This window comes from Procambarus clarkii, chromosome 64, assembly GCF_040958095.1.
Source record: "Procambarus clarkii isolate CNS0578487 chromosome 64, FALCON_Pclarkii_2.0, whole genome shotgun sequence".
In the NCBI taxonomy this organism is placed as follows: domain Eukaryota; kingdom Metazoa; phylum Arthropoda; class Malacostraca; order Decapoda; family Cambaridae; genus Procambarus; species Procambarus clarkii.
In genome coordinates, this window is record NC_091213.1 from 1,258,258 (window position 1) to 1,402,436 (window position 144,179).

The 144,179-nt window shown below is 44.6% G+C and overlaps 4 protein-coding genes across 4 annotated transcripts; 3 read left to right on the top strand and 1 right to left on the bottom strand.

Annotated features, from left to right (window-relative positions):
• Nucleotides 1-3,426: 3,426 nt before the first annotated feature.
• On the top strand, nucleotides 3,427-3,789 carry LOC138354652 (uncharacterized). Its single transcript, XM_069309008.1, has one exon. The coding sequence runs from the start codon at nucleotides 3,427-3,429 to the stop codon at nucleotides 3,787-3,789; it is 363 nt and encodes a 120-aa protein (XP_069165109.1).
• A 294-nt stretch (nucleotides 3,790-4,083) lies between these two features.
• On the top strand, nucleotides 4,084-4,914 carry LOC138354653 (defective chorion protein, FC106 isoform-like). The gene has a single exon (XM_069309009.1). The coding sequence runs from the start codon at nucleotides 4,084-4,086 to the stop codon at nucleotides 4,912-4,914; it is 831 nt and encodes a 276-aa protein (XP_069165110.1).
• Nucleotides 4,915-22,273: 17,359 nt separating this feature from the next.
• LOC138354654 (fasciculation and elongation protein zeta-1-like) lies at nucleotides 22,274-22,633 on the bottom strand. The gene has a single exon (XM_069309010.1). The coding sequence runs from the start codon at nucleotides 22,631-22,633 to the stop codon at nucleotides 22,274-22,276; it is 360 nt and encodes a 119-aa protein (XP_069165111.1).
• A 32,231-nt stretch (nucleotides 22,634-54,864) lies between these two features.
• Nucleotides 54,865-101,468, top strand: LOC123768901 (uncharacterized). The gene is made up of 2 exons (XM_045759689.2): nucleotides 54,865-54,999; nucleotides 97,825-101,468. Exon 2 carries the CDS (start codon nucleotides 97,832-97,834, stop codon nucleotides 101,327-101,329), a length of 3,498 nt encoding a protein of 1,165 aa, XP_045615645.2. The 5' UTR covers nucleotides 54,865-54,999; nucleotides 97,825-97,831; the 3' UTR covers nucleotides 101,330-101,468.
• The last annotated feature ends 42,711 nt before the right edge of the window (nucleotides 101,469-144,179 follow it).

Here is a 144,179-nt window from a genome sequence, read left to right on the forward strand (position 1 = left end):
TTTAAATTAATTCTCAAATTAAATAGAACTTCAATTAAGGCACTAGAAGATCTGCATTTAACTAAAAATAAATTACCCCAGTGAGGGTATTGTGTGAAACAAATAATTAAAGACTACACACAACTGGCTATTAAACAAACAAATTGTCCCTCGGTGGAGGCTTCAAATACCCGGGATGCCTTAATCAGTGGACCGTAGAGGAGCGCCATTATTCTCACACCTCTGTCCTTGCACACTCACCATCCCTCACCTCTCCCTCCCTCCCTCCCCCCACCACACTTCCCTCTCCACCCCTCCCCCCTCTCACAACCCCTCTCCATGCCTCCTTTCCCCACCCTTGTCCCTCCCTCACAGTGGCCAACAATACCTATCCAGGTATCACTACGATAAATGCATGGACGACTAATGCATCTCACCATCCAGCAAACATTACAGGTATATGGTGACCTACCAACAAACATTCTGAGCAGCATGATCTATGACCACCCAGATAACTTAGCAAAGCCAGGATCATTGGCACTCGTCATAACACAAGTGTAGAGGATTAATGGACTTCCCCAAATGGATTTCCCAGACAACACTCCCTCCCTTAACACCATAAAAGCCTAAGTGGCCAGCAATATGACCAACACGACCTTAACTGGCACCAACTGCCAACGAGGGCAAAGTCCCACGAATGCAGAAAGCCTCACCGAGTCAGAGGTAATTGAAACAACCCGAGTAACCACCACTAATGACCCCCAAAGGGGCGCCCTACAAGTTTACAAGCACCACAGGGGACACAACAAATAGATAACATTGATGAGTTAATTGAGGCAGACCATAGTCAAGCAGCGGGCTTCAGTGCTAACCTCACACCCACAGACAATGCTGCAGACTCGCACACCCACACACAGAGACAATACTACACACACACACAGACAATACTGCACACACACACAGACAATACTGCAGACACACACAGACAATACTGCAGACACACACAGACAATACTGCAGACACACACAGACAATACTGCAGACACACACAGACAATACTGCAGACACACACAGACAATACTGCAGACACACACAGACAATACTGCAGACACACACAGACAATACTGCAGACACACACAGACAATACTGCAGACACACACAGACAATACTGCAGACACACACAGACAATACTGCAGACACACACAGACAATACTGCAGACACACACAGACAATACTGCAGACACACACAGACAATACTGCAGACACACACAGACAATACTGCAGACACACACAGACACACACAGACACACACACACACACACACAGACAAGACCCTTCAAGAGCGTGTAAGACCTAGTTAAATACAAGACAGTTACATAAAATTTACAGGAATGCCACCTAACTAGTACCCGAGCCGGGAGATTAAAGTTACGAGGAAATGCAACTGTAATTAAAACTCGCATCCCTAGAAGACAGAGGAGTTAGGGGAGACATGGTCACCACCTACAAGATTCTCAGAGGATTGACAAGATAAATAAAGAAATGACTTGGCATGGTACACGAACAAGGGGGACACAGGTGGGATATTTATGTGAACAAGTGCACATAAATATAAATATAATAAATATGTGCCTCAGCCTACAGTTTAGACCTATTGTGTGTATGACCCTCTGTCCTGTGTGACAGTGAATACCACCATTATCCTCACTCTAATAATACTTAATGGAATTACTCAGATTAGTGACATTAATTACAATTTTGCCTAAAGTGTTAATAATAATAACAGTGAAGTCAGATGTTTGTCTCAAATTAGCATGTATAATAATATCCTTCAAGGGGGGTAGAAATAGCCTAAGCTACTCTAGCCTTTTGAGATGTATTTCTTTCTTGTGTCAATAAACATACCTGAACTTGATATCCTTAAAAAATCTAAACAAAGATGGTTTCAGAAAACATTACAGGAGCGTAAGACACTCTTGTTCCGGCAATGTTTCTTATATATGTTGAGATCATGTTAGAGAGCTGTGAGCCCCTGATGTTCTCCAGCGTGGGGGGGGGGAGGGGGTGGTGTTACACACCCTTAGGAAGCAGCCCGCAGCAGCTGTGTCACTCCCAGGTACCTATTTAATGCTAGATGAACAGCTGCATCAGGGTGAAAAACTCTGCCCATTTGTTTTCGCCTCCATCGGGAATCAAACACAGAACCTTAGGACTACGAATCCCAAGCGCTGTCCACTCAGCTATCAGGCCCCTAAACTGAGATGGTTTATAGTGTCTATGCGTGTTGTATATGTTGTGTTAATTTATTTTAGAACTCTCTCCCGCCATGACGGGGAAGTAGGGGGAGAGAAGAGGATGAGAGGGAAGGAGAGAATAGGAATTAGGTCATTCTTACCTCCCCCCCCCACCCCCCTTCCCCTACACAGCAGCACTCAACACACACGACACCCACAATCTGACGTTTCCTCCCACACTAAGTGTCACTGCCGGGTGGCGGGCGTGCGGGCGGACTCTCCACGCCCACCACAACACCTCCCACTGTCAGTGGTGGGTGGCGGGCGGGCACTTTTTCAGTGTCAGAGTAGTTAACAAATGGAATGCATTAGGCAGTGATGTGGTGGAGGCTGACTCCATACACAGTTTCAAGTGTAGATATGATAGAGCCCAATAGGCTCAGGAACCTGTACACCTGTTGATTGAAAGTTGAGAGGCGGGACCAAAGAGCCAGAGCTCAACCCCCGCAAGCACAACTAGGAGAGTCCACTCGCCCCTGCCCTGCTGCCAAACCTTGTCCACCTACCCCATCCCTATATGTATACCTCTACCCCTCCCTCTATGGAACTCTCAAGTCTCATCAAACCATGACAATGGTGGACACGGGTAGTGACGCAGCATGTTGGGCAGGGAGGGGGGGGGGGGGGCAGGGGAGGGGGGAATAAAGAGGGAAAGACAGGGGAGTCGGCAACAATTGGAAGTCAAAAGGAGAGGGCAGACATGATGGAACAGTGAAGGAGGGGGCAGACATGATGGAACAGTGAAGGAGAGGGCAGACATGATGGAACAGTGAAGGAGAGGGCAGACATGATGGAACAGTGAAGGAGGGGGCAGACATGATGGAACAAACAATAAAGGAGAGGCCAGACATGATGGAACAAACAATAAAGGAGAGGCCAGACATGATGGAACAATAAAGGAGAGGCCAGACATGATGGAACAATAAAGGAGAGGCCAGACATGATGGAACAATGAAGGAGAGGCCAGACATGATGGAACAATGAAGGAGAGGCCAGACATGATGGAACAATGAAGGAGAGGCCAGACATGATGGAACAATGAAGGAGAGGCCAGACATGATGGAACAATGAAGGAGAGGCCAGACATGATGGAACAATGAAGGAGAGGCCAGACATGATGGAACAATGAAGGAGAGGCCAGACATGATGGAACAATGAAGGAGAGGCCAGACATGATGGAACAAACCATAAAGGAGAGACCAGACATGATGGAACAAACAATAAAGGAGAGGCCAGACATGATGGAACAAACAATAAAGGTGAGGCCAGACATGATGGAACAAACAATAAAGGAGAGGCCAGACATGATGGAACAAACAATAAAGGAGAGGCCAGACATGATGGAACAAACAATAAAGGAGAGGCCAGACATGATGGAACAAACAATAAAGGAGAGGCCAGACATGATGGAACAAACAATAAAGGAGAGGCCAGACATGATGGAACAAACAATAAAGGAGAGGCCAGACATGATGGAACAAACAATAAAGGAGAGGCCAGACATGATGGAACAATAAAGGAGAGGCCAGACATGATGGAACAATAAAGGAGAGGCCAGACATGATGGAACAATAAAGGAGAGGCCAGACATGATGGAACAATAAAGGAGAGGCCAGACATGATGGAACAATAAAGGAGAGGCCAGACATGATGGAACAAACAATAAAGGAGAGGCCAGACATGATGGAACAAACCATAAAGGAGAGGCCAGACATGATGGAACATTGAAGGAGAGGCCAGACATGATGGAACAATGAAGGAGATGCCAGACATGATGGAACAATGAAGGAGAGGCCAGACATGATGGAACAATGAAGGAGAGGCCAGACATGATGGAACAAACAATAAAGGAGAGGCCAGACATGATGGAACAAACAAAGGTGAGGCCAGACATGATGGAACAAACAATAAAGGAGAGGCCAGACATGATGGAACAAACAATAAAGGAGAGGCCAGACATGATGGAACAAACCATAAAGGAGAGGCCAGACATGATGGAACAAACCATAAAGGAGAGGCCAGACATGATGGAACACACAATAAAGGAGAGACCAGACATGATGGAACAAACAATAAAGGAGAGGCCAGACATGATGGAACAAATAAAGGAGAGGCCAGACATGATGGAACAAACAATAAAGGAGAGGCCAGACATGATGGAACAAACAATAAAGGAGAGGCCAGACATGATGGAACAAACAATAAAGGAGAGGCCAGACATGATGGAACAAATAAAGGAGAGGCCAGACATGATGGAACAAACAATAAAGGAGAGGCCAGACATGATGGAACAAACAATAAAGGAGAGGCCAGACATGATGGAACAAACCATAAAGGAGAGGCCAGACATGATGGAACAAACAATAAAGGAGAGGCCAGACATGATGGAACAAACCATAAAGGAGAGGCCAGACATGATGGAACAAACAATAAAGGAGAGGCCAGACATGATGGAACAAACAATAAAGAAGAGAGCAAACAATAACAACGCCATCACTGCATCCTGCCAGCTGGCTCTCACTCTAAACTCCACAATTCCCACTCCACACCACATTTGTCCCATAACCCCCCCCCCCCCTGTGGCCCTCTCCTGCGTGCCAGTTCCACCCACTCCGCCACACTATCACTTCAACTTAACCTAACCTAAACCCCCTCCCCAGGCTGGACGCTCCCCACCCAGAGCACAGGACAACAGTGAAGACTCAACATCTCGTACACCAATGTGAAGGACTGCCTAATAAAGCAGATAAACTCAAAGAACGAACCGAGGACACTGACCCTGATGTGATAGCAATATTTGAGACTACATTACCTAGCCTGGTTAACAAGGAAATATTCCCATGGGGGAATAACAAAGTAATCCAAAGTGAAAGTCTCAAGTGAGAGCGTTGGATGTGGCGCTGCTCATCAAAAGAAAATGTATCTTTGAAGGGATTTCCTTGGAGGCGGCCAACAACTACACTGACGGCATCGTGGGATTCATTTACTTGTTAAGTGAGAAAGTGGTCGTGGCTGTGAGCCATAGCACTTTAAACAACTACACAAGACTAAGGCAAGAACACTGAAAACAGAGCGCGCACAACTGTCCTCCTCGGGCTGGCAGACAGCCCACAGACTGAGACCAAAGCTCCTACTAATGGGAGACTTCAATCATGTCCAAATTTAACTGGATAGCAATGGACCCAAGAGGAGAAGAAACATGGGGAGCCAAGCTTGTAGAAGTGGCAGAGAGAAACTTCCTGGCATGTCAGAGAGTAAACAAGGAGAATTGGTAGTAACTAGCCAACTAGGCTAGACCTGGTCAGGATTAAATGGACCTTCCTTCTTGAGGTTATCTTGAGACGATTTCGGGGCTTTTAGTGTCCCCGCGGCCCGGTCCTCGACCAGGCCTCCACCCCCAGAAAGCAGCCGGTGACAGCTGACTAACACCCAGGTACCTATTTTACTGCTAGGTAACAGGGGCATAGGGTGAAAGAAACCCTGCCCATTGTTTCTCGCCGGCGCCTGGGATCGAACCCGGGACCACAGGATCACAAGTCCAGTGTGCTGTCCGCTCGGCCGACCGACCTTGAAGACACTGACCATGAAAGGCCAACAGAAGCCAGTGAACACTTAGTTTTGTAATACAGTGTGACAATAACCGCCAAAGACAGCTGTCAACACGGGAAGAGTGAGGCTAGCATATCGGGAAGGGGAATACCAGAAGGTCAGAATTGCTGTAGAGGACAGCATATGGAGGAGAAGTGGAGAGGAAAGTTCAACACAAGATATAATAGAATACGTAACAAGCTTAAGCAAGACTCATAGCAGCAGTGAGGGTCAAGGGAATCAGGAAGACCAAAACACTGTATTATTCATCAGTCAGAGCAGGGAGGTAGAGAGAGAGAGAAGCAACACAGCAGGTTACTAACACAAGACACACCTAATACACGGCAAACATGATGCATACACAACCAGCGAGATGTGGGTATTGTGGCGGCGTGTACGAGGTGTTGTGTACGAGGTGTTGTGTACGAGGTGGTGTGTACAGGGTGGTGGTGTGGTGTACGTGGCGATGGTAGCGTTGTGTACGAGAAGGGGTGCTGGCGTACACGCGCGTAACCACATACATGACACGCACTCTCCTTAAAGGCTATTCCTGCAACTGATAAAAACCTGTTTAAACAGAGCCTAACTCCCTGGTGTGGCCCGTGTTGCATATCAGTCTAGCATGCTGCATGGCTTTCTTCCGTAAGAACACCCTGCAGTGTTGCATGGCTTGTAACATTAGCGTACACACTTCTCGTACACACCACCACCTCGTACACACCACCACCTCGTACACACCACCACCACACCACCACCTCGTACACACCACCACCACACCACCACCTCGTACACACCACCACCACACCACCACCTCGTACACACCACCACCACACCACCACCTCGTACACACCACCACCACACCACCACCTCGTACACACCACCACCACACCACCACCTCGTACACACCACCACCACACCACCACCTCGTACACACCACCACCACACCACCACCTCGTACACACCACCACCACACCACCACCTCGTACACACCACCAGCACCACACACCACCACACCACCACCTCGTACACACCACCACCTCGTACACACCACCACCACCTCGTACACACCACCACCACCTCGTACACACCACCACCACCTCGTACACACCACCACCACCTCGTACACACCACCACCACCTCGTACACACCACCACCACCTCGTACACACCACCACCACCTCGTACACACCACCACCACCTCGTACACACCACCACCACCTCGTACACACCACCACCTCGTACACACCACCACCTCGTACACACCACCACCTCGTACACACCACCACACCACCACCACCTCGTACACACCACCACCACCTCGTACACACCACCACACCACCACCACCTCGTACACACCACCACCACCTCGTACACACCACCACACCACCACCACCTCGTACACACCACCACACCACCACCACCTCGTACACACCACCCACAAATGAGTGTAAGGACACACACTGACCCAGTACGGGTCGCCACAAGTGGAGTGGTGCTCCTACTATAGAAACACTTCCATCCTCAACTTTAAGGTCAGAGTCAACAAAGATTTTAAACGACATAATAACTGAACTGTAAGGCAAGAGGTACAACAAGGCAAGAAGGCGGGGCACAAGCGCTACAGCTCACTCGCCCGTCGACAATGTTAAGTAAGTACCACCACACCAACACAACCACAATGCTTTAGTTACACCACATGAGGTTACAACTTCCTTATTTATCGCGCGCGCGCACAACCCCTGTGTATCTATGTATTTACATATGTAGGTTAGCTTAGCATTTTAACAGCACCGAATCACCTTCTGTGGTCGAGTGTTCAATAAACCCTTGAACTATATGTTTAACATTTCTCTAACCCTGTCCATGGAGGACACAAGAAAATGTATATATGCTGGTTAGCATTGTAAATGTCTGGCCACGTCTGTGGTAGAAAAAAAAAACTTCTCATTTGATCGACAGTTGAGCCGGGCTGAAAGAGCAAAGCTCAACCCCCACATGCACAACTAGGTGAATACCACCTAATAATTATGCCTAATAGGTGGTGTGTGGTTGTACCTAATAGTTGCTTAACAAGCTAAATTTTATTGAACTATTATACTTAGAAAAATATTCTTAAGTAAGGATAACGTTTTCTATTCCATAATATATGATTTAAATTGGTTTTAATTTGAGTTAACACAAAAATGTGATCAAACCTTACCTAACCTAACCTAACCTTACCTACCCTTACCTAACCTACCCTACCCTAACCTTACCTAACTTAACCTTAACTTACCTAAGTTTCCACACACTTTACTAGCCAGGGAGCGTGGCATTATTGCCCCACACACTTTACTAGCCAGGGAGCGTGGCATTATTGCCCCACACACTTTACTAGCCTGGGAGCGTGGCATTATTGCCCCACACACTTTACTAGCCTGGGAGCGTGGCATTATTGCCCCACACACTTTACTAGCCAGGGAGCGTGGCATTATTGCCCCACACACTTTACTAGCCTGGGAGCGTGGCATTATTGCCCCACACACTTTACTAGCCTGGGAGCATGGCATTATTGCCCCACACACTTTACTAGCCTGGGAGCGTGGCATTATTGCCCCACTTTACTAGCCTGGGAGCATGGCATTATTGCCCCACACACTTTACTAGCCTGGGAGCGTGGCATTATTGCCCCACACACTTTACTAGCCTGGGAGCGTGGCATTATTGCCCCACACACACACTTTACTAGCCTGGGAGCGTGGCATTATTGCCCCACACACACACTTTACTAGCCTGGGAGCGTGGCATTATTGCCCCACACACTTTACTAGCCAGGAAGCGTGGCATTATTGCCACACACACACACACTTTACTAGCCAGGGAGCGTGGCATTATTGCCCCACACACTTTACTAGCCTGGGAGCGTGGCATTATTGCCCCACACACTTTACTAGCCAGGGAGCGTGGCATTATTGCCCCACACACTTTACTAGCCTGGGAGCATGGCATTATTGCCCCACACACTTTACTAGCCTGGGAGCGTGGCATTATTGCCCCACACACTTTACTAGCCTGGGAGCATGGCATTATTGCCCCACACACTTTACTAGCCTGGGAGCGTGGCATTATTGCCCCACTTTACTAGCCTGGGAGCATGGCATTATTGCCCCACACACTTTACTAGCCTGGGAGCGTGGCATTATTGCCCCACACACTTTACTAGCCTGGGAGCGTGGCATTATTGCCCCACACACACACTTTACTAGCCTGGGAGCGTGGCATTATTGCCCCACACACACACTTTACTAGCCTGGGAGCGTGGCATTATTGCCCCACACACTTTACTAGCCAGGAAGCGTGGCATTATTGCCACACACACACACACTTTACTAGCCAGGGAGCGTGGCATTATTGCCCCATACACACACTTTACTAGCCTGGGAGCGTGGCATTATTGCCCCACACACTTTACTAGCCAGGAAGCGTGGCATTATTGCCACACACACACACACTTTACTAGCCAAGGAGCGTGGCATTATTGCCCCACACACACACTTTACTAGCCTGGGAGCGTGGCATTATTGCCCCACACACTTTACTAGCCAGGAAGCGTGGCATTATTGCCACACACACTTTACTAGCCAGGGAGCGTGGCATTATTGCCCCACACACTTTACAAGCCAGGGAGCGTGGCATTATTGCCCCACACACTTTACTAGCCAGGAAGCGTGGCATTATTGCCACACACACTTTACTAGCCAGGGAGCGTGGCATTATTGCCCCACACACTTTACAAGCCAGGGAGCGTGGCATTATTGCCACACACACACACTTTACTAGCCAGGAAGCGTGGCATTATTGCCCCACACACTTTACTAGCCTGGGAGCGTAAGATGTGTCAATGGTCAGTGATGCAAGCAACATTAATTCAGTGAGGAGCGGGAGGTGGCAAGGTTGTGGGTGCCTGCGCTCCTCATGGTGGTATGTGTGTACCATAACTACCCAGCCCGTCCTCCTTAGGTTTACCAACGGCAAGAAACTGTTGTAGTAAAGTGCCCTTGTCCTAATCTCCCAGAGGACCCAAAACAGAAGCGGTACAGCATGTCAACTTGGCGAGCCGCTGCCATTTTCTAGTACGACAATTTCTGGCCTGAGGTGAAGTATACGTCAAAATGCGACGTTATATCAGGCGGCCGAGTTGACACTGTCACCTGCTAGCCTAATTTTTTTTATAGAAATCGGGAGAATTGTCTCGTGAGTTTATGGGAACTTTGACATGTGACCAGATTAGGCTATCTTATTACGAGCCGATTTCATTATTTTCTTATCAGTAAAGAAAATGTAGCTACGTAATTTAAGGCATTAAAAGTACGTTCCTACGGCTGTTAGAAAATGGAGAATTTATTAATATGAATTGTGAATGTAAACAGCCCAGGCCAGAACCTACGACACACATGCAAATTTTGACTTTTCCGGATACTGTGAATAGTACAAAATTCTATGTAATTGTCCATTACGTCAATACATGTACCGAGGTTCACACAGTTAGAAAAGTACTATATAAACAGAAGAATGGGTTGCTCTCCCATGCCCCCCCCCCTCTTGTATCTCTCACAAACTCTCCCCTCTTACTCATTACACTCACCAGAATGAGTAAACACACTCGTACAGGTACTCGCAACGCTCCACGGCGCAGCATGTATTCAAATTCAAGATGTTGGAAAAGTTGTGCGGTGTACGGATGACTTTCCGTCGTTTCTTCAGCCATGTCCAGAGGGCAGCTTGTGCACCAAATTTTCAAACACTCTTGCTTATAACTGATAGATTAATTATGGAAACCTGTGCCGGGGTGTGCACGTCAAGGGTGGCGCAGTGGTCAACACTCGCCCTGCTGCTAGTCATCACGCCCAGCTTCACTCTGGTCAGATTCACGAAGTAGTTACGCAAGCACTTACGAACCTGTACATCTTTTCTCAATCTTCGGCGGATTTGTTTACAATTATTTAACAGTTAATGAGCCCCGAAGCCCCAGGAGGCTGTTTATAACAATAACAACAGTTGATTGGCAAGTTTCATGCTTGTAAACTGTTTAATAAATGTAACCAAAGCCGTCAAAGATTGAGGAAAGATGTACACGTTCGTAAGTACTTGCATAACTGCTTCGTGAATCTGGCCCCCGGGGACTGACTAGGCGCCAACCCTGAACTGTTCGGCCAGCAGTAAGGCCACTGGCCGGTCTGTTCCTAGGGTCAGTGGGCGAGGCTTACCATGAGCTATGGACAGGGAAAGCTCTAAGCCTGCTAACAGGAGTCAACAGCCAGGTGTTCCTGCACCCATCTGTGTGTGTGGGGCAACAGACAACTTTTATCATAAGATAATTGAAATAAAATTACGATAGACGAAGAAATATGGTAAATAATGAAGTACATAACCACTACAAACAAGAGAATACTGGTAAAGCGCAGAAAAGGAAGAAGAGCCGATTAACGAACGAGTAACAACCGTACACATCGAGAGAATATACTTGACAAAAGAATGGGAACGTGTGAAGTTATATAACAGCAAACTGGGATAAATTGTCTGGCAGGGAACACCCAGCAATCAGTGGACCGGGGGGGGGGGGGGGGGGCCTGACGGCTGAGTGGATACCGCTTGGGGTTCGTAATCCTAGTGTCCGAGGATCGATCCCCGGCGATGATGTAAACAAATGGGCAGAGTTTCTTTCGCCATGATGCACTTGTTCACCTAGCAGTAAATAGGTACCTGGGAGTTAGATAGCTGTTACGGCCTGCTTCCTGGGGGGGGGGGGGATCAGTTGAGAGGCGGGACCAACGAGCCAGAGCTCAAGCACAACTAGGCGAGTACAGTCGTCGCCACACCGACCCTGATAACCCATTGTGGGCGGCGCCCATCTGCAGTACATCTACCCCCCCCCCCTATACCTATCACGCCCATCTTAAAAGCTCGCTAAATAATTTTAAGAGAATATCTTGGCTGGCAATGTTCTCATGTCCATCCTGAAAGTGAACTTATCTGGTGTAGAGCCGTTGGTGCCGGGTCTGGCCAGGATGTGTACTCGGGGTAGTGGTTTACCATAGCATGGCAACACCACGCAATATAAAATGTACAGGTTCACGGAGCAGTCCCCGTGGTGTAGTGGTTAACACACTCGCCTGGCGTTCCGTGAGCGCTTTGTCCTGGCTTCGTATCCAGGCCGGGGAGGATTGACTGGGCACAAATCCTTAACTGTAGCTTCTGTTTAACTCGACACTAAAATGGGTACTTTGTTAAACGATTCTTGGCGGGGGTCGTATTCCAGGGACCATAGGATTAAGAACTTGCCTGAAACCCTACGCGTACGTGTGACTGTACAAGAATGTATGTATAAATATATATATATATATTTATATATATATTTTTTTTTTTTTTAAAATAGGAAGGGAGTACCACCTCTAGCTGGAAGAAGGGGGACCCATAGCCTCGGAGGAAACCACGCATAACGCATTAGAGGGAATGTTTAGATCCCCTCCAATACAGTTTCTGTGTGCTTTTCTCCTACCACCCCCTTCCTTGAATATTTTTTGTGCTTTATTATGCATTTGATGGTTACAAGATATACATGGGTTGATACAAAAATAATAATGCAAAAAGGTGCTTAAAGGTTATGGATCTCTTGAAGAACACAACAATGGGAAACATTGATGAATGTCACAGACGGGTTCGATCATTGTTGCAAGTCAAACACTTCTTCGAATTCCTCTGAAGTTGGACTAGTGCCCAAGACGCAACAGGCATTTCCCCTCTGAATCGCAACACTGAGGCGCTGGAACAAGAAACTTTTTGCTCTCTGGTCTTTTGTAGCGCTGATCAATTTGTCCCCCAATTCCTTCAGGAACTTCAATGCACATTTTCCCCACGAACCGAGGGTCTCCGAGCCGATCGGAACAAAGCTGTAGCAGTGTGCTAGACCTCTGTATTTAATAATTTTCTGCGATTCCCTCTGTATTTAATAATTTTCTGCGATTTATATATATAAATATATATATATATATATATATATATATATATATATATTTATATATATATATATATTTATATATATTTATATATATATATATATATATATATATATATATATATATAATATATATATATATATATATATTTATATATATAAATATATATATATATATATATATATATATATATATATATATATATTTATATATAAATATATATATATTTATATATAAGTCCTGTATATATAAATAAAAAATAAAGTTAACATTTATATATAAAATGGTTGAGGTTGAGTGAGTGAGGCTTCACTACTGGCCGCCGGGGGATATTGAGACACCATCACCGTGACGATGGCGGCAGATCAATAGTAATGATGATAATATGGTGAAGACAGTCCAGTTACCATCAAGTATATTGTAGTGTTGGCCTCGGCATGAACCACATCATGCCCACAGTGAAGCCGCGCTCACCATCACTCTTGGCGGTAATAATGACCGGGAATAATGAGTTGCCAGAGTAGCCTAGCACGGTGCGAGAGTAGCCTAGCAGGGTGCGAGAGTGGCCTAGCAGGGTGCGAGAGTGGCCTAGCAGGGTGCGAGAGTGGCCTAGCAGGGTGCGAGAGTGGCCTAACAGGGTGCGAGAGTGGCCTAGCAGGGTGCGAGAGTGGCCTAGCAGGGTGCGAGAGTGGCCTAGCAGGGTGCGAGAGTGGCCTAGCAGGGTGCGAGAGTGGCCTAGCAGGGTGCGAGAGTGGCCAAACAGGGTGCGAGAGTGGCCTAGCAGGGTGCGAGAGTGGCCAAGCAGGGTGCGAGAGTGGCCAAACAGGGTGCGAGAGTGGCCAAACAGGGTGCGAGAGTGGCCAAACAGGGTGCGAGAGTGGCCAAACAGGGTGCGAGAGTAGCCAAACAGGGTGCGAGAGTAGCCAAACAGGGTGCGAGAGTAGCCAAACAGGGTGCGAGAGTAGCCAAACAGGGTGCGAGAGTAGCCAAACAGGGTGCGAGAGTAGCCAAACAGGGTGCGAGAGTAGCCAAACAGGGTGCGAGAGTAGCCAAACAGGGTGCGAGAGTAGCCAAACAGGGTGCGAGAGTAGCCAAACAGGGTGCGAGAGTAGCCAAACAGGGTGCGAGAGTAGCCAAACAGGGTGCGAGAGTAGCCAAACAGGGTGCGAGAGTAGCCAAACAGGGTGCGAGAGTAGCCAAACAGGGTGCGGAGAGTAGCCAAACAGGGTGCGAGAGTAGCCAAACAGGGTGCGAGAGTAGCCAAACAGGGTGCGAGAGTAGCCAAACAGGGTGCGAGAGTAGCCAAACAGGGTGCGAGAGTAGCCAAACAGGGTGCGAGAGTAGCCAAACAGGGTGCGAGAGTAGCCAAACAGGGTGCGAGAGTAGCCAAACAGGGTGCGAGAGTAGCCAAACAGGGTGCGAGAGTAGCCAAACAGGGTGCGAGAGTAGCCAAACAGGGTGCGAGAGTAGCCAAACAGGGTGCGAGAGTAGCCAAACAGGGTGCGAGAGTAGCCAAACAGGGTGCGAGAGTAGCCAAACAGGGTGCGAGAGTAGCCAAACAGGGTGCGAGAGTAGCCAAACAGGGTGCGAGAGTAGCCAAACAGGGTGCGAGAGTAGCCAAACAGGGTGCGAGAGTAGCCAAACAGGGTGCGAGAGTAGCCAAACAGGGTGCGAGAGTAGCCAAACAGGGTGCGAGAGTAGCCAAACAGGGTGCGAGAGTAGCCAAACAGGGTGCGAGAGTAGCCAAACAGGGTGCGAGAGTAGCCAAACAGGGTGCGAGAGTAGCCAAACAGGGTGCGAGAGTAGCCAAACAGGGTGCGAGAGTAGCCAAACAGGGTGCGAGAGTAGCCAAACAGGGTGCGAGAGTAGCCAAACAGGGTGCGAGAGTAGCCAAACAGGGTGCGAGAGTAGCCAAACAGGGTGCGAGAGTAGCCAAACAGGGTGCGAGAGTAGCCAAACAGGGTGCGAGAGTAGCCAAACAGGGTGCGAGAGTAGCCAAACAGGGTGCGAGAGTAGCCAAACAGGGTGCGAGAGTAGCCAAACAGGGTGCGAGAGTAGCCAAACAGGGTGCGAGAGTAGCCAAACAGGGTGCGAGAGTAGCCAAACAGGGTGCGAGAGTAGCCAAACAGGGTGCGAGAGTAGCCAAACAGGGTGCGAGAGTAGCCAAACAGGGTGCGAGAGTAGCCAAACAGGGTGCGAGAGTAGCCAAACAGGGTGCGAGAGTAGCCAAACAGGGTGCGAGAGTAGCCAAACAGGGTGCGAGAGTAGCCAAACAGGGTGCGAGAGTAGCCAAACAGGGTGCGAGAGTAGCCAAACAGGGTGCGAGAGTAGCCAAACAGGGTGCGAGAGTAGCCTAACAGGGTGCGAGAGTAGCCAAACAGGGTGCGAGAGTAGCCAAACAGGGTGCGAGAGTAGCCAAACAGGGTGCGAGAGTAGCCAAACAGGGTGCGAGAGTAGCCAAACAGGGTGCGAGAGTAGCCAAACAGGGTGCGAGAGTAGCCTAAACAGGGTGCGAGAGTAGCCTAACAGGGTGCGAGAGTAGCCTAACAGGGTGCGAGAGTAGCCTAACAGGGTGCGAGAGTAGCCTAACAGGGTGCGAGAGTAGCCTAAACAGGGTGCGAGAGTAGCCTAACAGGGTGCGAGAGTAGCCTAACAGGGTGCGAGAGTAGCCTAACAGGGTGCGAGAGTAGCCTAACAGGGTGCGAGAGTAGCCTAACAGGGTGCGAGAGTAGCCTAACAGGGTGCGAGAGTAGCCTAACAGGGTGCGAGAGTAGCCTAACAGGGTGCGAGAGTAGCCTAACAGGGTGCGAGAGTAGCCTAACAGGGTGCGAGAGTAGCCTAACAGGGTGCGAGAGTAGCCTAACAGGGTGCGAGAGTAGCCTAACAGGGTGCGAGAGTAGCCTAACAGGGTGCGAGAGTAGCCTAACAGGGTGCGAGAGTAGCCTAACAGGGTGCGAGAGTAGCCTAACAGGGTGCGAGAGTAGCCTAACAGGGTGCGAGAGTAGCCTAACAGGGTGCGAGAGTAGCCTAACAGGGTGCGAGAGTAGCCTAACAGGGTGCGAGAGTAGCCTAACAGGGTGCGAGAGTAGCCTAACAGGGTGCGAGAGTAGCCTAACAGGGTGCGAGAGTAGCCTAACGAGAGTAGCCTAACAGGGTGCGAGAGTAGCCTAAACAGGGTGCGAGAGTAGCCTAACAGGGTGCGAGAGTAGCCTAACAGGGTGCGAGAGTAGCCTAACAGGGTGCGAGAGTAGCCTAACAGGGTGCGAGAGTAGCCTAACAGGGTGCGAGAGTAGCCTAACAGGGTGCGAGAGTAGCCTAACAGGGTGCGAGAGTAGCCTAACAGGGTGCGAGAGTAGCCTAACAGGGTGCGAGAGTAGCCTAACAGGGTGCGAGAGTAGCCTAACAGGGTGCGAGAGTAGCCTAACAGGGTGCGAGAGTAGCCTAACAGGGTGCGAGAGTAGCCTAACAGGGTGCGAGAGTAGCCTAACAGGGTGCGAGAGTAGCCTAACAGGGTGCGAGAGTAGCCTAACAGGGTGCGAGAGTAGCCTAACAGGGTGCGAGAGTAGCCTAACAGGGTGCGAGAGTAGCCTAACAGGGTGCGAGAGTAGCCTAACAGGGTGCGAGAGTAGCCTAACAGGGTGCGAGAGTAGCCTAACAGGGTGCGAGAGTAGCCTAACAGGGTGCGAGAGTAGCCTAACAGGGTGCGAGAGTAGCCTAACAGGGTGCGAGAGTAGCCTAACAGGGTGCGAGAGTAGCCTAACAGGGTGCGAGAGTAGCCTAACAGGGTGCGAGAGTAGCCTAACAGGGTGCGAGAGTAGGCCTAACAGGGTGCGAGAGTAGCCTAACAGGGTGCGAGAGTAGCCTAACAGGGTGCGAGAGTAGCCTAACAGGGTGCGAGAGTAGCCTAACAGGGTGCGAGAGTAGCCTAACAGGGTGCGAGAGTAGCCTAACAGGGTGCGAGAGTAGCCTAACAGGGTGCGAGAGTAGCCTAACAGGGTGCGAGAGTAGCCTAACAGGGTGCGAGAGTAGCCTAACAGGGTGCGAGAGTAGCCTAACAGGGTGCGAGAGTAGCCTAACAGGGTGCGAGAGTAGCCTAACAGGGTGCGAGAGTAGCCTAACAGGGGTGCGAGAGTAGCCTAACAGGGTGCGAGAGTAGCCTAACAGGGTGCGAGAGTAGCCTAACAGGGTGCGAGAGTAGCCTAACAGGGTGCGAGAGTAGCCTAACAGGGTGCGAGAGTAGCCTAACAGGGTGCGAGAGTAGCCTAACAGGGTGCGAGAGTAGCCTAACAGGGTGCGAGAGTAGCCTAACAGGGTGCGAGAGTAGCCTAACAGGGTGCGAGAGTAGCCTAACAGGGTGCGAGAGTAGCCTAACAGGGTGCGAGAGTAGCCTAACAGGGTGCGAGAGTAGCCTAACAGGGTGCGAGAGTAGCCTAACAGGGTGCGAGAGTAGCCTAACAGGGTGCGAGAGTAGCCTAACAGGGTGCGAGAGTAGCCTAACAGGGTGCGAGAGTAGCCTAACAGGGTGCGAGAGTAGCCTAACAGGGTGCGAGAGTAGCCTAACAGGGTGCGAGAGTAGCCTAACAGGGTGCGAGAGTAGCCTAACAGGGTGCGAGAGTAGCCTAACAGGGTGCGAGAGTAGCCTAACAGGGTGCGAGAGTAGCCTAACAGGGTGCGAGAGTAGCCTAACAGGGTGCGAGAGTAGCCTAACAGGGTGCGAGAGTAGCCTAACAGGGTGCGAGAGTAGCCTAACAGGGTGCGAGAGTAGCCTAACAGGGTGCGAGAGTAGCCTAACAGGGTGCGAGAGTAGCCTAACAGGGTGCGAGAGTAGCCTAACAGGGTGCGAGAGTAGCCTAACAGGGTGCGAGAGTAGCCTAACAGGGTGCGAGAGTAGCCTAACAGGGTGCGAGAGTAGCCTAACAGGGTGCGAGAGTAGCCTAACAGGGTGCGAGAGTAGCCTAACAGGGTGCGAGAGTAGCCTAACAGGGTGCGAGAGTAGCCTAACAGGGTGCGAGAGTAGCCTAACAGGGTGCGAGAGTAGCCTAACAGGGTGCGAGAGTAGCCTAACAGGGTGCGAGAGTAGCCTAACAGGGTGCGAGAGTAGCCTAACAGGGTGCGAGAGTAGCCTAACAGGGTGCGAGAGTAGCCTAACAGGGTGCGAGAGTAGCCTAACAGGGTGCGAGAGTAGCCTAACAGGGTGCGAGAGTAGCCTAACAGGGTGCGAGAGTAGCCTAACAGGGTGCGAGAGTAGCCTAACAGGGTGCGAGAGTAGCCTAACAGGGTGCGAGAGTAGCCTAACAGGGTGCGAGAGTAGCCTAACAGGGTGCGAGAGTAGCCTAACAGGGTGCGAGAGTAGCCTAACAGGGTGCGAGAGTAGCCTAACAGGGTGCGAGAGTAGCCTAACAGGGTGCGAGAGTAGCCTAACAGGGTGCGAGAGTAGCCTAACAGGGTGCGAGAGTAGCCTAACAGGGTGCGAGAGTAGCCTAACAGGGTGCGAGAGTAGCCTAACAGGGTGCGAGAGTAGCCTAACAGGGTGCGAGAGTAGCCTAACAGGGTGCGAGAGTAGCCTAACAGGGTGCGAGAGTAGCCTAACAGGGTGCGAGAGTAGCCTAACAGGGTGCGAGAGTAGCCTAACAGGGTGCGAGAGTAGCCTAACAGGGTGCGAGAGTAGCCTAACAGGGTGCGAGAGTAGCCTAACAGGGTGCGAGAGTAGCCTAACAGGGTGCGAGAGTAGCCTAACAGGGTGCGAGAGTAGCCTAACAGGGTGCGAGAGGTAGCCTAACAGGGTGCGAGAGTAGCCTAACAGGGTGCGAGAGTAGCCTAACAGGGTGCGAGAGTAGCCTAACAGGGTGCGAGAGTAGCCTACCAGGGTGCGAGAGTAGCCTAACAGGGTGCGAGAGTAGCCTAACAGGGTGCGAGAGTAGCCTAACAGGGTGCGAGAGTAGCCTAACAGGGTGCGAGAGAGTAGCCTAACAGGGTGCGAGAGTAGCCTAACAGGGTGCGAGAGTAGCCTAACAGGGTGCGAGAGTAGCCTACCAGGGTGCGAGAGTAGCCTACCAGGGTGCGAGAGTAGCCTAACAGGGTGCGAGGGTAGCCTAGCAGTGTGCGAGGGTAGCCTAGCAGTGTGCGAGGGTAGCCTAACAGGGTGCGAGAGTAGCCTACAGGGTGCGAGAGTAGCCTAGCAGCGAGCGAGAGTAGCCTAGCAGCGAGCGAGAGTAGCCTAGCAGCGTGCGAGAGTAGCCTAGCAGCGTGCGAGAGTAGCCTAGCAGGGTGCGAGAGTAGCCTAGCAGCGTGCGAGAGTAGCCTAGCAGCGAGCGAGAGTAGCCTAGCAGCGAGCGAGAGTAGCCTAGCAGGGTGCGAGAGTAGCCTAGCAGGGTGCGAGAGTAGCCTAGCAGGGTGCGAGAGTAGCCTAGCAGGGTGCGAGAGTAGCCTAGCAGGGTGCGAGAGTAGCCTAGCAGGGTGCGAGAGTAGCCTAGCAGGGTGCGAGAGTAGCCTAGCAGGGTGCGAGAGTAGCCTAGCAGGGTGCGAGAGTAGCCTAGCAGGGTGCGAGAGTAGCCTAGCAGGGTGCGAGAGTAGCCTAGCAGGGTGCGAGAGTAGCCTAGCAGGGTGCGAGAGTAGCCTAGCAGGGTGCGAGAGTAGCCTAAGCAGGGTGCGAGAGTAGCCTAGCAGGGTGCGAGAGTAGCCTAGCAGGGTGCGAGAGTAGCCTAGCAGGGTGCGAGAGTAGCCTAAGCAGGGTGCGAGAGTAGCCTAGCAGGGTGCGAGAGTAGCCTAGCAGGGTGCGAGAGTAGCCTAGCAGGGTGCGAGAGTAGCCTAGCAGGGTGCGAGAGTAGCCTAGCAGGGTGCGAGAGTAGCCTAGCAGGGTGCGAGAGTAGCCTAGCAGGGTGCGAGAGTAGCCTAGCAGGGTGCGAGAGTAGCCTAGCAGGGTGCGAGAGTAGCCTAGCAGGGTGCGAGAGTAGCCTAGCAGGGTGCGAGAGTAGCCTAGCAGGGTGCGAGAGTAGCCTAGCAGGGTGCGAGAGTAGCCTAGCAGGGTGCGAGAGTAGCCTAGCAGGGTGCGAGAGTAGCCTAGCAGGGTGCGAGAGTAGCCTAGCAGGGTGCGAGAGTAGCCTAACAGTGTGCGAGAGTAGCCTAACAGTGTGCGAGAGTAGCCTAACAGGGTGCGAGAGTAGCCTAAGCAGGGTGCGAGAGTAGCCTAACAGGGTGCGAGAGTAGCCTAACAGGGTGCGAGAGTAGCCTAACAGTGTGCGAGAGTAGCCTAACAGTGTGCGAGAGTAGCCTAACAGTGTGCGAGAGTAGCCTAACAGGGTGCGAGAGTAGCCTAACAGGGTGCGAGAGTAGCCTAACAGGGTGCGAGAGTAGCCTAACAGGGTGCGAGAGTAGCCTAACAGGGTGCGAGAGTAGCCTAACAGGGTGCGAGAGTAGCCTAACAGGGTGCGAGAGTAGCCTAACAGGGTGCGAGAGTAGCCTAACAGTGTGCGAGAGTAGCCTAACAGTGTGCGAGAGTAGCCTAACAGTGTGCGAGAGTAGCCTAACAGGGTGCGAGAGTAGCCTAACAGGGTGCGAGAGTAGCCTAACAGGGTGCGAGAGTAGCCTAACAGGGTGCGAGAGTAGCCTAACAGGGTGCGAGAGTAGCCTAACAGTGTGAATCAGCCAACACAAACGAGGACGATCACGGTGTAGAGCTGGAAACACGCGACAATTGACAAATGGTTACCATACAAAAAAAAACCTAACTGGACTAACACTGGGAGAGAGACGACACCCACAACATGCTTGGTCAGCAGGGGCGTGGCCACACGTACACAGCCCTGCCTGGCATACACACACACACACGTACACAGCCCTGCCTATCATACACACGCACACGTACACAGCCCTGCCTGGCGTAATTATATATATATATATATATATATATATATATATATATATATATATATATATATATATATATATATATATATATATATAAATATATATGTCGTACCTAGTAGCCAGAACGCACTTCTCAGCCTACTATGCGAGGCCCGATTTGCCTAATAAGCCGAGTTTTCATGAATTATTTGTTTTTCAACGACCTAACCTTCCTAACCTAACCTAACTTTTTCGGCTACCTAACCTAACCTATAAAGATAGGTTAGGTTAGGTTTGGTAGGGTTGGTTAGGTTCAGTCATATATCTATGTTAGTTTTAACTCCAATAAAAAAAAATTGGCCTCATACATAACGAAATGGGTAGCTTTATCATTTCATAAGAAAAAAAATTGAGAAAATATATTAATTCAGGAAATCTTGGCTTATTAGGCAAATCGGGCCTTGCATAGTAGGCTGAGAAGTGCGTTCTGGCTACTAGGTACGACATATATATATATATATATATATATATATATATATATATATATATATATATATATATATATATATATATATATATATATATAATTACGATGGCGAGTACACAAGGAGCTATTACAACAATGCAGATAATAGAGACCAGGCGAGTGGGGTCCAGACCACTCCCAGATGGTCCAGACCACTCCCAGATGGTCCAGACCACTCCCAGATGGTCCAGACCAGACGAGAGTGGTCTGGACCATGAGTAATATTCTCCCTGGCTGGTGGTAGGCAAAGAACCCTTAAGCTCAGGCAAGAATGTGAGGCATAAGTCTGCCACCGTGAACTTGACACTACGGCAGCGGTTAAGCTGCCACGCTAGTCACTCTACACCCAACAACACCACCACCACTGGCTCCCCAGGTGTTGCACTCAAGTCATATTTGTAATGGTTTAACGCTGTAGTAAATCTCCAAATAAATTGGGGCTCTTAAATATTACGTAATATAGTAAGGAGGAGAATGAACATATATATAATAGTACACTTGCGTGTATTGCATAAAGAGACGTAGTGGAGAGACGGGTAATCTCCACCCGCACCAGTTTTTATGACATTTATTTGACCAATATTCTGGAGGTAAACAATGGGTCGTTGGGGCAAGACTTTACACTACGCCGTGAAGGCGTGAAATAACGATTTACGATCTAAAATGACGACATTCTACGCTGGTAGAGAAATTACGAGAAGAAAGCGTGCCATTGTCCCTGAATATCTGAGATACAGGTGGGAGAGAGCAGGCAGGTAGCGACGCCTGACACAACACGCCCGGAGAGAAAGTTAACCCTCTCCTTTCCTCTGCCAGGACGTGTCGCCAGGACCATAACCTCTCCTCCTCACCTGGGCGAGCTTGCCTTCCTCGCCTAGGCCCCAAACATGGGTGTATGAGGGGTGAGGTGGGAGAGGAAGGAGTGTGAGGGCGGCCGCCACACCTCCCTCATTCATCGATTGCCTTGACCAGCAGACGACACTGAGTGTACGTTTTCTGTGTGGGCCGACCCGCCCCGCTAACCCGCACTGCTATCATAACATAATACTCACTGGCAGTCGTTCATGATCTCCTCCTGGCTCCGAACCTGCACCGGCGCGTACTTCTCCACTTGGTCCTCGTAGTTGCAGAAGCACTTCGTTATCTTCTCGTCGAAGCAGTTCACGAGGTCTTCTAACGAGGTGGAAAACGTATCCTTGAAGTTCTCGGTGGTATCGGACATGTTATCCAAGAAATCATTGTCGTTCTTTTCCGGGGTGGCGGTGGTGTTGTCTGTTGTCGTCGAGTTACAGTTCGGGTCCTGAGAGGACTGAAAATCGGAAAACTCGGCCCACTCGTCAGTGTCAAACTGAGCTAGAGGCACGGACACCTCCAGCTCTGCCATCTTGCCCTCACACAACTCCACCATTGCGTCAACTGACAGCTCGCTGGGATAGCGCGAGAGACCGCGAGGAGTGGCGAGCCCGCCTGGCGCCACATTTAAACACCACGGGTGCGCGCGCTCATCCTCCACCACTTAGTAAAACGCCTCATATAAATTGTCATAGTAAATTGTCATTGCCATTGCCATAGTAAAATATCACCAAAATTAAATGGGGATAATTTCCATGTTGCTCGGTCAGTCAAATTAAGAACAGTGGGATTTATTCTAATTGATTTACCTCAGGTAAATTCAGGTTTTGGCAGTAACTGAAGGGGAGACTGCATGGCCAGTCTCGGCCTTGGCCAGTGTCAGTTTCACAAGCCATGTAAACAACATGTGTCAATAAGAGGAGTAGAAACAAAATATGCAATAAATGATAGGCTGTATAGCAATATGTATCGTAGCACCATGTTGATAAGTGGCATAGTGTAACGAAGCGGATGAATGAATGACTAGGAATGGCCATGTCACCAGTGACAGATGACTGACAGTGCATGTATGACACAAACAAACATGTCATAACTTGACAACAACATGGTATACTTTATAATAACATCAGATACAGAATCCTTATTAAACACCATATAATATTTGCTGGGGGAACTTAATAGAATGCCGTAGTGCTTGTTGAAGGTGAAGGAAGGACCAATAGAAGTGTACAACAATCAAATTTCGAATATAAAACTATATCCTTTCTCAAGGTATAATATACAATGTTGAGAATATTGTATACAGCAGTATCCTTGTATCCTTGATAAAGCATGTAGGCTACATCCCAAAATTTGTCTTTTAACATACTTCAGCATAAATTTGGTCTTTCCTTCACATTCATAATTTTTTATTGGTATATTTATTAATTAATTAGCAATTAATTATAATTATTATTATCAGTGCTACTGTGCATATATACAAATCAACATATACCTGTTTGTTTGTTTACGTCCTGGTAACTATAAAGTCGAGAAGGTTATCCTAGAGTGTTGGTGTGGCAGGGGAAGGTTATCCTAGAGTGTTGGTGTGGCAGGGGAAGGTTATCCTAGAGCGTTGGTGTGGCAGGGGAAGGTTATCCTAGAGTGTTGGTGTGGCAGGGGAAGGTTATCCTAGAGTATTAGCGTGGCAGGGGAAGGTTATCCTAGAGTATTAGCGTGGCAGGGGAAGGTTATCCTAGAGTATTAGCGTGGCAGGGGAAGGTTATCCTAGAGTGTTGGTGTGGCAGGGGAAGGTTATCCTAGAGTATTAGCGTGGCAGGGGAAGGTTATCCTAGAGTGTTGGTGTGGCAGGGGAAGGTTATCCTAGAGTATTGGCGTGGCAGAGGAAGGTTATCCTAGAGTGTTGGTGTGGCAGGGGAAGGTTATCCTAGAGTATTAGCGTGGCAGGGGAAGGTTATCCTAGAGTATTGGTATGGCAGGGGAAGGTTATCCTAGAGTGTTGGTGTGGCAGGGGAAGGTTATCCTAGAGTGTTGGTGTGGCAGAGGAAGGTTATCCTAGAGTGTTGGTGTGGCAGGGGAAGGTTATCCTAGAGTGTTGGTGTGGCAGGGGAAGGTTATCCTAGAGTGTTGGTGTGGCAGGGGAAGGTTATCCTAGAGTGTTGGTGTGGCAGGGGAAGGTTATCCTAGAGTGTTGGTGTGGCAGGGGAAGGTTATCCTAGAGTGTTGGTGTGGCAGAGGAAGGTTATCCTAGAGTGTTGGTGTGGCAGGGGAAGGTTATCCTAGAGTGTTGGTGTGGCAGGGGAAGGTTATCCTAGAGTGTTGGTGTGGCAGGGGAAGGTTATCCTAGAGTGTTGGTGTGGCAGAGGAAGGTTATCCTAGAGTGTTGGTGTGGCAGGGGAAGGTTATCCTAGAGTGTTGGTGTGGCAGGGGAAGGTTATCCTAGAGTGTTGGTGTGGCAGGGGAAGGTTATCCTAGAGTGTTGGTGTGGCAGGGGAAGGTTATCCTAGAGTGTTGGTGTGGCAGAGGAAGGTTATCCTAGAGTGTTGGTGTGGCAGGGGAAGGTTATCCTAGAGTGTTGGTGTGGCAGGGGAAGGTTATCCTAGAGTGTTGGTGTGGCAGGGGACGGTTATCCTAGAGTATTAGCGTGGCAGGGGAAGGTTATCCTAATGTATCACCGTGGCAGGTATCATGTATCTTGTGCCATCTGCCTGAAGTCAGAAACACAAACAGCGTCGGGTGGCTTCAACTAGTGTTGTGTCCGTTCCTTGTAGTCCATCATCGTGTTCACTCCCAGTCCTCTCACTCCTACAGTTATGCCTGCCTGCCTCCACCTACTGCCAAGTCAGGACTGGCAACTGACTTGAGGTTGTTAGTTTCAGATCCTTTTGTTTGACTGACCTCTTCCTAAGGTCAGGAAGATCCGGAAGGTCAGGCTAAGGTCCTTTTGTTTGACAGAAATTTACTGGATAGATTGCCCATTTACTGGATTTCGGGGAATAATTTGCATATCCTGCCATGCCTGCTAGTTTCATGTGCTGTAATCTCCGTGTTCAGCTCCGTGAACTGATTTCAGGTCTGTCAAGAACCTTGCTATTACATTTTCATAGCCCACATTGATGACCTGGAGTGCGTGCAAAGAATCTTTACCGCTCGAATCCACTCTATAAGTCATCCTAATTAACGGGACCAATTAAAAGTTCTAATTCTGCATTATCTAGTGCGCAAGCGAGAGAGAGACCTATTATTCTGCATGTGGAAAATAATAGAGGGGCTGGTCTCAAACCTCTGACATCAATAAAGAAATAACATTACATGAGACCGCATGGCAGGATGTGCAGAATACCCCCGTTGAAGAGCAGAGGTGCAACAGGTACTCAGAGAGAGAACTCTATCAACATCAGAGGCCCAAGACTGTTCAACACGCTTCCACTACACATAAGGGACATAACTGGCCGACCCCTCACAGTGTTCAAGAGAGAACTATCAACATCAGAGGCCCGAGACTGTTCAACACGCTTCCACTACACATAAGGGACATAACTGGCCGACCCCTCACAGTGTTCAAGAGAGAACTATCAACATCAGAGGCCCGAGACTGTTCAACACGCTTCCACTACACATAAGGGACATAACTGGCCGACCCCTCACAGTGTTCAAGAGAGAACTATCAACATCAGAGGCCCGAGACTGTTCAACACGCTTCCACTACACATAAGGGGCATAACTGGCCGACCCCTCACAGTGTTCAAGAGAGAACTATCAACATCAGAGGCCCGAGACTGTTCAACACGCTTCCACTACACATAAGGGACATAACTGGCCGACCCCTCACAGTGTTCAAGAGAGAACTATCAACATCAGAGGCCCGAGACTGTTCAACACGCTTCCACTACACATAAGGGACATAACTGGCCGACCCCTCACAGTGTTCAAGAGAGAACTATCAACATCAGAGGCCCGAGACTGTTCAACACGCTTCCACTACACATAAGGGACATAACTGGCCGACCCCTCACACTGTTCAAGAGAGAACTATCAACATCAGAGGCCCGAGACTGTTCAACACGCTTCCACTACACATAAGGGGCATAACTGGCCGATCCCTCACAGTGTTCAAGAGAGAACTATCAACATCAGAGGCCCGAGACTGTTCAACACGCTTCCACTACACATAAGGGGCATAACTGGCCGACCCCTCACAGTGTTCAAGAGAGAAATGGATAAACACCTCCAAAAGATTCTTGATCAACCAGGCTGTGATTCATACGTCAGGCTGCGAGCAGCCGCGTACTGGTTGACCAGACGACTACCCAGGAGGCATGGTCAGAGACCGGGTCGCTGACCTGTTGATCCTCGGAGGCTTCAAGAGTGGAGTTCCTCTAACCTCGCGCCTCGCTTGTAAACTGTTCAATCAATTTCTCACTGTCCTTAATACAAAAATAACTTTAAGGCCTCTTCTCGGCAAATATATATATCTGTATAAATATAAATGTTAATGTTCGTTTGTGCATAACCGCTAATCTCCGAAAGTTCTTCACCAATTGCTTTGAAATTTTCACACAACGTTCCATTCGCATCCGAGCGGGGTTTCATATACATACTATATAATTGTCACGTCTGTGACGGTAAAAAAAAAAAACATGCTTTTTCTGAAAAACTGTGTTTTTTCATGTGAGGGAAATCTTCGAAACCTCTTTACTGATTAAGAGATATAATGTATGAGGGAAGTCAAACCATGCAACACTACATGTATGTGAGTCAAAACACCCATTTCACTTATGGTAAAAGGAGAAATGCTTGGAGTGACTCTGTGTACATGCGGCTCAGGCTTGGGTACAAATATTACAATACAATTACAATTTTATTTAGGTAAGGTACATACATACAATAAATATTTACAAGGATTGTTTGACTTATAGGTATAGCTAGTACATACAATGCCTAAAGCCACTATTACGCAAAGCGTTTCGGGCATTACTGGGAATATGGGATAATGATTCATGATAATGACACGAAGTGTAAACTATGTGGTATGTTAAGGTCTCACACCCTGGCCCATTATGTTCTTGATTGCCCGTTGATTAATGTATATAGAAACAGAGATTAATATAGATTAATATATAGATTAATGTATTGATTAATGTATATAGAAACACTGAGATAAGGACTGTTCCTGAACAAATAGCCTGGATGTGTCACAACGGAAAGGTTGATGATAGTCTGGAGAGATATAAGAATTTTGCACCAAGACTAATATTTTGTTGAATTATCTGCATGTCTCTTGCAAATTGTCTATACAGTATACCTCGGTCATAAAAGTATTTGTGTGTACGTCTGATACCATACTACTTGTGAAGGAGGAAATGTATATGTTTATCTCTCAGAATGTTTGGTAACATGTTTATTGTTTGTGATGTGTGTCTATGTATGTATTAACACGATGTACTGAACGGGGTGAGAATAGCTTGAGCTACCTCATCCCTTTGTGTGTATTTTACCTCAATAAACTTATTTCAATTTCAATTTACCGATTGCTTTGAAATTTTGACACAACGTTGCATTCGAATAGGCGCGTCTTTTTATATACCTACTATATAGATGCCACACCTGTGACAGGTAAAAACATGCGTTTTTGAACAACAGCGCCATCTGTTGCACATTATAGCAACATGCTCGCTATACTAAATATGTCACGAATTACATTTCAATGTTTCCGACTGCATTAATAAAAATTTTTTTCATAGATTTCGATTTATATTACTTTTTATTGAATTATTTTGTGTGACATTGAGTTGGAATTGAGCTGTGTTGTTTACCATACCGGTCATTTCGTAAGTATAAGTATAGATGCCACACCTGTGACAGGTAAAACGTATGATTTTCTAAGAAAAACAGCGCCATCTGTCGCATGTAAGAGCAACACACATGCTATACTAAATATGTTACAATTCCATTTCAATGTTTCTGATTGCATTGATAAATTGAATTTTCATACATTTTGATTTATTTTCATTTTGATTTAATTATTTTGTGTGAATTGCGTTGGAATTGAGCTGTGTTGTTTACCATACTGTTCATTTCGTGAGTATAGTTTATTTTTTTATTTGTTCATATTTTCATTTCATTTTTTTACTGTTTTTCTTATATTTCAGTGATGGGAACATCAGATCACTTAATGTTCCCAATTTTCTGATGGGAACATCAGATCATTTGGGAAGGCATCGGACTAGGGAGTGGGGAATGGTGGGGAGGACGAGGGGATGGTGGAGTGGGGAATGGTTGAGAGGCCGAGGAGACGGGTGAGGGGGGAATGGTGGGGAGGACTGGGGGACAGGGAAGGTTGCTGTCGCTCAGCCAACGCACATGCGTTGGCTGAGCGACAGCAACGCATGTCCGCAGTGACCATGTCACTGATGGTCGAGTGGGGGAGTATATAACCAGGAGTGGAGTGTGTGTATATATAAATGTGTATATATATATATATATATATATATATATATATATATATATATATATATATATATATATATATATATATATATGTATATATATATATATATATATATATATATATATATATATATATATATATATATATATATATGTCGTACCTAATAGCCAGAACGCACTTATCAGCGCACTATGCAAGGCCCGATTTGCCTAATAAGCCTAGTTTTCATGAATTAATGATTTTTCGACTACCTAACCTACCTAACCTAACCTAACCTAACTTTTTCTGCTACCTAACCGAACCTAACCTATGAAGATAGGTTAGGTTAGGTTAGGTAGGGTTGGTTAGGTTCGGTCATATATCTATGTTAATTTTAACTCCATTAAAAAAAAATTGACCTCATACATAATGAAATGGGTAGCTTTATCATTTCATAAGAAAAAAATTAGAGAAAATATATTAATTCATGAAAACTTGGCTTATTAGGCAAATTGGGCCTTGCATATTAGGCTGATAAGTGCGTTCTGGCTACTAGGTACGACATATATATATATATATATATATATATATATATATATATATATATATATATATATATATATATATATATATATATATATATATATATTATTAAATATGACCGAAAAAGTAAGATTAATAATTCTAACACGAATTTTCTCAATCTTTCGTACATTACGCTTCACTGTTGGAGGTAAGTCAAAAATCACTTCTCCAAAATTCATTTTTATTTCTAGTCTGACGCGACACGGGCGCGTTTCGTAAAACTTATTACATTTTCAAAGACTTCACAAATACACAACTGATTAGAACGTATCTCTGATTTTATATCTACATTTGAGTGAGGTGGGAAGGGTGATGTGGCATTAACACAAGACAGAACAGGAGGGGATATTAATAGGGTATTAAAAGTATCAACACAAGACAGAACAGAAACAATGGGTATTGAATAGAAGTGTTTGTAGAAAGCCTATTGGTCCATATTTCTTGATGCTTCTATATTGGAGCGGAGTCTTGAGGTGGGTAGAATATAGTTGTGCAATAATTGGCTGTTGATTGCTGGTGTTGACTTCTTGATGTGTAGTGCCTCGCAAATGTCAAGCCGCCTGCTATCGCTGTATCTATCGATGATTTCTGTGTTGTTTACTAGGATTTCTCTGGCGATGGTTTGGTTATGGGAAGAGATTATATGTTCCTTAATGGAGCCCTATTGCTTATGCATCGTTAAACGCCTAGAAAGAGATGTTGTTGTCTTGCCTATATACTGGGTTTTTTGGAGCTTACAGTCCCCAAGTGGGCATTTGAAGGCATAGACGACATTAGTCTCTTTTAAAGCGTTCTGTTTTGTGTCTGGAGAGTTTCTCATGAGTAGGCTGGCCGTTTTTCTGGTTTTATAGTAAATCGTCAGTTGTATCCTCTGATTTTTGTCTGTAGGGATAACGTTTCTATTAACAATATCTTTCAGGACCCTTTCCTCCGTTTTATGAGCTGTGGAAAAGAAGTTCCTGTAAAATAGTCTAATAGGGGGTATAGGTGTTGTGTTAGTTGTCTCTTCAGAGGTTGCATGGCTTTTCACTTTCCTTCTTATGATGTCTTCGATGAAACCATTGGAGAAGCCGTTATTGACTAGGACCTGCCTTACCCTACAGAGTTCTTCGTCGACTTGCTTCCATTCTGAGCTGTGGCTGAGAGCACGGTCGACGTATGCGTTAACAACACTAACAAGTGTTGTTAAGGGGGCATATCATTCTAAATCGTTATAAATTAAAAGTTGTTCAATTTGCTTATAAATTTTTTTATGAAATGGTTATAGAAAGGGCTGCAACTGGTCCAAGTTTCACCATCACACCCTAAACAGAAAAGGAGAAAAAAAATACACAACGTATTATGCAACGAATGTTCAACATTCTCAAATAATCTCAGGGAACACATGTGTCAACTAAAATGTCTACTATGTGCTGTAGAAGCACAAACTCTTGTAATAATTGTAATATGTATGTGCAATATATTTATATTTAATTTTTTTTTTTTTCTTTTTTTTTTGGCCAATATTTTTTTCTCGTTTGTTATCAAGGGATTTGCATGAAACTTGCACACCTTGCTCAATGGAAGCTTATCTGCAAGGGTGCCAATTATGAACGAAATCTGTCGAAGTCAAGCTCAGCTACAGGTGGCCGAACTTGGATCTTTATTTTACTCTGGAAAGTAATTTACACCTTCAAATTACTTCAGAGCTTTCATTTATTAATCAATTTACATGCAAATTACACCTTATATGTAGCGTTTGTGCTTCTACAGAATCTAGTAGACATTTTAGTCCAAAGTCTATTTGTTGATTTTATAAAAATTTAAAAATATCATATATAGCATATTTTTTTAGAAGGGTAACTTTGAAAAATTATATTATTGCACTAAACACGTTTTTGATAAAACTGATCACTAGAATCTTTTATTATGTGCTTAATTTAATATCTGAGTGTTATAGAAATGATTTAAGTTAACACATGTGTTCCCTGAAACTATTTGAAAATTCGTTGCATAATTCGTTGTTTATTTTTTTTCTCCTTTTCTGTTTAGGGTGTGATGATGAAACTTGGACCAGCTGCAGCCCTTTCTATAACCATTTCATAAAAAAATTTATAAGCAAATTGAACCACTTTTAATTTTACATTGATATGCCCCCTTAACGCATACGTCGACCGTGCTCTCAGCCACAGCTCAGAATGGAAGCAAGTCGACGAAGAACTCTGTAGGGTAAGGCAGGTCCTAGTCAATAACGGCTTCTCCAATGGTTTCATCGAAGACATCATAAGAAGGAAAGTGAAAAGCCATGCAACCTCTGAAGAGACAACTAACACAACACCTATACCCCCTATTAGACTATTTTACAGGAACTTCTTTTCCACAGCTCATAAAACGGAGGAAAGGGTCCTGAAAGATATTGTTAATAGAAACGTTATCCCTACAGACAAAAATCAGAGGATACAACTGACGATTTACTATAAAACCAGAAAAACGGCCAGCCTACTCATGAGAAACTCTCCAGACACAAAACAGAACGCTTTAAAAGAGACTAATGTCGTCTATGCCTTCAAATGCCCACTTGGGGACTGTAAGCTCCAAAAAAACCAGTATATAGGCAAGACAACAACATCTCTTTCTTTGCGTTTAACGATGCATAAGCAACAGGGCTCCATTAAGGAACATATAATCTCTTCCCATAACCAAACCATCGCCAGAGAAATCCTAGTAAACAACACAGAAATCATCGATAGATACAGCGATAGCAGGCGGCTTGACGTTTGCGAGGCACTACACATCAAGAAGTCAACACCAGCAATCAACAGCCAATTATTGCACAACTATATTCTACCCACCTCAAGACTCCGCTCCAATATAGAAGCATCAAGAAATATGGACCAATAGGCTTTCTACAAACACTTCTATTCAATACCCATTGTTTCTGTTCTGTCTTGTGTTGATACTTTTAATACCCTATTAATATCCCCTCCTGTTCTGTCTTGTGTTAATGCCACATCACCCTTCCCACCTCACTCAAATGTAGATATAAAATCAGAGATACGTTCTAATCAGTTGTGTATTTGTGAAGTCTTTGAAAATGTAATAAGTTTTACGAAACGCGCCCGTGTCGCGTCAGACTAGAAATAAAAATGAATTTTGGAGAAGTGATTTTTGACTTACCTCCAACAGTGAAGCGTAATGTACGAAAGATTGAGAAAATTCGTGTTAGAATTATTAATCTTACTTTTTCGGTCATATTTAATAATATATATCTACAGGAAAGACTGCTACCAAAATATACTAATATATATATATATATATATACAGGCTTCCTGTCCCCGATAAAACGAAACACGAATTAATTGAGGTGGTACAGTTTAGCCCGTGACGCTTTGAATAATAAGTAAATTATGCAGAACACTCATGGTATACAGTATAAGTGAATGTTATCACTTTCCCTTCCCATGTGTGGTCCTGGGTTGGTCACTTGTCATGTGTGGGTGCAGGGTTGGTCACTTGTCATGTGTGGGTGCAGGGTTGGTCACTTGTCATGTGTGGGTGCAGGGTTGGTCACTTATCATATGTGGGTGCAGGGTTGGTCACTTGTCATGTGTGGGTGCAGGGTTGGTCACTTATCATATGTGGGTGCAGGGTTGGTCACTTGTCATGTGTGGGTGCAGGGTTGGTCACTTATCATATGTGGGTGCAGGGTTGGTCACTTGTCATGTGTGGGTGCAGGGTTGGTCACTTATCATATGTGGGTGCAGGGTTCGTCACTTGTCATGTGTGGGTGCAGGGTTGGTCACTTATCATGTGTGGGTGCAGGGTTGGTCACTTATCATATGTGGGTGCAGGGTTGGTCACTTGTCATGTGTGGGTGCAGGGTTGGTCACTTATCATGTGTGGGTGCAGGGTTGGTCACTTATCATATGTGGGTGCAGGGTTCGTCACTTGTCATGTGTGGGTGCAGGGTTGGTCACTTATCATGTGTGGGTGCAGGGTTGGTCACTTATCATATGTGGGTGCAGGGTTGGTCACTTGCCATGTGTGGGTGCAGGGTTGGTCACTTATCATATGTGGGTGCAGGGTTCGTCACTTGTCATGTGTGGGTGCAGGGTTGGTCACTTATCATGTGTGGGTGCAGGGTTGGTCACTTATCATATGTGGGTGCAGGGTTGGTCACTTGCCATGTGTGGGTGCAGGGTTGGTCACTTATCATATGTGGGTGCAGGGTTCGTCACTTGTCATGTGTGGGTGCAGGGTTGGTCACTTATCATGTGTGGGTGCAGGGTTGGTCACTTATCATATGTGGGTGCAGGGTTGGTCACTTGTCATGTGTGGGTGCAGGGTTGGTCACTTATCATATGTGGGTGCAGGGTTGGTCACTTGTCATGTGTGGGTGCAGGGTTCGTCACTTGTCATGTGTGGGTGCAGGGTTGGTCACTTATCATGTGTGGGTGCAGGGTTGGTCACTTATCATATGTGGGTGCAGGGTTGGTCACTTATCATATGTGGGTGCAGGGTTCGCCACTTATCATATGTGGGTGCAGGGTTGGTCACTTGTCATGTGTGGGTGCAGGGTTGGTCACTTGTCATGTGTGGGTGCAGGGTTGGTCACTTATCATGTGTGGGTGCAGGGTTGGTCACTTATCATATGTGGGTGCAGGGTTGGTCACTTGTCATGTGTGGGTGCAGGGTTCGTCACTTGTCATGTGTGGGTGCAGGGTTGGTCACTTGTCATGTGTGGGTGCAGGGTTGGTCACTTGTCATGTGTGGGTGCAGGGTTGGTCACTTGTCATGTGTGGGTGCAGGGTTGGTCACTTATCATGTGTGGGTGCAGGGTTCGTCACTTATCATGTGTGGGTGCAGGGTTCGTCACTTGTCATGTGTGGGTGCAGGGTTGGTCACTTATCATATGTGGGTGCAGGGTTGGTCACTTGTCATGTGTGGGTGCAGGGTTCGTCACTTGTCATGTGTGGGTGCAGGGTTGGTCACTTGTCATGTGTGGGTGCAGGGTTGGTCACTTATCATATGTGGGTGCAGGGTTCGTCACTTATCATGTGTGGGTGCAGGGTTCGTCACTTGTCATGTGTGGGTGCAGGGTTGGTCACTTATCATATGTGGGTGCAGGGTTGGTCACTTGTCATGTGTGGGTGCAGGGTTCGTCACTTGTCATGTGTGGGTGCAGGGTTGGTCACTTGTCATGTGTGGGTGCAGGGTTCGTCACTTGTCATGTGTGGGTGCAGGGTTCGTCACTTATCATGTGTGGGTGCAGGGTTCGTCACTTATCATGTGTGGGTGCAGGGTTGGCCACTTATCATGTGTGGGTGCAGGGTTGGCCACTTGTCATGTGTGGGTGCAGGGTTCGTCACATTAGAAAAGGGTTAAAGGCAAAACTTAAAATAATATAGAAGTTGTTTTATCTTAAGGTGTGAGGCGGTAAAGCACTTAATACTAAAGAGAAGTAAGATAACATAACGAGAAAGTTAAAGAAAAATAACAGATGAATTCAATATAAAGGTGATTCATGATGATGACGGGCATAGGCTTTGACATTATGGAGTCGGTTATAATTCTGGCAACGGTACAGCAGTTTATTTACATAATAACAGAATGGATATACTAAGGAGTGATTTAGAACACCAATCAGAACATAACACAACAGATCATATAGTATAATTAAAGTTTAATTCGGCCAACACTTAAATATAACCAAGGATCATAAGAGACATGAATAAACACTTTAACAAAGAAATACAAGAAATTAGATGACAATAAATGTAGAAAGAACATAATTCATAGAAAATAAAAATTTAAGATAAGATTAAAAAAATAGCCTATTATGAAGGAAAACGAGAGTGAAATTAGTTACATGGTATTGAGTATAAGATAATAATTACATAATATTAAGTAAATATTCCGTTGTCTCTCTTTTAAACTAGTTAGGAGACGTACAGCTTTTAAAATTCAAAATTCAAAATTCAAATGTTTATTCAGGTAAAGTACATACATACAAGAGGTGATACAAAAATTGATAGATTTATAGATAGAGTTAGTACATACAATGCCTAAAGCCACTATTACGCAAAGCGTTTCGGGCAGGGAAAACATTATAGACTAAAACTTAATACTAATTGAGATTATCAATTATCTTGGGAGGTCATTCGATAATTTGGGACCCTTGAGTTCCATAGCGTTTCTGCTTTGGTTGAGTCTCGCTATAGGAATATCAAAGATATATTTGTTTCTCGTGTGGTGACCATCAGTTCTATTACAGCCCTCTAAGAGGCGCTTAAGGTCAGGATTGGCATTGTTATTTAGAGTTTTGTAGATGAAGAGAACATTGAGACTATGTGCAGACTTGATATTTAACATGTTCAAAGATTTCAGTTAGGGAGCAGAGTGGTGTCTGGGACTGGAATTTGTGATTGTTCTAATTGCTGATTTTGTTGAGTAATTACGGGTAAAATGTAATTAAGGGTGGTAAATCCCCAGGCACAGATACCATAGGTGAGATATTGATAGATGAGTGAATAATAGAGTAACTAGGGCAGGGCGAGGAACATAGTATCTGACTTTGAGGAGAATGTCTACTGTTTTAGAAACCCTTTTGGTAATATCTTGTATATGGCAATAGAAATTTAGATCATTGATATATATAATAATAATAATAATTCGTTGTCAGGGGACAGGAAGCCAGAGTGTATTCATACACGTTAGGCTTACATTATATATCCCAATGTACCTTCTTATATAAATAAATACATACATAAATAAATAAATAAATAAATAAATAAATATTGATATCCCAGCCTAATTCTGGCAATTACAATACCACACTTTCTAGTAAGTGTTTTAGGCTGCCCGTACATATAATTCTCGGTTGTAAACATGTCATAGCTCTTTATACTTGTGCTTTCTGACTTTTGTGTCATTGACTGCTCTTCTGTCTTCACTAATTTCCTGAAATATTGTGGCTTTTATAGCAGGGACTGGAATGCCCATATCCAACTCAGTTTCAAGCTTATCACAAACAGTTTTAGTTGCCTCGTCTGTGTCATCATGCTGGACAACACCAATGTCAGATGGTATCTACAAACGAGACTCTGAAACTCTTGCTCTTTGCATTAATAATGTTGTTTAGAATGGATGTTACAACATTCTTAGTATCTGTTTTGCATGTTGAGTTTTTAAAGGCCTGAAGAGCTGACTTTGAATCACAACAAATGTTACTCCTCCATTGTTCTTCAGGGCGTTAGTGGCAAGTTGTAGTGCATGTGTGGAGTGGCCAGTTATTGAGTATTAGAAATGTGGTCTGTGTACATATGTTGTCTTTGTATACTCTACAGGGTGCTGCAGTGCGACCTGCTGACATTTGTACAGACACGTCAGGGTAAGCATAGTGCTCGTGAGGCCGTAAGTTATTTATAAAGGAATCAGTTGTTTCAAGTGTTGTTGCTTTCAGGAGTGCTGGGTTTTCCCTTCCTTTGTTTTTGATGGACTTGTAAGACATTTGTATTTCAGGGTACAGATATAATGGAATATCATTGGCAAGGAAAATTGCAAACAATTGGAATATTCAGATTAATGAGATTGACATTACTCAATCAACTTGCATATAGATTGCCCGCTGGTGTTTTGGCAGCACTTTCCTGCCTACATACAGCACTAGTCAGTAATCTCTAAGTAGTAAGGGTGATGTTGGATCTTTCATCACCCTTACACATGGAATCTCACCATGGTTGCTGAAAGAGGGGGCAGAAGCACTTTGCCTGTCACTATCTATGGTGTATAACAAGTCACTGGAAACAGGAGACCTATCAGAAAGTTGGAAGACAGCTAACGTAGTCCCTAGTATTACGCTGTTGTAGGTAGGTGCTTACATCCCCTACCGCACAACTAACCAAAACCCGTAGAGTGCTTATACTTTGATCAGGTGATCACCCTGTAGGCTTCCTGCTCTTGGAGAGGGGCTCAGCGTCACACATTAAGGGGGTGCGGCTCCAACACTGGCCTCGTTGTCACGTGCACACACCCAATTCGAGCCGCTGTGACTCCCCACTCTCTCCTTATTTTGTATGACCTCCTCATTCCCCCTTTCTTTAAATTGTAATTCTGTACCACCCTGTCCACAGCTGTGCTTCTTTCTCTCTCTCTCTTTTCTATTTTCTGGGAAGCCTCACTAGGACAAGAGCAAATACCTGTAGATTACATACATCTAATGGCCAGAGAACATATGCAACACAAATACAAGATATAATAATGACTCCAACACTCTATGCTATTATAATCAGGTTGCATCCAATCTCATCAGGGCTCTATCAGCTGCTTATATCTAATGGTAGCCCAACTCCTGGCTTGCCACTTATGCTACCAACCTCACCTAGTGGGTTAAAACTTGTAATACAATATGGCACTATCAGCCCTAGAATATATATATAAATATACACAAGGGATCCAGCCTATGGCTGCAACAACATAAACATCAGTATAAATATTCCTTGATACAAAAATATCCGATCACTCACCTCCCACTGCATCATGCACACCAATGACACTCAAACACTCTACCAACTCTGTATAAGTAGTTACTAAGAACCTCCTCTCTACACCTAGAGGTTCACAACCCTGAACATCTTAAGGTTCCCCTATAATTCTCTACCAGGGTAGAGAATTCTCTACCATCCTCCGCCCTGCCGGCAGGCTTTGCCGCCCTGGGAGACTCGCCGGCCGGTCAGTTGACTCCAAGCACTCGGCGAGAGGGGAAGCGCCGCTCGTCCCTCCAGCTGTCTCCCTCATCTCCATTCTCTCATTTAGGCTTTCTGCCTTAATAAAATATGTCTAACACATCTATAAACATCCGCAACGGTCGCTGGGCACACGACCAACAATAGGCAATCACTGTTAACTGGTTTAAAATGGCTTACCTCAGAATTTGGTCCGCTCGGGGCGCTCACTGACTGAGCCGTCGACACACAGGGTGCTCTTGGCTGCCCACAGAACTGCTTTAAACTGCTCCACACTCTTTCTGCAGTTTACGGCTTGAGTTGCCACGTCTCCAGACATATTCCACAGTCGAAATATCCGTCCACTTCCTTCTTCTTGAGGGTATATCAAACAGGGGTTCTTCTTCACCAGGGGCTCAACGGAGCGCGACCTCCCCTCACGATTTCTTCAGCTCAAGTGAGGTCAAGGCCCCCTGAAGTGAGCCTCACACCTCCAGCAAATTCTCCACATTTATTCATATCCATTTATTTATATCCTTACTCATTGCCCATACTTTTAATTATTCCTCAACATTAACCAAGTGTTTACAGTATACGTTCACATGTCTATATCTCTTTGACCTCTCAGTTAGGTTAGGTCTGGCAGAATAACTCTCAGGGGGTAAACTCGTTTCTCAGGCAGCCTGGGATCATAACACTATACATAAAAGTGGGATAGGCAGGAGGCCCTAAACTACAGGCCGGTGTCCTTAACTTGTATACCATGCAAGGTGATGGAGAAGATGGTGAGAAAAAGCCTAGTAGCACATCTGGAGAGAAGGGACTTTGTATCACACCACCAACATGGGTGTTGGAAGGGAAGTTGTATCTCACTGTTAGAAAGCTTGTCACACAGTACCCATAAGAGACTGTTATCTTGAGATGATTTCGGGGCTTTAGTGTCCCCGCGGCCCGGTCCTCGACCAGGCCTCCACACCCAGGAAGCAGCCCGTGACAGCTGACTAACACCCAGGTACCTATTTTACTGCTAGGTAACAGGGGCATAGGGTGAAAGAAACTCTGCCCATTGTTTCTCGCCGGCGCCCGGGATCGAACCCGGGACCACAGGATCACAAGTCCAGTGTGCTGTCCGCTCGGCCGACCGGCTCCCTCAATCACCCTTTCTCCTGTTTCTCCTGTTGGAGAAACAAGCTGGAGTAAGTAGTAGGGTGTTCCAATGGATAATGGAGTACCTAAACAACAAAGAGTTGCTGTGAGGAGTGAGACCTCAGACTGGAATGATGTCACCAGCGGAGTCCCACAGGGTTCTGTACTCGCACCTATCTTATTTCTGATATATACGTGAATGATCTTCCAGAAGGTATAGACTCATTCTTCTCAATGTTTGCTGATGAGGCTAAAATTATGAGAAGGATTAAGACAGAGGGGTCAGCAAAAGGCTACAGGATAACCTAGACAGACTGAAGGAATGGTCCAACAAATGGCTACTTGAGTTTAACTCGAGCAAGTGCAAAGTGATGGAGATAGGCGTAGGGAGCAGGAGGCCAAACACAAGGTACCAGCTGGGAGAGGAAACCCTTCAGGAGCCAGGACGAGAGAAAGATCTGAGGGGTTGATATAACACCAGACCTGTCCCATGAAGCCCACATCAAAATGATACCATCAGCGGGGTATGCAAGACTTGCGAACATAACAACTGCCTTCAGGACCTTGTGTAAGGAACCATTCAGAACCTTGTATACCACATATGTCAGACCAATATTGGAATATGCGGCTCCAACCTGGAGTCCACATCTAGTCAAACACAATACACAAGTTAGAAAAGGCTCAGAGGTATGCCACTAGGCTAGTCCCCGAGCTGAGAGGAATGAGCTACGAGGAAAGATTACTGGAACTGAACCTCCCGACACTGGAAGACAGTAGAGTAAGGGAAGACATGATCACCACCTATAAAATTATCAGAGGATTTGACATGATAGATAAAGATAAACTGTTTAGCACCATTGATATACGAAAAAGGGGACAGGTGGAAAATGAGCACTCAACTGAGCCACAGAGACGTTAGAAAAACTTTTTCAGCGTCAGAGTAGTTAACAGGTGGAATGCACTAGGAAGTGATGTGGTGGAGGCAGACTTCATACACAGTTTCAAGTGTAGATATGATAGAGCCCAATAGGCTCAGGAATCTGTACACCAGTTGATTGACAGTTGAGAGGCGGGACCAAAGAACCAGAGCTCAACCCCTGCAAGCACAACTAGGAGCGTACAGTGGTAGTATTAAGCTGCTCAATTCTTTCACATAAGGTTGGGAGTTTCAGCTCCTCCCTCGTGTTGATGATTTCTCTAAATAATCAACTGCGTGTAGCCTAACCTTACCTCCTAAATGTCAACCTATGTTTTGTTGTTATAGAAAATTAATCACCGAATCTGTAAAACATTAATGACTGAACTTGTAAAACATTAATGACCGAACTTGTAAAACATTAATGACTGAACTTGTAAAACATTAATAACTGAACTTGTAAAACATTAATAACTTGTAAAACATTAATAATAACTAAACTTGTAAAACTGCTGATATCTGCCGTGTAAAAAAAAGTATTCCTTCTGAGTATTTAGTGAAAATTGCTATTTGCTGTTCTGTTATAATTTCTGATGTAACATTCACCATTGTAATTATTGTAATTTATTTATCTACTTGAGTTAAATTTTGCTTGTGATATCAATTAGTTTTATGTCTCAGTTTTTAAGTTTATTTTGACCACATCATGGAGGAAACGCTGTGGATATTAGTAGCCTCATGTTTAGTAAATACTTCCCCTACCTAGACAGCCAACATTCATCTTGTTCCCATTTTGTAAGTATGTAATTTTTCCTAAATGAATATTTTAATTGTTACATATATTATGTTCCCCCATTCTGCTCCCCTCTCATTGTACTACGCGCTAATCTATTTGTAATTTATATACAGCATCAGTGCATGGGGTTCAACCATATAGGTTGGTGTAGCGAGCGTAGCATGTTGAGCAATGTCTTCTATGTTGGCGCTCATTTCATTTCATATTTTCATATATGGCGTTTCATATTTTCACGTTCCGGTCTTGTTCTTACTCTCATGGTGGGTAGAGTGAATAGTTCCGTAATTTGGGTATTTGTGATGGGTTGTTCTATTCTTAGAAAGGGGCCTGACGGCTGAATGGACAGCACTCGGAATTCGTAGTCCTGAAGTGCCGGGTTCGATCCCCGGTGGAGGCGGAAACAAATGAGTAGAGTTTCTTTCACCCTGATGCTCTTGTTGATCTAGCAATAAATAGGTACTTGGCAGTTATACAGCTGCTATGGGCTGCTTCCTGGGGATGTGTAACAAAAAAGGAGGCCTGGTCGAGGACCGGGCCGCGGGGACGCTAAGCCCCGAAATCATCTCAAGATAACCACTGCAAATTACCTCAAGCCTATTATCACTAAGCAAAAGTCTGCTATCAGAACTATAACAAAGTCTGTCTCCAGACATCACACAGCCCCTCTGTTTAAGTCCCTTAACATGCTAAACATACACTCACTCCACACATTCTCGTGTGCTATTTACATTTTTTTTTTTTTTTTTTGAGATATATACAAGAGTTGTTACATTATTGTAGAGCCACTAGTACGCGTAGCGTTTCGGGCAGGTCCCTGGAATACGATCCCCGCCGCGAAGAATCGTTGTTACAACCAAGTACACATTTTACTGTTGAGTTAAACAGAGGCTACAGTTAAGGATTTGTGCCCAGTAAATCCTCCCCGGCCAGGATACGAACCCATAGCAAAGCGCTCGCGGAACGCCAGGCGAGTGTCTTACCACTACACCACGGAGACTGACATCTACAAAACCTTATTCCTAAATGCCAATCTTGATCTGAAACTTTTCCTTGATAGGTGTAATGGAACCCATGAGAACCACACCAAAAATAAATATATCTTTGATATCCCCCAGAGTCAGACCAAATCTGTGCAAACACTTCATGCAAATAAATGGACCCCAGTCTATTTGTCATAGACTGAGTCTATGCAAATTCACTCTTCAATGAATTAGTAAATTATCCAACCTATGCTTTATCATAGACCAAAAAATACCTAATTTCATCCTCATTGTTTCCTACCTTGTGCTTGAATGAAGGTTGTGTCATCAGCAAATAAAATTGGGTTGAGATGTTGAGAGGCATTTTGAAGGTCATTAATGTAGATGAGAAAGAGGAGAGGGCCAAAAATGTTTCCCTGTGGAACACCAATGTTGATGGGTTGTGTAGGAGAAATGGAATTATTCACAGAAACATACTGGAGCCTGTCACTAAGGTAAAACTGAAGGTATTGGAGGGAGTGAGCCTCTGACTCCATAATGATGTAATTTAAGAAGAAGGTTTTGGTGGTTGACAGTGTCAAAAACCTTACGTAGGTCAAGAAATAACCCAACAGAGAATTCATTTTTATCATGAGCTGCATGTGTCAAGTTAATCATACTAATCAGTGCATCGTTAGTGTTTTTTTGGGTCTGAAGCCATATTGACAAGAGCTAAGTATATTGTGTTTGGTTAGATAAGAGTAAAGCTGCTTGTAGATTAGTTTTTAAAATATTTTTGACAAGGTTGGCAGAAATGATATAGGTCTGAAATCGTTGACATCAGTGAGATCACAACATTTATGGACTGGGGTTAATCTCGTTTTTTTCAGAATATCCGGAATGGTTTGGAATTCAAGTGATTTGTTATAGAGCAATGCAATGGCAGGAGCCAGAAATCTGGAGGCTTCTAGTAAATTAAAGTTGGTATCTCAGCAAGGGCACTTGACTTTGTCTTAAGAGAAAGGATTATCTCATTAACACCAGTGGAATTAGCGGGAGTTAGGTACAGAGTCTCTGGATAGTTACATGTAAGGTAGTCCTTAAGTTAGAGAGGATGGAATATCATTAGCAAGAGATGTCCCAATGGATGAGAAGAAACTATTGAATTCAATAGCAGTGTCAGAGGCTGAAAGCACACCATCGTCATTGGATAGGAATATTGGTTTTTTATTAAAAAATCTTTTTTGATCCTAATATTTGGGAAATATTGCTCCATGTTTTCTTAATGTTGCCCTTAATTTGGGCAAATTTATTTTCGTAGTACTTTATTTTGTCTCTCCTAATTATTTTAGACAGCATTGATGAGTAAATTTTTTAAACTTCTTTGGAGATGACTCCTAACCTATACTTCTTCTCAAGGTCATGTTTTTTATTAATAGATTTAGGTATACCCTTTGTAAGCCATGGATTGTTAAACCTTTTAGTTGTGACTTGTCTCATTATCACTGGACAGTAGGTGTTATTGAGGCTCAAAGTTTTCTGAAGAAATATTTGCACCTTGCTGCAGATTGCAAGAAGAAATTGACTTTGGAGTCAGAAACCATCATTCACTGAAAGTTGCACAACAAGTGGGAGCGGCAGTAAAAAAAAAAAGCTAACGCTACCTAGGAATAATAACGCTACTCTAGGAATAATCAAGCGTACTTTTGACTTTAAGGAAAAGAAGGTAGTCATTCAATTGTATAAGTCTCTGGTGCGTCCCCACCTGGATTATTGCATCCAGGCATAGAGACCCCATCTTCAGAAAGACATAGCTTTATTGGAGAAAGTTCAACATCTGCCCAACAAAAATAATACCAGAACTAAGTCAACTCTCATACCAGGACAGGTTAAGGGCCACAGGGCTAAAAATAACAACACTGCAAACCAGACATGAGAGGGCTGATCTCATCGTAACGTTCAAAATACTGAACAATTTGGAGGATATTGATTGATTTTTTTTTCAGGGATATTCCTGCGCGGGCCCAAAGCCTCTGGCTGGCCCACTGGGCGGGCCCTAAGCCTCTGGTTGGCCCACTGGGCGGGCCCTAAGCCTCTGGCTGGCCCACTGGGCGGGCCCTAAGCCTCTGGCTGGCCCACTGGGCGGGCCCTAAGCCTCTGGCTGGCCCACTGGGCGGGCCCTAAGCCTCTGGCTGGCCCACTGGGCGGGCCCTAAGCCTCTGGCTGGCCCACTGGGCGGGCCCTAAGCCTCTGGCTGGCCCACTGGGCGGGCCCTAAGCCTCTGGCTGGCCCACTGCGCGGGCCCTAAGCCTCTGGCTGGCCCACTGGGCGGGCCTTAAGCCTCTGGCTGGCCCACTGGGCGGGCCCTAAGCCTCTGGCTGGCCCACTGGGCGGGCCCTAAGCCTCTGGCTGGCCCACTAAGTGTTGCTTGTTTCTGTTTTACTTGGGCGGAGTATGAGTATTTATGACTCGTATGTCGCTTCAGTAAGATTTTGTCCCACGTGTTTAACAACTTCTGCTCTGTTGATTCTATGTTGAAATCTTAATGGGTTTGTAACTGTGCACTGTGTTAGATAATGTTCCAGTGGTCTGTCGGGCATTTCTCCACAGTGTTGACATTTCCTCTCATCTTCCGGAACCTGTAAGCCTATTTCCCATGCACATGGGTATTCAAGCCTGATGCGATGTAAGTGTACTTATGTTGCTCTACTGTTCCCTTTCATCAAACTAAGTGGTTCGTAGTTGGTTGAATTCTTGTACCAACCCGCAGATCCTGATGTTGCAACTGCTGTGTTGTGGTCACTGTACATCTTTTGCATTGCTCTGTTTTTAATTACTTTCTTAATCTGTGATAGACTCTGTGGTATGTAAATGTCTACATTTCTTCTCTTAGTAGCAAGTTTTGCAGCTTCGTCTGAAGATGCAGCCATTCGTTACCCACATAGCTTTTTCACACACTGAGTTATAAGTTTTAGTTCCCGTGGCGCAGTGATAACAAGCTCTTCGCGAGCGATTTGGCCTGGGTTCATATTCTGGCCGGGGAGGATTGACTGGGCGCCAATCCTTAACTATATTTATTTATTTATTTATATATATACAAGAAGGTACATTGGGTTTGTGAGAGTACATAGCATGATGTGTTTACATTCTTGTAAAGCCACTAGTACGCACAACGTTTCGGGCAGGTCCTTAATCTAACACATAATATTAAGTAGGTAAATTCTAGCAAAATTTATTAAATGTTAAAGGGTACATTGTAAGAAAATTTGATAAAAATTAGCAGGTATATTAAAGCACATTGATAGCTTTGATTGATAGCATTGATAGCTTAAGTGATAATTTGACAAAGATTAGTAGGCACATTAAAGCATATTGATAGCACATATGAAGATGACAGCAATGATCACAATGGTAAAGTTGCATGGCTTAAGTACATATATATTGGGGGATTGGGTAGCACCCAATAAATGTGTTCATTGTGTATGTGTTCAATATAACAACCATGATATTCACAGTTCTTACAATTCCCAGCTTACAAGCTGCAACAGATGACACATAACATCCTTCAAAAGCTGGAAAAGCAAAAAAATCTCCTCCAGATGCACCAGGCGGCCTCTGAAGACGACCTCGAGCAACAACAACTTCACGACTTTGATAATTAGATCTGCTGATCTACCATGTGAACAACAAGGTTAGATCTGCTGTAATATAGCCTATGTCAAAGATCAGTGTCAAGGTTGATATCAAATTAGCTGCCAGGATAGATAAAAACAGTCCCAGCAGCACTAAAAGAATGTTTATTAAACGTGCAAATCCCGCTGTTAAGTTTGACCTCATGCAAACAGCTGCTAAGCAAAAAACTAACCTTTATATAAATTACTGCCTTACCAAACAACGCGGTTCCCGTCTCTACAGACTAAGTCAAATTTGCAAACAAAACTTAAGTGTTATCAAGCAGTGCTACTCTAGGAATGGAACGATCATTGTAAAGAAGAAAAAATCTGGAAAATATATGAAATAAAGTGTGACCAACAACTACTCGCCTTCTTTCATGACTGAGGTATAGCTGAAAACCAGAATCCTTCCATTGCCAATACTGAGAGTAACTTACGAGTGACTGAAGCCTAGCCTAGCCTAACCCTGTCCAAGGTGCTGTCCTTTGCTCTACTGGTTAAATAATGCTCTCTCATCCATAAAAGTTCCTAACTAATCAGTAAAGTCTCCATGTACTTATGTAAGCATTTACCTCAGTATCATAGTAAAATCTTACTCATGTATAATCTTACCCTGTTATCTTTAAATTTAATTGTAATTTGATTGATATTAGTCATTTATTGGAATTAATTAACTGAGTTCATTTTTACTTTCTTAAGTTCATACTAATTATACGATCATAATTAAGCTATTTTATAGATAATTATCATTAAGATTATTTTACTTTATGATCATTATTCAACCTAGCATTATTCTTATTGTACATTATTCTTATTGATTGTACATTATTCTTATTGAATCTTTATTGATTCTTTTTTTCCTTTTTTTACCTAACTTGTGTCCACTTCTTGTCTATCTACAGCGATCTTTATTGTATTTCTAATTGTTTCTATTATATGTGTATTTGTAGTTATTGTGTTTTTGCAATAGTTATTTTATATTTACAGCAGTTTTAGTATTTAACTGTTCTGTAATTGCTTGTCTTATTGTATTATAAGCCAGTACTTATAAGCCAATAAGTACATAAGCCAATACCCAGAATATAAATTATAGTTTCATCTAACAACCAAAGTGTACTTCAGCTTTGTCTTTCCTTTCAAAATATTTTTTAATTTTACATTTTTGTTTTGTCTTTTTTTGCTCTTGTTTTTCTCGTGTTTTTCCCTCCATTTTATATTGTTCATTTTTGTATTTGTCATTTACTATATTGTAATTTGCTACTACTGCGTCAATTCAGTGATCTTGAAATTGAAATTGAAATTGAAATAAGTTTATTGAGGTAAAATACACACAAAGGGATGAGGTAGCTCAAGCTATTCTCACCCCGTTCAGTACAATCGTGTTAATACATACATATACACACATCACAAATAAACATATTGCCAAACATTCTGAGAGGTAAACATATACATTTCCACCAGTGATCTTCATTATACTTTATTTGCTTCTATTATATGTTAATTTGCATTTTTTCTTTCCTTTTTTACCATAATTGTTTTATATATTTAGCAACATTACTAGGAACAGTTAACTCAGGTCCAGCTATAGTGAGCTTCCTTGATCTAGAAAAAGCATTCGAACTTGCAAGCCCGCAAGCAATTTTACACACCTTAGTTAAAAAAGGTGTAAAAGGAAATATTTTTGCATGGATTCAAGATTACCTAAGTCACAGGTATGCCAGAGTAAAGTTACAAGGACAAGTGTCGGACTACCACTTGCATGAGAATGGGACTCAACAAGGAGTCCTCAGTCCTAGTCTTTTTAACATCATTATGGAAAACTTTGTTACCATGACATTTACAGAAGGAGTTAAATTGGTAGGCTATGCTGATGATATAGCATTAGTCATTACAGGTCCTTCACTTCTAAATAAAGCACAAGGTGCATTAGATAAAGTAACATCTGAATGTAGCATTTTAGGGCTAAAAATATCTGCACAGAAGTCTAAGGCAATGAGACTAGGCGGCAACATTCCAGACAGGCACCTACGCATTCAAGACATTAACCTTCAGTGGGTTACACAATATCAATATCTCGGAGTGTAGATAGATTCTAAAATGACATTCAACAAGCAAATGCAATATCTGAAGGAGAAAGGAAAATCACGACTGAATATAATGAGAGCAATCACAGGGCCCCGTCTAGGAGCGGGACACAAAGTGTTGAGAATGTTTTACATACACGCCGTTCGTTCCCTAGTTGATTATGCAGCGCCTGCCTTGCTCACACTCTCCCGGTCAGTGGGCAAACATTGAGGTTATTCAAAACCATACAATGCGAGTCATAACAGGAGCTCCCAGATGGACTAAAATACTGAACCTTAGACTAGAAACCAAGCTAACGTCGATTGAAATAAGGGTAAAAGGGATTGCTGCGTGCATGCTGACAAAGATATTGACTAGACCAAGAATCAGTTCACTTAAAGATATAATGACTGGAGCACTAACTCTGGACAGAAGAGCCTCCAATAGCAACAGGTGGACCCATTGTGTGATAAACACCATCAATACATTCGATATGACAAACACAGTCACTGAGAAGGGTGTCGACGAAATACATGTAGACTTTGTTACGCAAGCCCCTTGGGAATCTCCGCCAGCAGACTTTAAGATTATGGTTATTGAAGGAAAAAAGAACCAGACTAATCCTCATCTGCTACGTAACATTGCACAGATGCATATAGAAGCAAACTTGGCATCTGACAGCTTCACTTACTTCACAGATGGATCAGTAGACCAGCAGAGACAAGAAACCGGAGCTGCAGTTAAAGCAGGAAACTCTGTAAATAGTTGGAGGACTCTCAAATGGGTGTTCGACTTTAACAAACAGAGATGCTAGCAATTCAAAAGGCTTTGGAACATGCTCTTGCTGAACACCAACAACATGTTATCATACATGCAGATTCGAGAACAGCCATTGAAATCTTGCAACGAGAACACATATGTGATAACATCCATCTGATCACAAATGTCATATCATTAATGCATACACTCAAACGACAAGGCCGACGGGCACTTATTATTTGGGTACCAAGTCATGTGGGAATAATAGGAAATGTCACTGCAGACGAAGCTGCAGTGACATCAATACATTTCATGTGGTCTCCATCTCATGTTGGCCTCCTGAATGCATGATAGAGCTAATAAGTTAGCCAAAGAATCTGCCTTTAAAGGAGACGTTGAGTGTAACCTTGGATTGTCAATGAGCAATCTGAGAGCAGCAGTACACCGAGAACTTCAACAAAATCTTGTAGATCTGAGGCAAAGTGAAATCGACACCAGTAATTCCATCTATCATGCAAGAGCCACACATCTATGGATCATCCAATAAAATCAGCAGACTTCTAGATGTTACTACTGCTCGGCTTAGACTCGGTTACAAGTATCTCTGGGAATTCTCATTATCTGCTGATGTAGACCTGACCAAATGTAAACTGTGTCAACAAAATTATTCGCACACCCTCCGTCAGTCACTATGTGATGGAGTGTGAAAAGATACGTGAATTCAGAGACAATTCTATAACCAATGTACCAACGATGTGTAAATATTTCATTCAAAATTATCTGCTACCAGAAGTCTTAGCCAAATATCCCCAGTTTGCTAAACTGTAGGACTTTATTTAGCTCAGTATTCACTGTGACATTTAGAGCAAGGGGGTCAGGACTGGAGTAAATGTAGGTTGTGTCGTCAGCAAATAGAATTGGTTTGAGGTGTTGGGAGGCATTTGGAAGGTCATTAATGTAGATGAGAAAGAGGAGAGGGCCAAGTATGCTGCCCTGAGGAACACCAATGTTGATGGGTAGGGTGGGAGAAATTGAATTATTCACAGAAACATACTGGAGCCTGTCAGTAAGGTAAGATTTGAGGTATTGCAGGGAGTGTCCTCTGACTCCATAATGATGTAATTTAAGAAGGTTTTGGTGGTCGACAGTGTCAAAAGCCTTACGCAGGTCCACAAATAACCCAACAGGGAACTCATTTTCATCAAGAGCTCCATGAATCAAGTTCATCATCTAATAAGTGCATCGTTAGTGCTTTTTTTGGGTCTGAAGTCATATTGACAAGAGCTAAGTATATTGAGTTTGGCTAGATAAGAGTAAAGCTGCTTGTACATTAGTTTTTTTTAAATATTTTGGACAAGTTAGGCAGGATTGATATAAGGTCTGTAGTTGTTAACATCTGTGAGATCACCACATTTGTGGACTTGGGTTACTCTCGCGTTTTTAGACTATCTGGAAAGGTTTGGAGTTCAAGTGACTTGTTGAAGAGCAATGCAATAGCAGGGGCTAAAGATCTGGAGGCTTTTTTGTAAATTAATGTTGGTATCTCCTCAAGGGCACTAGACTTGGTTTTAAGGGAAAGGATTATCTCATTAACATCAGTGGAATTTGTAGGCTTTAGGTACAGAGACTGTGAATAGTTACCTGTAAGATAGTCCTGAACATCAGTACTGGAAGATGGAATATCATTTGCAAGGGATGACCCAATGGAAGAGAAGAACCTATTGAACTCAATAGCAGTATCAGAGGCTGAAAGCTGACCATCGTTATTGGACAGGAGTATTGGTTTGTTATTTAAAATTTTCTTTGATCCCAATATTTGTGAAATTGTGCCCCATGTTTTCTTAATGTTGCCCTTTGTTTGGGTAAATTTATCTTCGTAGTATTTAATTTTGGCTCTTCTAATGTTACCTTACCTTGAGGTGCTTCCGGGGCTTAGTGTCCCCGCGGCCCGGTCGTCGACCAGGCCTCCTGGTTGCTGGACTGATCAACCAGGCTGTTGGACGCGGCTGCTCGCAGCCTGACGTATGAGTCACAGCCTGGTTGATCAGGTATCCTTTGAAGGTGCTTATCCAGTTCTCTCTTGAACACTGTGAGGGGCCTGCCAGTTATGCCCCTTATGTGTAGCGGAAGCGTGTTGAACAGTCTCAGGCCTCTGATGTTGATAGAGTTCTCTGTCATAGTACCTGTTGCACCTCCACTTTTCAACGGGGGTATTCTGCACATCCTGCCATGTCTTCTGGTCTCATGTGATGTTATTTCTGTGTGCAGGTTTGGGACCAGCCCCTCTAATATTTTCCACGTGTAAATTATTATGTATCTCTCCCGCCTGCGCTCAAGGGAGAACAGATTTAGGCTCTTTAAGTCGGTCCCAATAGTTTAGATGTTTTACTGAGTGGATTCTAGCAGTAAAGGATCTCTGCACGCTCTCCAGGTCAGCAATTTCTCCAGCTTTGAATGGGGCTGTCATTGTGCAGCAGTACTCCACTCTAGAGAGCACAATTAAGCGTTTTGAAAAGTGTCATCATCGGTATAGCATCTCTAGTGTGAAAAGTTCTTGTTATCCAACCTGTCATTTTTCTTGCAGTTGTGACGGCTACTCTATTGTGTTCTTTAAAGGTAAGGTCTTCCGACATGAGTACACCCAGATCCTTTACATTGCCTTTTCGTTCTATGTTATGACTTGCCTGAGTTTTGTACGTGGTTTCCGTTTTTATATTTTCATTTTTTCCATAGCGCATGAGCTGGAACTTATCTTCGTTAAACACCATATTATTTTCTGTAGCCCATAGAAAGACCTGATCTACATCTGACTGGAGGTTTGCCGTGTCCTCTATGTTGCCTGCTCTCATGAAGATCCTAGTGTCATCTGCAAAGGATGATACAGTGCTATAGGTTGTGTTCTTGTCTATGTCCGATATGAGGATGAGAAAAAGTACTGGAGCAAGCACAGTACCCTGGGGAACTGAGCTCTTCACGGTTGATGGGCTGGATTTTATTTTGTTGACTATTACACATTGGGTTCTGTTGGTCAGGAAATTGTAGATCCATCTGCCTATTTTTCCGGTAATTCCTTTTGAACGCATTTTATGTGCAATAACGCCATGGTCACATTTATCAAAAGCTTTTGCGAAATCTGTGTAAATTACATCAGCGTTTTGTTTGTCTTCCATAGCATCTAATGCCATATCATAGTGGTCCAGCAACTGCGACAGGCAAGAGCGTCCTGTTCTGAAACCAGTGTTGTCCGGGGTTATGGAGATGCTGTGATTCCATGTGTTTTGTGATCTTACTTCTTAGCACTCTCTCAAATTTTTTTATAATGTGCGATGTTAGTGCTATCGGTCTGTAATTTTTTGCCTCTGCCTTATTTCCTCCTTTATGAAGTGGTGCTATCTCTGCTGTTTTTAGTATATCAGGAATAACGCCAGTATCTAACCTTTGTCTCCACAGAATGTGGAGGAATGCCTGCGATAGTGTTTTTTTACAGTTCTTAATGAATATGGAGTTCCAAGAATCCGGGCCTGGTGCAGAGTGCATAGGCATACTGTTTATGGCTTCTTCAAAATCCAGTGGGATAGGGTGACGTCTGATATATGATTTGATGTTGGTATCATATCCATGAAAAATTCATTTGGGTAATGTCAATCGTGACCTTAAACGCTTCCTAGGAGGTTGTAACAGAACCCATGAGCACCACACCAGAAACAATAAGCTTTAGTCATTTAAGTTTTTCATGCCCGAAACGCTTTGCGTAATAGTGGCTTTAGGCATTGTATGTACTAGCCCTATCTATAAATCCATCACTCTTTGTAAAATCTCTTGTATGTATGTACGTTACCTAAATAAACATTTGATTTGATTTTTGAATTAACTCCATGTAACCTACCTTCTTCTTGAGGTTGTCTTGAGATGATTTCGGGGCTTTTTAGTGTCCCCGCGGCCCGGTCCTAGACCAGGCCTCCACCCCCAGGAAGCAGCCCGTGACAGCTGACTAACACCCAGGTAGCTATTTACTGCTAGGTAACAAGGGCATTCAGGGTGAAAGAAACTTTGCCCATTTGTTTTTGCCTCGTGCGGGAATCGAACCCGCGCCACAGAATTACGAGTCCTGCGCGCTATCCACCAGGCTACGAGACCCCTTCCCTTATATGTCAGCACATGTCTGCTATTTTAAACAATGCTGTTTGTGGACCAAATTGTATATTTGCTATTTTTCTACCATGTTCCCCCCTTTTTTCAATTTTATATTTTCTCAACACAATTTATACTCTAATCTCAATTAGTATTAAGTTTTAGTCTTAAGATAGAATGATCGCATAAACTGGAATGTAAATACAATGCACTGGAGTGCTGGGCTGTACGAATAGCATATGAATGCTGTTTTAACCACGAGGAAAGAGATTTACCAGTCTGGCCGATGTAAACACAAGCAAGGCTTAGTAATTATATATCATCCACACAAGCTGAACTGCAGGCCATTCTGGCGTGTTTGGAGGAAGTACGTCATGACGACAAAAATGTTTTTGTATTTGTCGATAGCCGAGGAGCACTGGAGTCCTTAAACAGTCGAAACCCAGTCTTCATGTCTATAGTTGAGGACTGTAAGAGAAGAATAACTGAGATACAGCTGAAAGGTTATAGTGTGAAATTCATGTGGATTCCATCTCATGTTGGAATAGTGCTCAACGAGGTGGCGGATGACTTGGCCAAACGTGCCACATCAAAACCACAAGTTGACATTGAATGTGAATTTACAATGAGACAAATAAGAAGCAAAATCAGAAATATTCAGGCACAGGCGGGAGTGGAGAGGAGAGAGATAATGTATGAGAGTAGTCAAACCATGCAACACTACATGTATGTGAGTCAAAACACCCATTTCACTTATGGTAAAAGGAGAAATGCTTGGAGTGACTCTGTGTACATGCGGCTCAGGCTTGGGTACAAATATTACTGGGAATATGGGATAGATGTTCAAGATAATGACACGAAGTGTAAACTATGTGGTATGTTAAGGTCTCACACCCTGGCCCATTATGTTCTTGATTGTCCGTTGATTAATGTATATAGAAACACTGAGATAAGGACTGTTCCTGAACAAATAGCCTGGATGTGTCACAACGGAAAGGTTGATGATATTCTTGAGAGATATAAGAATTTTGCACCAAGATTGTAATATTTTGTTGAATTATCTGCATGCCTCTTGCAAATTGTCTATACAGTATACCTAGGTCATAAAAGTATTTGTGTGTACGTCTGATAACATACTCCTTGTGAAGGAGGAAATGTATATGTTTACCTCTCAGAATGTTTGGCAATATGTTTATTTGTGATGTGTGTCTATGTATATATTAACACGTTGTACTGAATGGGGTGAGAATAGCTTGAGCTACCTCATCCCTTTGTGTGTATTTTACCTCAATAAACTTATTTCAATTTCAATTTCAATTTCAACACAAGCACACTCATTACAAGGGATGGAGTACACACAACCTACTACAGACAAGGGCGAGTTCTTAATTAACATGGACTTAACTGTATTATCATTTTTGAACACTAGGTTAATATTAAGGTTTTTCAGGGCTGGGGCAAGATTTGCTAGACCATCAGAATATGGTAATACCAACGAATTTTTCAGTTCTGGTTTAGACTTAGTAGTCTGTTTGTAGAACGTCCTTTTTGCTTGATCAAACCCAAGATCCAAGATAGATTTTGGGTATTTGTAACTTCTTCCCAATTTCAAATATATTCATTATTTCTTCATCAAAACATTACGGACTGCAAACTCTCAGGGCTCTGAGAAACATACCAGAAAAAACTGCCCGCTTGACCTGAACATGATGATATGAGTAAAAATGAACATACGAGCACACATTGGTAGGTTTACTATACACATTGAATTTGAAACTCCTACCGATTCTGTGAATTATGATGTCTAAACAAGGCAGAACACCATTCATTTCGTTCTCAATTGTGAATTTAATTGACGGAACTAGGGTTCGAATCTCCTGGTGGAAACACTTTCCCACCAGGAGATTCGAACCCTAGCCAGCACAGAAGCCTTACAACAACTGGCATAACTGGTACGCCTTTAACCCACTGCACCACAGCTCAGACCCTTAAAAAGAGATGGTAATTCCGGAGTATTTAAATCCCCCAAAGATCACCACCTCCCAAGGGCAACTAGAGCATAGTGAGGGGCTACTCACGTTCTTTCATCAAATTCCTGTTAATATGGGAGAACTGTGTCTATGCTTAATGCACAACTTGCCTAAACACGCAAGAGAAGTTATACAACCTTAGAACACTTTCCCACTCTTTTAAGGGTCTGAGCTGTGGTGCAGTGGGTTAAAGGCGTACCAGTTATGCCAGTTTCTGTAAGGCTTCTGTGCTGGCTAGGGTTCGAATCTCTTGGTGGGAAAGTGTTCTAAGGTTGTATAACTTCTCTTGCGTGTTTAGGCAAGTTGTGCATTTAGCATAGACACAGAGTTCTCTCATATTAAAGTAAAGAACAAAACAAAAAATAAACCCATGGAACAGCCTACCCGCCGAAGCCGTAAATGCCAAAACTCTGCTGAACTTTAAAATCCAGCTTGAAAAAATCATCAGGACGAAATCGAGAGACCTTTGACAAGCCACCGGCTCTCTGTCCTCGTCGAGGCCACTAGTGTGTTAGTGTCCTTTAGGTAAATTCAGGCATATCAATGATGTGATAGAGGGTGAGAGTGATTATGTGACCCCGTTAAGAGTGCGGACGGTAGGGTGTCATTCCTCGGTGTTTACATTGAGCTGCGCCTTGGCCGTCCCAGCCTGGCTGTTGTAACTTGTGTACAACCTTCCCCCAGGACACCATACCCCTCATGAAGCACTACAAACACCTCCATTGACAAGGTAATCAACCTCTCTAGCTCCTTGGAGCAAACTAATGTTGTGGGACATTTTTGTTTAAGGTAGGAAAATTTAAGACGTTACTAAGTCTTCAGATAAAATCACAATTCATCTCGTCACAATCTATTCAGTAAAACGTGAAGGCAGTGAGGCTGAGTGTATAATGTGGATGTGGTTTGGTCAGTCAGGTTAAGCACCATTGTTCTTGGTTAGTAACAGAATGGGTGACCAAAGTCTTGACATTGTCCTAGAATAATAAACCCCACATTGTTTGAGTTAGGAAAACACTATTTGTCAAATATTGATACTGTTCTTAAAAGATTTCCCCATTTTGCACCCGCAAGATAACGTAAGCTTTTAAGGGTTGATAAATGTTAATCTTCTTGTTTGAGGAGCTGTTCACTTGAGACAGTTAAGCAAGTCCCAGCTGTGTCTGGGTACAAGTGACAGGATGAACAACCCAGCGGGTTTTCTTCCTATTGGGGAGTGTTGTACATTCTGCTATGGCGGTATGTTCACTCACAAGATGAGTGGCGCTGCCCAATAAACTCGCCCCTCGGGGCAAAATTTAAAAAAATTGTCCTTGGTACAGGAACCAAACATCCACATTCTTGCTCTACAAATAGGATGTGCCCAGCCCCATGCTCACTAAGGCCAGGAGTTATATATGTTTGACTTACAAACACTGCAAAGATTCCTATTGAAGTGAAACTGTACGTTGTGTATAATGGTATCAGGACAAATTTACACACACACACACACACACACACACACACACACACACACACACACACACACACACACACACACACACACGCACACACATATCAATTATGATAGAGGGTGAGATGATCATGAAATACTTCAAGAGTCAGAGAAAGAAAAAGACTTGAGGGTTGATATCACGCCAGACCTGTACCCTGCAGTCCATATCAAGAAGATAACATCAGCGGCATATGCCAGGCTGGCCAACATAAGAACGGCATTCAGAAACTTGTGTAAAGAATCATTCAGAACTTTGTATACCACATATGTCAGACCAATCCTGGAGTATGCAGCCCCAGCATGGAGTCCATATCTAGTCAAGGATAAGACTAAACTGGAAAAGGTTCAAAGGTTTGCCGCCAGACTAGTACCCGAGCTGAGAGGTATGAGCTACGAGGAGAGACTACGGGAATTAAACCTCACTTCGCTGGAAGACAGAAGAGTTAGGGGGGACATGATCACCACATTCAAGATTCTCAAGGGAATTGATAGGGTAGATAAAGACAGTCTATTTAACACAAGGGACACAGGCACTAGGGGACACAGGTGGAAACTGAGTGCCCAAATGAGCCACAGAGATATTAGAAAGAACTTTTTTAGTGTCAGAGTGGTTGACAAATGGAATGCATTAGGAAGTGATGTGGTGGAAGCTGACTCCATACACAGTTTCAAGTGTAGATATGATAGAGCCCAATAGGCTCAGGAACCTGTACACCTGTTGATTGACAGTTGAGAGGCGGGACCAAAGAGCCAGAGCTCAACCCCCACAAGCACAATTAGGTGAGTACAATTAGGTGAGTACACACACACACACACACACACACAGACTTGATGCTAGGCAAGGAAGTGAATGAGATGTATGGCAAGTTTTGTGAAATATATGATAAAGGCACAAAAAAATTTATACCAAAACAGAGATGCAGAACTAGGAAACAGGATTGGTTCAATAGAAATTGCGAGAGGGCTAGAGACCGAAAGACACAAAAATGGAATCAATACAGGAAGAGGCCGAACCCCCAAACATACCAGCGATACAAAGATGCGAGAAACAACTACACGGCAGTGAGGAGAGAGGCAGAAAGAAATTTTGAAAAAGGGATTGCGGACAAATGTAAAACAGAACCAGGTCTATTCTATAAATTCATAAACAACAAATTGCAGGTAAAGGATAATATTCAGAGGTTGAAAATGGGAAATAGATTCACGGAAGATGAAAAGGAAATGTGTGAAACACTAAACGAAAAGTTCCAAAGTGTGTTTGTACAAAATGAAATCTTTAGGGAACCAGATACAATAAGAATTCCAGAGAACAACATAGAACACATAGAGGTGTCTAGAGACGAAGTGGAAAAAATGCTCAAGGAGCTCGGTAAGAACAAAGCAGCTGGCCCAGATGGCGTTTCACCATGGGTTCTGAGAGAATGTGCATCTGAGCTCAGCATTCCACTTCACCTGATCTTTCAGGCATCCCTGTGTACAGGAATCGTAGCAGACGGGTGGAAACAGGCTAACATAGTTCCAATCTACAAAAGTGGCTGCAGGGAAGACCCCCTCAATTATAGACCTGTATCATTGACAAGTGTAATAGTGAAAGTATTGGAAAAACTAATCAAAACTAAATGGGTAGAACACCTAGAGAGAAATGATATAATATCAGACAGACAGTATGGTTTTCGATCTGGAAGATCCTGTGTATCGAATTTACTCAGTTTCTATGATCGAGCCACAGAGATATTACAGGAAAGAGATGGTTGGGTTGACTGCATCTATCTGGACCTAAAAAAGGCTTTCGACAGAGTTCCACATAAGAGGTTGTTCTGGAAACTGGAAAATATTGGAGGGGTGACAGGTAAGCTTCTATCATGGATGAAAAATTTTCTGACTGATAGAAAAATGAGGGCAGTAATCAGAGGCAATGTATCAGAATGGAGAAATGTCACAAGTGGAGTACCACAGGGTTCAGTTTTTTTTTTTTTTTTTTTTTGAGATATATACAAGAGTTGTTACATTCTTGTACAGCCACTAGTACGCGTAGCGTTTCGGGCAAGTCCTTAATCCTATGGTCCCTGGAATACGATCCCCTGCCGCGAAGAATCGTTTTTCCATCCAAGTACACATTTTACTGTTGCGTTAAACAGAGGCTACAGTTAAGGAATTGCGCCCAGTAAATCCTCCCCGGCCAGGATACGAACCCATGACATAGCGCTCGCGGAACGCCAGGCGAGTGTCTTACCACTACACCACGGAGACTGCAACCAGTGTTCTTGCACCAGTGATGTTTATTGTGTACATAAATGATCTACCAGTTGGTATACAGAATTATATGAACATGTTTGCTGATGATGCTAAGATAATAGGAAGGATAAGAAATTTAGATGACTGTCATGCCCTTCAAGAAGACCTGGACAAAATAAGTATATGGAGCACCACTTGGTAAATGGAATTTAATGTTAATAAATGTCATGTTATGGAATGTGGAATAGGAGAACATAGACCCCACACAACCTATATATTATGTGAGAAATCTTTAAAGAATTCTGATAAAGAAAGAGATCTAGGAGTGGTTCTAGATAGAAAACTATCACCTGAGGACCACATAAAGAATATTGTGCAAGGAGCCTATGCTATGCTTTCTAACTTCAGAATTGCATTTAAATACATGGATGGCGATATACTAAAGAAATTGTTCATGACTTTTGTTAGGCCAAAGCTAGAATATGCAGCTGTTGTGTGGTGCCCATATCTTAAGAAGCACATCAACAAACTGGAAAAGGTGCAAAGACATGCTACTAAGTGGCTCCCAGAACTGAAGGGCAAGAGCTACGAGGAGAGGTTAGAAGCATTAAATATGCCAAAACTAGAAGACAGAAGAAAAAGAGGTGATATGATCACTACATACAAAATAGTTACAGGAATTGATAAAATCGACAGGGAAGACTTCCTGAGACCTGGAATTTCAAGAACAAGAGGTCATAGATTTAAACTAGCTAAACACAGATGCCGAAGAAATATAAGAAAATTCACCTTCGCAAATAGAGTGGTAGACGGTTGGAACAAGTTAAGTGAGAAGGTGGTGGAGGCCAAGACCGTCAGTAGTTTCAAAGCGTTATATGACAAAGAGTGCTGGGAAGACGGGACACCACGAGCGTAGCTCTCATCCTGTAACTACACTTAGGTAATTACACTTAGGTAATTACACATCTTTTTCTGGTCAACTTGAAGCACATCTCTTATATAATAATAGTAATTGTGCAAGATTACAATGGTGTATAGTCAAAAGGAGCACTGTGTTCACTAAGTAGTGAAGAAACTATACAAGCGTTTCCACATACTATAAAGTTATGAAAGGTGGATGCATAGTTAGGTACCTCAGAACTGTATCCAATGGTGGTGTTCTACCATATTGGCGTCTGACCCAACTGTCAGTTGGGTTAACTCATGTGTGGGATTCTAAAAATGTGCAACCATTTAAGAACAGACAAATGCACGAAAAAAGTTTTGAAACCATCTTAATAAGTTAATAAACATTAATTATTTATATATCACAAGAAAGACCAAAATATAATATATATGTAGAACCTCTACCAGAAGAAATGAAAAATGAAATTTTTAATGAAACCAAAGATATATGCAATTTTATAAAAGTTGCTTGTTTCATCGCTCACAGAGCTCTGAATCTGCACAGACTGATTGATGGAGTGGCGAACTCTCACAGAACAATGTTTATTTCATGTAGATATGTCATTTAACATAAAAGGTTTATATATGTCTGAAGAAAGACAGAAATATAAGCTTCATATTTCATTTTAAATCCTTAAAAGGATTTCATTTTAAATCCTTTTCCATGGACATATATAAAGTTCAAGCAAAGATGCATGTACGTATTTTTATAATTGCTTCCAGTGGCTTGTCAGGCATGGAATACTGAGGCCTATAAACTGGCCTATATATTGTGTAAAGAACATAGATATGCTAATTAAGTCTACAAATTATATGCCTTTGAAAGACAAGGATATATTGTCATTGTTACTGTGATTGTGTCACAAGGAATATATCATGGGTGAACAAAGATATCTCGGTTTTAAAGGTTTCCATAATGACGCTTACTCCATCGACAGGAGATGCGAATTCTTGAAGATCATTGTTTATTCCATCAATGTTATCTGCCACCAGATAGACAGAACTATAAGCTACATAATAATTCATTACAATGGAAATACTGTATCAGAAGTTGAAGTGAAAATATGTATTTTTCTAAACACTCCTTATGTCAGTTTGCCCATGGAGCACCGAACCTTACATATTCCGATATATTATGTAATTAGCAGAGATTCACCAATGTAGATATAACATAACATTTTTATGTTATCAAAAAGACAGAAATATATTCATTATTGTAAATCCATCACTGGGATTATTTCTCATGGGTGAGCAAAAATACACACATTTTTAATGAAAGTTCCTTGAGCGACATTCTCCCGATCGATTGGAACTGCAATCTCACTAAGATCAATGCTGATTTTATCTAGATAGGGTAATAAATTAAATTTTTTATGTCATCAGAAATTCAGTAATACTGTACTGAATTTGCAACATTTTAAAACCTTTACCATAAAAATAACTGAAGTGAAAGTGATGATATATATATATATATATATATATATATATATATATATATATATATATATATATATATATATATATATATATATATATATATATATATATATATATATTATTAAATTACTTGTGTGCTCAATCTGGGAGCATAGAGCCCTGCTCACTAGCCAGTGAATTGTATGAGATATGTATATTTATGCTCATTAACCCTTAACCTGCGCAACACATCATATGATGTGGTGAATAATTGCCGCAGAATTGCGCAACACATCATATGATGTCTGGGAGTACCACGCAAGATTTAAAAGTCCCACGGCTACTCAGGGTTCACATCAGCTTCCTCAGGGCTCTTGTAAACAGACCCCATTTTGTTTTTTAAATTGTGGGCAACATTCCCGGGTGTACTCACCTAGTTGTGCTTGGGGTTGAGCTTTGGCTCTTTGGTCCCACCTCGGTCAGTTATGGGAGTGTGAGAGCCTCGGTACTGAGTGAGCCACCAAGACTGGTGCACACAGCATGAGCTCACAGCACTGCTGGTCAGCATGTGACCACAGCATCACCTAAATAAAGTAAAAAAAAATATATATATATATATATATATATATATATATATATATATATATATATATATATATATATATATATATATATATATATAGGTAGGAGTACCACCTCTAGCTGGAAGAAGGGGGACCCATAGCCTCGGAGGAAACCACGCATAACGCATTAGAGGGAATGTTTAGATCCCCTCCAATACAGTTTCTGTGTGCTTTTCTCCTACCACCCCCTTCCTTGAATATTTTTTGTGCTTTATTATGCATTTGATGGTTACAAGATATACATGGGTTGATACAAAAATAATAATGCAAAAAGGTGCTTAAAGGTTATGGATCTCTTGAAGAACACAACAATGGGAAACATTGATGAATGTCACAGACGGGTTCGATCATTGTTGCAAGTCAAACACTTCTTCGAATTCCTCTGAAGTTGGACTAGTGCCCAAGACGCAACAGGCATTTCCCCTCTGAATCGCAACACTGAGGCGCTGGAACAAGAAACTTTTTGCTCTCTGGTCTTTTGTAGCGCTGATCAATTTGTCCCCCAATTCCTTCAGGAACTTCAATGCACATTTTCCCCACGAACCGAGGGTCTCCGAGCCGATTGGAACAAAGCTGTAGCAGTGTGCTAGGCCTCTGTATTTAATAATTTTCTGCGATTCCCTGAAAGAAGCAGCACCACCGCTTTCACGTGTGCTGTAGTGGAGGTAGGTACTGGCCAGTGTGGCAGCGCACGTGTAGTCCCATACCACTTGCTTACCATCCTTCCAAGGTAGCAAGGTGACCCCATCAGGGCGCTTCTGAGGGTCGTTAGGTCTGGATAAGTGTGGTTCTCTTTGTGCCGGGCAGCGGGCTGTGGCGAGGCTCCTCTTGATGATGTCGTTGACTTCTTCATGTCTTGCAATTTTACCCTGTGATTTACGACATACCAGACCATGACGACCATATTGGTCTGCCATCGCAGTTCCGCAGATGCACCTATGTTCGGTGAGGATGGGGGCGGCAAGGCGAAGGGCAACTCCAATGCGGAGAGCGTCATGACTGAGGCGAGTTCCCAGGGCTGCATTGGGCACAGCAAATAAAAAATCCCCGGCGTGGGGTGCTGTTACCGCTAGGAGGCGGGCTTTGTTTTCAGCATCAGCGTTGTCAATCATTGCTGTGACAGTCTTTTCCATTATGGGGCTATCTCAGTGGGCCTGCTTGTGGTCTTTTGGGACTTGTGGTCGGGGTTGAGGGTGTGCAATGGTGTCCCATTGTCTGGCTGCTTCGATGAACGTTTGATCATATACATATATATATATATATATATATATATATATATATATATATATATATATATATATATATATATATATATATATATGTCGTACCTAGTAGCCAGAACTCACTTCTCAGCCTACTATTCAAGGCCCGATTTGCCTAATAAGCCAAGTTTTCCTGAATTAATAAATTTACTATAATTTTTTTCTTATGAAATGATAAAGCAACCCTTTTCTCTATGTATGAGGTCAATTTTTTTTTATTGGAGTTAAAATTAACATAGATATATGACCGAACCTAACCAACCCTACCTAACCTAACTTAACCTATATTTATAGGTAAGGTTAGGTTAGGTAGCCAAAAAAAGCTAGGTTAGGTTAGGTTAGGTAGGTTAGGTAGACGAAAAAACATTAATTCATGAAAACTTCGCTTATTAGGCAAATCGGTCCTTGAATAGTAGGCTGAGAAGTGCGTTCTGGCTATTAGGTACGACATATATATATATATATATATATATATATATATATATATATGTCGTACCTAGTAGCCAGAACGCACTTCTCGGCAAACTATGCAAGGCCCGATTTGCCTAATAAGCCAAGTTTTCCTGAATTATTATATTTTCTCTAATTTTTTCCTTATGAAATGATAAAGCTACCCATTTCATTACGTATGAGGTCAATTTTTTTTTATTGGAGTTAAAATTAACGTGGATATATGACCGAACCTAACCAACACTACCTAACCTAACCTAACCTAACCTATCTTTATAGGTTAGGTTAGGTTAGGTAGCCAAAAAAGTTAGGTTAGGTTAGGTTAGGTAGGTTAGGTAGTCGAAAAACAATTAATTCATGAAAACTTGGCTTATTAGGCAAATCGGGCCTTGCATATTAGGCTGAGAAGTGCATTCTGGCTACTAGGTATGACATATATATATATATATATATATATATATATATATATATATATATATATATATATATATATATATATATATATATATATATATATATATATATATATATATATTATTATTAAATATGACCGAAAAAGTAAGATTAATAATTCTAACACGAATTTTCTCAATCTTTCGTACATTACGCTTCACTGTTGGAGGTAAATAAAAAATCACTTCTCCAAAATTCATTTTTATTTCTAGTCTGACGCGACACGGGCGCGTTTCGTAAAACTTATTACATTTTCAAAGACTTCACAAATACACAACTGATTAGAACTTACGTATCTCTGATTTTATATCTACATTTGAGTGAGGTGGGAGGGGTGATGTGGCATTAACACAAGACAGAACAAGAGGGGATATTAATAGGGTATTAAAAGTATCAACACAAGACAGAACAGAAACAATGGGTATTGAATAGAAGTGTTTGTAGAAAGCCTATTGGTCCATATTTCTTGATGCTTCTATATTGGAGCGGAGTCTTGAGGTGGGTAGAATATAGTTGTGCAATAATTGGCTGTTGATTGCTGGTGTTGACTTCTTGATGTGTAGTGCCTCGCAAACGTCAAGCCGCCTGCTATCGCTGTATCTATCGATGATTTCTGTGTTGTTTACTAGGATTTCTCTGGCGATGGTTTGGTTATGGGAAGAGATTATATGTTCCTTAATGGAGCCCTGTTGCTTATGCATCGTTAAACGCCTAGAAAGAGATGTTGTTGTCTTGCCTATATACTGGGTTTTTTGGAGCTTACAGTCCCCAAGTGGGCATTTGAAGGCATAGACGACGTTAGTCTCTTTTAAAGCGTTCTGTTTTGTGTCTGGAGAGTTTCTCATGAGTAGGCTGGCCGTTTTTCTGGTTTTATAGTAAATCGTCAGTTGTATCCTCTGATTTTTGTCTGTAGGGATAACGTTTCTATTAACAATATCTTTCAGGACCCTTTCCTCCGTTTTATGAGCTGTGGAAAAGAAGTTCCTGTAAAATAGTCTAATAGGGGGTATAGGTGTTGTGTTAGTTGTCTCTTCAGAGGTTGCATGGCTTTTCACTTTCCTTCTTATGATGTCTTCGATGAAACCATTGGAGAAGCCGTTATTGACTAGGACCTGCCTTACCCTACAGAGTTCTTCGTCGACTTGCTTCCATTCTGAGCTGTGGCTGAGAGCACGGTCGACGTATGCGTTAACAACACTCCTCTTGTACCTGTCAGGGCAGTCGCTGTTGGCATTTAGGCACATTCCTATGTTTGTTTCCTTAGTGTAGACTGCAGTGTGGAAACCTCCGCCCTTTTCCATGACTGTTACATCTAGAAAAGGCAGCTTCCCATCCTTTTCCGTCTCGTAAGTGAAACGCAGCACGGAACTCTGCTCAAATGCCTCCTTCAGCTCCTGCAGATGTCTGACATCAGGTACCTGTGTAAAAATGTCGTCAACATACCTGCAGTATATGGCCGGTTTCAAGTTCATGTCGACTAAGACTTTTTGCTCGATGGTACCCATGTAGAAGTTTGCAAACAGGACACCTAGGGGAGAACCCATGGCGACCCCATCTACTTGCTTATACATGTGCCCATCCGAGCTCAAGAAGGGTGCCTCTTTAGTACAAGCTTGGAGTAGTTTCCTCAGAATACTTTCTGGCATGTCAAGAGGAGTACAGGCTGGTCACGATACACTCTGTCGGCTATCATTCCGATTGTCTCGTCCACAGGTACGTTGGTAAACAGCGATTCTACGTCCAACGAGGCTCTTATCCCTGTGGCCCGTGTGCCCCGCAGTAAGTCCACAAATTCCTTTGGAGACTTCAGGCTGAAGGCGCAAGGAACATAAGGAGTCAGCAGGCCGTTGAGTCGCTTCGCCAGTCTGTACGTGGGTGTGGGTATCTGGCTAATGATTGGCCGAAGTGGGTTTCCAGGCTTGTGCGTCTTGACATTTCCATACGCATATCCAGGTTTATATTCCCCAATGATCTTTGGCAGGTGGAGTCCGGATTTCTTGGCGTTCACAGTTTCGATCAGTTTGTTGACCTTTGCTTTTAATTCGGCTGTAGTGTCCTTCGTTACCCTTTGGAACTTAGTTTGGTCAGAGAGTATGATGTTCATTTTCGCCAGATATTCGTCTTTTTTAAGAATGACATATATTGGCGACTTGTCACCTCTCCTGACAACTATCTCCTTGTTCTCACGAAGGCTTTTAGCTGCCGCTTTAAGCTCGGGGGACAGTATGGTGCTTCTGTAGTTGCCTCGATTCTTTCCTCCTTCTGCAATAAGTTCTGCTTGTAAGGTATCTTTGGTAGTGACCTTCTTTTGTGTCTCGAGGTCGAATATGTCGTCCAACAGAATTTCCAACTCTACTTTCCGGGCCATTTCACTCGGTCTGGACATAACATGACAGTTTATGCCCAGATAAATATACTACCAAAATATACTAATATTAAAGTGCACGACCCAGCAGCAAGGAATCAAGCCTTCACGATAAAATATCGCCAGGATCTGATTCGTGATCAGATATACAAGGCAGAGAATGAAATCAAAGACAACAAAACGCAACTACTTCATGCTACAAACGAGTGGAGAAATAGCAACATCGACCATAGTATCCGTACCCGCATTGAACAACACCTCGACATCCTCACAGACCAACATCACCTCAGCACTGAAACAAGGATTATCAAGAAACTAACAACATTATATGGAGGACCTATGGCAATTCCACGACCAAGAGATGGCTTCCTGAACCTTGCAGGAATTAACCTCACTGAGGACCAAGTCACTCTCCTAAATCTGGGCATAAACTGTCATGTTATGTCCAGACCGAGTGAAATGGCCCGGAAAGTAGAGTTGGAAATTCTGTTGGACGACATATTCGACCTCGAGACACAAAAGAAGGTCACTACCAAAGATACCTTACAAGCAGAACTTATTGCAGAAGGAGGAAAGAATCGAGGCAACTACAGAAGCACCATACTGTCCCCCGAGCTTAAAGCGGCAGCTAAAAGCCTTCGTGAGAACAAGGAGATAGTTGTCAGGAGAGGTGACAAGTCGCCAATATATGTCATTCTTAAAAAAGACGAATATCTGGCGAAAATGAACATCATACTCTCTGACCAAACTAAGTTCCAAAGGGTAACGAAGGACACTAAAGCCGAATTAAAAGCAAAGGTCAACAAACTGATCGAAACTGTGAACGCCAAGAAATCCGGACTCCACCTGCCAAAGATCATTGGGGAATATAAACCTGGATATGCGTATGGAAATGTCAAGACGCACAAGCCTGGAAACCCACTTCGGCCAATCATTAGCCAGATACCCACACCCACGTACAGACTGGCGAAGCGACTCAACGGCCTGCTGACTCCTTATGTTCCTTGCGCCTTCAGCCTGAAGTCTCCAAAGGAATTTGTGGACTTACTGCGGGGCACACGGGCCACAGGGATAAGAGCCTCGTTGGACGTAGAATCGCTGTTTACCAACGTACCTGTGGACGAGACAATCGGAATGATAGCCGTCAGAGTGTATCGTGATCCAGCCTGTACTCCTCTTGACATGCCAGAAAGTATTCTGAGGAAACTACTCCAAGCTTGTACTAAAGAGGCACCCTTCTTGAGCCCGGATGGGCACATGTATAAGCAAGTAGATGGGGTCGCCATGGGTTCTCCCCTAGGTGTCCTGTTTGCAAACTTCTACATGGGTACCATCGAGCAAAAAGTCTTAGTCGACATGAACTTGAAACCGGCCATATACTGCAGGTATGTTGACGACATTTTTACACAGGTACCTGATGTCAGACATCTGCAGGAGCTGAAGGAGGCATTTGAGCAGAGTTCCGTGCTGCGTTTCACTTACGAGACGGAAAAGGATGGGAAGCTGCCTTTTCTAGATGTAACAGTCATGGAAAAGGGCGGAGGTTTCCACACTGCAGTCTACACTAAGGAAACAAACATAGGAATGTGCCTAAATGCCAACAGCGACTGCCCTGACAGGTACAAGAGGAGTGTTGTTAACGCATACGTCGACCGTGCTCTCAGCCACAGCTCAGAATGGAAGCAAGTCGACGAAGAACTCTGTAGGGTAAGGCAGGTCCTAGTCAATAACGGCTTCTCCAATGGTTTCATCGAAGACATCATAAGAAGGAAAGTGAAAAGCCATGCAACCTCTGAAGAGACAACTAACACAACACCTATACCCCCTATTAGACTATTTTACAGGAACTTCTTTTCCACAGCTCATAAAACGGAGGAAAGGGTCCTGAAAGATATTGTTAATAGAAACGTTATCCCTACAGACAAAAATCAGAGGATACAACTGACGATTTACTATAAAACCAGAAAAACGGCCAGCCTACTCATGAGAAACTCTCCAGACACAAAACAGAACGCTTTAAAAGAGACTAACGTCGTCTATGCCTTCAAATGCCCACTTGGGGACTGTAAGCTCCAAAAAACCCAGTATATAGGCAAGACAACAACATCTCTTTCTAGGCGTTTAACGATGCATAAACAACAGGGCTCCATTAAGGAACATATAATCTCTTCCCATAACCAAACCATCGCCAGAGAAATCCTAGTAAACAACACAGAAATCATCGATAGATACAGCGATAGCAGGCGGCTTGACGTTTGCGAGGCACTACACATCAAGAAGTCAACACCAGCAATCAACAGCCAATTATTGCACAACTATATTCTACCCACCTCAAGACTCCGCTCCAATATAGAAGCATCAAGAAATATGGACCAATAGGCTTTATACAAACACTTCTATTCAATACCCATTGTTTCTGTTCTGTCTTGTGTTGATACTTTTAATACCCTATTAATATCCCCTCTTGTTCTGTCTTGTGTTAATGCCACATCACCCCTCCCACCTCACTCAAATGTAGATATAAAATCAGAGATACGTAAGTTCTAATCAGTTGTGTATTTGTGAAGTCTTTGAAAATGTAATAAGTTTTACGAAACGCGCCCGTGTCGCGTCAGACTAGAAATAAAAATGAATTTTGGAGAAGTGATTTTTTATTTACCTCCAACAGTGAAGCGTAATGTACGAAAGATTGAGAAAATTCGTGTTAGAATTATTAATCTTACTTTTTCGGTCATATTTAATAATATATGTCTACAGGAAAGACTGCTACCAAAATATACTAATATATATATATATATATATATATATATATATATATATATATATATATATATATATATATATATATATATATATATATATATTATATAATATATATAATGTAACTTGGTATTATTTAGCGATGATAGTATTACAGAAGACTCCTAACTGATAAAATTAACCAGGATTCTGATAATAGCAGATTGTTGTGATAATTTGTACTGTGCGTAGTATGGTGGGAACAACAATGTTGAGGGAGGGGGGGGGACAGTAGCATCATTTGCAAAATCTGTGTGGCTACCTGTTATTGTCTGCACTCTCCATACCAGCTTAGTGGTTCACTATGGTAAACACAAATGTTGATTCTTATATATTATGTGTGTGTGTGTGTGTAATTACCTAAGTGCAATTACCTAAGTGTAGTTACAGGATGAGAGCTACGCTCGTGGTGTCCCGTCTCCCCAGCACTCTTTGTCATATAATGCTTTGAAACCACTGATGGTTTTGGCCTCCACCACCTTCTCACTTAACTTGTTCCAACCGTTTACCACTCTGTTTAGAAAAGTGAATTTTTGTATATTTCTCCAGCAGCTTTGTTTCATTAGTTTAAATCTATGACCTCTTGTTCTTGAAGTTCCGAGTCTCAGGAATTCTTCCCTATCAATTTTATCTGTTCCTGTTACTATTTTGAATGTAGTGATCATATCGCCTCTTTTTCTTCTATCTTCTAGTTTTTGCATATTTAATGCCTCTAATCTCTCCTCGTAGCTCGTATCCTTCAGTTCTGGGAGCCACTTAGTGGCATGTCGTTACACCTTTTCCAGTTTGTTGATGTGCTTCTTAAGATATGGGCACCATACAACCGCTGCATATTCCAGCTTTGGTCTAATAAAAGTCGTGAACAATTTCTTTAGTATTTCTCCATCCATGTATTTAAAAGCAATTCTAAGGTTAGAAAGTGTAGCATAGGCTCCTCGCACAATGTTCTTAATGTGGTCCTCAGGTGACATTTTTCTATCTAAAACCACCCCTAGATCCTTTTCTTTATCAGAATTCTTTAAAGATTTCTCACATAATTTATAGGTTGTGTGGGGTCTATGTTCTCCAATTCCACATTCCATAACATGGCATTTATTCACATTAAATTCCATTTGCCAAGTGTTGCTCCATATACTTATTTTGTCCAGGTCTTCTTGAAGGGCATGACAATCATCTAAGTTTCTTATCTTCCCTATTATCTTAGCATCATCAGCAAACATGTTCATGTAATTGTGTATTCCCACTGGTAGATCGTTTATGTAGACAATGAACATTACCGGTGCAAGAACTGAACCCTGAGGTACTCCACTTGTGACATTCCTCCAATCCGATACCTTGCCTCTGATTATGGCCCTCATTTTTCTGTCAGTTAGGAAATTTTTCATCCATGTTAGTAGCTTACCTGTCACTCCTCCAATATGTTACAGTTTCCAGAACAACCTCTTATGGGGAACTCTGTCGAACTTATGGGGAATTCTGTGTGTGTGTGTAATTACCTAAGTGTAATTACCTAAGTGTAGTTACAGGATGAGAGCTACGCTCGTGGTGTCCCGTCTTCCCAGCACTCTTTGTCATATAACGCTTTGAAACTACTGACGGTCTTGGCCTCCACCACCTTCTCACTTAACTTGTTCCAACCGTCTACCACTCTATTTGCGGTGTGTGTGTGTAATTACCTAAGTGTAATTACCTAAGTGTAGTTACAGGATGAGAGCTATGCTCGTGGTGTCCCGTCTTCCCAGCACTCTTTGTCATATAACGCTTTGAAACTACTGACGGTCTTGGCCTCCACCACCTTCTCACTTAACTTGTTCCAACCGTCTACCACTCTATTTGCGAAGGTGAATTTTCTTATATTTCTTCGGCATCTGTGTTTAGCTAGTTTAAATCTATGACCTCTTGTTCTTGAAATTCCAGGTCTCAGGAAGTCTTCCCTGTCGATTTTATCAATTCCTGTTACTATTTTGTACGTAGTGATCATATCACCTCTTTTTCTTCTGTCTTCTAGTTTTGGCATATTTAATGCTTCTAACCTCTCCTCGTAGCTCTTGCCCTTCAGTTCTGGGAGCCACTTAGTAGCATGTCTTTGCACCTTTTCCAGTTTGTTGATGTGCTTCTTAAGATATGGGCACCACACAACAGCTGCATATTCTAGCTTTGGCCTAACAAAAGTCATGAACAATTTCTTTAGTATATCGCCATCCATGTATTTAAATGCAATTCTGAAGTTAGAAAGCATAGCATAGGCTCCTTGCACAATATTCTTTATGTGGTCCTCAGGTGATAGTTTTCTATCTAGAACCACTCCTAGATCTCTTTCTTTATCAGAATTCTTTAAAGATTTCTCACATAATATATGGGTTGTGTGGGGTCTATGTTCTCCTATTCCACATTCCATAACATGACATTTATTAACATTATGTGTGTGTGTGTGTGTGTGTGTGTGTGTGTGTGTGTGTGTGTGTGTGTGTGTGTGTGTGTATATATATATATATATATATATATATATATATACATATATATATATATATATATATATATATATATATATATATATATATATATATATATATATATATATATATATATATATATATATAACTGAAAACTCACACCCCAGAAGTGACTCGAACCCATACTGCCAGGAGCAACGCAACTGGTATGTACAGGGACGCCTTAATCCGCTTGACCATCACGACCAGACAAAAGGAAGTGATAGCCGAAGCTATTTGAACCACTTCCCCGCCGGCACTCGGATGGTAATCTTGGGCGTAGCATTTTATCAAATCACCTCATTCTTTGGGGCACACGTGAGGAACACAAATGCAAACAAGCCTGAATGGTCCCCAGGACTATATACAACTGAAAACTCACACCCCAGAAGTGACTCGAACCCATACTGCCAGGAGCAACGCAACTGGTATGTACAGGGACGCCTTAATCCGCTTGACCATCACACCGGTCAAGCATTTGTGTTCCTCACGTGTGCCCCAAAGAATGAGGTGATTTGATAAAATGCTATGCCCAAGATTACCATCCGAGTGCCGGCGGTGAAGTGGTTCAAATAGCTTCGGCTATCACTTCCTTTTGTCCGGTTGTGATGGTCAAGCGGATTAAGGCGTCCCTGTACATACCAGTTGCGTTGCTCCTGGCAGTATGGGTTCGAGTCACTTCTGGGGTGTGAGTTTTCAGTTGTATATAGTCCTGGGGACCATTCAGGCTTGTTTGCATATATATATATATATATATATATATATATATATATATATATATATATATATATATATATATATATATATATATATAAATATATAAATAAAGAATATTTTGGTAGCAGTCTTTCCTGTAGACATATATTATTAAATATGACCAAAAAAGTAAGATTAATAATTCTAACACGAATTTTCTCAATATTTCTTATGGTTCTTTTCACTGTCGATGGTAATTGAAAAATCAGTTCTCCAAAATTCATTTTTATTTCTAGTCTGACGCGACACTTGAACGCGTTTCGTAACAACTTATTACATTTTCAAAGACTTTAGTTTACACACACACACAACTATAACCTGCAAATACTAAAACAGATTTCTTAATATGCTATAATTCAAACGGCTTTTCATTTTATATACCTGCATTTGGGTGAGGTGATATGTTACAACAGTTTTGGATGAGGTGAAAGCAAACTTTCAACACAAGATAGAACACGCAATATTGGGTAATATTGGGTAAAGTTAAAGGGGAAGAATGGAAGTAAATGCAAAGGGCCTATTGGCCCATATTTCTTGATGCTTCTATATTGGTGCGGAGTCTTGAAGTGGGTAGAATATAGTTGTGCATTAATTGGCTGTTGATTGCTGGTGTTGACTTCTTGATGTGTAGTGCCTCGCAGATATCAAGCCGCCTGCTATCGCTGTATCTATTGATGATTTCCGTGTTTTTTGTTAAGACTTCTCTGGTGATGGTCTGGTTGTGGGAAGAGATTATATGTTCCTTAATGGAGCCATGTTGCTTATGCATCATTAATCGCCTGGAAAGAGATGTTGTTGTCTTGCCTATATTCTGAGTTCTTTGAGGCTTACAGTCCCCAAGTGGGCATTTGAAGGCATAGACGACATTGGGCTCTTTCAAAGCGTTCTGCTTTGTGTCTGGAGAGTTTCTCATGAGTAGGTTGGCAGTTTTCTTGGTTTTATAGTAAATCGTCAAATATATCTTCTGATTTTTGTCTGTAGGGATAACGTTTCTATTAACAATATCTTTCAGGACCCTTTCCTCCGTTTTATGAGCTGTGGAAAAGAAGTTCCTGTAAAATAGTAAAATAAAAAAAAACCCTATTAGACTATTTTACAGGAACTTCTTTTCCACAGCTCATAAAACGGAGGAAAGGGTCCTGAAAGATATTGTTAATAGAAACGTTATCCCTACAGACAAAAATCAGAAGATACAAAAGTCTCCCTTGTTCGCCTTAGGAGTAAGGGGCAGTTTTTGCACTGGTGGGGCGCAGGGTACTGTGCAGCTTGTCTTTACCAATCAAAGCGGCCGGCTCTGTTCCGCTTGGGTACGCTGTCCGGCTCTGTTCCGCTTGGGTACGCTGTCCTCTTGTGGGGTTTTCTTTTTCTTTTTGTTTATCTACCTGGTGGGGGGGTCTGCCTTCGTTCTTGCCCCTTGTGTTCCTTGTGTTCTGAGTATTTTCTGGTGGTACCCCCTGCTAGGTCCCCGTGAGTGTACACGTCCCGGGGGTTCAGCTCTTAGAAAGTTGTTTGGTAGCTTTGGGTGCCGGTTAGCAGTACCCTGCCTGGGATTACCTGAGCGCGAGTCCTCTTATAGTAAACGCTCGGGACCCTGGGAAACCCCTGGGGGCACGCGGGTCTGATGGATGTGACCCCAGAGTCCTCCCCTCGCTTCCAGCGAGTTTGAGGGTTGCTCTCACCCTTTGTCTCTGGGTGACTCTCTGTTTTGCCTCCGTCTGCTGCCTGTGGGGTCGGTGACACCTTCGACCCGGAGTCCTGCGAGTTTGGTTGCTCGTTGTGGCTCGGTTACCCAGTTGTGCTGACAAAGCGGGTGCGGGCAGCAGGGGTGTTGCACTTGAGCCTTGGTGGTGGCAACGTTCTCGTGGTTTCCACCCCGGGAGCCCCGGGGCTGCCCCGTTGTAGTTCGTTTTGGGACTTGGGGGTGTTGGTTGCTTCGGTTCCATCCACGCCCCCTTGTCTTTCCCCTGGATCACCCTTCCTGCCTGCATCCGGTTCCTTACCGTCTGTAGGTTCGAGGCGGGCTTTTTGATGGTGTTGAGACTCGGGCAGTCTCGGGGAATTCCCCTTCCGGGGTAGTGACGGGGGCATTTGAGCCTGTTCCTCCAGCCGTGTTGTATGAGTCTGCCAGTGGGCTCCCTTCCTTAGTGTTTTCATGGCTGCCTCGGTTTTCTGGTACGGCTGGGGTTTTGGGGGAACGGCTCGGCCCCGGGGCCTGTCGGGTAGGTTCCCGGGGCTGGGGAGGGGCTGACTTGAGGGGCCTTGGCCCCGTTGGACCCTGTGAGGGTTTTTATCCCCCTCTAGGCGGGACTTGTGGTTACGCGGAGTGGGGTCTTTCCTCCCCACTCGCCGTACGTGCTGTTGGGCTGTCGGCCCCTCCCCGGGCTCAGTTCCTTGGCCTTTGAGTCGGTTGGTTCCGTCCTGTGGGTGGATGTTTCCTTCCCCCTTTTTTGGGACGGTGTTTTCGTCACTGTTTCCCCGTTCGATGGGGTTCTAGCGTGACTTCTGATCTCGGGTGCGCCTGCGCCTTCGTGTGCCTTCGGGACTAGTGTTGGCTTCTGTGTTCTCGTGGGTTCGGGAAGGTTTTTCGCTACTTCCCGCGAACGTCTGTCGGCTCCTCGTCCTTGTCGCCGTTTTGGGCTACTTGTGGTTCGGTTGGGCTACTTGTCGCCCAGTTGGGCTACTTGTCGCCCTGTTGGGCTACTTGTCGCCCTGTTGGGCTACTTGTCGCCCTGTTGGGCTACTTGTCGCCCTGTTGGGCTACTTGTCGCCCTGTTGGGCTACTTGTCGCCCTGTTAGGCTACTTGTCGCCCGGTTGGACTACTTGTCGCCCGGTTGGGCTACTTGTCGCCCGGTTGGGTTCCTTTTTGGGCTCTTTGCTTCTTTGGCCGGTTTTATTGTTCCTGCTTCCTCTTTTGGCTACTTTTCTCGTGCAGTAGTCCTGGCTGGCGCCTTCCCGCAGAGAGGGATGTGCGGTTCAGCCAGCGTGTTATGCGCATGCGCCGTGGAGTTTGTTTTGGTCTGGGCGGTGTTTCAGTGCTGGTGTTTTACGCCCTTTTTGCTACAGTGCTTTCGCCTCTCGTTCTCCTCCCTGGCTGCGGTATGTGCCCCTTCGCGCCGGGGTTGCCCTGGTTCCCAGTTGTGGGGAGGACACCGCGGTTTTCCCTGTGTCATGGGTGTGGACCGCCTCCTTCGCCTCTCCCTGCTCTCCTGCGGGTCCGGCAGGGTCCGGCTCTGGCGTCTTCACCTGGCGGTGCTCCCAGGTTCTTCTGGGCACGGTTGAGTCGTATCAAGTTCGTGCCACCGTTCGCCAGGTGAGTTTCTGCGGTCTGGCAGTCTTTTGGCCGGGCGCTGGATGCGGAGTTGTTTATATACCTGTCTTTATTTAGGTATATTTTTGTACGACTGAGACCGTTCGCACACCAGTGACTGTCCCTTTTTCAACCCTTCCTGTCCCCCTCATGTGCATGTCCAACCCATGCTAGAGTCATTCAGGGGACCCACCTTTTTTAATGTTGAGGTGTGGGGGTTGTAGGGTTGGTTCTGTACTCACCTGGTAATGCTCCTGGCTATGCTTGCAGGGTTTGAGCTCTGGCTCTTGGGTCCCGCCTATCTGGTAAAACTTGTGGGATAGTACAAGTGGAGTGCAGTGGTGCTATTGGCACATTTGGGGAACACTGTATTACCATCAGAGGTCTGTGCTTGTTACACGACCTACTTGCGAGCATAAGCTTTCTTGCTGGTTCGTCTGTGGACTTCCAGGGCACACTAGCCTGTTTTCGTATAGCAGTTCCGGCCCATCCTGGTTGTGGGGTTATGTGGGCTGGTGGACTGCTCCTAGCAGCTGCCTGGTGGGCCACCCTCTGGTCGGTCTAGCCTAGCCTTGGGCCGGGCTTGAGGTGTAAAAGAGCTCCCAGTACCTCCTCCAGCAGGTATTGTGCGGGGTTTCTTCGCCGTCGGTCGCCTGGTGCAGGTTTCTGGGTCTGCGGGGTTTTGTTGTGTCTCCGTTGGCCCTGTCTGGGGTCTGCCTGCTCCGTTCTGCCTTTGCAGAAGGGTGTTGCTATTTACATGTTGCATGTTGCGGTGGTGCCTGTTGCTGCTGCTGCACGTGTGCATTGGTACCAGTGTTTCACGGTGGCGTGTCCTTGTTCCTGTGTCCGGTTGTGGAGTGGCACTTTGCTGCTGTTTTGTGCCTGGGGATTGCGTGGGTTTTTTTTCTGTCCCTGCCTGCTTGTCCCTGCTTGCTGGGGTTTTTTGTGCTTCTGCTCTTTCTTCCTGCCTCCTCTGCAGCAGGGGTGTTCTGCGTGTGTTCTTAGGTGTTTTTCAGCCTGTGTCCCTGTGATGTGCTTCTTTGTCTTGGTCTATTGCAGTTGTTCGTACCCCTTGGTTCGGGTTCTGTTCTGGCGGCGACTCTTCCGCCTTCTTTGGTTTCCTAGTTTGCCCTGCCGGGTTTTTTTTTTTTTGGGGGGGGGGTCTTGCGATGTCTTGCGATGTCTCGCGTCGGACCCGTCGTTTCTGAACTCCTGGCGGGCTTGCATGCTTTGGGGAGTTTTTCTGTTCGGCAGACGTTCCATCTCCTTGTGCTGCCTGGGTTTCGGTGGTCGCGCCCAAGATCTTCCCGCGGCTCCACCTTTTCCTGGGCTCAGAGGGGCTTTGTCGGGGCTGCTTATGTTCTGCCTCGAGGTCTCGCCTCCGGTTGGTGGTCGGGTGGCTTCGTGGTAGGTGTCCCACCTGCGTGCTTCTCTTGGCGGCAGTATGGGGTATTTTGGCGGTCCTTCCTTTTCCTGTCCCTTCTTAGGTGGTTACTCTTGTTAGCTTGGTTTACTCTCGGCTTGGTTTTCTGATGGGGGTTGGGGGCCGTCGTCTTGCCACATACTGTCGCCTCTTTTCGTGCAGCGCTGGCGGAGCCGCTTCAGCTTGCTTTCGGTCTTGGTGTTGCTTCTGCACCGTTAGTACGCTGTCTTGTGGGTCGTTTCACCTCCGGCCTGTTCGTGCGCCGCTTGCACCATCCTGGTCTCTGGTCAGCGTGCTCTGTCTTCTCGGTTGGTAGTGCCCCCTTCGGTTCCGGTGTGTTTTTTCGTCGGCTCTTTCCTTTTGGCCTTTGCCTCTGGGGGTCGAGTCGCTGAGCTTTCTTGCTCCTTCGGTTTTAGCGTTTTGGTTGTTCGGTGGCAGCAGTCTCCATCTTTTCTGGCGCGGGGTGGGGCTGCTGCGTTCTGGAGGGGTCCAGGGTTTGTTGGTGCTTCGTTGGTCGGGCCGGGGGTGTGTCGTTTTTTTGTGTTCAGTGGCGGCCCTCCACTGTTGCTTGCGTGCCACAGCGTTTGGGTCCGGAGCGCGTTTTGCGTTGATCCGGTTCTGTTCTTCCCGGTTCGCGGGTGATGGTGTCCCGGGTGGTCAGCCTGTGTTCTTGCGGCTAAGCTCCCTGTGTTCTTCCCTCATGCCTGTGGCGTTCGTGGCTTCGCTGCTCTCACTGCCGTCTGGGCGACGTGGCCTTGCGGTCTTTCGGGCATGAATTTTTGGTGTTCGTGCAGGGGCCTTGCTGCTCGTTGTTCTCGTGTTGTTCCCGGGACTTTTCGGGGCTGTGGCGCCTTGGGTTGGCGTTTGCTGCCGATTGTCTCGCCTCCATGGGGGTGCGTGGTGTCCGCCTCCCGGTTTTGTCCCTTTGACCTTCCTCTGTGGGTAGTTAGCTCCTGGGAGCCGACGGGGCTCCCCCCAGAAAACCAGCGTTGAATGTAATGAAACGCCATTTTCTGGGTGAGACCCGGAGGCTCCCCGGCAACCTTCCCTCCCTCCGGTCGGCGGTTTTTCGCGTGTTTTGACATCCAGCCTCAGAACTGATGGGTGGATAGCCGGCGTGGGAGGTCTGGGGCTCCCCCTTCCCCTCCCGGGGAGAGGGGAGCTGCGCAGACAGCGGCGCGGTGACGTATGACGTCATACTAGTTTCCTTTTTTTCTGTTGAAGAGTTCTATCCACTAGTTCGGCTTTAGGTAGCAATTTTCACCAGAATAGGGGTTTGTTTTGGAATGCTTACCTTTCTGGATGCTTGACCCGGTCGATGGCAGACATAGAATGCTTCCAACCACACGGGGGTTTCTATAGTCCATTGCTCCCCTTGCCTCTCTGAGGGGGCCAGGTTCTGGCCGTGGTCCCCGGTAGGCCCTAGAACTCCATACACATGACTGATGCCAAAGTCTGACATTAGCATATCAGCCGGTAAAGCTCCGGGGAGCCTCCGGGTCTCACCCAGAAAATGGCGTTTCATTAAAATCAACGCTTGTTTTTTATGTTAATATTTTGGAGGGTGAGGAACAGATTAATTCAAATCCCCTTATTTCTTATGGGAAAATTCGCTTTGACTTCCGATATTTCGACTTCCGATCCGTCTCTGGGAACGGATTAGCATCGGAAGTCGAGGCCCCATTGTACGAACATCAAAAATTAAGGTCAGGACAGTGAAAAGAGAGGCAACACTTTTCAGTGCTGCCTCTTGATTGCCCGAAACGCCCAGCGCACTTGGGGCAAGTTTTTTTTTTTTGTTTACCGCGAGCGCGAAAGTGTGACAATTTGCTGTCTCGTTTTAGGAACATCCTGAAACAAAGACAAACACAATTGTCAATAGATACGTTCTTTGCAAAAGTAGAGAAAAGAAGAGCCAGTAATAGTGAACCACAACCCAGTCCCAGTGGGGTGAAATTCCCAAGAAGAGAGTCCGCCTGACTCAGAGGTGGATTCTCCCTCCACACCATAACCCCTCTCCTCCTACTCACCTCCCCATCGTCTCCCTCAAGCCACCAACGACTCTTCATAAGGTAAAGTAAACATGAAAACAGTACAACAAAACATTTATAATTCTTACATTCTTAGTACAGCCATTAGTACGCGTAGCGTTTCGGGCAAGTCCTTAATCCTATGTTCCCTGGAATACGACCCTGGCAAAGAATCGTTTTTACAACCAAGTACCCATTTTACTGTTGAGTTAAACAGAGGCTACAGTTAAGGATTTGCGCCCAGTAAATCCTCCCCGGCCAGGATGTGAACCCAGGGCAAAGCGCTCACGGAACGCCAGGCGAGGGTCTTACTACTATGCCACTTTTACGCCACACCACGGAGATGCCACAGAGACTGCTATTTTATTATATAAATACATCACACTACGCACTATTGAATAATATTACTGCAAAAAAAAAACAGAGAAAAGATAAATCAGAGACATTGAAATAATTAGATAATAATATCTTTGTGGCAACACCCGCCTGACAGCTCGGGCGGAGCTGACCGCCTCTGACGATTACTCTGTCAGTGCCTCAATTTTGCTAGACTTCCTCGACCTATTGCGGCCAAAATATGTCACCTACGATTATTTTATTTCCCCGTGATCAGGGAACACAAATAAACACTCTTATAAGACAAAAAGTATTTTATTATTTTATTTCTTGCGCCTGGGCGTGTTGCAGGCTAAAATCGCAAGAGCAGCCCAGGGGTTAACCATAGAGTGAGAAAATCAATTAGAGCACTGAGGATGGAGTGATAGCACTCAAAGTGAGGTCATTCGGAATAACTGGTAAAGTAGGACGGTGGATACTCAATTTCCTATCGAACAGAACACCAAGTGTAACAGTCAATCAAATAAAATTGAGTCAAAGTGCAGTTAAAAGCTCTGTACCTCAAGGTACAGTCCTTTCACTACTGCTTTTCCTTATTCTATTATCAGATACAGGGGTACCTCGGTTTACGAATTTAATCCATTCCTGGAGGTGGTTCGTAAACCGAAGCGAATTTCCCCATAAGAAATAATGGGAAAGGAATTAATCCGTTCCAGACTCCCCAAAAAATTAACTTCAAAATAAATTTTATACCTAATTCACCCAAATCTTCACTACAAAAGTATGTACAAGTTATTATTTAGCTTTACCGATGACTCCTGTTGGCGTATGGAAGATGGTGAGGAGGGGTGTTACTGTTTGGAAAGGGAGTCCCCTTCCATTATATCATCAAGCATTGAGGACTTCTCTGGGGTGCACTCTCTGGCACATTTTGCCTGCATACTACTAGGACCTGCTACTGGCTCACTGCTTGATTTTCTCACTAGAAATCGTTCCATTGAAGATTGTTTTTCCCTTCTTTGTAACACTTGTCTGCAGTGAGACATCACATTGTCATTAATAAGATCAATGCAATGGCCTGCTACAGCTTTATCTGGGTGATTCTTTTCAGGAAAACTTTGGAGGTAGCATTTGGAGGTGCCATTTGCTGGCAGGGCATGGCAGCCCACTCACTGATGTTTTGACTCACCATACCAACTTAGTGGTTCGTTATGGGGAACAAAACATGAAGATACTGTACTTATATATAATGTCTGTATATAGTAAATACATATAGTACTGTAAAAGCAAACACAGTATGGTGGGAGGAGAAATATGTTGGCGAGTGAGGTGTTGAGGGAGGGATGGACGTGGCGTTTGCTGGCTGGGTGTGGCAGCTAGCCCACTCGTTGGTGTTTTGACTGACCATACCAACTTAGTGGTTCGTTATGGTGAACAAAACATGCAGATACAGTGGAACCTCGAATAACGAATTTAATCCGTTTCGGCGCTGTAGTCATGTGAAACTGACGTCATTCAAAACGAATTTTCCCCATTTAAAATAATGGAAATCAAATTCATCCGTTCTACCACTGAAAAACATCAATATGATATTCGATGTTTTAAATAATGGTTCATTCAGTGTTTACCAGGTAGGCTGCTCCATTATAACAATCTTTCTGTGTTTCAAATGTGCTCCATTTGTTTTGTATTTTTCATTTATTTCTCAATAATAGAGCAGCCTACCTGACAAACACTGAATGAACCTATATGGTATTTGTCTGTGTTTCAAATTGTTTCAACTTTTTTATTTTTCCTTTTTTTTTTTATTTAAGAAACATGGAGCAGCCTACCTGCCAAACACCAAATGAACCTTTTTGACATTTGTTCTGTTTTTCAAAATTCTTCATTATTTTTTCCTTTTTTTTAGAAACATGGAGCAGCCTACCTGCCGAACACCAAACAAACCTTTTTGACCTTTGTTCTTTTTTGTAAAAAATTTTGTTTTGTTTTTCTACAAAAAAGTCAATGCTTTGGAACATCTCGGCATCAATAGCATCTTTAATCAAAGAAAAATAATTTATTTGCATCATCGGAGGCGTCTGAGGAAGTGCGAGAAGCAGCGTGACCCTACCATGCAGTGTTGACGTTATTCAAACGAGCAGTCTCCATATGAGACGAATTGTCGGCGATCTGAGCGATCGTTACCCAAAATGTTCGCCATTTGAGGTGATTGTCACTCGAGGTTCTACTGTACTTATATATAACCTGTGTATATAGTGTAATAACAGCAAAACTATTTGTTTATTGATTTATGAACATAAGAATTGAATCACTAATATGCACACCATACTTCTGAGTACAGTATAGTGATGATTCACCCCTTTTATTATATAAATATATCACATTACATGCTATTGAATAATATTACTGCAAAAACTAAGAAAAAATCAGAGACATTGAAATAATTAGGTAATAATATCTTTGTTGCAATTCCCGCTTGACAGCTCGGATGGAGCTGACTGCCTCCGACGCTTGCTCTGTCAATGCCTACATTTTGCCAGACTTCCTCTGCCTATTGCATCCAAAATATGTTGCCTACGATTATTTTTTTCCCGTGCTCAGGGAAGACACATGAACAGTTTTAGAAGATGAAAACAAATTTAAATTTTTTTTTTCTTGAACATAAGGGTGTTGAACCCTTAAAGTGCGCATCACGTCATATGACGTGTTGGACGTTGTTCCAGTCAACTGCGCATCACGTCATATGATGTGTTGGAGTACTACGCAAGATTTAAACGGCCGGCGGATACACGGGGTTCACCACACCTTCATCAGGGCTCTTGTAAACAGACGCCATTTTTTTTTTAAAATCGTGGGCCAAACTCCCGGGTGTTATTGGCCTCAGTATTGAGTGAGCAACCAAGCCTGATGCACGCAGCATGAGCTAACAGCACTGCTGTTCAGCTTGTGACCACAGCATCGCCTAAAAATGCCAAAATATACTTGTTCATGCTATTATGTAGCGATGATATTATTACAGAAGACCCCTGACTGTGATAAAACTGACCAGGGTTCTGATAATAGCAGGGTTGTGGTGATATTTAGCGCTGTGCTCCATGGAGGGAGGAGTAATGCTGTGGGAGGGAGGGTGGTGGCGATGTCTTCTGACTGTGTGTGGCCATCTTTTATTGACTGCACTCACCATACCAGCTTAGTGGTTCGCTATGATGAACACAAATGTAGATACTTATATATAACGTGTGTATAGAGGGTATAAACAGCAAGAGAAGGTTTGGAGCTGCCATTTTGGTGAGGGCGGTGGCGTCGTCTGCACAACGCCACTGTGCAGACGACGGTGTTGTTTACTGGTTACCACGATGGTCTTTGGGCACCATACCAGTTTATTTGTACAAGTATGGTGAATAAAACAGGTAGATATTTATATATAATGTGTGTATATAGCGTAATAACACCACACAGTATTGTTGGAGGAGAAATATTAGTGCGTCTAGCCTTGAGGGCGGCAGCCATCAGCTGACTGTGTAAGGTCCTACGTCCTTGTGCCTTTACTCACTATACAAGCTTAGATGTACAGTTATGGTGAACAAAACATGTAAATACTTATATATAACGTCTGTATATAAGATATATAGCGTAATAACACCACACAGTATTGTTGGAGAAGAAATATTAGTGCGTCTGGCCTTGAGGACGGCAGCCATCAGCTGACTGTGTGAGGTCCTAGTACGTCTTTGTGCCTTTACTCACCATACAAGCTTAGATGTACAGTTATGGTGAACAAAACATGTAGATACTTATATATAACGTCTATATAGTGAATTATAGCAAAAACATTATTGTGGGAGGAGAATGTGGGTGAGTCAGATGACTGGAGGGAGGGCGGGAGTGGCTGGCTGGTACACGGCGGTCACTCCTCGTTACTTTTTGACTCATAATAGCTACTTAGTGGTTCGTTATAGTGAACAAAACATGCAGATACTTATATATAACCTGTGCTTATAGTGTAATAACCGACAAAGTATTTGTTCACTGATTGATGAACATAATTGAATCAACAATATGCACACCATATTTTTGAGTACAGCAATGATTCACTCATTTTATTATATAAATATATCAAACTACACACTATTGAATAATATTACAGCAAAAAAACTATGAAAAATAATCAGAGACATTGAAATAATTAGGTAATTATCTCTTTGTGGCAACTCCGGCCTGACAGCTGGCGAGCAACAGACCGCCTGGGACGCATGCTGAGTCAGCGCCTATAATTTGCCAGACTTCCCCGCCCTATAGCGGGCAATATATGCCACTTATATGAACATGAAATAATGGAAATATGATCAATGTTTGTGGACACATTTGTGATACAGACTGTACAAGTAACAGTGTCTTGGAGCAGTACGGATGTTCTTCTGCCAGAATATTGTGAACGTGTTCAATATACATAGGATTAGTAAAAAAAAAAAAATACCAATGCATTTGCAATTGTGCGGAAAAAAATTAAGTTCAGTATCCACTCAGTTTAACGACCTCTTTTATACCGATCTGCCAGTAAAAACGACCAGTTTGGGAGATTGGTATCTGGAGCCTCGTATACAGGTCTGGTGGTGGATATTACCGACGGTCGGTATTGGGTTTGTTTTGGTATCGGCAGCCCCTCACATGGCGACCAGGCCACCGACCTCGATCATCCAGAGTGGTATATTAAATCTTAACTTTCTTTTAAAATGATTCAGTTTTATGAAGAAAATTCTAAATTATTATTCATAAAATATTTTAAAACAATTGTTATTAAGCAAGATTCTTTTTCTTATTAAATACCTTTTATAGTATAGGCAATAGGTACTTTTTTTCCCACGGACCTAGAATGTACTGTGCCTGGCCATGTGACCGCATTGTTTACTGTGAACTCGCGCGGCTGAGAGCAATGTCTCGAAATATTAGCTAGAGAAAATCAGTTGCTACAGCGATAGCAGGCGGCTTGACATCTGCGAGGCACTACACATAAAAGTCAACACCAGCAATCAACAGCCAATTAATGCACAACTATATTCTACCCACTTCAAGACTCCGTACCAATATAGAAGCATCAAGAGGAAGTATAGGCCAATAGGCCCTTTGCAGTTACTTCCATTCTTCCCTCTCACTTATCCAATTTATACCCATTGCACTGTGTTCTGTCTTGTGTTGGTCAAAAGTTTGTTCACCTCATCCAAAACAGTTGCAACATATCTCCTCTCCCAAATGCGAGTATATAAGACAAGCTGTTTAGCGTTAGAATAAGTAAAGCTCTGTTAAGTGTTTTCAGGTTACAGTTGTGTGTGTGTAAACTAAAGTCTTTGAAAATGTAATACGTTATTACGAAACGCGTTCAAGCGTCGCGTCAGACTAGAAATAAAAATGAATTTTGGAGAATTGATTTTTGGGATGAGTGGGATTGGGTGGTTATAAATAGGAGATGCCTCGTATGGGCCAATAGGCCTTCTGCAGTTACCTTTGTTCTTATGTTCTTAGCTCCTCTTAACATACTCCTGTTGCTGTTATTACACTATATACACACACACACACACACTGTATAAACCCATGTACATGTGTGTTCCCCATAGCGAACCACAAAGCTAGTATGGTGAGCAAAACAAGAATGGCTGCCACACAGTGAGGCTATCTCACTTTTCTCCCTCCTTCCCTCACAAAAATTCCTCCTTCCACAATACTATGCACAGCGCTAATTACAACCGCTAATAATTTTTTATAACCGCTATGCTAATGATTTTTTTTTAAGATGGCGTCTGTTTACAAGAGCCCTGAGGAAGCTGATGTGAACCCCATGTATCCGCGGGAGTTTTGAATGGAACGTGAAAAATAAAAACACCCGGAGGCGCGTTGCGCACCCGAAGCCTGGGCCTGCAGGCGCGTTGCGCAGTTAAAGGGTTAATGTACGAAACTCGCTCCTGAGAGCTCCATTTTCTTCTTCTAATTCAAGTATTTTTTCATCATACTTCTTTAGCATGTCCTCAATTATTTCTTAACCTGCCAAGAAAACCTGCTTTCATTATCTCTTGTGGTGAGAATCCATTGAAACAATCGTCTGTTGGTGTGTTTACATTTCCCGTGTTGGCGGCCATCTTTGTTATTGACGATAGTTTGTTGTAGAAAATAAACTTTTCCAACTCAGAAGCTTCACTCACTTTCACTTTTTTTGTATCTTATATACAATTAAACTTCCCTCAACATTTATGTAACCTGGTACACCACTCACACCCTCAACCTGTTCCCAATACTTAGGTAATTTTATACTGTATTCCTAAAGCTTGCTGCAGTGTGACTCTTGATACATGGTGTACAGGTTCATGAGCCTATTGGGCCTATCATTCCATTTGAAACTGTGAATGGAGTCTGCCTCCACCACATCACTAACAAATTTATTCCATTTATTAAATACTCAGATACTGAGAAAGTTCTTACTAATGTCTCTGTGGCTCATTTGGGTACTCAGTTTCCACCTGTCCTCTCTTGTGCTAGTACCACCCGTATTAAATAATATTGTCTTTATCTACCCTGTCTATTTCCCCTGATAATTTTGTATGTGGTATATCATGGGCTGGGGTTTTATAAATTTGGCATAGTACTGAACTTTACTTATTAGCGAACAGAGACCCCTATCACTTCCCTGATAAAGTAAGATTAGCCACTGCAACTATGCTGCTACTGTCGTCAATCAATCAGTAATGAACACAGGAGCGCATATTGGAGGATTACACTGAAATCATTGAAGACCTGGAGAGGGGTTCAGTGTCAACTTGTGGACTTTACAATCCCCCCCCCCCCCCCTACCCGACAAACACTGAACGAACCTATATGGCATTTGTCCGTTTTTCAAATTGTTTCAACTGTTTTTTTTATTTCTTATTTTATTTAAGAAACATGGAGCAGCCTACCTGCTGAACACTGAACGAAACCTTTTTGACATTTGTTCTGTTTTTCAAAATTCTTCATTTTTTTTTTTTAAGAAACGTGGAGCAGTCTACCTGACAAACACCGAATGAACCTTTTGCTATAAAACAAATTAAAAAAAAATTGAACAGATTTGAAGAAAGAAATGTCCTAAAGGTTTGTTCAGTGTATGTAAGGTAGGCAGCTCCATTATTTAAAACATCGAATATCATGTTGATGTTTTTCAATGGTAGACCAGATGAATTTGATTTCCATTATTTTAAATGGGGAAATTCGTTTTGAATGACATCAGTTTCACATGATGACCACGACGCCGGAACGGATTAAATTCGTTATTCAAGGTTCTATTGTATATCCAAAGAAGTGAAAAATTGAGACATATTGCACAATTTAATGATTCACAAGAAATATTAATAACAGTGTTGTCTTCTTTTTATCTTCTAGTGTGTGTGGTTTGGTCAACATTGCTAACATTACATATCAATATGAGATCTTAATGATCCATGGTTAACATTTATGATTTAATAAAGATAATACTGGTAATAATAATAATAATAAAAGCTATAATTTAAAACCTTTATTACTGATTTCTTTTTATTAACAAGCTTAGGTATACACAGCAATGTGTTGCTACCCTATTCTATATGAAAGATTACAGTGTAGGTCATAAACTAGCTAGAAGCTCATCCAACATCCCCACCTCACAGGATAGCAAGTCATACATGGAATCAGGAAAGAATAAGAAATGTAAGGCTGATCTATTAGCCCCCACTAGCAAAATCTGAGTACAGCACAAGAATATCTTCCAATATTCCTGAGTGTATGAAGTAATTACAGAGCTCAAAGTACCTCATACCATTTGGTCTGAAGTCACTGATAACAGGGCAATCACAGATATTGTGTTGGAGAGTATGTCCTCTCAAGTAGGACTGAAAACATGTTTTTTCCACTCAGAGGGTTATAAACCCATGGAACCATCTACCAGCTCAAGCCGTAAATGCCAAAATCCAGCTAGAAAATATCATTAGAACAATTGGTGGGGAACTTAACAAGCCCCCCGGCTTTTTGTCCTCGTTGAGGCTACTGGATAGTTAGTGGCCCTTGGGTAAATTTAGGTAAATATATATGTACATAAATAAATACCATCGCTTCTCAAATCTTGGGGAGCGACAAGAAAAGCTATACACTATCTCTTAGAATTACGTAGGTAAACAAAAAATTGTAACATATTTGTTTACTACAAATGTTGGTGCTGACTGTACAAGTTGAAAAAACGTAGTTTTACTTCGAAATATACTAATTTTATAAGAAAATTTGATGTAAATAAGTGGCAAGTGCATCACGGACAACCTCCGATATGCCAGCGTCGTGATTGGCTACAGCTGTAAGATGAAAAATGTTAACTTCTCTCTGATTTGGCCAAACTAAATGCCCTAGTAACATCTAGCGAGACCTAAGTGAACTACTTAAAAATCTTCGTAAGTATACTTTTCTGAATCGCCCTTTGGCGCATTCTTAGCCGGTACTTAGGAACCTTCATATCATACATACTTATGAAGAAATACATGGAGCTTCGTGAATTTAGGTCCATATCTTTTTCCCAGGAGGGCACCAACGTACGTCTATCCTTGACCACTCTTGCAACTCAAGTGAAGTCCTCCGTCTGCATCACGATATAAATCAAAAGGGCAACATCATTTCAACTGGCTTCTATAAGATGCTCATTCTCTGTTATCATCTCTCTTCTGTCATAATTCACTGATGTTTACTTAGCTTGCCCCCTTCCCCTGATTCCTACCTCTAGTCAGGTGGGTAGAATAACTCTCACAAGGTAGATCCACCTCACTAGGCTACCTGGGGTTCATAATAGGTAATCATGTCTACCCCTAACTCCTTTGTCTTCCAGCAATGTGAGATACAATTCACTCACCCTTCCTCGTAACTCATACCTCTTAAAATTAGTCTAGCAGCATACCTTTGAACCTACTCCAGCTTTGTATTATGCTGACAAGGTATTGACTCCATGCTGAAGCTGAGTACTCCAGGATTGGATTGGTATCGTGGGGCTCCATGCTGTTTTGATTTCATCACCACACCCACCAGAACTACTTATTGGTTTGTTATGGTGCATAAAAATGTTGATACAGGTAGATATATATGATGTGTGTATATAGTATAATAACAGCGAAAAAAAACAACGTTGAACATAATGAAACGCCATTTTTTGGGCGAGTCCCTGAGGCTTCCTGGAGCTATCGGACTAATATGTGACATATTAGACCGGGGCATTAGTCTAAGGAGTTCCACGGAGTCCACAAGGAGTCTAACGACTATCAGGGACCACGAGCCAGAACCTGGCTCCTTCGGAAAGGTTGCAGGGAGCAATGGTCCTGGAAACACCCCCCCCCCCCTGTGGTTGGGGGTTTTCCTTATCTGCCGTCGACCGAGAAAGGTCGACGGCACCCAGAAAGGTGGGCCTAACAATACAAACCCCACATGGTAAGAAAGGTACAAATAAAAATAAAAAAGAGTCGGACCTCCCTCCAATCCCAAGGAAACAAGCAAACAAGCAAACTTCACACTCCACGGCCATACTGCTTGTCTGCACAGCCCTCTCCTCCCCTCCCCGAGAGGGGAAGCAGGACCCCCAGTCTTCCCCGCACTGTCAACCCAGCACTCCAGTTCAGAAGCTAAGCATCAAACAACGTGAAAAATCGCCAACCGAAGGGAGGGAGGGTTACATCCCCCAGCCACCAAAGCCAAAGCTCGCAGATAACAGCGAAGAGCCACAACTTTACAACACATGATGCATCCCGGCCTAACCAAGCACCAATGAATCAAGGGCCCCTCTGGAAAGCCGCCATCTCGTTCTTCGCCAGAAAAGAAGGAGACGGCTGCAACAGAAAAAAACGACCACCAGGACCGAAAGAGAAGAAACCCCTGCACTGGAGGACAGCATGAAGCTCACTGACCCAACCCTCAGAGGCCATTATCATCAGAAACAGAGCATTGGAAAAACAATCTTGAACTGATGGGGCCACCACGAACCAAAGAGGAGAAGATAGGAGAGCACCCTGTCCAAGGACCAGGATGGCTCATGCGGTGCATGAGCAGGCTGGAGGTGAAGCAAAGCACAAGACGGGAAGGGAACTATTGGGGGAAAGTGCCAAGCCATTATGACTATATAGCACTGGGAAGGGGTCAGGATAAGGATTTGGGATGGGAAGGGGGGGAAGGAATGGTGCCCAAACACTTAGGTAGTTGGGGATTGAACACCGACTTGCATTAAGCGAGACCGTTGCTCTACCATCCAGCCCAAGTAGAACGAAGAACGAAGTGACAACCACCCCGAACGCAAGCTGGCGCAGCTCCGCCAGTGCTGCACCATATGAGGCGACAGTATTAGGCATCAAATGATGGTCCTGAAAAAGCCAAGATTGAAAGGACAAGACAACCCGATCAAAAAAAGAAGACAACCTATGAAGAGAGAAAATGGCGGAAATAGAGCGTCAGGAAACTTCATACTGTTGCTGAGACGAAGCTCTCAGGTGGGACACCATCAACGAAACCACCTGATCACCATACAAATGGTGATAAACCCACCTCAAAAAGACCAGACGTGACGAGCGGAGGAGAAGACTGAACTAGCCCGTGTACCAGAGCAGTCCGACCCGCTGGAAGAGGAAGAGTCGTAGAAAACGTCCCAGGTTTGCAGACCGAGCAAGCAGCGCCTGGAACCAAGACTAGGCTGGCCACCAAGGAGCCATGAGGACTACTCTCTCCTGGTATGACTCTAACCGAGCCAGAACCCGAAGCAACAGCTCGACCGGGGGAAAAGAGTTACAGATAACCAAACTCTGACCAGTCCTCCAAAAAGGCATCCACTGCAACAGCCTCACAGTCAGGAGGGCGCCACATAGATCGGGAGACGCCGAGACCATGCTACATAGATCGGGAGATGCCGAGACTACGCCATAGCGAAGAGGTCCTCGTCCGGGAGTCTGTACTGTACGTATGCAGAGCCAAAGAAAGAGAGTTAGCGCTGATCGTCCATTCCGTGGACAGGGGAATGAACTAAGACTGCCGTCTGCCAGGACATTGGACACTCCCCGGACATGAACCGCACGGAGAGCCAAACCCCGAGTAGCCATCAGATGAGCCACTCGAACAACCAGCCCCAAAGAGGCAAGGTCCAAATGGAGCCAGGCGGTCGAACCCCGAGCAACCCGAAGTGACAGCCAAATCGCCGTGAACTCCCGCACTGTACTGTGAGCCCAACGGAAAGACGGACCCCATCGCCCCTGGCTGGCCTAGGTGAGCACTGGTCACAACGCCCCAGCCGAGGGCTTTGAGCAGGCGCCAAGGCACTGAATCTCGAAAACCCGAAGAGGAAGCCGGCGACGCAGCAATTGACACAAGGCCCCGGAGTATAAATCCAGCGATCGTGAGAAAAGTGAAAGGAGGGATCGAGGACCACCTCCACTGCAGGCCCCAAGACCCACCCAAAATTCCCAAGCGTTGCAAACCCAAAAATTGGTAAAACAGGGCCAGATGCCTCTCCACAATCTACCCTGATCAACAGTAGGTGAGGCCCAAACCCAGGAAGACTGTCCCTGGGAAGCAGTAGCCAGAATGCTGCTGCATTAAAACTTGACTGAGAATCTGAAACACAGCAGCCACAACCCATATAATGGAAGTGACAGCTGACATAGGAAAGAAAATAGGAGAGAAAGGAGGGGCGGACATTAGGGAAAGTGACCAAGCTGAGTATAATACGTGGGCTAGAACAGCTCCTCAGTATGCATACCAAAGCAAAAAAAAAAAAAATAATTGGTTGCCACTGCTTACTGAAGGAGAGGAGCAAATAACTTGGGCAACACCTCCTAAGCCCCAACTGCGGGCAACAGGTCTGCAACCTCGTCACTATTCATCTAAGCCACCCCCAGAGCTGACTGGAGAACAGGTCAATCACAGCCAAGACATGCAAAATGAAGGCAAATTTGCTTGCAGTTTCCACACATCCATACATTCCAGGGCAGGATTAGATAAAACAGGGAAGCCTCATGTGGCTCAAAGGAAGAACTGGCCAGAACATTTGCAAGAAAGTTCCCACCTCATACCACTCTAGTATTTGTGTATGGCAAAAACTTTGCTAAGCTTCCAGGACTGGACGGTAGAACAACAGTCTCACTTCATGCGGGTCAGCATTCAATCCCTGACCGTCCAAGTATTCCATTCCTTCCCTGCGTCCCATCCCAAATCCTTATCCTGATCCCTTCCAAGTGCTAGATAGCCGTAATGGTTTGACACTTTCTCCTGATAGTTACCCCATTCCAGGGGAAAATAAGTTGTTCATATTTACCTTGCTGTTGTCTGTTTTGTTTCACTCTACGCAACTGGTGGCTTATTCGCTCAGTTAGGGTGATCTAGCATCTCCTGCTCTTTGCGTCCCAGTGAATTGACCAGGTTCTTAACTTTGGTCCCCAATAAGCTTTTAATAATCCACAAGGGCCTAGTGTGACATGTGTGTGGGGCTTTCCAAGTGCTTAGCTATTGGGATCTACCAAGGAAACCCTCCCAAGGATAATTATTTTACTTGTTTTTCTTGTGGGAAAATACACATACAAAAAAAAATAATGTCTACCGTTTGGCCTGGTCGTTGGTCAGTATTTCCTGGCATTCATCAGCATGGAGAGAAGGGAGCCAGGACAATTTTTTTTTTATTCATGTGAAATACAGTATATTCAAAAATAAGGTATTCAAAAGTAAGAATAATAACAAAATATATTTATATAGTGAGGACCGTTATATTGGCCTAGTTAAGTGTGATCATCATCATTTGTTAATGTGGGAATAAGAGCTGAAGTCTGTCAGACTACAAATTGTATTTTTGAACTACTGTATATTGGGCAACATTTGAAGTCAAACATTGACAATATATAAATCTTCATTTCATGATGCCTACATGACACATGATGATGACTGCACTTGAGGATAAAAAATTTGAGTTCTTCTCTGGTGACAGTTTTTCTGTGGGGAGTCCCTCCAGCTCCCTGGAACTATCAGGCTGATATGTGTTACATTAATCTGGGGCATCGGTCAATTGGAGTTCAGCCTACTGGGGACCACGAGCCAGAACCTGGCCCCCCTCAGAGGGGCAAAGAGAGCAATAGCCTATGGAAACACCCATGTATTTGGAGGCATGCCATGTCTACCATTGACTGCAGGTGGCACCCAGAAATGTAGGCATAACAAAACAAACCCCACATGGTAAGAAAATTGCAATTGAAGGCTGAACAAAGAGGCAGAACTCCCCCTACTTAAAGAGGACAAGCAAACAAGCAAATGCCACACTCCGTCGCTGCCCCACTTATCCGCGCAGCTCTCCCCTCCCCTCCCCGGTCCAACAATTTCAGTTCATGGGGTAATGTGGTCCGGGGTGGACGTTGACTCTGGCCTCAGATTCTTCACAGTTGTGTACCTTAGTGGTGTGTTCTGATGTGTGTGTGTGGCGTGGTGGCTAGGAGAAATGTGAGAGTACTGGGGCTGCATGCTTTTAGGGTTTTCTTCCCTAGGTGCCCTGTAAATACTACCCTTGGGTTCTAGGGTTTGCTTCCATAGAACCAAGTAAGAAGTGGTATCGTTTGCTAGTAGGGGCACAAGGTGCGGCACAGCTTGCCTACCTATACAGCAGCCGGTTTCTGTTCCTTCTGGGGACATTGTCCTTTTGCAGGGTTTTTATTTTGTTTTTGTTTTCCTTACCAGGAGGGGTCTGCCTGGTTTGACTTTTGGTCCACTTCTGTTGTTCTGGTGACCCTCCTTTAAGCCCCTGTGATTGTACATGTCAGCAGGGATTCGGCTTTAGCAGTTTCTCCTTGTTAGCTTGGACCTAGCCGGTTTTGCCATACCTTGCCTGGGCTTCCCATAGCAGTCAGCCTGCGGGCCCTGGAAATCCCCATTGGGGCTCATAAGACCTATGGATGCATCTTCTGAGTTCCACCTCGCCTTGTGTGAGTTTGAGGATTGCTGTGTGCCCTTGTCTCAGGGTGACATTCACCGTTTTTGCCTCCGTCATGCTGCCTGCTGGGTTAACAATACCTTTGACCCGGAGTCTTGCAAGTCGAGCTCTCTGCTTGTTCTCCAATTTACCTATTCTAATGATATTAATATTCCATTACAGGCGGCATCTGCGTTGCATGCGAGGTTTAGGTTGCTGCAATGCACTAGGTTGATTGCCCACCCAGGTACCCCAAGGCTGCCCTGTTTTGTTATATGGACCTGGACTCTTCTGTTGTTCGTCCCCCCCCCCCTCTTTCCCTGCTCCTGGCTCACAAACGTCTGAGGGTTTCGGAGTCAGAGTAAGGTTTAGTTGGTAATGAGACTCGGACAGCTTTTGGGAGCTACCCCATTCGGGTTGGGGACAGAGACATTCGAGCCGGTTCCTCCTGCTGAGGCTTCTGGGTCCCACCAGCAGGTTCTCCTTCTTTTCTGCCATTTCCCTGGACTGCCCCCCGGGTCCTGGTTTGGAGGATCATGAGACTGGGGAGGAGTTGACCTAAAAGGCTTGGGCCCCCTTTGACCTTGCTTGGGTTTTGGTGCTCTTTTGGCAGGGCTTGTTGTTGCAGGGGGAGGGGTTTTCTTACCACACCTTCCCTGTATGAGTAAGATTTCGGGTCGGCTCCTCCCCGGGTTCGGTTCCAGGTTCCTATGGGTTCCTTGGCTCCTTCTTTCTGTAGGTTTGGGAGGCGCTTGCTGCTTACCTCCTGTGAGATCTAGATTTTGTCTTTGTGATGGATCCACCTTCATTTGAGTTCAGTTCTTCTTCCCTATATTGGGTGCATTTGGAGGTTCCGGAAGTCTTCCTGGCTGGCAGACTGCCCATTCTTTTCGTTGGGGGCATGGCATAGATTCTGTCGGACCCTCACGCTTGAAGGGCGAGGAACTTCTACCGTTCTGCAGGTTTACCTGGGGGTGAGTCTGAGTGCCTTAATCCATGCTTGTTCGCCCCTGTGCTTCCTCGGGATGTTGGCCTTGTGCAGCTGCACATGAAGGTTCCCACTCTTTTGGTGTCTTTGGTTGCCAAGGATTTGCACGCCCGTGGACATTTGGCTTTGGTCTTGCGCTTCATTCCCTTCTTGAGCTGTCCTCGGACTGGCTTGAGAAGGATATGGAGGCGTTGAGTGCCGGGCTTTCGTCAGGTGTGCTGGCCTCGGAGGCTAGGGGGTCGGCCGTGCTGTTGAAGCTGTTTGCACCGATTCTCAAGAAGGCAGTGTGTCTGTTCTTTGCTCCTCGTCTTGTGTGCTGGCGGGTTGTGCTTGCTCTTTCTTTGTAATCCACTTGGGGCCTGCCACATAGGTTGTCGTCGCTATTTTGTCTGTTGCTGTTTGCGAAGACTGATGTCTCGCAGTTTCTGCAGGTGTCTTCGTCTAGTTGTCGAACTTGTTGGTTCTCAGGGGGTGGCTGTTCTCGGCCTTCTCGGAAGGGTTGTACCAGGGCTCGGCATTCCTCCGGTCGGGGTGGGCCATTACTGCCAGCTTCTGAGCCGGGGCTTCCTTCTGAATTGGTGTCAACTGGTCAGTGCTCTAATCGCTCTGTCTGTCGGTCAGCTTCTCGTAAGGATCATCAGCCGTTTTGCAATTCACCCCATTGCCAGGAGATGGGGGGGGGGAGGCAGAGGTTAGCGCTGTTTGCTCACACTTGGTCCCATGGGGCAGACTTACTTTTTTGCGCTCTGTCGGGGTCTTCTTTGAATGGGTGTGCTTGGGGGTGGTTGGAACGACCCCGTCCCTCAGGTGGGTTTCCCGCCTGTTTTCAGTACCGAAACAGGATTGTGCAGATCTGCAGTTCATTCTGGACTTGTCTCATCTGAATCCCCCTGGATTCCTTGCCCCCTTCTTTTGGATGACCACTCTGTCTCAGGTCTGGCTTCTGTTGGAGCCAGGAGCCTGGATGGTGTCCCTGGACCTCAGGGATGCATATTGGCACGTTCCTTTTTATCCAGGGTTCAGGGACTGGTTAGGTTTCATTGTGGGATGTCAGGCTTATCATTTTTGTTGCCATCCCTTTGGCTTGAATCTGACACCTCGCATGTTCGTGCGTCTTACCCGAGTCCGGTGAGCCGTCTGCATCTGCTAGGGGGTTTGGATTCTGGCCTACTTCGATGACTTGTTGGTGTGGGCTCCCAGCCGGTATGCTTGTCTGCCCGTCAGGGGTGTGGTTCTTTCCCAGCTCGCTGGGTTCGAGTTCCTGGTGAACTGGAGGAAGTCCCATCTGGTTCTACCCCGGGTTCGGACCTGGGTGGGTCTCGTGTGGGACTTTTGGACCACTTCCTTGTCTTTTCCTCCGCAGTTGTTGCTGCAGATGCTGTCCCACCTTTGGCTGTTTCGGGGGGTTCCCGGGTCACTTGATGGTTGCTCGAGCAGTTGTTTGGGAGTCTGAACTTCGCTGTGCTGATTAACCCACCGGGTTGAGTCTGGCTTCAGCGTCTGTTCTGGTTCCTTCGGGCTCCTCCCTTCAACTTCTCTCACAATCACTGAGTTCGGCCTCTGGGGGCCTTACGCCAGTTGCTGCGTCGCCGACTACTACTTCGGGCTTTTTAGGGTTCAGTGTCTTAGGGTCTACCCGAGCCCTCGCTTGATGTGTTCATGAATGCCTCATCTCTCGGCTGGGGCTTTGTGACCAGTGCTGACCACTGGTCACAAAGGGATGATTTTCGGGGTTTGGCTCACTGTGCGGTGCATATTCAGGGAGTGTCTAACATCCTGGCGGACGGCCTGTCTTGGTTCATTCCTCTGTCCATGGAATGGATGGTCAACACTAACTCCTTCAGTTGGCTCTGCTGAATTACGGGTTCCCGGAGGTGGACCTCTTCATGTCGGCATGGACGAGGTGTCTCTCGATATATGTGGAGCTATTTGCTGATTGCGGAGCATTCACGGTGAATGTCTTTTGGCAGGACTGGTCGATATGGGGTTACCTGCACCTCTTTCCCCGGGTCCAGCTGTTGCTTCAGGTCCTGGCTCGTTTGGAGACTTACCAGGGGAGAGTAGTCCTGTTGGCCCTTTGGTGGCCGGCCTAGCCTTGGTTTCAGGCGCTGCTTCCTCGGTATCCGAATCTGAGATGCTTCCGCGGCTCCACCTCTTTCAGCAGATTGGACCAGCCTGGTACTTGGCTGGTTCGGTCTATTTGCTCCTGGTCTTTTTGACATGGATGTCTCTCCACTTGTATGGTGATCAGATGGCTTCGTTGATGGTGTCCCACCTGTGAGCTTTGTCTAGGCGACAGTATGAAGTTTCCTGGCATTCTTCTCGCCATTTCCTTTCTCTTCGTAGGTTGTCTTCTATTTCTGTTCGGGTTGTCTTGTTCTTTCTCTCTTGGCTTTTTCAGGTCTTGTCATTTGATGTCGAATACTGTTACATCATATCGTGCAGCGCTGGCGGAGCCGCTTCAGCTTACATTCGGGGTGGATGTCACTTCTGCACCGTACCGTAAGCTTTCTTGTTCTTTGTTTCACCTCTGGCCTGCTCAAGCACCACCTGAGCTGTCCTGGTCCTTGGACAGGGTGTTCTCTCTTATCTTTTCTCTTTGGGTTTCTCTTTTCTCCCTTTGGTTCAAAATTGTTTTTCCAAGGCTCTTTTTTTCTGTTGGCATTGGCTTCTGGGGGGTCAGATGGGCGAGCTTCATGCTCTCCTCCGGCCCAGGGGTTTCTGCTCCTTTGATCCTGGTGGTTGGTTTCTTCGGTTGCAACCGTCTCCTTTTCTGGCGAAGAATGGGAAGGCGGCTTTCCAGAGGGGGCCCTTGGGTCAGTGATGCTTGGTTGGTCAGGCCGGGGCTGCATCATGTGTTGTGTCTGGTTGCGGCTCTTCACCGTTATTTGCGCGCCTCGGCCTCAGTGGCTGGGGATGCACTTTGGGTTGATCCAGTTTCTTTCGTTCCCTGTTTCAGGGCTCGTGTCTCCCAGGTTGTCTGCAAGGTTATTAATTAAGTCTAGCCAGCCCATGGTCTTTCCTCGTCCCCATGACGTTAGGAAGTTTGCTGCTTTTCCTGCCATCTTTGGCAACGTGTCTTGGGCTGACATTCGGGCACGGGGTTTTGGAGGTCGAACAGGGTCTTGGCTGCTTGTTATCTAGTCAACGTTCTTGGTCCTAGTCGTTCATGTGTGGCTTTAGGTGGCAGGTTGCAGCCAGTTGTCTCAACTTCGAGTTGAGATGCGAGTGGCTGCTACCTCCTGGGTAAGTCCTTCTTTTGTTTGTCTTTGGTTAGGTAGCTTTAGGGAGCCAGAGAGAACCCCCACAGAACACCAACGTTGAATGTAATGAAATGCCATTTTCTGGGTGAGCCCTGGAGGCTTCCTGGCACCCTCCCTCCGGTCGGCAGTTTTTCGCATGGGTTTTGATGCTCAGCCTCCGAACTGGAGTAGTTAGGTGGACAGCATGGGGGGGTCCAGGGCTCCCTCCTCTCCAGGAGGGGTTATCTTGAGGTTATCTTGAGATGATTTCGGGGCTTTTTAGTGTCCCCGCGGCCCAGTCCTTGACCAGGCCTCTATCCCCAGGAAGCAGCCCGTGACAGCTGACTAACACCCAGGTACCTATTTTACTGCTAGGTAACAGGGGCATAGGGTGAAAGAAACTCTGCCCATTGTTTCTCGCCGGCACCCGGGATCGAACCCGGGACCACAGGATCACAAATCCAGTGTGCTGTCCTTTCGGCTGACCGGCTCCCCTGGGTAGGGGAGGGCTGCACGGACAAGCAGCGCGGCGGCAGTGTTGTTGTGTTTGCTTGTCTCTTTAAGTAAGGGTAGTTCTGCCTCTGTTCGGTCCTCGGTTACAATTTTCTTACTACCATGTGGGGTCTGTTTTCTTATGCCTACCTTTCTGGGTGCCAACCCCCGGTCAGTATAATGCCTCCAAGGTCATTGCTCCCTTTGCCTCTCTGATGGGGGGCCAGGTTTTGGCTCGTGGTCCCTGGTAGGCTAAACTCTTAATTGACTGATGCCCCAGACTAACATAACACATACCAGCCTGATAGCTCCAGGAAGCCTCCGGGGTTCGCCCAGAAAATGGCGTTTAATTATATTCAATGCTGTATTTTTTATTAATGTTTGATAGGCTAAGAATTATATTCAATATTTTCTTTATTTACAACACGCTTAGCAAGGCATACTCGTTAGGCAAAATACGAAGTTCTGAAAGTAAATTTACATTGCAGAGTCATCATGGGCGACAACAGTCATTCATGCCGGGGTTTTGAGACTCCAACTCTAGGAAATGATCTCTGGCCCATGGGGTTTGATGTTGACCTTGCCCTGGATGGACCAGGGGCTCGAAAAGGCCCTGGAAGCAGTTTGGGCTCCAGTGGACTAGGAAATGGGGGATTAAGTTCCCTCCAGTCTACAGTAAATTCCTCTGTTAGTGGAGGTTACAATGATATTCATCATCTTTCTGGTTTGTCCTCTATTTTGCAAAGATTTGATGATTTACATCCTGGGGATATATGCCAGATGACAGACCTTACTAATTCTTTGCCAAAAGGAGATAGCGAAACTGCTCAGAGTCTTTTAGCCAAGTTAGCATGCCAAGATTTAGGACCTGATTTATCATCTGGAACAGACCCAAGCCACAAAGAATTGGAAACATCCTTATTTGATCATGCTACAAGCGGTATGGCTCATGGTGCAGGGAACAGCACTCAAGGTGTTGTGTTGTCCCACAAAACTCCTTTAGAATCAGCTGATGTATATGGAAGGATGACCTGCTACAGTGGAAAACTTGTGCTTCAACTTCGCCACATAAATTTTAACACCAACTACACTTTAAATGTAAATGAATGTTGGCTCTGTGGGGAGAAGGTAAATGCAGGATCGCAGTTATGTACCCACAAACATTCTTTAAATGGGTTGTTTCAAGTGAACGATGAGTATGTACAGATGGACATAGACCATTACATAATTCCTGAACAAGTGCTTGATCCTCCAGATGCCCACGACATGACAGATAGCGTACTTCAACATTCTGAATCGGGTTTACACCACGACCTCAATACTGCACGAGATCTCGAGTTGTCAGAAAACCTAACGGGAGGCGGAGATGGACTGAGCATGGGTGCAGATGGTCCTCCTTTACATTACTCAACAGGTCCAGACCCAGGATTGGTACCTCCTTTAAGTTCTGCTTCTAATCTCCTGAGTCAAACTATCCCTACTAACCAAAATTCTTGTTTAAACTCCTCATTTGTTCATCTGCCTCTCCCAGGAATGCCTATAACAGGCAGTCATGGTGGCATAAACTCAAACCTGCCTAGTATGGCAGTTGCAGGAAATGTTACGGAAGGTGCACTGCCAGTGTGCTCGGTAAGCACTCCAGTGTTTGGTTTAGCTCCTGCAGACCCTTTATCCACAAGTGCAATATTAGTGTCGACTCAGAGCGAAAGAAAAATATCAATGCAAAATAGTCAAGTTTCTGTGGGTAACGGTTACTCCATGGGAAATGGATTCAATAATTTTAATATAAATAATCAAATGAGTAATGGATCACTTCATAGTCAACTCGGCCATCGTGATCTTATGAGTCGAAACAAGCAGCCAATACAGTATCACCTGCCTTTCCCAAATGGAGGAGAATATTCATGCCATGACTCAGGCAATGTAGATACAATACCAGAGAAGCAGAGCGAGGTACCTTGTTTAACACCGTTGCATTCGGTATCCACTAGCTTTGATTCACGGCTACAGAGAACAGACTTGGCTCCTAGAAGAGCTGAAATTGGTGCAAAGAAAAGAAAAAGCAGAGCTCAGAGGAAGCCAAGTGTCATTCAGATGCGGGAATACAAAGCCGATATCCCAGAAAATAGTCATGAAATTTTTTTTAAAGCCGAACCTCTTGACAATTTGCCTGTGAAAAATTTTAATGCAGAGTCTGTAGAAAGTATGCATGTGAAAAATGAGTGTGTGGAAAACAGGCAAACATCAAGACCAGATGCCAGTATTGAAGACTGGATTAAGCACAATCTGCCTGAGGGGGATCTAATAGTGACTGATAATAAGATGAAATCCAGTGACAACCATTATAAACCATCAACTTTAGATTTGAAGCATAATAGTCAGAATTTGTCGTGTGAAGCTACTGGAAAATCCACTAAGCACTATATAGCTGAAAAGCCTCGTGAGCCAGACCAAACGTCTCGGTTGGTAGCCCACATGTTAAACAAAGGACTAGATCTCTCATGCCGTTTGTGCCCAAAGGACTTTGGAAAAGACATAAAAAATTACAAAATACATATGAAAGAACATGGATTAGATGAAATGGCACTCTTTGCATGCTCTTTTTGTACAAAAACATTTTCAAAAGTTAAACACTACACTCAGCACCTAAAAACACATGCTAGAACACAGCGCTTCTCTTGTCTGTTATGTAATGCGAGTTACAGCCGAGAGGCTAAGCTTCGTCGGCATATGTTATGCCACTGTCCGCAGAACCAGGAAAAGGAGCACAAATGTACAAAGTGCCCAAAGTCATTCAGTACAAAGGAATACCTTCAAGCTCACTTAAGAGTTCATGGTGGGAAAAAATATAAATGTGAAACATGTGGATTTTTCTGTTCCTCACCGTTCAATTTAGATACACACAGGAAGAAACATTTGGATGATAGACCATATAGATGTGAGTTGTGTGAGAGAACATTTGTTAGGCGAGATTTCTTGGACCAACATATGGAACAAATACATAAAAATAGTAAAAGTAAATGTGAAGTGTGTGGTAAACTCTTCTCTAGGAAAGATGTGCTAAAGAGACATCTTGCTGTCCACAACAATGAAACCTATGATTGTGAAGTGTGCTCAAAGAAATTTTCTCGGAAAGACAGACTAGCTTCTCATAAAAAGGTGCACAAGTTAAACTGTGATTACAAATGTTCTCTTTGCCCTGCCTCTTTTACTAGAAAAAACATTCTAGATAAACATGAAAAAGTACATAAAACTAAAGAACAGTGTAAAGTTTGTTACAAATTTCTCCTTTCCAAACAAAGATTGGAAAATCACATGAAACTGCACGAAAGAAATAATTCAGGTAATGGTTCCAAACACGATGGTGAAGGTATGCTTAAGTGTAATATATGTGATAAGTCCCTTACAAGCAAAGATATCCTGAGAAAGCACTTGAGAAAAATACATGGAAAGCTGCCCGAGGGAAAAAAGAAAGTGGAAGCTATGGAGAGGGAGAAAAGATTTGTCTGCCATGTGTGTTCCAAGGGGTTCACTCGAAGTTGCAGTCTTAGCACTCATCTCTTGAAAGCTCACAGTAAGGACTTGGAAGAAGATGAATTTGACGATGATCTTCCTTCAGTGCTTCAGTCTCAAAAGCTAGCAGGTGGAAGCACAGGCATTGCTAGCAGCAACCCTTCCTCCTCCTCCTCCTCCTCCTCTTGTGTGTCTACTTTAACTACAACTTACCAAAGTTTTTCAACATCAGCATCATTGCAGAATACAGTAATGTCATCCGGACTTTCTGAGTTAAGCCCAAGTGCTGGGAACCCTAGCAATATTTCATTCCCAGTTAGTATGCCTGCATCATCACCCTCTCCTTCTCACCCGCCGCCACTACCCTTGTCTTCCTCTCACTTTCCTTCCTCTGGGCCCCCAGACTCTCCCATTAACCTATCTACGGATGCCATCACCGCAGCAGCGTACCTCTTGGCATACCCAACTTACCCTTATTAGTAAATTAATCATATCGATCATGTTTTAGGTCTCCTTTTTATTTGAACATATATTGTTTGTGATGACTACCAAAGAATAGCTGAACAAGACCTGGTGAATCTTTCAGCTAATCTGTAAAGCTGAGTTTTGTATTATTATAAGTGGTTTTATATAATACATAATTTTAAGTATTTTTTTTAATTAAATAAAAGCTTATTTTTTCAGTATTGAAAATGCTTCCATTCTCTAAATTAATGGATATTTGTGATGTTGTAAATTAAAGTCAGTCTTTTATATTACTTTATATGATAAGGACTAATAAAATGTATATTGCACTTACTATGCACAGTAAACTGCATAAACTAGCCAAACTTATAATCTAAATATGGTTTACGTTGGGCTTAACCAGCAGTCAACGTTATTGTTTTCCTGTTGAGATAATTTGTTTATGTATTAATATTACAATGCATTCATCAATTTATGTCTAATAATATTGAGGGCCCAACAAAGAGCTTCAAATACTGCCTACTCCCTCTCTGGGAAAATGCTGGCTGTAATGGAAGCTTTTACTTACACTGCAAAATACGGGTGACATCAGGCACGCATTGTAAAATGTCCAGCAGACCAGGTGAGCGTTTTACAATTTTTGTATCAGAACTCATCGAGATTAGGGTCAACAAAATAGAGTACTGTTTACTAGAATTCCCTAAGAATATTTATCATACAAGGGTAAATATTAATAAAGTAAATAAAAATAATATTTAACAATTGTTTTAAATTACAGTACAGTACTGTATAATAATTTAATGTGACTTATCTTCTATATATGTATACACACCACACTTGGATCACACTCAGTGTGATCTGAAGGTGGCGTAAGTGTGTGAACACTATACCGTAGGCCAGAGTGTGGTCGACTCGACTGTAAATCCCTGGCTGGGCAATTAGGTGATTACATTTAGGTAATTACACACATTCATACATACATATACGTACATACATATACATACATACATACATACATACATACATACATAATATACATACATGTATACATAATATACATACATGTATACATAATATACATACATGCTGTATATGTACATACATGGGTACCACCTTTGGTGCAAGTGTGTACAGAGGTGGAGAGCATGCCCATGTTACAGCAAGTATTTCCCATCTGGACTGAGACACTGAAGCACTGGAACAAGAAACTGGCTGCTCTTGGGTCTCTGGTTTGCCTTATGAGATCCTCACAAACCCTCCTTCAGAAACTGAAGTGCACATTTACCCCAGACAATTAGTGTCTCTGAGCCTATTGGTATGAACCTGTAACAATGTCCTGAGCCCCTATACTTACTAGTTTTCTGGGCCTCCCTTGAAGGTGGTATCTCAGTCACTGTCAGATGCACTGTACTGTAGATAGGTGTTGACCAATGTAGAGACACACGTATTCCCAGACAACCTGTTTTATGATTTCACCAAGGATGCAGGGTGACTCCATCTCAGTGCTTGTGATTTGTCAGGTCTGCACATTGGGAGTGTGGGACACTTGGCAGTAACCCAGCTCTTCTTAATTATTTCATTGATTTGTGACTAGCAAACTTTCCCTATTGACTTATAACAAAGGAGACCACGTTGGTCATATTTACAGATGCAGATACATCTGTGTTCGGTGGAGATAGGGGCCATAAGGCAAAGTACAACACCAATATTTTTTAAGCCTGATGGTCCATGTGGGTGCCCAAGGAAGATTTAGGGAAACTGACAGGAAGTTCCCAGCATGAGGGACTTGCACAGTGAGGAGGTATGCTTTATCTTTCCCAGAAGCTGCCTCCAGCATTGTTGAGGCAATGCTTCACTATGGGGCTATTCAAATGGGTCTGTTTGCATTTGGAGAAGTTAGTCATGGTGAAGAATTTGAAGGAATATCCCACTGGCTGGTGCCTTCAGTGAACTTGGGACCATGAATCCCAGCGAAGTCTCTTGTGCTCTGGTAGGATCTCTCTCACTAATTCACTTGCAGCACTGGTTGAGAATAGAAATTCAGGCACTGCTATCTGTGTTGCCATGTGGATACCTATGCCACCAAGTCTAACTGGGAGCATTACTTGGTCATGTTAGTCATATTCAAAGAAGAAGTTTAACATTTTTATTGATATTGCATTTAGAAGCTCACCATAATCTCATATTTTTGGACAAGTCAAAAAGATGATCTGCACCTTTAGAAATAGGTAAGCCTGGGCAATGTCATAAACCTTATGAGGATGTATAAAGTATCACAGGCATCTAAAATACCTATTCTTTCTTTCCTTCTCTACAGGTTGTTGAGTTTTTCTTTGAGGATTACAGCAACCGTATTCAAATCCAAAGCATGCCCCTAGCTGCACACTGTCAGTGGGGGATGATCACCAAGCTTGGTAAAGCAAATCTTGCTACATCTATGATCGATTGGTTAGGCAAAATGATTTCAAATCTAACTCAGATTTATAATGCATCCTTACTCTTCTCCATTAGATTTCACTAGCTGTAGATCCTCAAACTAGGACTCCTGTGTTCCTGCCAGAGTGCCATGTTCCAGGAACCAGATGTTGAGCTTGCTGGTCAACCTGAATGTCACCTTCATAACAGCTATGCAGAAAAGGAGAGGAGTAAGGGGTTTTTGGTTACCCTCAGATAGAAATCTTTGTGTCTGCCTGAAATTCAAAGACTCCCATTCTATATAGCCTCATTTCCATTCTCTAAAATCTTCAGTTGGATGCCTTTTGGGTGGACTACGGTGGAAGTTTCTCTCTTCCCTCCGGTTCGGCTGCTGCTCCTAGTTCTTTGCAGACTGGAGACATTTGCAGGCAGTGATCCTTCTGGATCCTTTGTGGCTGGCTCAGCTGTGGCTTCCGTCTCTTTGAGCTCATTGTATGGACCCACATTTTTTTTGTGGCTCTGCAGCCAGAGAGGATCAGTTGAAGATGTACCTCAATGGTTTGAGGCTTTCTACCGATCTTCACGTCTGGACTTTCTCATTCTGGTGTACAACCATTTGTATAGTTTGCAGGTGATGGGTCTTTTAGTATCACATTTGTGATTTCTCAATGACAATTTGAGGTTGCTTGGCATTCATTTTAGCTTTTTCTGTCCTTTTGCTGCTTGTCTTTTGTTTCTATTTCAGTGGTTTTGTCACTGTTAAATTGCTTTTTCTTGATTGGTATCTTAGGCCCAATACTATTGCTTCTTATTGGTTGGCTTTAATACAGCTGCTTCATTGGCATTTGGTGTTGATTTTTTTTCAGCGCAGTTTTGCAATTTGTGTTGTGCCTCCTCTCACCTCTGATCTGCTAATGTTGCTCCTGAGCCTTCTTGATCTCTGGATTGGGTCCTGGTTCTTATCTCATCTTCATGCTTCCCTGTATTTTCTCCAGTCTTGGCTCTCTGTTTTAAGGATTTGTTTCTGGGGGGAAACCCCTTATGGGTACCTGAAGCCATTTCACCTGAGATGTCTCCCAACTACTAGGTTACATCAGCAGTGGAGTTCTGTTTTGCCTACTGGGGACCAGAGCCAAAATCTCATCCCTCTCACAGAGGTGCAGAGAGCAGGTGACACTACCACTTCACTAGGAAAGCATCCAGAAAGTCACTTAACCACTACAGTCCGCTGTAGGGTTCAAAGAGATCAAGCCTCAAAACTGCCAAATGAACTTCTCCAACAATGTAAACAAACGATTGAATCTCTAGAAACAAGCATAAGCTTGTTAGCACTGCCCCTACCAGTTTGGGAGGGCTAGAGCTCCCAGTGTCCACAAGTCTATGATACCAGTTCTAGAAGGGAACTATTAGGAGGAGCAGATGCACAAATGAAAGCACCCCCCCCCTCCCCCATCCTCCCCAACCGATGACCTGAAAGGAAAGGAGGGAATCGGGGAGCCACCAGGGCTCACTCAGAAAGAGTATGGTGGCCATTTTCAATTCCCCATAAAGTAAGACACAGCCATATATATGTATATACTGTACATTAATAAACAAATACAAACTTTTGTATCTTGTATTTCATTACATTCAACCCTTGTGGCTCCCTGAAGCTAACTGCAGAAAAGAAAGAAAGGGACTCACCAGGGAGCAGGAGAGAAACTGCAGGCAGTCACAGCAGTGACAAGACACCAGGTCGAGAGATGCGCCTTGAGGCGACACAGACACGATGAGGCCCGAGAACACCAACTAAATACTGGGCCGCCAGAACCCTGGTAGACTGCCACTCTACCCCCCCTTTCCCATGCTCGAATATGAGCCCAGGATACATCAGCAAAAACCACAGTGAGAGCAGTGTATTTCCCAACATTTTGGGCACGAGGGTAAACCACAGGCTGGCTAGATTTGATGACACTGCAAATGACCATGGAAACATGAGCCTTGCACCAAGGAACCAAGGAAACCCGATCAACTCGTGGAGCATTCACCGAGACAGAATTGGTAGCACAAAGATAGAAGTGGAGAGCTGCCACCTGACACAGCATATGATGCACCCATGACCTGTTCTTATGCTATATTAGTGATCTATTATTATATGGTCAAGGTATGTCTTAATTTGTTCCATAGAAAATATTACAAACTTTGCAAGGAATTTTTAAACAACTATTACTAATAGACTTTGAAAATTATATTTTTATATCAAGATTCCTGAATGACATATTGAATTTTTTTTTAGTCATTTAGGAATTTAAGTGAAGTTGTCATAAAATAGGAGAATTAGTGTGATCTTTATTTTACATTTTTTTTTCAAACTAAAGAAAGCATTTTAAACAATTTGACAAGATTTTTCAATGAGAAGCTGATACAGTATATAGTATCAAATTCATCGTTCGTATATTCAGGACTACATGTTCATAAAGGTCTCTTTTTTGACAGCCCAAAATTAAGAGAATATGACATACTTCTGAATGCAGTATCAGTGAAAGTGTTAAGCTTCTCCCTTTAAGATGACTAATAGGACCAAGCAATGCTTCCAATTAAACTCGGTGGTACAGGTATCCGTGCAAGGCAACACAGATAACCTTGCCTGTATTCCAATCCTTGACCAGTGCTGCTAGTGAATTAGTGAGAGCCTACCAGAACTCATCGACTTGAGAATGGTCCAGGACGGACCGAAACAGTCGTTGTCCCTTCAACTTCTAGTGTGTGGTCTGGTCAACCTACCAGAACTCTTAAGAAACTTCATTGGGATTCATAATCCCAAATTCACTGAAGGAGCCAGTCAGCGTGATATTCTTTCAAGTTCTTTACCATAACCAACTTCTCCAAATGACTGCAAGCAGACCCACTGGGACAGCCCCAGAGTGCTGTATGCAGTATATAGAGAAAAATAAAGTTTGCTTCCTTGCTTGTGCAAACTTCCCCCTCATGCCGTTGTGTCCCCTTTTAATTGTCCCTAAAATTTCCTTGGGTACCTGTCTGGACCATCAGGCCTTAACCACCTAAAGTGCAGTCATCATCATATATTGATTCATAGGTAATGCGGTTATCAAATGTTGATTTAAACTATTATTTATTTGGTTTTACATGACTGATGCTAATATGAATATAATAGTCTTATAGGAATGTATTGGAATTTGCCTTGACACATGAAAAAATCTGGCTATTGTTTCATGATTGCTTACTATGCAAATGCAGTTGTCATCATAAATGTTACTATTCCAGTGCAGTGATTGTCATAGGTATAAAATTTCATTAGAATTACTATACATGATATGTATATGGTAGGCATCCTACAGTCTCGGGAGACTATGGAGTTGCGCTTGGGTTGTTGAGGCTGGAGTGTCCTTTCCAGGAACAAAGCCTGGGTAGGTCAATATGGAGGAAAAGCTGTTACCCATGCAGCAGGTCCCCCCCTCTCCTTGATGCTGAAATTGTCCAATGTAAAGGCAAACACTAATATGCTTGGTTCCAGCGCCATCACAGGAGCTGCCAGAACGAGGTTGAAGTCTAGTCAACCTTGGTGAAAGAAATGTATACTGATACATGTGATTTTCATAACTATAATTCACTGTGTCGGGGACAGGAAGCCAGAGTGTATTCATACACGTTAGGTTTTTATCGAGGTCCCCTCCCAGCCCAGGGTTGAATTACTGACCCCTGCCCAGGATGCAACCCCACAAGAAGCTGACTAACTCCTGAGTATCCTACTTGCTGCTAGGTGAAAGGAAATGTGCCCACCCATTTTTGTCCCGCCCGGGATTCGAACCCGGAATTCTCGATTGTGCGTTAAGAATGAACCCGACTGTATTACCAGGACCCTATGGTTGTAATGAAGAAAACCAGGTCAACCAATCATTTATTTTAACATTGTAATAAAGGAGCTACAGAAGGCCTATTGCCTCATGCATGAAGGAATTTAGGAGGCAGTTTCTATTTATATCCTCCCAAACTCATTCTTATATGAATGAATGAATGAATGTACATTATTAATAAGAACTAAGGAAATTGCAGAAGACCTATTACGTTCTGCAGTTTCCTTAGTTATTATTGATTGATTCATAAATTCATTGATACGTTTATACATAGGATCACGTAGACATGCAAGGTCAGTGTTGAGTGTGTGGTTTGGGCAGTGTGTTTTGCTGTCAGCAAGTTCTTGTGTTGACAGATGGGGTGGGGCCGCCACATGCTCAACTTGTTCAGTACTCAAAACTGGCAACAATGTATATATAGTATTAAGTTTATTTCCATTTATATATAAATTTTGCATACAAATTAATAATTTTTTAAGGGAAAAATATTGTTTTTGTTTTCTTTGTCTATATCCAAAGCTGCACGTTGGGGGTTAAGTACAGGTACTGGTGTTGCCCTTCACCTTGCCGCCCCTATCTCCACCGAACACAGGTACTGTATATCCGTGGCAGTGCAATGGTAGACAAATATGGGGTCCATCTGTCATAAGTCAGAGGGAAAGACTGCTAGGCATAAAGCACTGAATGACAACATAAAGCTAAGTTTGGTTACAGCTAAGTGTCCTACATAAAGGTAACCCAAAATATACAGACCTGACAACAGTCATAAGCAATCAGCTGGAATTACCCCTGCAACCTTGGAGAGATCACAAACAGCTTGTCTGAGACTATTCATGTGCATCTTCATTGGCTGCCACCTTCAGAGAGGGCCCAGAAAACTAGTAAGTACAGAGGCTTAGGACATTGTTGGAGGTTTGTACCAATAGGCTCAGTGACCCTAGGCATTTGTGGTAAATGTGCATTAAGTTTCTGACGAATGTTGGGTGAGGAACTCATATGGCAAACCAGAGACTCAAGGGCAGTCAGTTCCTGCTCTAGCAACACAATGTTGTGATCCAGAGTTTATAAATGTTTGCTGTCTCATAGGCACTCTCCCCACCTTCGATCAAGAGTAATGATTGAGCCCAGTGCTGATGCAGGATGCAACAGAAAGGGGTGGGTTGCTATCGGTTCGTTTAGAGCAACAGTACACAGTATGTGGATGAAGAGTTCTATGTACATATCACTACAAGTAAGGGAGAGCCACAATTGATCTGCGCTCCATGGATAATGTATATGTAAGGCCGACATAGTGTGCTAGGTATCAACTGCTTCATGATACAGAAGCAAGATTGGTAGGTTTCCAAGCAGACCAAAGTACAGTATGATTAAAGATCAAAACAAATAGTTTTTGAATTTGTAATGTAATTTTTTTACATATACACTGGAGTATACTATATCATAATAAAGTACAGTACGAATTTAGTACGTGGAGTTATAACTGATGTAGAGGTTTTCTTGGCATTCTTTAGTGCAGTTTCTGTCCACTCATGTTGAGTGTGATAAACCCAGCTATCACAAAATAGCTGACAGGTATGGTTTGCCCAGGTGTGTGAACTATGGCTGACAGGTATGGTTTACCCAGGTGTGTGAACTATGGCTGACAGGTATGGTTTACCCAGGTGTGTGAACTATGGCTGACAGGTATGGTTTGCCCAGGTGTGTGAACTATGGCTGACAGGTATGGTTTGCCCAGGTGTGTGAACTATGGCTGACAGGTATGGTTTACCCAGGTGTGTGAACTATGGCTGACAGGATGGTTTACCCAGGTGTGTGAACTATGGCTGACAGGTATGGTTTGCCCAGGTGTGTGAACTATGGCTGACAGGTATGGTTTTCTCAGGTGTGTGAACTATGGCTGACAGGTATGGTTTGCCCAGGTGTGTGAACTATGGCTGACAGGTATGGTTTGCCCAGGTGTGTGAACTATGGCTGACAGGTATGGTTTGCTCAGGTGTGTGAACTATGGCTGACAGGTATGGTTTGCTCAGGTGTGTGAACTATGGCTGACAGGTATGGTTTGCCCAGGTGTGTGAACTATGGCTGACAGGTATGGTTTGCTCAGATGTGTGAACTATGGCTGACAGGATGGTTTACCCAGGTGTGTGAACTATGGCTGACAGGTATGGTTTGCCCAGGTGTGTGAACTATGGCTGACAGGTATGGTTTTCTCAGGTGTGTGAACTATGGCTGACAGGTATGGTTTGCCCAGGTGTGTGAACTATGGCTGACAGGTATGGTTTGCCCAGGTGTGTGAACTATGGCTGACAGGTATGGTTTGCTCAGGTGTGTGAACTATGGCTGACAGTTATGATTTGCTCAGGTGTGTGAACTATGGCTGACAGGTATGGTTTGCTCAGGTGTGTGAACTATGGCTGACAGGTATGGTTTGCCCAGGTGTGAGAACTATGGCTGACAGGTATGGTTTGCCCAGGTGTGTGAACTATGGCTGACAGGTATGGTTTGCCCAGGTGTGTGAACTATGGCTGACAGGTATGGTTTGCCCAGGTGTGTGAACTATGGCTGACAGGTATGGTTTGCCCAGGTGTGTGAACTATGGCTGACAGGTATGGTTTGCCCAGGTGTGTGAACTATGGCTGACAGGTATGGTTTGCCCAGGTGTGTGAACTATGGCTGACAGGTATAGTTTGCCCAGGTGTGTGAACTATGGCTGACAGTTATGGTTTGCCTAAGTGTGTGAACTATGGCTGACAGGTATGGTTTGCCCAGGTGTGTGAACTATGGCTGACAGGTATGGTTTGCCCAGGTGTGTGAACTATGGCTGACAGGTATGGTTTGCCCAGGTGTGTGAACTATGGCTGACAGGTATAGTTTGCCCAGGTGTGTGAACTATGGCTGACAGTTATGGTTTGCCTAAGTGTGTGAACTATGGCTGACAGGTATGGTTTGCCCAGGTGTGTGAACTATGGCTGACAGGTATAGTTTGCCCAGGTGTGTGAACTATGGCTGACAGGTATGGTTTGCCCAGGTGTGTGAACTATGGCTGACAGGTATGGTTTGCCCAGGTGTGTGAACTATGGCTGACAGTTATGGTTTGCCCAGGTGTGTGAACTATGGCTGACAGGTATAGTTTGCCCAGGTGTGTGAACTATGGCTGACAGGTATAGTTTGCCCAGGTGTGTGAACTATGGCTGACAGGTATGGTTTGCACAGGTGTGTGAACTGAACTACTTTTTTTTTATAAATATTGTCTTTAATATTTTTTACATTTTCATTTTATTAATTTTGAATATTTAGTGCATTTATAATTAATATACAATAAAATGTCATCTGTATTTAGATTTTTTAATAGATTCTAACAAATTGCATATATTTTTGTAATGATATAGATCATTTAATTCCTACAGTATTCTATATTCTAAAATATGGATGCATTGTATAGAAATCAATGCTTATTTAAACATTATTGAATTGATAATTCCTCTGTATGTATTTTTTCACAATATTAAAGTAGTCAAAGTTGCCCTTACCTAAAACAAGTGATTATATTTTTCCAGATTACAGGTGTCCTTTTGAGCCACCCTGGCTATAAGGGTATAATAATGGCTTATATTTATTCAAATTAAATGTTAATAGTTAGCATTTTTGCTTACATGTAGATTTTTTATACTGAATATACTTTTATGCCAAACTTGCTTTATCTATTATCCTGAAGGTGTAATTAAAATTGCCATTATTAACTAGTTTTAGGGATCCAAACTTACATGTGCGAGAGAAGGGTGATGTATGCACAGGTGACGATAGCTTTGTCAACTGATTTCCATTTTTTATTTTTTTTTTGCATTCTCTAATTCTGTGGGTTGGCTATAACCTAGGCTAAGGGCAACAAAATGCAGTATTAAGCAAACTGTGACCTCCAAAATGCTAAATATATTTCTGGGGGTAAACAATATCAGTTCTCCTACTTTGCAATCAGAAATATAATTTAAATTTTTTTCCTTAAAAAGAGGATAAAGTTGAAGGAAAAATAGGAATAGACAGATTAAATAAATTCAAATTAAATACAGTAATACAGTAGTGTATGTTCCTTTGAAGACTATGGTGGTCCACTATATGCATGACACACCACACTTGCAAACATAACACCTTATGACTGCAACTTTAGTTCAGTAGCTAAGTCTTTTTTATGGCAAGTATTTTGGTGGATTTGGTCCTTCAAACTGTTACATGATTGGTCAAAAGTACTGTCACAGCCTTGTTAAACAACACACTACAGTACAGTACAGTACTATGAAAGTATCCTGACAATAAATTGCTTTCTGGGGGGAGCCCTGTCGGCTCCCCGGAGCTTTTACCAGGCTGATATGCTAATGTTAGACTTTGGCATCAGTCATGTGTATGGAGTTCTAGGGCCTACCGGGAACCATGGCCAGAACCTGGTCCCCCCTCAGAGAGGCAAGGGGAGCAATGGCCTATAGAAACCCCCGTGTGGTTGGAAGCATTCTATGTCTGCCATCGACCGGGTCAAGCATCCAGAAAGGTAAGCATTCCAAAACAAACCCCTATTCTGGTGAAAATTGCTACCTAAAGCTAAACTAGTGGATAGAACTCTCTAACAGAAAACAAGCAAACTAGTATGACGTCACACGTCACCGCGCCGCTGTTTGCGCAGCTTCCCCCTCCCAGGGAGGGGGAAGGGAGAGCCCCAGACCTCCCATGCCGGCTATCCACCCATCAGTTCTTAGGTTGGATGTCAAAACACGCGAAAAACCGCCGACCGGAGGGAGGGAGGGTTGCCGGGGAGCCTTTGGGTCTCACCCAGAAAATGGCATTTCATTACATTCAACGCTGGTTTTCTGGGGGGAGCCCCGTCGGCTCCCCGGAGCTAACTACCCACAGAGGAAGGTCAAAGGGATGGAACCGAGAGGCGGACATCACACACCCCCCACGGAAGCGAGACAACCGGCAGCAAACGCCAACCCAAGGCGCCACAGCCCCGAAAAGTCCGGGAACAACACAAGAACAACGAGCAGCAAGGCCCCCGTACAAACACCAAAGATCAATGCCCGAATGACCGCAAGGACACGTCGCGCAGACGGCAGCGAGAACAGTGAAGCCACGAACGCCACGGACATAGGGGAAGAACACAGGCAGCTGAGCCGCAAGAACACGGCTGACAACCCAGGGGGTGGGGGTGCTCTGTAGAGTTTCTAAATGAGTGCCTTTTCACCCCTGAACTTCCTTGAGTAGTTGGCCTGGTGCAGCTACTTGTACAGGTCCCTTCCTTCGGCTGCTTTGGTGGCCGATGACTTCGAGGTCATGGTCATTTGGCCTCTGTCTTGCATTTCTTTGGTCTTCTGGAGCTGTCTTCGGATTGGCTTTCAGTAGATGCGGGGGCGCAAGATGGAGGGCCCTCGGCTGGAGCCTTTGTCTTGGCTGCATCTGTGTCATGTGCCATGCTGAGGTAATTTGTGCCAATCCTTTGGGAGGCGGTTTCCATGCTTTTCACCTCCTGTCTTTTGTTGGCTGGTTATGCTGGCTTTGTCCTTGGATTCACCTTTGGCCTAGGCTCTTCAATCTTTTTTTGTTTCCTGAAGACTGTGTTTCTCAGTTTTTGTCAGCGGTCTTGGCTAGTTGCCAGCCTCTTACTGATCTGTTAATTCTCAGGAGGCAAGGGGGATTGCTCCCCGGCCCTCTCGGCAGGATCGGGCTAGGGCTCGTTCTTCGTGGGGTTGGGGTCGGCCTGTGGTGCCAGTTTCTGTGCCGGTAGTGTGCCTGGTGTCTTCTTCATCTGGTCAGTGCGGTGTTCTTTCTGCATGGAGGTAGAGCCCTCAGAGTTTGCATCAGCCCTTATGTGGGTTGCCACATTGACATGGTGATGTCAATGTGGCAACATGGTCTTGATCCAGGCACTTGGATGATTTCCCCTGGACCTCATGGATGTCTATTGACATGTCCCTATCCATCCGGGGTTCAGGGATTGGTTAGGTTTTGTAGTGGGGCAACTGGCTTACTGCTTCCATTGTCTCCCTTCTGGGTTGAATCTGGCACCTCAAATTTTAAGTATATGACCCAAGTCGTAATTACCTAAGTGTAATTTCTTAAGTGTAGTTACAGGATGAGAGCTACGCTTGTGGTGTCCCGTCTACCCAGTACTCTTTGTCATATAACACTTTGAAGCTACTGACGGTTTTGGCCTCCACCACCTTCTCACCTAACTTGTTTCAACCGTCTACCACTCTGTTTACAAAAGAGAATTTTCTCATATTTCTCCGGCAGCTTTGTTTTGTTAGTTTAAACCTATGACCTCTTGTTCTTGAAGTTCCGGGTCTCAGGAATTCTTCCCTATCAATTTTATCGATTCCTGTTACTATTTTGTACGTAGTGATCATATCGCCTCTGTTTCTTCTATCTTCTAGTTTTTGCATATTTAATGCCTCTAACCTCTCCTCGTAGCTCTTGTCCTTCAGTTCTGGGAGCCACTTAGTAGCATGTCTTTGCACCTTTTCCAGTTTGTTGATGTGCTTCTTAAGATATGGGCACCACACAACCGCTGCATGTTCCAGCTTTGGTCTAACAAAAGTCGTGAACAATTTTTTTAGTATTTCGCCATCCATGTATTTAAAAGCAATTCTGAAGTTAGAAAGTGTAGCATAGGCACCTTGCACAATGTTCTTAATGTGGTTCTCAGGTGACAGTTTTCTATCTAGAACCACCCCTAGATCCCTTTCTTTGTCAGAATTCTTTAAAGATTTCTCACATAATTTATAGGTTGTGTGGGGTCTATGTTCTCCTATTCCACATTCCATAACATGGCATTTATTCACATTAAATTCCATTTGCCAAGTGGTGGTCCATATACTTATTTTGTCCAGGTCTTCTTGAAGGGCATGACAATCTTCTAGGTTTCTTATCTTCCTTATTATCTTAGCATCATCAGCAAACATGCTCATATAATTCTGTATTCCATCTGGCAGATCATTTCATCTGGTAGATCATTTATGTAGACAATGAACATTACCGGTGCAAGAACTGAACCCTGTGGTACTCCACTTGTGACATTCCTCCAATCTGATACATTGCCTCTGATTACGGCCCTCATTTTTCTATCAGGAAATTTTTCATCCATGTTAGAAGCTTACCGGTCACCCCTCCAATATGTTCCAATTTCCAGAACAACCTCTTATGTGGAACTCTGTCAAAAGCCTTTTTTTAGGTCCAGATAGATGCAGTCAACCCAACCATCTCTTTCCTGTAAAATCTCTGTGGCTTTATCATAGAAACTGAGTAAATTCGTTACACAGGATCTTCCAGATCGAAAACCATACTGTCTGTCTGATATTATATCGTTTTTCTCCAGGTGTTCTACCCATTTAGTTTTAATTATTTTTTCCAATATTTTGACTATTACACTTGTCAATGATACAGGTCTATAATTAAGGGGGTCTTCCCAGCTGCCACTTTTGTAGATTGTGACTATGTTAGCCTTTTTCCCACACATCAGCTACAACTCCTTTACACAAGAATGCCTGAAAAATCAGTTGAAGTGGAATGCTGAGCTCAGGTGTACATTCTCTCAGAACCCATGGTGAAACTCCATCTGGACCAACTGCTTTGTTCTTACTTAGCTCCTTTAGCATTTTCTCCACTTCATCTTTAGACACCTCTATGTACTCCATGCTGTTCTCTGGAATTCTTATTGCGTCTGGTTCCCTGAAGATTTAATTTTGTACAAACACACTTTGGAACTTTTTGTTTAATGTTTCACACATTTCCTTTTCATTTTCTGTGAATCTATTTCCCATTTTCAACCTCTGAATATTATCCTTTACCTGCAATTTGTTGTTTATGAATTTATAGAATAGACCTGGTTCTGTTTTACATTTGTCCGCAATCCCTTTTTCAAAATTTCTTTCTGCCTTTCTCCTCACTGACGTGTAGTTGTTTCTCGCATCTTTGTATCGCTGGTATGTTTGGGGGGTTTGGCCTTTTCCTGTATTGATTCCATTTTTGTATCTTTTGGTCTCTGGCCCTCTCTCAATTTCTGTCGAACCAATCCTGTTTCCTAGTTCTGCATCTCTGCTTTGGAATAAATTTTTTGTGCCTTTATCATATATTTCACAAAACTTGACATACATCTCATTTACTTCATGTCCCAACAGCAAGTCTTTCCAGTCAATTTCCTTAAAGAAATGTCTGAGTTCCCCCATAATAACCCCCTCCTGAAATCAGGCTTTTCAACTGCTTCAACCTCATTTTCTTCCAAATTATAACGCATAGCATACTTCATTCCCAATAAGACATGGTCACTTTTACCTAAGGGAGGGAGGTACTGAATGTCAAATATCTCTTCCTCTTTCCTGATAAATATCAAATCCAGCATGGAGGGAACATCCCCTTCCCTCATCCTCGTAGCTTGTTTAACATTTTGAAACATGAATGTTTCCAGGATGAGGTTTACGAATCTACAAGTCCAAAAATCCTCCGTTCTTGCTTCATATGCCTCCCAGTCTATGGATTTTAAGTTGAAATCGCCAACTACCAACAGTCGTGATCTATCTTTATCAGCTCTGACTATAATTTCTCTCATTATTGTTATAAGACCCTCTCGTTTATTATCTAGCTCCTCCTTTGTCCATGTGTTGCTTGGTGGTGGACTATATGCATTTATGATCGTTAGTTTATCATCCTGATTGCATATCTCTAATGCTATTATGTCAACTTCTCGTGGATTGGCAATTATTATTTCGTTTACCTTTAGGTGTTCTTTCACCAGCACAGCAATGCCACCTCCTTTCCTAATTTTTCTGTCCCGTCTCCAGACCGAGTAGCCTCTTGGGAATATGACCTCATTTAAAATATCATCTTCATGTTTTGTCTCCGTGAGTGCAACAATGTCTGGTGTCTGCAGCTGTATTGCATCACTTAACTCCAGTATCTTTGATCTCACTCCATCTATGTTGGTGTATGCAATTTTCAGGAACTTGTTCCCCCTCTCCTTATTCTTCACTCCCCTTCTCTCTAATCCTTTTGTTGGTTTGCCTTTATGTACCACTTTACTGGTTTGCCTACCCCTATCACTTTGTAGAAAAAGAATTGATTTCTTCTTCATTCCTGCTCTCATTTAAACGTTTTGCTTCGGCGAGGTTCAGTTTCAGCTTCTCTCTGTCTTCTTTTGAAAGATCTCGTCTTAACGACCATACTTTCCCTACCTCATCACTTTGTAATTTTCGTACTCACCTAATTGTACTCACCTAATTGTGCTTGCGGGGGTTGAGCTTTGGCTCTTTGGTCCCGCCTCTCAACTGTCAATCAACTGGTGTACAGATTCCTGAGCCTACTGGGCTCTATCATATCTACATTTGAAACTGTGTATGGAGTCAGCCTCCACCACATCACTTCCTAGTGCATTCCATTTATTAACTACTCTGACACTGAAAAAATTCTTTCTAACGTCTCTGTGGCTCATCTGGGTACTAAGTTTCCACCTGTGTCCCCTTGTTCGTGTCCCACCCGTGCTGAAGAGTTTGTCTTTGTCCACCCTGTCAATTCCCCTGAGGTGGCCCTTCTGTGTCTGCTCGGTCTTCGGGTCTTGGCCTACCTTGACAACTGGTTGGTGCGGTCTCCCGTCAGTTCTGCTTGTCTGCTAGCCAGGAATCTGGCTCTTTCCCAGCTCGTCGGGCTCGGGTTCCTGGTTAGCTGGTGGAAGTCCCAGTTGGTTCCGTCCTCAGGTTCGGAGTTGATTGGGCCTTATGTGAGATTCTTGAACTGCGTATTTTCTCTCCCTCCCGTGGCCTTGCTCCAGCTGCAGTCACGCCGTCGCCTGTTTTTGGAGAGGACCCGAGTCTCTCGAAGGTTGCTCGAGCAGCTGTGCTGAAGCTTGAACTTTGCTCTTCCAATTTTTCCAGTGGGCAGGGTTTGGCTTTGGAGGCTGTCCTATCTGAAAAGCAGCCTTTTTTTTGGCACTCTTGCAATTGCTGGATTCGACCCCAGGTGTCCTTGTGCCAGTTGCTGCATCACCGGTTTCCTCTTCGGGGTTTTTGGTACTTGGTGCCATGGCGCCTTCCTTTCCCCACGCTCAATGTTCGTGGACACCTGGTCTGTCTGTTGGGGCTTTGTGACCAGTGCTCACCATTCTGGCTGGGGATGGTGTTGGCTGTCCGTGGATCGAGCTCACAGCACAGTGCGGGAGTTTGTGGCGGTGTAGCTTGTTGCTGTGGAGGATTCGGCTTCCTCAGGGTTCAGTGATCCAGCTCCATTTGAACTGCTCACCCATGGTTCATTCCGCCAAGGGAAGGGTAGTTTCAGTCTGTGGCTCTTTGGAGCTGGTCACTTCAGGTAGCTCTCTGCCGCGTTCTTGGTTTAGTTCTCCATGCCGTTCACATTCCAGGTGTCCCACGTCCTGGCAGTTAGCCTGTCTCGCTTCATTCCTCATTCCAGGGAGTGGACAACCAATGCTGCTTCCTTCCTTGGCTTTTCTGGACGTATGGGCGCCCAGAGGTGGACCACTTCACATCGTCATGGTCTCTGCATCTCCCACTGTATGTGGTGCTGTTTCCCGGCTGCGAGGCCTTGCAGTAAATGTTTTTGGCAGCGCTGGTCGAGGTTGGTGTTCCTGTTCCTCGTCCCCCAGGTTCTGTCTTGGCTGGAATACTGTTGGAATCTCCTGGCCCCATGATGGCCGGCCCAGTCTTGGTTTCAGGCGCTGCTTGCTCGATGTTCAAACCTGGGCATTTTTCTGTGGATCTGCCTCTTTCAGCGGGTCAGGCCGGTGAGGTACTTCTCTGGTTCGACTTACTCTTCTGCATAATATGTCTGACTTTGCTGATGAGTGTGTATATATTACCATTTGTATGATGATCAGGTGGCTTCTTTGATGGTGTCCCGCCTGCAGTCTTCATCTCAGCGACAGTATGAGGTCTCTTGGCGGTCTTTCCACCATTTTCTTTCTCTTCGTCTGGTTTCGTTAGTGTCGGACTGGGTTGTTTACTTTCTCTCGTGGCTTTTTCTGGATCGACATCTCTGCTGAATACTGTAGCTTCCAATCTTGCAGCATTGGCGAAACTGCTGCAGCTTGTGTTCGGGGTGGATGTCACATTTGCTCCATTTCACAAGCTTTCTCGTGCATTCTTTCACCTCCGGCATGTTCATGTGCCGGCTGAGCCTTTTTGGTCATTGGACCAGGTTCTTCTTTTCTTTCTTCTCCTCGGTTTGTGATGGCCCCTTCGGTTCATGATTTTTTTGGAAAGGCATTGTTTTTGTTGGCCTTGGCCTCTGGTAAACAGGTTGGGGAGCTTCATGCTCTTCTCCGGCGCCAGGGGTTTTGTTCCTTTGGTCCTGGTGGTCATTTTGTTCATTTGCAGCCATCTTCTTTTCTGGCGAAAAATGTGACAGCGGGCTTCCAAAGGGGGCCCGTTGGTTGTGGATACTTGGTTGGTTAGGCTGGGGTGTATCATATTCTGTGTCCGGGAGCTGCTTTACGCTGGTACCTGCAGGTCACCAGTTCTGTGTCGGTGGATGCACTCTGGGTTGATTCGGTTTCCATGGTTCCCTGTTTCAGGGCTTGTGTTTCTTGGATTGTCCGCAGTGTCATTAAGTCTAGCCATTCTGCGGTCTGCCCTTGCACCCGTACTGTTAGGGCATATGCTGCTCTTTCGGTTGTCTTCGGCAATATGTCTTGGGACAATATTCGTGCGTAGGTTTTTTTGGAGGTCTAACAGGGTCCTGTTATCTTGTGAATGTCCAAGTTCCTCTGCGGGCATGTGTGGCTTTGGGGCACCTGTCAGGTCGTCTGTCTCCTCTTCGCTTTGAGACCTGCAGTGCTGCCGCCTTCCTGGTAAGTCCCTGTTTGTGTTCTCTGTGGGTAGTTAGTTTCAGGGAGCCAATGGGGTTCGCCACAGAAAACCAGCGTTGAATGTAATGAAACGGCAGTTTCTGGGCAAGCCCAGGAGGCTCCCTGACACCCTCTATTCCTTTGGTTGGCAGCTTTCATCATTTTAGAACTGAACTGGTGGGTTGCTGTCTCACCTGGGCCAGCTCCCCCTCCCTCTGTGTTGGAGGGTAGCGATAATGAGCGGGAAGAGGGGGAAGGTTAGTTGGATGAAGTGTTGCTTGTTTCTTTTCTTTCTGGGGGAGTTCTTTTGCTATTTTGAGGATATAGCTCACAATTTTCAACCAGACAGTGGTCTATTTTGATTTATCTTCCTTTCTGGTTGCCTTCCCTGGTCAATGGCAAGTACTGTGTCATACTTGAACATTCCACCATTTCCTGTAATCGCTAAAATCTTTTTAACGGTTTAGAGGGCGGCCGACCATGGCGACGGCTGGAGGTGCACGCAGCGTCTCTCCTTCCGACGTTCCAGATACCTTTGAGTGTTTTCCGAACCCACTGTTACATGGCATGCATTCCGATCACAACGCTTTCCCGGTCTTAGAGGGTGATCCTGATGGGGCTTTCCTGGATAGTTCTCATCACAGTAAGGCAAACAGATTGGAGGTAAAACACCATCGGCATCCTGAGGTACCCTGTGATTGCCCCGGCCCTACGTGGCTTCACTATCAACATCCTCCGCTTACTCAAGGTAAGGCGAGTTCTCCTGGTTTACAAACTTTCTTCATTGCCTTTGATGACGATACGTCAGTTGATAGGAGTGTTTTTGGAAATAACAAGGCACAAAGTCTTCCCTATCATGTCATTCCCATGTTCTATGAGATCAAGGTGCACGATATCAGACCAAATAAACGAAGGAACTTAATTGCAGTGGACCTCACTCACAGGGAGGACCTAGCACTTTTAGATGTTACTGAAATTTGTGGTTACAAGGGCAGGTGCTACAAACCACTGGGTTACCGGTTGGCGAGATATGTGGTTCGACATGTTGTTAACATTAGTGCAGACGACATCAAGGCACATCTTCAGGCTGCTGACATTCCCATCTTCGGTGTCAGGACATTTATGCATAGGACAAATGAAAAACTGTGTGGTACCAGTACTGCCATACTTACTTTTCTAGATTACTTTTCCCTGATTGAGTTTGGATTGACAGCTTCCTCCATAAACTCGAGGTGTACATTCCCCATCCCGCTCAATGCTTTCAATGTAAGGGTTTTCACCATACCTCGAAAGGCTGCACTAATAACATCAAATATGGGAAATACTCTGGTTCCCATTACACACGTGACTGTGCATCAGATATATTCTGCTGCTCAAATTATGATGGTGCTCATGACATTACATTCCGACAATGTCCTTCATATGTAGCAGCACAAACTCAGGCTCTCCGTGCCCTCAACCTGCAATACAGTCAAGCTTTGAACTGACCTAACTCTGTTATCAACCTCTACATCATGCTCTGCTGCCCCCTTTGCTTATGTCTGATTTGTCTGTCCCCTGACATTCTTATAGCCCCAGAGTCCAACTCTCTCCCACAAACTATACAACTGAGTCCCAATCTTGTTGACACACTTGTCCCTCGCATTGCGGATGCACTCGAGAAGATGCTGGACTGCGTCCTGACTAAATTCTTTCCACAATCCGTCCGACCCATTCCTGAGGCTGACCCATCACACCCCTCCGCCGCATCTCCTATGCTTGGACATCAACCCTCCAGCGACTACCTTTGCTGTCTCCGAGACGTTTGAACTGATGCTGGAAACCACCCTCTATAACACCTTGGCGCACCTTCCCCCAATCACTTCCCGGGTTGACTTGCCACAAACCCTGATCCCTGGCATTAAGAGGAAGCAATCCTCAGCTGTCCCTACTTCAAAGTGCTCTGCCACTTTGCCTGACAGACCAAATCCATCTCGCACTCCCGCGATGCATCCTCATCCCACTACCAGGTCTTCCTTGCACTGACCTACTGGTGTGTCTAAGAAGACCGATGCGATTGTGTCCCAGATGTAAAGCTCCAGATTCCGTCTGCATGTCTTATTACCCTATCTTCACCTACTATGTCCCGACCTGACTTCCCTACTCTACATGTTCATCCCGTGTTCCTTCATGTGCTCCCACTTCCCTTCCTTTCTCATATCTGATTAGCGACTGCCTCCTATATATATCCTTCGCCTCCCTCCTCCGTCTCTTGCCTACATCCCATGCTGTCTATAGATCGGCGACGCTTTGCTTTCACCTTTCATGCGACTCTTCATCTTTCCCGTTCTGAGTCCGTTTCCTCTAGTCTATTTATTTTGTCGTTTATCCTCGCCCACGTAGAAGACATCGATATCTTTCCCCCTCTGCCACATCTTAATCATTAATGCACTGCTGTGTGTGCCACATCTTTCCACATTACCATTCGTGCCGTCATCGGGAGGATGAACATTCATGCAAACTGCACATATTGTGAAGAAGATGATGACATAATTTAACCTTCGTGCTGTGCGACTGTTATTGTGGCAATCTGGTAGTGCGGCGAAATTGAAGTGCTCCCCCAAATTTTTCTTTTCTTTGGATATTTTTACTATTTCTTCCCTCAACATGTACATGTAAAAAGAAATAAAAAAAAACACTAACAGTACTTTGGCTGTGACGACGTAGAGAATATGCAGCGTGACGCCACCAGAACATGATTGCCCGTGCAGGAAGCTCCTGGAGACGGTCGCATGGGGGCGATTGAAGACTCGCAAGTTGTGCCACAAATATATGTTCATTATTTTTTTCAATGTATTTTCATTGCTTTCTAATTACTTTTTTATCATATCTGATGCATATTTGTGTCCTTTATAATATGTACACAGTAGAACGTTCATAACGTTCCATAAAACTGTGATACATGTTTCACTAATGTGCTCACAAATTTTTTTTGTCACAATATTACTTGTTCAATATTCAATTTATTTAAAATATGTACACACACTTACACACTATTTACACAGTCACACACTGTATTACACGCTCAGTACTTTGGAAGTGAGTGATAATCAATGAAGTAGTTCATGGTACACAACGCATCTTTGTACTTGATGCACCAGGTACACAGATTTTCGCTTCCTGTTTCTTTGTTGTGTGTGCTTGCAAACAATGCACTCACATACACCTTGAGCTTTAGTTGCTGTAGGTGTAGTGTGTAGCCAAGCTTGTGAAGTGTAAGGTAGTCTGGATTGAACAGAGCTAGATATTCATTAATGACAAAATTGGGTCCTGGTACTAAGTAATCACAAAATTTTTGTCTGATATCACTGAACACTTTTTGCTCTTTCCAAAGTCAATAATTTTGATCAATATTTGCAATGTTTTCAAAGTGTAGGCACTGTAGGCACTGGGGCCTGACAGCTGAGTCGACAGCGCTTTGGATTCGAAGTCCTGAGAGTTCGGGTTTGATCCCCCGGTGGAGGTTATCTTGAGGTTATCTTGAGATGATTTCGGGGCTTTAGTGTCCACGCGGCCCGGTCCTCGACCAGGCCTCCACCCCCAGGAAGCAGCCCGTGGCAGCTGACTAACACCCAGGTACCTATTTTACTGCTAGGTAACAGGGGCATAGGGTGAAAGAAACTCTGCCCATTGTTTCTCGCCGGCGCCTGGGATCGAACCCAGGACCACAGGATCACAAGTCCAGCGTGCTGTCCGCTCGGCCGACCGGCTCCCTCATGAAAGCCATTAACAATCTGTTCATCTATGCCATCTGTATCAGAAGCAGGATCATTGAACCCAAAAAATGACCCCACTGAAAGGATCCCATCTATTGTATCACTTTATTAAAAAGTTGGAGATGCCACAGGTGGTGATGATAATGGCGAGGACGATGGCCTGGGAGGCCGCAGCATGCCTGGCGCTCAATCTCTACTGGATACGCTTGCTGTATCGTCCTCATCCGTGCTTTATCACTTGTATCCAACACTTGTGTTAGGTCTTTATCGTGCCTTGCTTCATCAATATCACTACCCTTATCTTCTTAAAAAAATAAGGTCTGAATTTCATCATCAGAGAGCAATCTTTGGATACTGCATCTGACAGGGGATTGGGATTTCAAGGCGCGTGTGCCAGCCCTAGGTCATGGTGGGAATTTTTTCAAGATGGCTGCCGCTCAATGGAAGTCTCAGGTGTCCATCTCGTACCCAACCTACTGCACGCACGGTTTGAATCTTAGTGTCCGAACATTGCTTACAAGTCGGGTTGTGCGTCGCTCATACCCCATGTTTTGTTGGATGGTGCAATACAGTCATTAAATGTAAAGTGCTCATAGGCCATTGCTCCCTGCGCCTCTTCGAGGGGGCCAGGTTCTGGTGCTGGTTCCCAGCAAGCAACAAGAACGCTGTGACTGATTACCCCAAATAGGAGAGCACTATATCAGTGAGATAGCTTAAGGGATCCTTCGGAGCTGAACCAGAAACAGGCATTTCATTCATTCAATGCTGTTTTTTTTATACACATTGGAAAGATGCCAGCTAGTGTGGGACACATCTAGCAGGTGCATGGTGTTGGTTGCTTCAGCATATTTTTTTATCTTTATTGTAGTATGATGCATTACAGCACCAGTGCAAAATAGCCTATTGATATGGCAATGTCATAGTAATAAACAGTTACCTTTGGAAGTGTAAAAACAGTTTAAGAACATTGTCACATATTTTGGTAGTTGTCAATGTTTGTTAAAAATAATGAGTACTATGGTGAAATGTCAAAATATTGTATGTACACATTTTATAATTAAACTCCAAAGATTGATGGAAGGGTTTGTATGTTAAAACTTGAAAAGTACAGTATACAAGAGCATGTTCAGGGAAGATTTGGCATAGTTAAGCACATGAGTGCAAGATGATAATTGTGATAATTGTTACATCTTTTATTTACTTCATACAGCATAAATTACATTGTGTCAATGTCTTATCTAAATGTAGATGATGTTAATTGGAAAAACTTTTGAAATGCTTAATATATTGTATAATTACTCAAAATTTATTTTTATAAATATTTTATCAGATTTACTCAAGTTAACCCTTTGGCTGTGACATTTGGCATTTTGTGAACACAAAAGCCTCCTTCATGATGACATTTGTCTTGAGTGTACATTTATATACTTTTTTATTTTTTTACATATAGAGTATTGCAACATTAGACATTACAGTAGTACTGTATAACAATACAACTTGGTATGTGCCGGCAACGCTAAACACTGCTGCTCTCTTGTTGTCGTCAACTTTCACTCATAAACATAATGCATTAGAATTATACAGAGCACCACTTGGTTTCCGAACCCCTTGGGGACGAGACCCGTCGGTTAACATGTAAGTTCGTATACGAGAAATAGAGGGGAAAAAATAAACTAGAAATGTAAAAAGAAATTTTTCCGAAAAATTTATGAAAAAACTCTAGGGAAAAAAATCGTCAGGTTCATGGCGTAAATGCGACCGTGTTTTGTTTGTACTCATCAATAAGTGAAGTCCTGATCCGCTTTATAAAAGTCCTTAATTGTTCCTAACTGATTATTAAGACGTCTGGCAAACATCCTCTGGATGTTTCCTGCCAGCCTGCAGGAACATCCTGCCTAAAATATACGATGATGTACTGTACATTTAAGAAACAAATCTGGGTCACAGGTCTGTGGAGTGTGGTTAGGCTTACGGAGTCAGCCCGTCCCTCCCCCACCACCGACACACCTCCCCCTCTCCCCCCACCACCGACACACCTCCCCCTCTCCCCCCACCACCGACACACCTCCCCCTCTCCCCCCACCACCGACACACCACCCCCACCCCCCACCCCAAACCCATACACACACACACACACACACACACACACTCTCAAAGGTCACGTGGTTCACGGTTCACTTCAACACCCATATATCGCTTCCTGCCTGCCTGCCTGCCTCCTTCCCAGCCTGCCTCCTTCCCAGCCTGCCAGCCTGCTTCCTTCCCAGCCTGCCTCCTTCCCAGCCTGCCTCCTTCCCAGCCTGCCTCCTTCCCTGCCTGCCAGCCTGCCTCCTTCCCAGCCTGCCAGCCTGCCTCCTTCCCAGCCTGCCTGCCTGCCTCCTTCCCAGCCTGCCTGCCTGCCTGCCTCCTTCCCAGCCTGCCAGCCTGCTTCCTTCCCAGCCTGCCTCCTTCCCAGCCTGCCTCCTTCCCAGCCTGCCAGCCTGCTTCCTTCCCAGCCTGCCAGCCTGCTTCCTTCCCAGCCTGCTTCCTTCCCAGCCTGCCTCCTTCCCAGCCTGCCAGCCTGCTTCCTTCCCAGCCTGCCTCCTTCCCAGCCTGCCAGCCTGCTTCCTTCCCAGCCTGCCAGCCTGCCTCCTTCCCTGCCTGCCAGCCTGCCTCCTTCCCAGCCTGCCAGCCTGCCTCCTTCCCAGCCTGCCAGCCTGCTTCCTTTCCAGCCAGCCTGCCTCCCTCCCTGCCATCATGCTAACGGGTAGTGTGTGTTAGGCTTATCTTCGGGAATGAGCCGGTCTCACCCCCACCACCAACAAACCACCCGCCCCCTACATCCCATCTCTCAAGGTCACGCGGTTCAACCGCGTAACTACCACTCACTCCCTGCCTGCAAGCTAGCCTGCCTGGCTGCCTGTCTGCCTGCCTGCCTGCCTGTGCCTGCCTGCCTGTGCCTGCCTGCCTGTGCCTGCCAGCCTGCCTGCCTGTGCCTGCCAGCCTGCCTTTCCCTCCCTAATTCTCACTACTTCCATCCCTTCCTGCCTACCTCCTAGCATCTCTCCCTACCTCCCCCTCCCTCTTAGCATCTCTCCCTACCTCTTAACATCTCTCCCTACCTCCCCCCTCTCTCACTGATTCTCCCCCCCCCCCTCATTCATACTGCCTCCCACCTAAGCTCCATCGTCCATCCACCCACCACTGACGCAATGCGTGCATTTGGAGCCAACATGGTGCACAGATGTTTCTTGATTGTGCAGATATGTAAAACAAAAGCACAGAATGAACATTCCAGCCTTATGACAATTCAAAATAATAGGAATAATAGGCCGTGAATCTGTGAAGTCACAGTGGGCAAACTGGACCATCGCCCACCCACCACCACAAGCCGGCGTGACGCTTGGCGGACCCCTTCCTACCCGAACTTTGTTCGGGTAGCATGACTCCCCAACCCCAATCGGGAAACTGGAAGTTTCGGATAACTAAAGTTCGGAAACCAAGTGGTGCTCTGTACTACAGTGTTTATGCAAGTTATGGAATGTTAATTATCATGAAAATTTAAATCTTTCTTATGTAAAATTCTGCATATTGCATTGCCATTAATTTACAATCTGGATAAATGCATCTCATTTATTCTTAACAAATTCCCTCGTTATCATACATTGAATCAGAGCATAAGGCGGTTATCACAAAATGTTGATTGTAAATGATATTGTTTGGTTTTATAACAATGATGCTAATATGAATGCAGTAGCTCTAAATAGATGTAGTTAAGTTTACTTTGACCCATGAAAAAATCCTGATAATATTAGATGATTGCTTACTATGCAAATGTAGTTATTGTTGCAATTGTTACTATGTCAGTGCAGTAAATATTTTGGTATAAAATTTCATTATAATTACACGATAAGTATACTAATTACATTCGTATGGCGTTCACAACTCTATATGATTGTAATGAAGTCAACCAATCATCATTTTAACATTATAGTAAAGGAACTACAGAAAGTCTATTGGTCCATACTAGGCAGCTTCTTTTTATATACACCCAAACTGATTAATATATGAATGAGTCTAAAGTAGATATAAATAGGAGCTGCCTCATATGACCAATAGACCTTCTGCAGTTTTCTTTGTATGTATCAGTAAGAACTTTCATTCATTCGTTGATGCATTCATTCATACATATTAATGAATCAAGTGTGTATATGTACAATTTGTATTTACTATTTGTGCTTGCAGAATCGAGCTATTTGCCCTTGGACCCTGCCTTTCTAACTGATCTATTTGTAGAGGGAGCCCCTACGGCTCCCCGGAGCTATCCAGGCTGATATGTATATCCTTACCCACCGCACTGCTCTGCATTAAAATATGACACACCCCTGGTGCGCAGAAAATAAATTCTTTCAAAAAATTATTTGCTCTTCTATTATTGTTAAAATAGTCTCTGATCACGGGAAACTAAAAAAAAAAAAATATTGTATGTGACAGTACTTTAGTCGTGATGGAGCTGGGAAGTTGAGCAAATTATGGGTGCTGACCGATGGAGAGCTCGGGGTTGGGCGGCAGTTGCCGCGAATATAATGTTTCACAATTATTTTGATGGTTCTCATTCATTTCCTCTCTGGTTTTTGCTGTAATATTATTCAAAAGTGTGTACTTTGTGGAATTTATATAGTTCAAAGTGTCGAACATCGCTATGATCAAAATTATGGGGCTGATATACGGGACATATGTATTATATTCTATGATCAATCAAACTGTATTTTTGCTGTTATTACATTATATACACACATTGTATATACCCATCTACATATGTGTTCACCATAACGAACCACTAAGTTGGTATGGTGAGCCCAAAAAAACAAAGAGTAAGCTGCCACACCCAGCCAGCCAGCCCTCCCTCTCTCCTCCAATACCTTACTCGCCAACATTCCTCCTCCCACCATACTGTTTTTGTTTTTATTACACTATTTACACATGTTATGTATAAGTATCTATATGTTTTATTCATCATAATTATACAACTAAACTGGTATTGTGTCCAAACAGCACAGTGGCCACCATACACTGCATAACAAGTCACACAGCAGACGACGCTACGAGTACGATGCCACCTCCCCTCACCAAAATGGCTCCCTCCAACACACTCATGCTGCTGTTATTACACTATATACACACGTTATGTATAAGTATCTACATTTGTGCTCACCATAGAGAACTACTAAGCTAGTATGGCTGAGTCCAAACAAGAGTGGCTGCCCCACACAGTGATGCTACCTCGATTCCCTCCCTCCCTCACCAAAATTCCTCATCCCACAATGCTATGTACAGTGCTAATTATCCCCACAATCCTCCTATTATCACAATCCTGGTCACTAAATCCTTTAAATGAATATTTTACCATAAGTTTATTTTGTAAAGGAGCATAAGAAGTCGTTTGAAGATTCCTAGATGGACGAAAAAATGCTGTGGTGCTGTGGCTAGCGCTGTGAACATCTTGAACAGTATAGATTCACTGATATTTGAACACTGTACACTGTGATTTTCACATTAAGGCTCTTCTGTAATACTATCATGGCTAAATAATACCAGTTACATATATATTTTGACATTATTAGATGCTGTGGTCACAAGCTGAACAGCGGTGCTGTGAGCTCATGTTGCGTGCGCCAGCCTTGGTTGCTCGCTCAGTACTGAGGATCTTGCACCCGGGAATGTTGCCTATGATTTTTTGTTTAAATGGGATCTGTTTACAAGAGCCCTGAGGAAGCTAATGTGAACCCCGTGTAGCTACGGGAGTTTTGAATCATACCCCATACTGTACCTATAAGATCCCTGAGGCGTGTTGCGCACCACCCATCGAGAGCCTCAAGGCGCGTTGCTCAGTGCAGTGGTTAAACTTTGGCATCAGTGTGAGTGGAGTTCTAGGCCTACCAGTGACCATGAGCCAGAACCTGGCCCCCTCAGAGAAGTATGAGGAGCAATGGCCTATAGAAATGCACATGGGATTTGGGACATTCTATATCTGCCATCAACTGGGACAGGCACCCAGAAAGGTAAGCGCCCCAAAACAAACCCCACCCATATTCTGGTTAAAACGATGAAAAGAAACAAACAAGTGAACAAAACTACCCAAATGAAAACGAGCAATCAAGCATGCAGCAGCTGGGATTGCCACTGTTGGTGTGATGTCGAACTGTACTGCTTTCATCCGGTCGATCGAGATAACCCCTTCACCACCCCGACGGCTGATGGTAATGGTTTTCAGTGTCCTCGACAGCACCCAGAAAGGTTCCTCATGTAGCTGCTGTAACGGCTGATGCACTGCGTCAACTCTCAGAAGCAAATGGCTAGCAGAGAGAACGTCCTGGGGTATGTAGGTAGGGCGTGTAGATGGATGACGAGAGGGCGTTGGGTAAATCTGCAACATCACCCTCTGAAGCCGCTCTTTGAAGGCCAATGTGTCCATCAGCTCATTGTATGGTGTTGGAGTGATTTCAGATCAGCAGGAAGGCAGAGATCGGAACCATACACCAGGTCATACATCTGAGAACCCACTGTCCTCTTTAGTTGCCGAACGGATGCCGAGGAGTACCAAAGGAAGGTTGTCGATTTTTTAATTTGTGTCTGGTTGTTCCTTTAGAGCTGCCTTCAGTTGGCAGTGAAATCATTAAACCATCCCATTAGCCTGAGGATTGTAGGCTGTAGTTTGGTTGTGTGTGGTACCCAGGAACTGCAAGAGTTCTCTCAATAAGTGTGACTCAAATTGTCGACTCTGGTCTGTGACAATCGTTGCAAGGGGCTCCAAAACGAGAGACCCACCCATGAAGGAAAGCCCGAATTACTGACTCGGCTGTCATCTCCACCATAGGCATTGCCTCGGGCCATCTGGAGAAGCGGTCAACACACGAGTTGGTACGAGCATCTCCTGAATCGTGGAAAGGGACCGACTATATCCACATGCACTACTTCAAATCTGGCTGATAATAATGGAAAGTTCTGAAGAGGCATCCGTGTGTGTCAATGTATCTTTGATTGCTGACAATGGAGGCAGTTGCGAGCCCAACTTCGAAAATTCAGTGTTAATTCCTGGCCATACCATCTGTTTGGTCAGGAGGTATAGTGTAGATCATGATGCCCTGGTGAGCCAAGGAATGGAGAGTCATGAAGATCCTCTGCCGATAGGTCTTTGGAATACTGTATATGTCTGCAGAATGCCAATGAGAGAAGTGTCACATGTGATAGTATCCTCGGAATTAGGCACAGGTACGTCAACGAGCCGAAGTGCTGAGGAAGAGGTGCGCAATTGATGCAATATCAGGTCATGTCACTGGGTTCTAGCAATTTCTGCGTGGTTCGATGTGGGTCGTCTAGGGAAGAAGTGCACACAAGCCAGGTTGAGAGAGGGCATTGGCAATAACATTCTCAGTCCCCTTCACATGTCTGACGTCAGTCGTGAACTGGGATATATAGCTCAAATGTCGAGTGACTCACGGCGAGTGGAAATCTTCCTTTGCTGCCATGGCAGCAGCCAGTGGTTTGTAGTCGGTGAGGGCATGGAAGTCACGTCCCTCGAAAAAATGCCTGAAGTGTTGAGTGGCTGCATTATATAGCACGGGGTTCTCTGTCAAATGTGCTGTATTTTGTCTCTGCCTATCATTAAGCTTGCTGAAAAGAAAGCAATGGGTCGCCAACTGTTGTCAATAAATTGATGAAGTACCGCTCCTATAGCAGTGTTGGAGGCATCCAGTTATGCTTCTAGTTGGTGCATCGAATACTGGATGGGCGAGGAGAGTGAGTTGAGCTAGCTTCTGCTTAACTCTTAAACTGCGCATGTCATGTATTTATATACACTATGAGTAACATGTCCCACCGTGCGCATGGCGTATATATACGCCATAGGGTGCCAGGCACAATTCAAATGGCCCGTGGCTACATGGGGGTTCACACCAGCTTCCTCAGGGCTCTTGTAAACAGACGCCATGTTTAACAAAAAATCGTGGGCAATATTCTCCGGTGTGAGAGCCACAGTACTGTGGAAGCAACCAAGATTGGCGCACGCAGCATGAGCTAACAACATTGCTGTTCAGCTTGTGACCACAGCATCGCCAAAAAATGTCAAAATAAATATGTAACTGCTATTATTTAGTGATGACAGTAATACAGATGACCCCTGACTGTGATAAAAATGACCAGGATTGTGATAATAGCAGGATTGTTGTGATAATTTTTTTTTTTTTTTTTTTTTTTTTTTTTTTTTTTTTTTTGAGATATATACAAGAGTTGTTATATTCTTGTACAGCCACTAGTACGTGTAGCGTTTCGGGCAGGTCCCTGGAATACGATCCCCTGCTGCGAAGATTCGTTTTTTCATCCAAGTACACATTTTACTGTTGCGTTAAACAGAGGCTACAGTTAAGAAATTGCGCCCAGTAAATCCTCCCCGGCCAGGATACGAACCCATGACATAGCGCTCGCGGAACGCCAGGCGAGTGTCTTACTACTACACCACGGAGACTGCAAATTAGCGCTGTGTGGGAGGAGTAATGCTGAGGGAGATAGTGTCGTTTACTGACTGTGTGACCACCTGTTAGTGTCTGCATTCATCATACCAGCTCAGTGGTTCTCTATGGTGAACACAAATGTAGATAGTTATATATAATGTGTGTATTAGTGTAATAACAGCAAAAGCCGCCGCCAGCTGACTGTGTGTGTAGCGATGTCTCTTAGTGCCTGAACTAACTATATCAGCTTAGTTGTACAGTTGTGGTGAACAAAACATGTAGATATTTATATATAATGTGTGTATATAATTTAATAACAGCAAAACTATTTGTTTATTGCTTTATAAATGTAATAATTGAATCACTAATATGAACACCATACTTTTGAGTATAGTGATGGTTCACACATTTTATATAAATCTATCACATTATACAGTATTGAATAATATTACTGCAAAAAAATAAGAAAAAATCAATCAGAGACATTGAAATAATTAGGTAATAATACCTTTGTGGCAACTCCCACCTGACAGCTCGGGTGACGCTGACCACCTCTGACGACTGCTCTTGTCAACGCCCACATTTTGCCAGACTTCCTCGGCCTATTGCGTCCAAAATATGTCACCTACGATTTTTTTTCCTGTGCTCAGGGAACACAAATTAACATTTTTAGAAAATGAAAAAAAAATTTACATTTTTTTTTCTTGCGCGCGGGTGTAAATCTCCTCGGGATCCCTTAGCAGCTTAAGGGTTAACCACTTAACTGCACCAACTGAGTATTCTTGGTCGGTGGGAAACTGCGCCAACCGAGAAAAATCTTTTTGATTTTTTCGTACTCATTCTAAATGTGTGCGAGGTTGATTGTGTACGAAATGGACTCTTAAGAACTCCAGTGAGAGGCAGCCATCTTGGAAAACATTCCCAGAATGCCCTAGGGCTGCTGGCTGGATTAGTACTGAGTGAGCAACCATGGGTGGCGTACGCGCCTCTTAACTCCCAAACACCTGTCTGACGCGGTCCCTTTCTGTCATTGAAATTCAAACCTTATTGTTTGAAGAACATGAGGGTCATAATATTGGTGAAGCTAGGCACAATAAGGACCTAACACAAAGGTCGGGTGCAAGTGATACAACACCTATGAGGACGATACAGCGAAGCGTATCCAGTTGTATCTCTGAGCACCACCCTTGCCCACCTATGCTAACTCCAATTTATTTAGATGATACATGGATGAATCCTTTTCTGCGTTCAGTGATGACACATCTGATGCAAGTAGCATAGATAAACAGTGTTAGCGGCTTCCATGGTGGTGTTTTCCATAGATATTTTCAAGAATAGCTGAATCTCTTCTTGACTGACGGACACTCTTTGAGGCTGGCTGAATCTCTTCCAGACGGATGGACACTCTTTGAGGCTGGCTGAATTTCTTCTTGTGTGGGACCTTACAAAGTGATCTTTTCACGACTACCTTACAAATCGATCTTTTTCCTGTAATCTTTTTAAGACTACCTTACGTTTTACAAACTTGGCTACATACCACACAGTGCAAATTATCACAACAATCCTGCTATTATCAGAATCCAGGTCATTTTTATCACAGTCAGGGGGTCTTCTGTAATACTATCATCACTAAATAATACCAGTTACATATATTTTTGACATTTTTAGGTGATGCTGTGGTCACAGGCTGAACAGCAGTGCTGTGAGCTCATGCTGTGTGCGCCAGCCTTAACCCTTAGACCTCGCATATTAGCGCAAATATAGGGGGGCATAGTAGCGAAAAATATTCAAATTATATAAAAATAACTTTAAAATGTTAACCCTTTAACTGCGCAACGCGCCTGCAGGCCCACGTCTGGGGTGCTCTACGCGCCTCCGGGTATTTGTATTTTTCACGTTCCATTTAAAACTCCCGTGGCTACATGGGGTTCACATCAGCTTCCTCAAGGCTCTTGTAAACAGACACCATCTTTAAAAAAAATTGTGCTCCACATTCCCAGGCGTGAGAGCCTCAGTACTCAGTGAACAACCAAGGCTGGTGCACGCAGCATGAGCTCACAGCACTGCTGTTCAGCTTGTGACCACAGCATTGCCTAATAATGTCAAAAAATATATATAACTTGCATTATTTAGCCATGATTGTATTACAGAAGAGCCCAAGTAATTACCTAAGTGTAGTTACAGGATGAGAGCTACGCTCGTGGTGTCCCGTCTACCCAGCACTCTTTGTCATATAACGCTTTGAAACTACTGACGGTTTTGGCCTCCACCACCTTCTCACCTAACTTGTTTCAACCGTCTACCACTCTGTTTGCGAAAGTTAATTTTCTTATATTTCTTCGGCATCTGTGTTTAGCTTGTTTAAATCTATGACCTCTTGTTCTTAAAGTTCCAGGTCTCAGGAACTCTTCCCTATCGATTTTATCAATTCCTGTTACTATGTTATATGTAGTGATCATATCACCTCTTTTTCTTCTGTCTTCTAGTTTTGGTGGCATATTTAATGCCTCTAACCTCTCCTCGTAGCTCTTGCCCTTCAGTTCTGGGAGCCACTTAGTAGCATGTCTTTGCACCTTTTCCAGTTTGTTAATGTGCTTCTTAAGATATGGGCACCACACAACAGCTGCATATTCTAGCTTTGGCCTAACAAAAGTTGTGAACAATTTCTTTAGTATATCGCCATCCATGTATTTAAAAGCAATTCTGAAGTTAGAGGCATAGGCTCCTCGCACAATATTCTTGTGCAAGGAGCCTATGCCGAGTGTGATAATGACTGTGTACAATGCTCAAATATTAGTGATTCAATGCTGTTCACAATGTTCACAGCACTAGCCACAGCACCACAGCATTATTTCGTCCATCTAGGAATCTTCAAACGACTTCTTAGGTTCCTTTACAAAATAAACTTGTGGTTAATTATTTACAGGATTTAGTGACCAGTATTGTGATAACAGCAGGATTGTGGTGATAAAAAGCACTGTGCGTAGTATTGTGGGAGGAGGAATTGTGGTGAGGGAGCGAGGGAGAGAATCGAGGTAGCCTCACTGTGTGTGGCAGCCACTCTTGTTTTGCTCATCATACTAGCTTAGTGGTTCGCTATGGTGAACACATTTGTACATGGGTATATACAATGTGTGTATATAGTGTAGTAACAGCAACAGGAGTATGTTGGGAGGAGCTATTTTGGTGAGGGAGGGCATGTAATCGTAGTGTCGTCTGCTAGCTGCTGTGTGATTTCTCATGCAGTGTATGGTGGCTACTGTAAAGTTTGGACACAATACCAGCTTACTTGCATAGTTCTGGTGAATAAAACATGTAGATAGGTATACATAACATGTGTAAATAGTGTAATACAAACAATAACAGTATGGTGGGAGGAGCAATGTTGGCAAGTAAGATGTTGGAGGAGTGAGGGTGTGTTAGCTGACACTCGCGGAGTTCTGAGTGTGTTCATGGTGAATGTATATTGTGTGTGATAGTGTATAGTGTGTAAATAGACTATATATATATACATAAATTAGCATGATACAATGGAAATATGTGCCGGATATGTGTACACATGTGTCATGCACATAAGTGTCTTCGGACAGTACAGATGTTCTACTGCCATAATATAGTGTATGTTTTCATTGTACATAGGATTGGCACATAAAAGCATATAAAATGTATTTGGAACTGTGCGTAGAAAATGAACAAAAATATATTCGCGGGAACTCGCGCATCCTGCCCCGAGCGCCCTACCGGCCCCGGGGGCGTACGCCACAGGTGACCAGGGAAATGATGTCGCACATGAACTTACGGACCCCATAGCAGCCAAAGTACGTACAATTTCAACCTTTTGTTACTATACCCATACTCAGGGAAGGGTTTTTGACACTTTCAAAACAGAAAATATTTTTTTTCCAGAGATTTTATTTCCTGCGCACTGGGGGGTGGGGGGTCATATTTGGAGGCCACGCAGTTAAGGGGTTAAACAAATCTCCAACTTATTGACTTCAGCGTCATGAAACTTTTATTAAAATATTTTCAGAAATTGATTTTAGACTATTTATTTTTTTAAATTAGAATATTTTATGGATGAGGAGAATAGCTAACAACTGGATGTGAAGGATTATGCAGTAATAAAGAGTTGCAAGCACCTGTCTTATGCTCAAGGAACAACAATACATAGTAGTAAGAAGTGTCCACAAAGTGGATATGCAGTTGGTGCCTTTATATCATTGCTGAGTAATACATAATAATAATGAATAAATATGTTAATATGGTATATTTTGTTATATATCATATAAATACATTACCCAATGTTAATATATGTTACTTTCATCAATGTCCCAAAAGTATTTTTTTTAGGGGATTTTTTTTTTTTTTTAAGATTTTAGTTTTTTCTCCCTTGTTTATTATCTGATTTTGTTGTAACTTTTACATCCTGGAGAATGCATATGTTTTCATAACTATGTGAAGAAAGAATGAAATTAGGTCAACAAATAAATCGGTCACAACTCATAAAACTTGGGACTTTCAATTTTTAGGGACTGAGTTTTTCTGAGATTTCAAACTCAATTTTCTTTGTCTCTTTAGGTTTTGATAATTAGGGACCATATTAGGGCTTTTTCCCCCTCCGTGGTGCCTCCTTGCCGTGGTGAGGGGCTCACGTACACCTCCCTGGGACAGGTGTGGGTTGCCTGTGCCCTCTCTCCTGCCCCATCTTTGGGTGGTGTACGTGCTGAAGGGCACCAAGTAGGGGCCTTGTGAGCCATCGGACCACCCGCTGGAGAGGTCGCCTGTGAGAGGCCGCCCTGAGTGGATGGTTGGGTGTCCAGGCTGGGGCGATAGGGGGGCTGGGGTCTTAGCACCAGTGTGGGAGAATGAACGAAGTAGTAGGACTCCCCTGTTGAAATGGGGGAGCACCGCTGGGGACTACACACCCTTCCTGCACTGGCCCACGCTCGGCCTCCCTGGCTGCCCTGGTAGGTGGTATTCCTTGGTTCCAGGTCCCATCCCTTATATATTGGTTTGCTGTATGGATGACGACTTGCCTATTCTTACCCTGGCTCATGGGGTGGGCAACCAGGCCCCTGAGTTGGACCGTCCTGGAAGACCGGGATCTGTAGCCTCCTCTACAGGGCCCGGTTTAGGCCCAGACCGGACTCTTCCTTCCTGCTCCCCTCCCTCCTCTGTGGTTGGGTCGAGCCCCAAGCCTGCTGTGGTGACTGTCTCGTCCCCTTGCACGGCTCCGTCTCTTCTTGTGACTACTGCACCTTTCGACCCGTCTCTCTCTACGGGTTCTCATCGCCGTCCCCGCCACGGCCGCTCTCGTATGCTTCCTTCCCATCCTACTTCGTTCCATGCTTTGTTTTGTCCTGCTACATGGACTAAGTACTTTGACCTCCAACCTTTGGATTCAACTCCTCCTGACGATTTTTCCCTTCATAGGCATCTTGTCAATTCCGTGGATGCCTCTGTCACCTTCAACCCCACTTGTCTTGGTACCCGTGTCGTTGCTGCTCCTTCTCAGGATGCAGCCACTCGTTTGGCCGCCTTATCCTGCCTTAGCGAAACCCCTGTTCGGATCTCGAAGAATGCTCGATTGAATACCAGTGTTGGCACTGTTCTCCTCCCGCACCATGTTGCGACCGATGTTAGGAATCTCAAGGATTGCCACGAGGATATCAAACATATCCTCGAGGCCCAGGGTCATCTGTCCTCCAGGTGGATACATTTACTCGTCCCCCTCGTAGGTCATTGCCATCTGCCCCTTTGGGTTGTGAAGGTTACCTTCGATGGTAGGACCCTTCCGCCCTCTGTCATTCTTGCTGGTGCCAGGTGCTCCGTTCAGGAGTATATTCCATCTCCTCGGCTCTGCAGTAAGTGCTGGAAGTTTGGGCATGGTACCATCAAATGCTCTAGTCCTGTCTCTCTCTGTCCCCTGTGTGGAAGCGAGGGTCACTCTAAGTTGGAGTGCACTTCTCCCAGGCCCGCTGCCTCAATTGCGGTGAGGCCCACCCTACCTTCTCCCGTGCGTGTATTCGTTACAAACTTGAGGCAGCTGTCCTCAACTTGAAGCACTGGGACCGTTTGTCTTTTCCTGAGGCTCGGCGCCAAGTTCGTCATCTCCCCTCTTTCGCTGGTGTCTCTTAGGCTCGCTTGGTGCGCTCTTCCTCTCCTCGTCCTTCTCGCCTTCCTTCCTCAGTCTCACAACCGTTTCCAAGCCCTAGACCCGGACACGCCCACCACCACCTCCCCTGTTTCCCTCCGTTCTGTCCCGAAGGGTCCCCCTCCTGGATCTCTGTCTAGGGCTCCCCTTCTTTCTACCCAGTCTGTCACGTCTCCTGTGTCTTCTATTTCCTCTCCCTCTAGTCCTCCTTTCCTTCCTTCTCCTCCGTCTCTTGGCTCTCCACGCCGCCTGACTGTGCGGGCCGACGTCCATCGCTCTCCTGATGGTTGTGTTGTTCGCTCTCGCTCTTCTTCTATCGAGACACTGGAGTCTGTTGCCCAGTACATTGCTGCTGGGACGCCTGTATCTTTGAGTCAGAAGCGGAAACCTGGCTCCTCTCCTTCCTCCTCCCCTGTTGGTAAGAAAGCTTCGCTTTCTTCTTCACCCCCTATCTCTGATTCTATCGTTCCTTCCCCTCCCGCTTCGGTGGTGGAGCCCCCTGTTCCTACTTTGGAGGTTTCTTTAGCCCCCGGTTTCATCTCGGTTACTGCCCTTGCTGAGGTGCGCTCCCCTCTTTCTGGGCCCCCTCCTCCCCTTCCTTCTCCTCCAGACCCTGCTCGTCTACCTCTGGTCCGTCCTCCCGCTTCTTTCCCTCCTTCTTTACTCAGTTTACCCGTGCCCCCTAACCCTGACTTTGCTGACCCTGATCCTGACTCTGCGCTTTTTTAGCGTGCTGTGTTCCTTCTTCACCGTTGTTTCTTCTTTGCTCTCTGTTGCTCTCCTCTCTTTGCTGATGTCTTTTCTTCAATGGAATGTCCGTGGATTTTTACGCCAATTTCCTTGACCTCCAACTTCTCATTTCACAGTTTTCGCCCCTTTGTGTCTGTCTCCAGGAGCCGATGCTTGGTGCTCGTCCTGGTCGCTTCCGTGGCTATTCTTTTCTCTCCCCATAATTATAATTCCATAATTCTTCTGCTCTCTTGATTCGCTCCAATGTTCCCTTTGTCCCCTTACTTTTTTCCTCGCCTCTCCACTGTTCTGCCGCCCGTGTCTTTGTGCGTAGATGGTACACGGTTTGTTCCATTTATCTCTCCCCCCCATTGTCCCACTTTCTCTTCCCGATCTTAAGCCCCTCCTAGACTCCTTGCCGGAGCCTGTGCTCCTGCTGGGTGATTTCAATTGTCGTCATGCCCTTTGGGGTGATGTGCTGACAAACACCCGGGGTTGCCTCCTTGAACCTTTCATCCTCTCTTCTTTCCTGTCCCTTCTTAATTCTGGTGAGCCCACTCATTTGGACTCTCGGACGCGCTCCCTTTCTTGTCTCGATCTTGCTCTGTGCCCGTCATCCCTTTCCTTAGATTTCGGGTGGCGGGTCCTTGATGACCTCCATGGCAGTGACCATTTTCCTATCCTTGTCACTTTTTTCTCTTTTCGCCCTCCTCTCTCCTTCCCTAGGTGGCGGTTTGCCGAGGCTGACTGGCGCCTCTTTACTCTCCGTGCTACTATTTCTGACCTCTCCGTTCTACCTCTCCCTCGCGCCCTCCTTCTTTTTCATGACACTGTCTTTGACGCTGCCCTCCACTCTATTCCTCGCTCTTCCTCTCGGGGAACGTGGAAGTGCGTTCCCTGGTGGAGTATGGACTGTCCGCTGTAACCGTGCAGCCTGGAAGAGACATCGCCGCTGGCAGACGGTTGAGTCTTTTCTTTTGTTTTGGAAGGAGAGTGCGGTGGCCCGTAGGACCATCCATGTGGCTAAACATGCTTGCTGGGCGTCTTATGTCTCCACCGTTACGTCCGAAACTCCTCTCCCACTGGTCTGGAAGCGTATCCGCAAGATTGCGGGTAAGTTCGTTCCGATGTCTCACCGGTCCTTCGCCTCCATGGTGCTCTTGTGGCGGACCCGTTGCAGGTTGCGACCGAACTGGGTTCCCATTTCTCCTCTGTTAGTTCTGGTTCTCATCTCCCCCAATCCTTCCTTCTTCGTAAGCCTCTCCTTGAATCTCGTCCTTTAAATTTCTGTACTTATCTTCACCTTCCCTATAATGATCCCTTCTCTCTCTCTGAGCTTCAGTGTGCCCTGGCCCTTTGTGGTTCTACGGCAGCGGGCACCGATGGCATTCATTATGAAATGCTTCGCCATCTCCCTCCGTGCACGTCTTAGTATTTACTGAGTATGTACAATCGGGTCTGGGAGTCGTCGTCAGTCCCTGAAGACTGGCTCGATGCTGTTGTCCTCCCTGTTCAGAAACCAGGGTCTCTCGGGTCATCCCCCAAGGACTTCCGCCCTTATTGCCCTCACTGAGTTGTGTCTGCAAGCTCTTTGAACATATGGTTAATGTTCGTTTGATGTGGTTCTTAGAACACTATCACCACCTCTCCCCTTCTCAATTTGGTTTTTGCAAGTGCTGCAGCACAACGGATGTCCTGGTGAACTTGGAGGTCTATATTCGTACTGCTTTTGCTGCGAAGACCTCCGTTGTTGCTCTTCTTTTTGACGTGGAAAAGGCTTACGACACTACCTGGCGGTATCATATTCTGGCTCAACTTCATTCTTTTGGCCTTCGTGGGAACCTCCCTCTCTTCCTCCAGAGTTTCCTCTCTCGTCGTTCCTTTCGTGTGCGGCTTGGTACTGCTCTCTCTGCCCCTTTTCAGCAGTATGAGGGTGTACCCCAGGGTAGTGTTCTGAGCACTACTCTTTTTCTAGTTGCCCTCAACGGTATTCTTTCCTCTCTTCCTTCTGGCGTCTTCTCTGCTCTCTATGTTGATGATCTTACCCTTTGCTGTCGGGGTGATGATTCACCTCTCCTTCAACTGGCGGCTTCAACTTGCGATTGATGCTGTGTCGTCTTGGGCCACCAATCATAGCTTCAAGTTCTCTGCATCTAAGACTTGTGCTATGACTTTTACTCGGAAGCATGTCGTTCTTCGTCCCTCTTTGTCGCTTTATGGTCATCCCATTGTGTACAGGGATTCCGCGAAGCTTTTGGGGTTACTCTTTGACACTCGTTTGTCTTGGTCAGCCCATATCTCTTACCTCCGAGTTGAATGCTCTAAGGCCCTTAACCTCCTTAAGGTTTTGTCCCATACTTCTTGGGGAGCGGATAGGCGCACGCTCCTCTATTTGCACTCCTCTCTCGTCCTGTCTAAACTCGATTATGGTTGCCCTGCATACTCTTCTGCTTCTCCTCCTACTCTTCGCCGTCTTGATGCTTTGCACCATACTGGGTTGCGTCTCAGCTCTGGTGCCTTTCGTTCGACTCCCGCCCTCAGTTTGTATGTTGATACTGACTTTCTCTCTCTTCAGGATCGCCGTGATCGCTACTGTCTTTGCTATCTTGCGCGGTCCTTACAACATCCTTCCTCTCGCCTCTTGTCGTGCATTGGCTTTTCCTCCTCCTGTAGTTCCTGTTCCTCTTCATTGTCTCCCACTTTCTGTCTGGTTATCTCACTTACAGGATTTTCTTTCTGTTCATATTTCTAATGTTTCTCCTCGTATTGTTCCTTCCTTACCTCCGTGGAGAGTCCCCCTTCCCAAGTTTTGTACGTCCTTGACTTGTATTACTAAAGCCTTTACCCCTCCTACAATTCTGAAAAGCCTCTTCCTTGAACTCTTTTCTTCGTACTCCCACTCTATTTCCATCTTCACCGATGGGTCTAAGTCTGCGGACACTGTTGTTTTTCCTGACCGTACTTATATGTGTTGCCTCCCTTCGGAGGCTAGCGTCTTTACAGCAGAACTTTATGCTATTCTCTATGCTCTTCGTCTCTTGCTTTCTCATTCTCATTCCTCCTTTGTGGTTGTAGTTGATTCTCGTAGTGCCCTCATGGCTCTAGGGTCCTTTAATCCTGTCCATCCGGTGGTCATCGAGATTCAACATTGGCTGTTTCTTATTTCTAGTAAATTTAAATAAGTAGAGTTTTGCTGGGTTCCCAGCCATATTGGTGTTTCTTTCAATGAGCGTGCGGATGCTGCCGCTAAGGAAGCTATCCGTTCTTGTCCCATCTCCCGTAAAGGTATTCCTTATTCCGACTTTTATCCTGTTGTTCATTCCTCCATTCTTGCCCATTGGCAGGGTTGTTGGTCCTCTGTGGTTAGTAACACGCTGCGTACTCTCAAATGTAGTGTTTCCCCGTGGCCTTCCTCCTGCCACCGTAACCGGCGGTGGGAAACTGCTTTGGCATGGCTGCGGGTTGGTCATACTCGCTTAACCCACGGTCACTTAATGGAGCTCCGCCCTGCTCCTTATTGTCCGAATTGCGTTGTCCCTCTTACAGTTGTGCATATCCTTGTTGAATGTCCTGACTTCCAGGACGAGCGTGTGTCTTGCTTTCCGACCGTCCCTCGCGGTCACTTGTCCCTCGATAGAATTCTAGGTGAATCGGATACTTTTGATATTGTTCGCCTTATGTGTTTTTGTTCTCGTATTGGCATTCTTGGTGATATTTAGCGCCCTCTGATTATTTCGCACTTTGATAGTGCTACATAGCCTTCCCGGTTTGGTGCCTTCTTTTGATAATTACCTTACCTTAGGGCTTTTTCACTTATATAAAGTATACCCTATATATATCTCCTAAATCATTATAATTACTGTAATTATCCCCATATTTTGTGTTTTTTGGGGGGTAATTTTTTCTTGACTTAATTTTATCACATATTGACCTACAACTTTCACATATTCGAGTGCAAATGCCAAATAATGTTTATTAAAACATACAATTAAATTAACGAATTAAAACTACCTTTATTCATTGTTGATAACTTCAATTATCTTTGAAACCAGAGTTTCAACTTTGAGTAGGCTTCTAAAATTCCAGTTATTAGCAGATTCTCACTATTTTGACATATTGTGTGCTCTGCTGTCTGTTCTACAATCCCATCAGAATGGATTTTTCTAAACTTTATACATTTGGAGTTATAATTTATTTTGGTCTAAAATTGCCCTATATTTTAAATGCCCTATCGACAATTTTTTTTTTTTTTTTTTTTTTTTTTTTTTTTTTTTTTTTTACACAATAAACTACAGTATACTGAAAACCTATATTCTAATTTGATGAAAATGAAGATCATGTGCTATTCTGAGAGAATAACAACATTAAATGAACAATTAATGATAGTTCATATTTTGTATTCTGAATTGAAAATCTGAAGTTTTCAATGTTCAATTTTAAAATTAATTTTGATTCTCTTGTTTTTTAAGTTACGCTGTGATCATTTAGACAAAGTTGGAGTTGGCCTAGTTGATTATGCAAAAAAAAATTGGAAAGTGTTTGTGCAAGTTTTAAAAACTTATATGATTTGACAATTTTTCTGGGGGGAGCCCCGTCGGCTCCCCGGAGCTATCCCAGGCTGATATGCTAATGTCAGACTTTGGCATCAGTCATGTGTATGGAGTTCTTAGGCCTACCGGGGACCACGGCCAGAACCGGGCCCCCTCAGAGAGGCAAGGGGAGCAATGGCCTATAGAAGCCCCCGTGTAGTTGGAAGCATTCTATGTCTGCCATCGACCGGAACAGGCACCCAGAAAGGTAAGCGCCCCAAAACAAACCCCTATTCTGGTTAAAATTGCTACCTAAAACCGAACTAGTGGATAGAACTCCCCAACCGAAAACAAGCAAACTAGTGTGACGTCACACACTGCCGCGCCGCTGTCTGCGCAGCTCCCCCCTCCCCGGGAGGGGGAAGGGGGAGCCCCAGACCCCCTGCGCCGGCTACCCACACCTCAGTTCTTGAGGCTGATGCTATAGGCGTTGGTCGTGTGCTCTGGCTCCGGTGTCGCTACCGCACTGTGCTTTGCGTGTGGTGTTAGTTTTGTGGGTGCGAGAGCCAGGAGTTATCTTCAGTACTCGGGCTGCATGCGCCTAGGGCTGCCTTCCCTAGGTGCCCTGTAAGTACTGCCCTTGGGGCTTGGGGCCACCTTCCACAGGCTCCTCGGGGTCTGCCTCTGCTGGTCCGTTTTACCTTTCGGTTTTTCGGCCGCCTGTTGGGCTCTTGGGTGTTCTGTTCTCCCTTGTTACCGGCAGGTAAGAGGCAGTTTGCACTGGTAGGGGCGCAGGGTGCTGCTCAGCTTGTATTTCCCGACATCGCGGCCGGCTCTGTTCCTTGGGGTTCGCTGTCCTCTTGCGGGGTTTTGTTTTTCTTTTTGTTTTTGCCTGGTGGGGGGTTCTGTCATTTTATTCAGTTTGTTTTTGCCCTTCCACTGTTCTCCTCGGTGGCGCCCCCTGCTAGGTCCCCGTGAGTGTACACGTCCCTGGGGTTCAGCTTTAGAAGTTTGCTTGGTAGTTTTGGGCGCCGGTTTGCAGCACCCTGCCTGGGACTACCTGAGCGCGAGTCCTCTTAAAGTAAACGCTCAGGACCCTGGGAATCC

Bases quoted from the DNA above. Each gene is read 5' to 3' on its own strand.
- LOC138354652 (XM_069309008.1), top strand. From the start codon at position 3,427: ATGAAGGAGAGGCCAGACATGATGGAACAAACCATAAAGGAGAGACCA.
- LOC138354653 (XM_069309009.1), top strand. From the start codon at position 4,084: ATGAAGGAGAGGCCAGACATGATGGAACAAACAATAAAGGAGAGGCCA.
- LOC138354654 (XM_069309010.1), bottom strand. From the start codon at position 22,633: ATGGTGGAGTTGTGTGAGGGCAAGATGGCAGAGCTGGAGGTGTCCGTG.
- LOC123768901 (XM_045759689.2), top strand. From the start codon at position 97,832: ATGGGCGACAACAGTCATTCATGCCGGGGTTTTGAGACTCCAACTCTA.